General features: G+C 40.4%; 4 protein-coding genes across 12 annotated transcripts; 2 read left to right on the forward strand and 2 right to left on the reverse strand.

Moving 5' to 3' along the window:
- Positions 1 to 13,916: 13,916 nt before the first annotated feature.
- Positions 13,917 to 32,627, reverse strand: NSUN3 (NOP2/Sun RNA methyltransferase 3). Of its 2 annotated transcripts, none has more exons than XM_071573098.1 (6): positions 32,535 to 32,627; positions 31,182 to 31,291; positions 29,569 to 29,912; positions 26,731 to 26,885; positions 26,088 to 26,209; positions 13,917 to 15,614 (listed from the first exon to the last, which is right to left on the reverse strand). In XM_071573098.1, the coding sequence occupies exons 1-6, from the start codon at positions 32,598 to 32,600 to the stop codon at positions 15,353 to 15,355; spliced, it is 1,059 nt and encodes a 352-aa protein (XP_071429199.1). In that variant the 5' UTR covers positions 32,601 to 32,627; the 3' UTR covers positions 13,917 to 15,352. The 2 variants fall into 2 exon arrangements, with proteins under 2 accessions (XP_071429199.1, XP_071429190.1); XM_071573089.1 differs by lacking the exons at positions 29,569 to 29,912; positions 32,535 to 32,627 and adding exons at positions 31,835 to 32,292; positions 32,333 to 32,422.
- Positions 32,628 to 37,360: 4,733 nt separating this feature from the next.
- On the reverse strand, positions 37,361 to 83,055 carry ARL13B (ARF like GTPase 13B). 6 transcript variants are annotated; one of them, XM_071564222.1, is made up of 11 exons: positions 82,550 to 83,055; positions 76,779 to 76,937; positions 75,774 to 75,840; positions 72,736 to 72,985; positions 51,392 to 51,497; positions 48,017 to 48,219; positions 46,508 to 46,601; positions 44,978 to 45,209; positions 44,421 to 44,537; positions 43,927 to 43,995; positions 37,361 to 39,472 (listed from the first exon to the last, which is right to left on the reverse strand). In XM_071564222.1, exons 2-11 carry the CDS (start codon positions 76,851 to 76,853, stop codon positions 39,396 to 39,398), a joined length of 1,290 nt encoding a protein of 429 aa, XP_071420323.1. In that variant the 5' UTR covers positions 76,854 to 76,937; positions 82,550 to 83,055; the 3' UTR covers positions 37,361 to 39,395. The 6 variants fall into 6 exon arrangements, with proteins under 6 accessions (XP_071420323.1, XP_071420333.1, XP_071420354.1 ...); XM_071564232.1 differs by having other exon boundaries at positions 75,774 to 75,844; XM_071564262.1 differs by lacking the exon at positions 43,927 to 43,995 and adding an exon at positions 42,558 to 42,601 and having other exon boundaries at positions 39,431 to 39,472.
- Positions 54,964 to 66,127, forward strand: STX19 (syntaxin 19). Of its 3 annotated transcripts, none has more exons than XR_011699355.1 (2): positions 54,964 to 55,212; positions 62,101 to 62,252. XR_011699355.1 is itself a non-coding variant. In XM_071573111.1 (2 exons), the coding sequence occupies exon 2, from the start codon at positions 64,887 to 64,889 to the stop codon at positions 65,760 to 65,762; it is 876 nt and encodes a 291-aa protein (XP_071429212.1). In that variant the 5' UTR covers positions 54,964 to 55,212; positions 64,784 to 64,886; the 3' UTR covers positions 65,763 to 66,127. The 3 variants fall into 3 exon arrangements, 2 of the variants coding, with proteins under 2 accessions (XP_071429212.1, XP_071429220.1); XM_071573111.1 differs by lacking the exon at positions 62,101 to 62,252 and adding an exon at positions 64,784 to 66,127; XM_071573119.1 differs by lacking the exons at positions 54,964 to 55,212; positions 62,101 to 62,252 and adding exons at positions 62,906 to 63,032; positions 64,784 to 66,127.
- A 174-nt stretch (positions 83,056 to 83,229) lies between the features above and the next one.
- On the forward strand, positions 83,230 to 114,183 carry PROS1 (protein S). The gene is made up of 15 exons (XM_071564285.1): positions 83,230 to 83,613; positions 88,527 to 88,684; positions 90,914 to 90,938; positions 91,607 to 91,693; positions 92,825 to 92,947; positions 93,165 to 93,287; positions 95,358 to 95,483; positions 98,855 to 98,976; positions 101,429 to 101,547; positions 103,269 to 103,458; positions 104,609 to 104,776; positions 105,795 to 105,963; positions 107,050 to 107,198; positions 108,343 to 108,556; positions 111,347 to 114,183. The coding sequence occupies exons 1-15, from the start codon at positions 83,553 to 83,555 to the stop codon at positions 111,490 to 111,492; spliced, it is 1,980 nt and encodes a 659-aa protein (XP_071420386.1). The 5' UTR covers positions 83,230 to 83,552; the 3' UTR covers positions 111,493 to 114,183.
- The last annotated feature ends 29,996 nt before the right edge of the window (positions 114,184 to 144,179 follow it).

The raw sequence follows: 144,179 nt of genomic DNA on the forward strand, positions 1-144,179 counted from the left end.
TTTTATGGTAAACCTGAAGAGAGACATATGAAACCCACCAGATGCTACAGCAGGGGGTCAAACAGAAGGGGACAAAGCCCAACACAAACTTCTTTATTCCTATCATTAGACATTAGAATATATAAAAAAATAAATAAAATTGATGTATTCAAAATACAGTCTGCATGCAGGCTGAAAATGCAAAGACCTTGGGTGTACTCTAAAATAAATGAAAATAATTTTTCCTAAAGATAGAACAACAACAAACCAAACAAACAAGCAAAACAAGCAATGCTGAAACAAAGCACAGGACAACAAAGCCATAAAGCAAGATCAGTTATAACAACAGGAGCCTGCAATAATTGCTTAGGAGCATCCGGGAGAATCATGTCCTGACAATGAGACTGTCACAGGGATACCACCCAAAAAACTAAAGGTCAGACTTGGGCTTTACACACCAGTACAGACTGAGAGGGACAAGACAAACTGTCTTGCAGTTGATCTGCATTTACCATTGTTTAAAGGGAGGCAAAGCCCAAGCCCTGCAAAGGCAGGGATGAGAACCTGAAGCATTTCTTTTTAGGATGAAAAGAGTAGGAAAAGTGTTCAATTACAGACTAATTTTAATGAGGAAGCAGACTTAGATTTTTTTTTCACTTTCACAAAATATGAGAATGATGAGGGATGGATACTTCAGCTGATATTCAGTGAAATATTAATTTTCTGAACCCAGTTCTGAGAAGATTGTGGTAATTCTGAGCATGCCCAGCTCTGCTGGTTGGTGAAAACAAAAAGGTTGTAGAACCAAACTACTGTGTCAGTAATTGTTCATTAACAAAGCATACAGAGAGAAAGTGGGTTGAGGCTGAAAAGGAAAACCACACAAAAAAAGAAAGGTATATAAACAGCAGGAGCAGAGAATAGCTAAAGAAAATTTAAGAGGGAAACCACTGGTTGAGGTAAAAAAATCTTCCCTCATTTCAGAAACCAGGTTTCAAGAACCAGCTGGCATTTACAAATGGGAACCTTTCCAACCACAGAATTTCAAGGACAAAGTACCCCCATTATGATGCCAAAACTGTCTTTTATCATCTTAATAACATCCAACATCTTAATCCATCCAAGGTAATCGGATACGAACACACAACCTTCTATTGATCCACAAAGATAAAATTTATGTTTACTGTATACCTGCCTGACAAGAAATTTTTTTCTGACCTTTTTGTTCATGGGGAGGTACAACTGTCTCTCCCATCCAGTATTCCCTCATCCTGCAAATTCCACAGAGCCTACAGATAAATGGATTTAAGAGGCCTAAAAGAGTTGCTTCCAGCTCTCAAGCGACTACTTATAACCTCCTGCCTTCCCACTGAAAGAGTCAGGATTAAATGCAGGGTGTCAGTGATGCTAAAGAAGTTTCTCTTTACCAGGTTGGAGGTAATAAACTGCATGGAACCCTTTCAAACCGATCTGTCAGAGTGCAATAGGCACAGGTTTTATTCCCCCCCATCAAGTCAGCACTTGCTGTACTTACAGCCATATGTCTTATGTTCCTTGCAGAAGCAATTTCCCCATTCTACCTTTGAAAATAGTGCAGAGAGCTCCTGTCAGAGAGAAAGCAGATGGTTTTTGGCTTAATTCTCTGACAAAAGGAGAACCTTTAAAATGATGCTGCACAAGAACCCTGTAGGATATTTGTTTATAAGCACTTTCCTAACTAGCACTGCTCACTATTTGAAGAAAAGAGCATTTGTGGACTGTTCTCACCTCTCAAGGACAGGGCATGTGCTGCAGGCAGGATTCTTCTTGTTCCTGTTTCATTATTTCTGCAGACACAGGACAGAGCATTGAAGAGCAAACTTTGAAGCATCCTAAATAAAGTTAAGCCAGCAATGACAAAAAAATTCATTAACATACAAGTTTTTTCATTCACCACTTTGCAAAACAGCAAAGACTTTTTGTTCTGATGGAAGGAATGACAGTCATGGGGTAGCAAAGGGAAAGGAAAGGCTTTTCTTTTCAAAAGTGCCAAACCCTCACATTTACACATCAAAGTCGATGCCTAAAGTCAGGGTAGTTTCTTCCTCGATTGAGCCATTTCTGGGTCACACATTATGTGTTTGATTTTCTGAAAGGCAAAGCACAGATGTTTAATCATAGGTGTATATGAAGCATATACATATGTATGTAAAAAAATTAAGAGCTTCAGCTCAGATGGAAACCCCACCTCAAGCTGTGTCCTGTGTATCTGCTGCAACTCATTCAAAATAGTTAATGATACAGAATAACTAATTATAAAGATTTGTGAAATAAGCTTCTGTAATTTGTATTCCAAATTCCTGTATTAAAGGGTGATTCCTTCAGTGATGGACTGTGGTACCATTTAGAATATTTTATTTACATGTTCATGGGTTTTAAAAGCTCACACATCTTTTGTTGCACATACAGGATCGCTTTCATTGTCTTTTGACTTCTGGGCTCCAATTTACAAGATTTTCTGACAAAGTGTTTTAGTAATAAAACCTTATCCCAGTTTAGCAAATGGATTATCCATTCTCACACCTGAGTACAACAGGCTGAGATCAAAAATACCTAAAGCCCGTAAGAAATTATTCCTCAGAGCTAATTATGCCCTTTCCCAATTTGCTTTTTCATGGTTATTTCAGCATGAAAATGACATGAAACCAGACCCTGTGTGGGGAATAGCTGTGCAGATCCATGTTCTCTATTTTTCATGCCATGGACTCTACACTAGATATCTGTGTTCATAACCTTTTATGGAGAGTTTGCCAAATTCAAGCCTTAAAACAAAGTCATAGCTATTCCAAGTGATCATCCAGGATATCATTTTCCATAGTTCTTGTCCCAAAATGCATCCCAGGAGACCTCTGCCTTCTCCCTCCCATCAGGGTGGATCAGGAACTGTTGGTTCACTTGGATGCAGAATTAGTGAGAAGGGTGAGCTGGATATTAATGATCACACAGCATTAAATATCTTCCAAAATCCGTTACTAAACACATCAAATTTAGTATTTTTTTTCACAGACAGACAGACTGTTCTGAGTTGGGAGGGACCCACAAGGATCATCGAGTCCAACTCTTCAGTCAATGGCCCACACAGGGGATTGAACCCATGACCTTGGCATTATTACAACCAAGTTTTTTAACCAACTGAGCTCATCTCAGGGTCATTTCTAGTGTTATTTTCAGTATCAACACATTCATTAGGAGCACACTTAATAAACCAACAGACTCAGGTGGATCAGGCAAGTTGGCAGCCCCAGAAAAAGGATGGGATTCTTGCTTGAAATGCTCTCTGAAGGGACTGTATAATTAAACATGTTCCAATTTAACACTTACTCTTTGGGTTTTCTAAAGGTTGCTCTCCTAAAAAAACAACCAACTAAAAAAAAAAAAGGAAAACCAAACCAAACCAAACCAAACAAATCACCAAAAAATCAACATCTAAAGAAGTAAAACAGCCTCACAGATTCTGTGTTTATGCCAGTGACCAAACAGGTCACCTGTTCTTTATTGATAAATGCCTAAGTTTTCAAGAGCAGGGAAAATAAGGTGCAAAATTGAAGTGTACTTATCACACTGCTATTAAACTTTAATCTGTTACCGATGCAAAATCAATTGTTCAAATCTTTAGGAAGAGGGTGGGGAGGGAAAAGAGATTAATTCTTTCAATGTCCTTACTTAAAAGGCTTCCCTATATTTAAAGAACAATCATTTAGCTAATTACTTTCATCACCTTGAACTTGAAGGGTCAGAGATCCCCAGAAATGGAATTTGTAGTAAAATAAGTGCTTGAAAACATGATCTTTGAAGATCTGAAAATCCACCAAGAAGCAAATATTCAAGGGGGTTTATTTTTAGAAACATGTAAGAAGGATTAACTCGTTCTGCTCTTAAAAGGACAAGGGGATTTAATCACTTTGATTTAATATTCGAAACCCATTTCATATATTCAGAATTTGATATCCTGAAAAATTAATAAATAATAAAAATAACAGCACCACCTTTGAAAGGCAAGAGATCACCAGTTAAAGTGATGGTTGTCAAGGTATGAAAAATTGCCTTGTCTGACTGAAATCTGATTCAAGTGGCCTGGACAGCAGGATTTGAAATGCTGCATTAACTAAAGATTTTTTTTTCCATGCAATGGGATTGTTTGGGGGGCAGATTCAAGCCAAAAAACAAAAAGTACAGCACAGCTCCCCTAGTCCCACATCAACACAAATGTGTTGAGTGTTTCACTATGTTTATATTTCACAACACTTTCATAATAAGTATTATTATGTTTTGATGCACAGCTGTGGATCAGAACCCAGGAATGGCAGAAACACAAGAGGAGGAAAACAAGGTGGTTGTTGCCTCAAAACCCCCTCTGGGCAGTAAATGGTTTTGACCTCCAAACCTTCTTCCTTGTATGAAAAACATGGAATTTTCCTAGGTGTGACTCTCCCCTCCCCTGCTTGGCTTCCTCACCTGCTCAGCCCCTTTGCTGGAAAATTCTTGGATGAAGAAAAATAAAACTATAATAATATATTCTGCACAGCAATCTGCTGTAAAAATAATAAAAAACCCCAACAAACAAAACAAGTGGATTTCTGGTATTAAAGAGTGAATGCCCTATTAATAATTATTATTTTCTTATTCATGTCCAGGATGCACAACACTATGACTACTTTAGTGACCAGAAGTCAAAAATATGATCAGATAGAAAAGAGGCTACAGAAAATTCAGAACCAATAGTGATTGTGCATTAAAATGAAGACTCTTACACTTTAAACATCAAGTTAGAAATAAATCCAGTTCACCCATCTCAGCCTGGTCAAAAGAAACACCAACAATGAGCAGCATCTCTGACCCTCTAAACCTTTCAGATTTTTTCTCATTAGTGCCATTTTGTACCAATTAATATATTTTTATTATCTGAAAGGCAGGTCTACTATAATTAGAGGATAAAAATAAGGCTGAGTAAAAATAATATAGGATAAAAATAATACTGAGTAAAAATAATACACCACCAAAATTAACACATACACTGAATATTCATCTATGAGTGTAAATAGCAATTCAAGCACTGCTTGTATTACATCAGCCTTGTCAGTACTGTAGAAGATTCTGTACTTCTTTATGGAAGGTTTTGTGCAGCATAAAAAAGGAGTAATTGAGACAATAAAATGCCATAGAAATGTCGTGGATTTATACTGAAATTATTATGAAAATCTGTGCAATTTGCCAGATAAAATCTTTTTTTAAAATGGAGTAAAAGTATCCTATGGAAATTAATGTCATATATAAAATTTTTATTGAACACTCCAGCACAGTCCAATTGAAGACTGGAGTTTTTTTCATTAATAAGAATCCTCCAGATGACTCACCTGAAGTTGTCCTGGACTCTACTCATGCCAAATGCAATACTTTATATTTTTTTAACTTATCCATTGAACATATATATTATAATGTTATGATATATATGTACTAAATAATCTATATATTCCTAGTGCCACATTTTGGTCTGTTTTACAACACTGTGTCCATCTGCAAACAATTTTACACCATGGGAAGCCAAGACATTACTTACAGTAGCTGAAAGAGTATTGAAGAGTCATAAATTTTGGCTGATTCAAAGCATGCAAAAAAAAAAGAAGGTTCCAGGAGGTAACAGAGATGAACATGATCATCAGTGGTAGAGAAACAGCAACACTAAAAAACTGAATTTTATCAGAAGCAATGAATCAAAACCTTCAAAAGAGCAATGAAAAAAAAATTACTGGAATACAATACCAGAAGTTAAACAAGGTAATTTATAGGAGAATATTTGTAGCATATTTCCAACCTGCTGCAGTAGGGAAGTTCATGAATAATATTAGGGGCATTTATGTGATCCACTTTCTTCCTGTACAGTGTTTGTCTAATGTAATGAGATCTGGATGGGCTGAATATAATACAGATTTCAGAGTGTTATACTGGAGAGTGATCATGCATGTTGGAAGGGGAGGGAAAGGCAAATGAGCATTTTTAATGCATATAATCCCATGTGTTAATATTGACACTCAGCTGCACTGAATTAACAATGCTCACAAATTAACAGCTGTACAAGTCCCGTGGATTACACTTGCATCTTCTATATAAATATTATTTTTTTATATTTGTTTCCATTCTGGCCAAGGCCATGACATTCTAATTTCAGTTGAAATATTCAAATCCTATCCTGTGAGGCAGATGATGTGGGACCAACAGAAGGTGGATTTGCTTTATTCTCTGAAACTGAAGATTACTTTTGTATCACTACATTTTAATACAGCCTTAAATATATATATCAATATACACCTCCCTCTCTCTCTCTCTAAATATTTATATATATAATAAATATATATATTCAACTTATTACCATTCTAGACACTAAAAGTTGAGTAATTCTTATTTACAGCTCCAGAAATTCAAATAAGACCACACAAAAAACTTTCCCTTCTGTTTTCCAGCACTGCCTAAAGTATGTACAGTAGTTTTCACCAAGCAGACACTCTGTAAGTCTGCTCTACTCTGAGAAAAAAACCAGAAATATTAGGTGGGACAGGGTAAGTTAGAGGGAACATATCAACAATGGCCAAGACAGCTCTTCTATGTAGAGGTTGCAATAGCTCAGATCAGAAATAAATTAACCCAATGAAATGATGCCTAACTTCACTTTTACTCCAATTTCAAATAAAACAACCACTTACTTTTCCCTCTTTTCCCATCCTCCTGCAAATTTACAAGCCTGGCATCCCTTATAGACTCTGCATTTTAGTTCGGTGTGTTCAGACCTTATGGAAGAGAAAAATCAGTTCTTCAACTGAATAATATTCAGATGGTATAGAACAGAAAAACACTCCTACCTGAAGCCTCTGAGAGACAAACCAACTGATTGTGAGAGCAGAAGTTCTAAGAATTTGTCAGATATTCCAACCAAACTTCACCTTTGCTTTTCCCAAACAAGTCTGCCCAATGTTTTGTTTAAAGCCCCTGTGGCAGATCAAATGCACTCCCCTATTCTGCTGCAGCAACAGCAGCTGGGCACCCAAAGCACACCTGAAGAGCTGTCTCAGAGAACTAAGTGAAACTTTGTCCATTTGGAGCTCTAAGCTAACATTTTCAAAGTGCTGAAATGATTTTGAAACCCTAAATCTCCAAGGAAGAGAACAGGACTTTGACACACAGGTCACTGTTAACCTTGTATTTCAGACAGACTAAAAGTATCATGTAAAGAGTGAAGGAGAGTTCCCATTTTCCTTTTAATATCAGATTCAACAGAGGATGTGCTTTCTTGGGAAGCTTTTTATATTCTCCTTGTTTTATAGACTGTTTCAGCAACAGCAATTTTCCCATCTTCTTTTCTTTAACAGAAAGAAAAAGGAAAGAGAAGACATTTCAGAAATCTTATGATTTTTATGATACTTCTCCCCAGCAGAGGTTTGGGTTTTTTTCTTTCCAAATGTACAACTTACACATGGAAAAAAAATCAATAATCCAACAGGTTCAATAAAACAGTCAAAACAAAGCACACCCCAATGCATTTAATAAGGTCCACTTGCTCATCTCTGAGTCTGTGAATCTACTCACACTCTAGAAAATGGTAATCATCTTTCAGGTAGAGGGGTCTAAACCAAAAGGCTCTGTGCTTGTAGTTCAAAGCTTTCTGTAAAAAAAGAACCAAAACAAAACAGAAAAAAACCCAAACAAAACAAAACACCAAAACAAACAGTTTGAACCATTTTTCCCACAAACAGATATTTAGTTCTGGTGTTAACTGAGCCTCTATAGCCCAATCTAGTCCAAACTTGAATCCCTGTAAACACTTCAGGGGAAGATGTGGCTCCATCCCACAGGGTTGGCTCTTCCCTAGAGTTTTCCAAGAAACTGTCCAATGCATGAGTTTAAAACAAATGGTTGGAAATTGGTCACCAGAAATGATAATTCTGTCTGTTCTGGGTCACAGTTTATTACAACCCCATTCCCAGCAACATCCTGTGAAAACAAGCTCCAAGAACTTGGAGTTTTCCAGGTTTTAATGACAAAGAATGTGCTGCTTGCAGAATAGGAGAAGCTCCACGGCTACAAATTAATGCAAATCAGACCACAGAAAGGACAAACCCAGCAGGTCAGAGCTCTGTTTTGTTCCCAAGACTCTTTTTTTTCCAAGTTTTTTTCTCACTTATAAATAACTGACAAATTGGTGTTCCAGTTATTACTATAATTATCCCAATTTTCTTTTTAATAGCTCTTCCAGATAGTTGTTGCACTCTACAGTACTTTGGTTCCAGCATGGGAAATCTGGGGCTCAAAATCCATCTAATGCACATTTTTTCTATTTACCAGTATGTGCAATACTCATTCCAATCATTCCTGTGTACTTTGCTAACAATGGCACTTAAATCTGGTGTAAAGTCTCATCATTTATTCTCTTAAATAAAAATGTAAGAGAGAGAGGCTTTTGTCAGAAGGCCACACATTTATGTTCTGGTTTGGGTTGGCTTTTTTTGTCTAAGAAAGAACAATTTATACCATTTTTGTTTAACAACTTTGACATATTTTATTCCTTGGCATCTCTGAGTTCACAGTATATTTCCAGCTGGTACTGTGACATCTGCTGGAGAGGGCAGAAATAATTTGCAGGCTCCTGACAGCTTCTTTGGGTTGCAAGACCCTGTCATTTGAGAAAAAAATTTGTGGTAAAAAGCTTTCTTCATCCCCACCCTCTGTTATTAAACTATTGTACATTCTCAGCAAAAATAGTGTGAAAAAATAGCATCATGGCTTAGAAAATAAATCCCCAGGTTAGTTGGCTTCTGGAAATTGTTGGAGTCTGTCAGACCTTTCCAAAGGTCTGAACTGCACCAGGGGGGACTCACTTTGGACATCAGGGGGAATTCCTTCACTCAGAGGGTTGTCAAGCATTGGAACAGAATTCCCAGGGAAGTGGAGGAATCACCATCCCTGGAAATGTTCAGTAAGTGACTGGACATGGCACTTCATGCTGTGGTTTATTTGACATGATGGTGTTCAGTCAAAGGTTGGACTCAAAGATCTTGGAGGTCTTTTCCAATGTTAATGACTCCATGGAAGTAAAAAAGTGCTACAGGGCCAGGCTGGCTTTTGTTGCTCTGAGATCTGGGTGGCTCACATGTATACATGAATTTATCCTCACATCATTTCTATGAGTAAAACACCTAATTATCAGAAGACAGATGAAAAAAAAATAAGTCCTGGAGACTTTGAGGTCAAAACAGCAAATATGCTTCAGCAAGTCTTAACTCTGTTTCCAGGTAGTTAATAGGAATTTTTGATTTTTGATAGTTAGGTCTATACAAAGTGCTTTTAAAAATCACATCAGAAGCAAATTACCTAAAGGAAATTAAAAAAACCCAAACAAACAATTCGCAAACAAACCAGGAACTGAACTCTGAGCTTCTGGCTGGTGCTGCAGCCACACCACCATCCTCTCCACAAAGCCAAAAGGGGTTTAGAGGTGCTTTACAATGAGTGGTGCCAAGGTGCACAGCTCAGCTCTTGAGACACAGCTCTACACAAAACTCTTTGCAGCACTGGAATTCAAGGTCTGCATTTTCTCTCTTGAGAACCACTTTGGAATACAAACCCCAGCCTGAGAGTTCAAGTCAATTTGGTATCTAAAATGTAAAAAAACCAAAAACAAAACCCAAACCAAAACCAAATCACAAGAGTTCCAAATCCCTCCTACTTCCATGTTTAAAAAAACCACAAACCAACCTCTGAAAATACCATGATGGTGAAAACCACAAGCAGATAATTTACATGGGTCTTAGAGAAATGCTGTTTTCCAACAGTAAGGGACTGGATACAAGTGGGGACTGCTTGTACACTCAGATGATGGTAATGTCCTTCAGAAATCCTGTTCAGTTCCTGTGTCACCCCCACACAGCACAGCTACTTGAATTAACACATTCCTGGATGCTCTTCAAGGTCACAGCACCAACTGGAGGCACCTGGACTTCAACAAGCTGGATACATTCCCATGTACATCCACTTAAGGAAAGAGTTCCTAAGTCTTTGCATAATCCAATTCCAGGAGCTGTCACGGCTGCAAGCACCAAGTGAAGAGTGTGTTGCTCAGTGATCCATCACCTGCAGTGCTGTCTCTACCAGTACAAAACTCACAACTAGATCCTAAGAGATTTAGTCTCTACCAGTACATAACTCCCAACTAGATCTTAACAGTTCTAAGTTAAACTGCAAACTTCAAGTCCTCTGCAAACTCTGGTCCTGCCTTAAGCTGGGAATGTCACTGCTCTCCAGCACACATTGTTGTGAAGCAAAGAAACTCCTGCCAAGCAATTCCATTTCCAGTGTGCACATGTTGGATGCTGCCATGAATCCAGAGCTTTCAATGCATCACCAGCAAAGCTTAAAACTACTAAAATATGCCTCATACACTGCATATTTTCTTTAAATACAGTCAAGGATGATGGGTTCTGGAGGGAACAAACACCTTACCTCTGTTTGAAACATTTCCCTATTAAAACATTAGACAAAACACCCATCCAATTAATTTTATTTTTAGCTTGTTTGCACCTTGCTAATTGAGTCACTGTCCAAACAGATGCTTTACCAAAGGGCCCTTTCTCAGCCTCTGGTGCTGCAGACTGCTGTGGAATGTGCTAACCACTGATCCATACTGCCTTCAATTTTCTTTGATGCTGCCTATTTTTCAAATGCTGCAGGATAATGTTAACCTTGCAAGTGTAACATCTATTTCTAACAGAGTTCCCTCCTGCACTTTATTCGGGCGAGGTGTTCAAAGGCAGCGTTTTACACACGGAGACCTTCTCTGTGCACGCTGTGCCTAAAATGAATTTAGACAACAGGGAGATAAATAAATGCCAGCCCTTAAATCATGTTTGGAAGACAGCTCACGTTTTCCCATCAGCTGAGAGCACAGCCAGGCTGGTGACTCAGCCACTTTATAAAACACCCTCAATGAGGGGCACGTTGTACAGGACAAATAGTGTGTGCAGCAAATATACATTGTATATCTCCAAAATGGGCCATATCCCACTGCCATTAAACTGGATGGGAGCTGTGCCATTCCCCTCAATGGCATCAGGAGCAGTATATAAAGATGGATTGGCTCTGAGTGTGCACACTGGCGCTTTATGGGCGTGACAATATAAAAGCCCTGTGTGAAGTAATGAAATGACTTATAACAGTGCTGGGCATGTCAATTTTCCTTCTTCTACCTTCACTTGCTGTATAAGGAACATTAAACATTTCCCTGGTTAGCCATAGAATCATAAAAATTACAGATAAAAAAGTGCTATTAAGTCTACTTCCTGCCAACACAAAATTATTCCTCCTTGTACCTTTTCTAATCCTCTCTGCAGTCTAGTTTTACACCACTCAAATGTTCTGGCATCTTCTCCTGCCTGTAGGGAATTATTCCATCAGCTACTTAATCATACAGTCAGACAAGATGGATTTTCCTAGAAAGTAAATCAAAAAAGCAAAATACCCTATTAAAACAAATATATCATTCTTATAACCAGTCTCCTTTATTAGGGTAGGATTGTTAAGAAGGATGTTAAAGGGGGAAAAAATGCATCTAAAATATCTGCTACATTTTGAGGCACCTTCAAATGAAGGAACTACAAGAACATCTATTAGCATTGTCAGGAGCAAGGTCAGGCCAAATGCTTTTGAACATTAAAGATGAAAGCCACACACCAGGAGAGCATCATTTTGGAAGGAACAAGGTAAGAATGTCACTAACCAGCTGAAGCTTCACTCAAATTTGGATTGCTGTGTTTCTGTCTTTAACAAAAGACTCAGTTCTGCAGCTACTTTTACAGCACTGCTTACTACAGAATTATCATCTCTGGTTTTAGGGTGGCACATCCATCTCCTTTTCCTCTGAGACCACGAAGGGTCACATCACCACGACACAACAGTGCCCATGGCACTGCCATGTCCAAGGGGCCCTCCCAAAGTGAAACAACGAGCACTTACATGAACACCCACCATAAACAGCTGCTGGGAGCAGAAACGCTTTAGTGACACACAAAGACTGACATAAAACCCAGGTTTATGTTCCATCTCTTCCTCTCGAGGGTAGTTGTGACATTTTGATCCAGGCTTTTTATTTTGGTACCACACAAAACGTTTCTTTAAATGGAGCCATGGAGGCTGCATGATGCTTTTCCCTGTTGAAAACTATGTATAACTCCCAAGAAAATAAAACCTTCCAAGGCCATTAGACATTGACCTTAAGTCTTAAGAGGCAGGGGGGAAGATCAGCCAATGAAAACATTCTCTGCCAAATGTTTCATGATTGCTGTGATCTAACTCATAAAAGCCTGTCTTCAGTCAGAAATCATGTGGTGGGGATACATCTAAAAGCTGACTGGTGCCTGTGTGTGCCCTGTGCCCTCTGATCCAAGTGTGACAAACTGAGAAGTTTCACTTTTACCTGGAAGTTCAGACACTACCAACAAGTGCTGTTCAAGTTTCCCCTGGAACCAAGAGTCTCAGTTGGTTAAAACTTGGCTGTAATAATGCCAAGGTCATGGGTTCAATTCCCTCTGTGGGCCATTGACTTGAGTTGGACTCGATGATCCTTGTGGGTCCCTTCCAACTCAGAACAGTCTGGGATTCTGTGATTCTATAATATTGCATGAAGTTGCATCAGATTTGCAGCAAACCATATTCTACTACAGAACAGACTGTTTAAGTCAGGGCAGATTCTCAAAATTTCCTCCCACCCAATCATTTTTTCTGATGGGAACACTGTACTGGTACAGCCATTCATTTTACAAGAAAAAGGTAGACATATTTTATTTAAATGCTTGTAGCCAACTTAAAGACCTTGCAAATTTAAAGCAATCCCACTGCAGTTTTCATAACTGCTGTCCTCAATTTTCCTTCTAAGGTAACCAAATGAACTAAGGAGATCCTCCCAACCCAGAGAACTCTCCTCTCTCCACTCAAGGAATTTTCCTGAACAGAGTGCAGCACTGCTGCTCTTCCACACTAAAAGCCAGACAGCCTCCTCTCCAATATTTCACGTTTTTCATCCACTGCTGTAGTCTTGATCATTTTACCCCTCTTTCACTGTGCTTCACCTTCTCTTTGCACATTTCACTAAGGAAGCCAAGAGTTCCTTAGTCCCCCAGTCAACTGTATCAGTCCACAGATACTATATAATCTCTTTTTCCACTCTGTTCCACAGTGGAGAATGCTTTTGACAAGCCATAATTGAACTGTGTCAGATGTTACTGAATAAGGGATAAAATTTTGCCAATACTGAGCTTGCCTTTATACAAGACCTTTCATTTCTTGTTGTGCCAACCCCCCAAAACTCACAGGGAAGTGACTTTTTGTGTGTTTGAAGAGAGAATGGCAGAAAAGCACAAGAGTTGTTGAACTCCAGATTTGTCTGTTGCCTCTGAAGTTCTGGCACTGGTGTGTGCTCTGCAGAAGGCAGTGGGCAGGAGCACCAACACTCTTTGTTACCTTCATTACAGATCATGAAGACAAGGCTGGTGAAGGGACTGGAGCACAGATGCTGTGGGGAGAGGCTGAGGGAGCTGGGGGTGTTTAGCCTGGAGAAGAGAAGGCTCAGAGGTGACCTCAGCACTGTCTGGAACTGCCTGAAGGGAAGTTCTGGCCAGGTGGGGGTTGGTCTCTTCTCCCAGGCACTCAGCAATAGGACAAGGGGGCACGATGGGCTCAAGCTCTGCCAGGGGAAATTGAAGTTGGAATCAGAAGGCAATTCTTTGCAGAGAGAGTGCTCAGGCATTGGAATGGGCTGCCCAGAGAGGGGGTGGATTCCCCATCCCTGGAGGTTTTTAAACTGAGCTTGGCCGTGGCACTGAGTGCCATGATCTGATAAAGGGTCTGGAGTTGGACCAAGGGTTGGACTTGATGATCTCAGAGGTCTTTTCCAACCCAATCCATTCTGATTTCTCTGGGGACTCCACAATCCAACAAAAATGGTCATTTTCTTTTACTTCACCTGCAGGCACCTGCCTTTTCCCTGGGGCTGCAATTTCCTCTAAGACAGAGACTTGTTTACTACCCCTCTTTCCATCAGCATTGCCGAGGAAAGAGGAGGAAGGACATAGTAAGGAATTCAATTACAATTCCCTGGCAAAAAAAGATGTAATAATTACACCATAACATGACCCACTCACAGGCAGGACTCAAGCCCTGCTGGATGAGAAGTTTTCACACCCAAGCCAGAGATAATACCCAGGAAAACAGTTTGCATGTTCATACTCATGGACATGTGCACATCTGTCTGTATATTTATGGAAATAAAATATAAACATCACCAGAACGTGTTCTCTTACACCCCACAGACACAACATCAGGAATTCATGTAACATTTCCTAGCTGGGTGGATAAACCCCTTCTCCGGATTGCCTGCTTTGCTCTTCAGCACTGTAATTATGTAAAAATACCTCTCTGAATGCTGTGCTGGTACTGTGATTATTAATCATTCTGCTTCTGTTTCAGATGTGTGCTCTGGAGACTACCAGACATGCTGCATTATGTCATGAACTGAGTACCAAAGCCAAGCACATCCAAATCTCCGGATTTTTAAGGACATTTTAATGTAATTCAGTCTTTCAATTTCTACTTTTGCAGGCTCAAAAATGTAAAAATATATAGAAAAAATTAAAAGCTGGTGTGTCGATATAGCTGCTGACCTTTGCAACTATGAACAAAATACAGCTTTTAAACAGCAAAACTTTGCAAATATGAAACCTGTTTTGCCAGTGCTTGGGACAGTCAGCATTTAAGATGAGAGGCTCTACATATAAATCAGTTCTTACAGAAAGACACAGATTTCTAGATGTGTTTAGAGAGAATGAAGGATTTCCGTGGCTTCAGACCATTGAAACCACTTATTTTAAAACCAGCCAACCAACCAACCAACCAATGAATAAATAAATAAATGAATGAATAAATAAATGAATAAATAAATGAATAAATGAATGAATAAATAAATAAAACAAACAAACAAAAACAAAAAACCAGTGCAAAATTCCACCCCAATTCTAGAATACAAATCCCTATAAAAGCACCACCTTGAAAATAATACAAAGCTCCACTGACTTCATAAGGAGTTCACAGAGGCCCCTAAGTCCATCTTAGAGACACATTCAGTATTTTAAGCCAAAATAAGTTAAATATCTGATTTAATTTTTATTAGACAGCAGCTGATATGAAACTGCAACACTCTAAATTAATTCAGTTGCCTTGGCCATATCCATATACACATATTGTACCCTAAATCAATATTAATTTATCATCTATACCTTACAAAAACCCACCAGGAGGACTAGATTTTCTTCAATTTAGCCACATACATTGGACCCCACGCTCTCCCTCTCTCTGGAAGGACCAGCAGTTCGTGTTGGTGCAAACCACCAAGAAAAGTGAACTCCTGGGAAACAGCTTTGGCCATTGCACTGATATCCACAGGAACAACGTTGCTGCAGGAGCCCAGGATGAGGTTTATCACATCACTGTTTTCTGCCTTTGAGAGGGTGCAGGTAGAATAGACCAAGGATCCACCAGGACGAAGGGCTTTAATTGCAGACCTGCAAACCACAAAAAAAAAAAGGAAAAAAGGGAAAAAAATCAGCATAAAAGTGACATCCTGCTGTGGAAGAATTTGTAAAGATTTATAAATCTAGAGCATAAATAACTATGACAAAAATAACGTTATGAAAATGTCTTAACTGTATATAATTGACAGTTCAGGTAACTACCTGCAACACAATTTTGTTTTCTTATTTATTATTGTATTCTCAGTTAACTGAAGGCATTTTTTACACAACAGTGACAAGTGTAAAGCAGCATCCATTCAGAGCTGCAGAATGTACACCAAACATTCCCATGCTGTGAAAATGCTGCAGCTGTGCACACAAAATGGGCTACCCCACACCAGAAGTGCCAGCCAGACACCCGCATGCACAAGTATCAGAATGTACAGTTGCACTAATAGGCTTGACTAATTACTGGGCTGTAATTTGAGAAACGTTTCTGTGCATTCTGCAACTTATTTAGCAGGTAAGAGGACCTGGGGGTTTTACTGAGCCACTGCTTCTCACCCTGACTTCCTAAGGATCATACATTGTTTATGGGGGTGTTTAGCCTGGAGAAGAGGAGGCTCAGAGGTGACCTCAGCACTGTCTAGAACTCCCTGAAGGGAAGTTCTGGCCAGGTGGGGGTTGGTCTCTTCTCCCAGGCACTCAGCAATAGGACAAGGGGGCACGATGGGCTCAAGCTCTGCCAGGGCAAATTGAAGTTGGAGAGCAGAAAAAATTTCTTTGCAGAGAGAGTGCTCAGGCATTGGAATGGGCTGCCCAGAGAGGGGGTGGATTCTCCATCCCTGGAGGTTTTTCAACTGAGCTTGGCCGTGGCACTGAGTGCCATGATCTGGTAAAGGGACTGGAGTTGGACCAAGGGTTGGACTTGATGATCTCGGAGGTCTTTTCCAACCCAGTCCATTCTATGATTCTATGTGCCCTTCACATATTAACCTGTTGACAAATTTTGACTAAACAAATTTTGACTAAACAAAGGTAAAATAGTGGCTTAAAGCCTCAAAGCTTCATAACTGGTGGATGGAGGGAACAGAGGTTGTTACTTTACCACTGAAACTGAATTTAAACAATCTGCTTAGTTCCTATTAAAGCAGATCTGCAAAGTCCTTATTCATATACATAAAATATAACCTATGAGAGTATTGAAATGAGATACACAAGTCACATGAAGAAAGTAAGAAGAAAATCCAAAATCTTGCACCACAGAAGAGCATTCTACAAAGCTGATACCACCACACTGCTAAAAGGTGAAGCTATTAAATCCCATTGTTATATACTTTGGAGCCTTGAAGGACATATGGCTCAAAGACTGAATTCCAAGCTAGTATTCAAGCAGATACTGCTGGACTAAAGCAAAAACCACATTAAAATGAATAAGCACAGATTTGTAGATATTGCTGACAATTTTGTGTTTACACAAACCCCACCAAAAAAAAAAAAGAATAAAAAGTCAAAAAAACTCCAACCAGCTGAGGTGAGCAGCCTCCAAGTGCAGAAAGGCTCATTCCAAGCCCACATAAACAAACCCAATGCCACTGAAACAGCATTTCCATCAGGGACAAGCTGGGAACTTCCTAAGGGGGATTTCTGAACAAAAACAGTTGAGAAATGAATGAAGAAAATACAAGAGGGAAAAGATAAGCCCTTTTAACACAACTGGGATTTTTCAGGGAAAGAATCAATAAAGAAAAGCTTCATCACAAGCAAGATCAAAGACTATCGGAGATCAAAGCTACTATGAAAGTGTTGTCCAAAATGGGATGGGAACACCAGGACAAATGACTTTCACACAGGTGGAGACTCCCATGTGTTTCAGCAAAATCTGCTTCCCTTGGCAGTACACATATTGATTTCTTTTATGAGCCTTGGTTATGTTAATCAGCAAGCCAAGGGTGTATTTTACTCAAGTCTATGCCTTTCCAATTTCAGTTGGGGTAAAAGAACAGAGCTCCATGGAAAATAAGTGTTTAATGCCTCTGCTGTACCAGTAAAAAAGATGGAGAGTGAGCAGATGGTTGGCACATTGAGCCTGAGTGAGTGAGCTGCTCAAGTTCAGCCTGTTCGAGGCAAAAACCAGATTCCAGTGCACTTAGGTAGTCCAAATATTTTCCATTTAACTGGGCCTAGCGGGCTCATTCCAGGATGCTTTGAAAATGAGTTAAACCTATCACAAAACTGCAGGCTCATCTCACACCTCTGAACAGCTTTTGGAAGCCTGCAAAAATGTTTGGGGAGTGTTTCTGTCATGGGTTGGTGTGGCACATTTACACTGCCACCTTGGCACAGCAGAAGAGAGCAGGTGTGATCCTCAGGGCCATCCTGGGACATATAAAAGCATTTTCCCCCCCAATGGAACAGATCTTTCTTTCATAGTAGAACTTAAAGAGAACAGGATGCTCATACAGTTGTTCTGATCTCCAGATTATTATCAGAACCCACTTACATGGCTCATTTTTGACAGAATTTCCCCCTCCAGCTGCACCTTTTCCCTGTATGCAGGAATGCCAAGCCATGGCTAGAAAATGTTTGGACATGACAACTGAGGTGTATTTTTAGCACACCTGATAATTTTACTCACAAAGCAGATAATGGCAACTGCTTTCCTGCCTATAAGGGTAGTACATAATGAGAAAATATTTTACCATGTCAAAGATACATTAAAAAAAAAAGTAGCTGTAGCTACAGGTTACAGGGTTAAAAGCCTGGGCTCTTTGTAAGTGTTTTTTTTCTTGCCATACAGAAAGTAACAGCCACTCCAGACAACATTTTCAAAGGCATCAGGTTCCTCCAGCAGAGGAAAGAGCAGCACAGAGCCGTGAATGAAAGTTGAAACTCTCACATCACAACCCACCTGAGCCTCCTCAGCACATGAATCTTCCCTGGCCCACGACCCAAAAGGTCAGGCTGCTCACTGCAGGTACCTTTATTTTGACCCTAAATCCTGAATTAAAGTACCTTCCCTCTGCAAGGTTAATCAGTGTCTCTCTCCATCTTTCAGGTGCAGCAACAGTCCTTTGGAACTTCTAAAAAAATGGCTTCAAATCTAGAATGATTAAAAAAGATGCAAAAAACCCTGAAGTATTATTTTTCAGCCTCTTCTTATTATAATACTTTTCCTAAAAATAAAACACATTGCTTAAATGTTGTTAATCTGCAGTTATTTTTCTTTTAGTGGTACAGATGACATTCAGTTTAAATATAGATCTAGTTATACTTATATATATTAAGTATTCATTAGTTATACTTAATGTCATAATTTTATTTCAGGTACATATATTTACTGTAATGAATTTTACGAATTTACAGGCAATAATAGTGCAAGGTTTCAACCTTCACATGGAGAAAAAAAGAACACACATTAAAAGCACTGGGAACTTTTTCTGGAGCCTCATGAGTTGCTCACCTTTCCCTACAACCGTTTTTCCTTTAATCAGCTCTTTTCTGAGGTGCTGAAAACAACTTCGGTACATAGCAGAGGTTTCCCAAGAATAAAAGGCCAAACAAATAAACAAATAAACCCCCCAAAGCATCAGCAATACTTGTATTTTTACAGGGTGTGTCTACTTGTGGCATATACTGTACTCTGGAGGTCAGAGGCACAAAAGATACATTAATTTATCCTAACCCCCTGTATTACAGGAGAAAAGGATATGAATTTTAAACAAACATATTATTTAAAGCTTTTTGTTTTAGTTTATTTCTAAGGATTTACTAAATTAGGGAAAACAGAGCAGTATTATTGTTTAATATCTCAGGGGAAAAAAAGACCATGCTGGAGCCACATGACAATCCTAAACTCCAAAAACACACTTACAAGCCACCAAAATGTAGCTAGCCAGAACCTAAAAAGAGGATTTTTCCCACTTACAGAAAATTAGACATTTTTTTCATTCTAAAGGTCTTGGTGTCTCAAATATCCTTTTAAAAATGGGCAGAAAAAATATATATTTCATACTGTAGGTGGCACCTGCATGTCCAGCCTCCTCCTGTGCTTGGGTTTATGCTGAATGCCATTGGAAGGGTCTGTATTAATTATGTTAATCCCTCGACCATTTTCAATATGAAAGCAAAAAGATTACATATTTTAGGGCAATTTTAAAACAATACAACACTTCAACAGTGCCATCTTTTGGCAACTGAGATGCATTTCTGCTCAATATGCAAGTTAATGTCTCATCAGAATAAAAAATGCCAACCCTTTTGGGAGCTGTTTGAGAGCCAATGCATCTCAAGGACACACTCCTGTGTCTTTATATCTTCAAAACAAGTGAAAATGATACAGAAATCCCTCCTGTGTCAAAATAGTAATTTTTTAAAATGTTTTGTGGTGGGCAGTGAAAGAGGTGAGTGGAGACAGAGACACAAGTGCTCTCTCCACACCCTGAGCATGGACTTGCTCTGCTCCCCTCTGAGCTTTGCTACTGTGGAGAGATTTGCAGTTCAGAAAAATGTAGTGGGTACAGGACAATCATGAAAGTGAACTGCCTTTCCTCCTGAATTCAATTAAACCCTAAACCAAACAACTCAAACCCACAAATGTGGCCCACTGTGACAAACCTGCCATAGAATCACTGAATCGATTGGGTTGGAAAAGACCTCAGACATCATCAAGTCCAACCCTTGGTCCAACTCCAGTCCCTTTACCAGATCATGGCACTCAGTGCCACGGCCAAGCTCAGCTGAAAAACCTCCAGGGATGGGGAATCCACCCCCTCTCTGGGCAGCCCATTCCAATGCCTGAGCACTCTCTCTGCAAAGTTTTTTCTGCTCTCCAACTTCAATTTCCCCTGGCAGAGCTTGAGCCCATCGTGCCCCCTTGTCCTATTGCTGAGTGCCTGGGAGAAGAGACCAACCCCCACCTGGCCAGAACTTCCCTTCAGGCAGTTCCAGACAGTGCTGAGGTCACCTCTGAGCCTCCTCTTCTCCAGGCTAAACACCCCCAGCTCCCTCAGCCTCTCCCCACAGCACTTGTGCTCCAGTCCCTTCTCCAGCCTCGTTGCTCTTCTCTGGCCCTGCTCCAGCCCCTCAATCTCTTTCCTAAACTGGGGGGCCCAGAACTGAACACCACACTCAAGGTGTGGCCTCACCAATGCCATTTTAGTCATCCCAGAACGTTATACACTCTCAGAGGTCCAACCCTCTTCCCAAATTACACTAAATATTTACATAAAAACATATATAACCCAAGCAGAACCTTCTCTGCTACAGAAGAGAGAATGAAAGACTTTTGAAGCCCACTCCAGGCCCTGTCACACAACTTTAGGGTTAGAGGTTTTCCTTCCAGCCTCTGAAACACACATAGAAATGATTGAAGGTGGAATTAAAGCCGAATTTGCGTCTACATTTAAATATGTGACCCCCCAAAAGAACTGCTGGGTAGATTATCTATTTATTCACACAGTTATTTATACATTCATTTAACTTTGTTTTGCAACATTTGATAACCAACTTGATCCATAAGTTACTCTCAGGATGTTGCCAAAGGCTTAAGGAACCTTAAAATTAGAAACCATTTCGTTTAATATCTGTGATGGGAGACAACATGAAGCCACAACCATGGCCAGAGCACTCACTCTTGGTGAAGAAATTCAAACTCACTTCTGTGAAGAAATTCGAACCTCCAACAACACAACCAGAACTGTTTTGGGAAGTGTCACAGCACAAACCTGCCCCATTCAAGCACACAAATTCAGATCAAACCCCCAAATCTCCTTGTCCAGTTGTCAGTCTGTTTTTACCACAGAATGAACGCAGTTGGCACAGCAAGATATCCTGGACATGCCCAGTCTGGAAAAAACTATTCAGCTTTTCTAAGAGAGAAAGTGGTTAAAGAATTCTATCATCCACACAACCCACAGAAGATCTGTTGATCCAACAGATGGAATTCTAAAAAATTCCCAGTGGAGCTGAGGGACTAGATGGTTTTGCACAATAAGAGGGTTAACTGGGCAGCTACAGAGGAGCAAAGGGGGAAAATTCCAGGGAAAGAGCTGAAGAAGAGTGTGGTGAAGAAATTCTTGGCATAATTTACTCCATAAGGCAGAAATGGTGCAGTGATACTGTGTGATAAATATATGATGGTGTATTTATGAACAGTTTTTGCCTTCACTCTACAAAAACATCCCCCCCATCAACTAAGGACACACAATTCCTGTCCTAGATACATGTGGAAAACTCTGCATTTCAGTGAAAACAGAGAGATGGCACTGAGTGTGGGAAGAGGAATATTAGGATTTTTCCAGTAAGTATTTATTACACTATGTGAAAAAGACTCTTTCTCCACAGATAAATCTCTGACTGTACATATTCTACGAAACCACATCACAGAAACTATTTTGGTGAAACACAGAACACAAATAGAACAAGCCTTAAGTTACAAGCTGCTGGTATGTGAACATCAGTGATGTGGGTTCATAGACACACCCCTAAAATTTCGGCCATTATGCCATTAGAAACTTTAATTCCTGCCTGAAAACATTGGGAAATTTGCTTTTGGGAACCACGGTATTTTGTGCTAGCATTTAGCATCAGGAAATGAATATTCCTTCCTGACTGTGCAATTTGTTTTCTGCATGAACACTCCAAATAACAACAAGATTTGCAGTTCTGGGGTTTTAGCACTCAGCAGGGATGCTTTGGTTTGGTACTAACAATCATTACAATCTGAGTTTCCTTCAAATCAGTGGTGCCCTTGTTGCTTATAAAATCAGCTGGTCAGCATTTCTGGCACTTATTTACATTTCAGATTTTATACAGACTGGAGCAGGAAGATTCTTGCATCCAATTCAACACTTTTTCCACATCTTCCTTCTCTGAAGGATCTGTGCACTTAATTAAGAACAGGGTATTTCAAACCCTGCTTTTCCTCCCTTCACTTTCTCTGATGTCCCCAGTTTGCCACCACAAGATCCAGAAAAAAACAGATTACAAGTGAAGCATTTCTTGAATTCAGAAGAAGGGAGTCTCAAATTTTAGGCTGAGAGTTGCTTAATAGAAATAAAAATAGAACTCCATTTTGATTTAATGCTTTTAATCTGCAATTTAACACTACTGCTAAACTGAAATAATGCTTCCTTATACTTCAAATCACACAATATTTCACAGAATGGCCAGGGTTGGAAGGGATATTAAAGATGTCATTAAAGAAACACCTGGAAGCACAAAGCACCAGGTAACCTGAATGGAAAAAACAGACACAGCCTGGATTAATCCAAGCTCAGCCCTCCCAAACATTACTGGAATTATCTGAGATGGGATTCAAACTCATTTTGTTAATTTATAATTATGTATCCCAGCCATAAAACAGAAGCCGATATAGGGTAGAATTTCACAATTGTAGTTTTGCTATACTTTTAATGTTCTTGTCATATTTAGCCCTTCTTTTTTTTTTTTTTTTCAATTTTCTAAGGCCAATTTCATTGTAATGAATATGATGATTTGAGGTCAAGATGGTTGGAACAGACAATGGAATCCTTCATCCTGTGGGATCTGAGACATCTTTAGGGTTGGGAATTCATTCCAAAAGAACGGTAACAACACAGTGGACAACTCTACATCAAATATTTTATCCAATAACCCTCAAAATATCCAACTCTTGAAATTAACCATTTATTTCATATGCTCCAAAATATTTTAAAAGACAAAAAAAAAAATCCAGGACACACAGCAATAGGTTGGTCAATTTACAGAACTACTCAGACCCATGTTGAGCAAAAAGAGGGAAATTACCATCCTTTTACTACAATTTACATATCAAAAGTATTTTGTCCTTAGGAATCTAATTCTTATTACTGTTGCTGGAGTAAAATGTATTTTCTACAGAAAGCTTTCCCTTGATTTAGGAATAATTCAATTAAATCTGATTTGGGCTGACAGGAATATATCTAAAAAAAAATAACAACAAACAAGGTTCCTGCTGTCATGAGTTCTCCAGGATTACAATCTGGAATGATTTATGCAAATCCCCCAAATTTCTCTGCATGATAAATGCTTTCTTTTGGTACAGGTTCCCAAATTGGATTTCAAATGTCAGATATTGAAAAGGGAAACCAGAAACAGGTCAGTGCTTTAAATGTGATTGATTTCTTCAAGGGAAATGGGTGACATGATGCATTACTGCAATAAGATACTCATATTTCTGTTATAAATCACAGGCTTTTTTCAACTGCAAGTCATGCAAAGCTTTCCTGAACTGCTGCAATGGGAACTTCCCATAAAAACTTTCTTCTTTTTTTCTGTAATATGTTATTTTTCTCCTCAATTTGCTTTGACAGATGGACTTCAGCCATGGCTGTTACTTTGCAAATAACATTCAAGTTTAGAAGGTTCTATTGAGAACGGATTTTTTTTTCCCAATGGGAAAAATTCTGGAGTTCTAAATGTTCCCCAAATGCCAACCTATGGCTGGTACCATTAAAATGTGTAATAAAGGACAGCCTTGACTTCAATTATTGGCTGGATGTGTTAAAAATAAACAAACAATCCTCTCTCCCCCCACACACACCTCACATTGTTTTAATTTTTGACCTCACTGCTGATCTCACCCCTCCCACATTTCCATACTCACATAACCCACAAGGACTTGTTAGCCCAAAAAAGCAGCTTCTTCACATCATTTGCACAGTGAATCTTGGTTTTGTTTATTAAACAATGAAAAATCTTCCCCCCACCATGTAATTTTTCTTTCATATCTTATATATTTATATTTTATATATTTGCATTTTATATCTATACTATATATATTTATATTTATATTTTATAGATATATTTTTATATTTATGTTTTATAATTTTTATATTTGTATTTTATATATTTATATTTACAGTTTATATTTGTAGTTTATGTTTTATATAGTTTATATTTTATATTTAGATTTATTTATATCTTACATTTTAATATTTAAATTTTATATTTTTATATTTATATTTACATTCTATATTTGTGGTATATATTTTTATATAGTTTATATTTTATATTTATATTTTATATTTATATTTATAGTTTATATATTTATATTTACATTTTATATTTATAGTTTATATTTATATTTTATATATTTATATTTACAATTTGCATTTATAGTTTATATTTTTATATTTATGGTTTATACTTTATATTTATATTCTATATATTTATATTTTTATATTTATAGTTTATACGTTTTATATTCATAGTTTATAGTTTATATTTTTATACTTATATTATATACTTCATATTTATATTTTAAATCTTTCATATTTTATATTTTTATATGCATATTTTATATATTCGTATTTTAAATTTTTATATCTCTATTTTATATTTTTATATTTCTATTTTTATATATTTATATTTTATCTTTTTATACATATATCTTATATTTTTATAATTATAGTTTATATTTCTATACTTATATTTTAAATTTTTATATTTTATATTTTTATATCTGTATTTTATATTTTTATATGCATATTTTATATCTATATATGTATAGTTTATATATTTATATTTACATTTTATATTTATAGTTTATATTTATATTTTATACATTTATATTTACATTTTGCATTTATAGTTTATATTTTTATATTTATGGTTTATCTTTTATATTTATATTTTATATATTTATATTTTTATATTTATAGTTTATATTTTTATATTCATAGTTTATAGTTTATATTTTTATACTTATATTCTATACTTCATATTTATATTTTAAATTTTTCATATTTTATATTTTTATATGCATATTTTATATATTCATATTTTAAATTTTTATATCTCTATTTTATATTTTTATATTTCTATTTTTATATATTTATATTTTATCTTTTTATACATATATCTTATATTTTTATAATTATAGTTTATATTTCTATACTTATATTTTAAATTTTTATATTTTATATTTTTATATCTGTATTTTATATTTTTATATGCATATTTTATATCTATATATGTATAGTTTATATATTTATATTTACATTTTATATTTATAGTTTATATTTATATTTTATACATTTATATTTACATTTTGCATTTATAGTTTATATTTTTATATTTATGGTTTATCTTTTATATTTATATTTTATATATTTATATTTTTATATTTATAGTTTATATTTTTATATTCATAGTTTATAGTTTATATTTTTATACTTATATTCTATACTTCATATTTATATTTTAAATTTTTCATATTTTATATTTTTATATGCATATTTTATATATTCATATTTTAAATTTTTATATCTCTATTTTATATTTTTATATTTCTATTTTTATATATTTATATTTTATCTTTTTATACATATATCTTATATTTTTATAATTATAGTTTATATTTCTATACTTATATTTTAAATTTTTATATTTTTATATGTACATTTTTTATATTTATATTTTAATTTTTCTATTTCTATTGTAGAATTTACATTTCATTCCTTACAAAAAGCTGCTTTAACAGCTTTCCTTGGCCCTTCTCACCTCAGGAGCTGGAACTGTAGCCATGATAACTCCTTCCTTCTCATCAGCCTCAGTGTAGCTTGATGGGTATCAGAAGAAAACAACCAACTTCTGTCATTTGAGCAAGGAGCATCAACCAGCACCTAAACAATGAATAAAAGCAAATAAAACTCACTTTCTGTGCCAAAAATCTATCCAACTTACTTCTGCAAATACTTACAAACACCCTTTTTATTTCCATTTTCCAAGGTGAAATGATCCAATTATTATTTGGAGATGTTATTAATTGAGTTCTCAGGGGGGGAGATGAGAAATTAGTGCTCCAAAAGGAAGCTCTAAGTGGCTCTCACTTGTTCCCCTCCTCTTTCTAATTACACATCAGCAAATAATACAAAGTCTGCAGAATTCACTGCCAAGAGTGAAAGGAAAACATCACCTGACCCAGGAATAAATGCACAACAGGCTTCAGAAATGTTTCCTCAGGCTCTACAAATCCTGTACATGACTCTGTTCCCCTTGATAGGTCAGGTATTTTTGTGGGGACCAAGGGGAAAAAAAAGAAAATATAAAGAGAGCAACATAGGAAGAAAAAGAATGATAATAATAATAATACTAATAATAATAATACTAATAATAATAATAATAATAATAATAATAATGTTACCTTGTCATATAATTCAGGCTTAAGATCTCCAATCTCTCTACCGTCCAGTTTAGAGACCATTATCAAGTTAAGCAAAGGTTCTGGGATGAAGGATTCCATTGTCTGTTCCAACCATCTTGACCTCAAACCATCATATTCATTACAGTGAAATTGGCCTTAGAAAATTAAAAATAAAAAAAAAAAGAGAAATAAACACCCGAAGATGTCTTTATATTTTTTCTTGTTTTGTTTAAAAAAAAAAGAGTTAGGTTGATTTCAGAAGTTCCCCTGCTGTTGTGACTAGCATAGAGCTAACACCTTCTGTGCCTGTTACTGCACTTTTTAGAATGTTACTAATTTTTATAACTCTAAGTGAATTTCAACATTTTTCTGCAGAGCAAGCCACAAATATTTCCTGATGATACTCCTGTAGCAACACATTTCACAGTGAAACAACCACCACTGAGTGCCTTTCTGGGCTCTTGAGCCACTGTCTAAATGAAGTCTACACTCCTCATTATTTAATTTCCTTTAAAATTAATAAAGCATCAATTTTGTGTATCCTAAACCAAGCAGTTCAAACCTTGATTTATTTGAAAATTAAATTAGAAGTGTTTTAACAGCAGCCTTTTAAAAGGTTACACTTACTTTTAGCAATGTAGCCAGAGTAGTTACCCCTTTTAAAAGAAAGTCATTTGTACCCAGAACAGAAACACAGAATGATATTTTTCCTTTTATTCCTGATTTCTAATTGTATAAAACTGCTGGTTTCGTGTCTCCCCAAGTTTGCCATACACAATCCAATCCATCTTAGCATTCACTGAGTTATATTAAGAATTAAATTCCTTCTATCTTAACATTTTCACCAACAATTTGGTCTCTTCAGAAGCAGCCAGTGGATAAAGATGGGTTGGGGTTTTCTTTTTTAAACCTTTTGAAAGGACAATTCCTCATTGTAACCTTTCTCCCTCTGCCTGCATCTTGCCCATTTAATTTGCTATGCTCTGGTTTACACCAGTACCCTTAAATTTACTTACAATATTTGCACAGCACTGGCCAAAGAGATAGCAGAGGAAAATTAAAAAAGAACTTTATTCTAAGATTGCAGATTATTTACATCCCTCTGGCAACAAATCTATGTGACTTTAAGTAACTTCTGGAGAAGTAATAAGGGAACAAGTGGAGAAAAAACAGAGCTTTTTGCCTATTTAATAACTACTGCATTTTTCATTCTCTTTTAGGTAAACTGACTTCATAAAAATCTTACTAGAGTGGAACTACTTGGAATACAAATAGAATCCCAGACTATTCTGAGTTGGAAGGGACCCACAATGATCATCAAGTTAAACTCTTAAGTCAATGGCCCACACAGGGGATTGAACCCATGACCTTGGCATTATTACAGCCAAGTTTTAATCAACTGAGCTCATCTCTTTGGGGTTTTTTGCCTTTAACATGAATCACGTTGTGGTAGTTTTGGCTTTAGGCCTCAGCCAGGCTTCAATTCCGCAGGCCCAAAGGATGTGACAGAGATCAGAAGGGACAAACATAACCTGTTTTAAGCAACCAGAGATATTTCATATCATCTGACATCAAGTGTCAAGAAGTATAAAAAGAGAGGGAGGAGGAGCTTCTGTCTCTTTTGGTCTTTGCCTCAGCCCCAGAGGCCGCCCTGCCCTGCCCTGCCCTGCCCTGCCGAGATCAGGCCTTGCCCCATCCCCGCTCTGTTATCCAGGGAGGGAACATTTGCTTGTTCATTTTCTCCTCTCTTGCTGAAGAGTTTTGTCTGGAAGAGTTTTTGGGAGGTTTCGTGGGGTTTGGGTGGTTGCAATCTCTATTATTGGGTTGGGTGACTCCATAGCTATTTGCTGTTAGTTTGGTTTTTTTCCTCACATTTGTATATCTATGTATTATATCATATTCTGTTTATAATTGTCTATCTTTTGTATAAGAAGCTGCTACTTCAGGTTTTGGGGTTTGGGCACAGAGTGGCTGGAGAGCAGCCAGGCAGAAAGGGACCTGGGGGGACTGAGGGACAGGAAGCTCAACAGGAGCCAACAGTGTGCCCAGGTGGCCAAGAAGGCCAAGGGGATCCTGGCCTGGATCCAAACTAGCGTGGCCAGCAGGCCCAGGGCAGTGACCCTTCCCCTGGACTCTGCCTTGGGGAGGCCACACCTTGAGTGTTGTGTTCAGTTCTGGGACCCTCAGTTGAGGAAAGAGATTGAGGGGCTGGAGCGGGGCCAGAGAAGAGCAACGAGGCTGGAGAAGGGACTGGAGCACAAGTGCTGTGGGGAGAGGCTGAGGGAGCTGGGGGTGTTTAGCCTGGAGAAGAGGAGGCTCAGAGGTGACCTCAGCACTGTCTGGAACTGCCTGAAGGGAAGTTCTGGCCAGGTGGGGGTTGGTCTCTTCTCCCAGACACTCAGCAATAGGACAAGGGGGCACGATGGGCTCAAGCTCTGCCAGGGGAAATTGAAGTTGGAGATGAGAAAAAACTTCTTTGCAGAGAGAGTGCTGAGGCATTGGAATGGGCTGTCCATAGAGGGGGTGGATTCCCCATCCCTGGAGGTTTTTCAGCTGAGCTTGGCCGTGGCACTGAGTGCCATGATCTGGTAAAGGGACTGGAGTTGGACCAAGGGTTGGACTTGATGATCTTGGAGGTCTTTTCCAACCCAATCCATTCTACGATTCTCTTGCGGGTTTTGGTTTTTTTCCTTTCTCTTCTTTTCCCTTGGCTGGGAGGTGCATTCTCTCTCTCTGTGTTCGACAGTCGGCATTTTGCCAGCTCAGTCTCACATAGATGGCCAGAAAACAGGCCCAGCTGGGATGGCAGTGCCAGGGAACAGCCCCTTGGTACCTCACCTGGGCAGGCACACTGCAGGATGGCCACTGCTTTGCCTCCTGGGGCAGCACAGAGATCCAGGACAGCTTCCCCATCTCCCACTTCCAAGGCCAGCACTGGCAGCAGCGATGCTGCATTCAGCAGGTAATAGTCCTTGAGCCTGCCAGCCTGGTGCTTCTGGGCAGGGAATCTGCCAGGGCTTCTCCTCAGGTAGCACTTCAGACCTGCTGGAAGGTAGGGCAGAGCCCCTGGGAAGGCAGGGTGATAGCCTTGCTCACTCAGGCTCCTCTCCAGGTCAGGGCTCTGGCTGAACCTGTTCAGCAGCAGGGCATGCTGCCAGCACAGCGGGGATGTCAGCACATCTCTTGGGGGGGAAAAGTTATTTATTAACTTGACATATAACAGACTATTCTGAGTTGGAAGGGACCCACAAGGATAATCAAGTCCAGCTCTTAATCAATGGCCCACTCAGGGGATTGAACCCATGACCACCTTGGCATTATTACAACCAAGTTTTAACCAATTGAGCTCATCTCAGGGTTTACTCTAAAATGAGATTTCCAAGGAAGACACTACTTCCAGTCTCACCACTGGACAATTCTTGTGTAATCAGAAATTTTAAAGTGAGCTTGGCCGTGGCACTGAGTGCCATGATCTGGTAAAGGGACTGGAGTTGGACCAAGGGTTGGACTTGATGATCTCGGAGGTCTTTTCCAACCCAATCCATTCTATGATTCTATGATTCCAACTATAAAGCACTTCCCCAGATATTAGAGGATTCCCAGGGAATTGTGACACCCAGGGACAAAGAACAACTGTGATATTAGTTGCAAATATCACAGCAAAAAGAATCACATCAGCTTTGCAATGGCCATTCCAGCCAACAGCATAAAATGCAGTTTTTTCAGGTGTTCTCTTCTACACTTTATGGTCTGCAAACACTGGGGCAAAAAAACTGAAAACAACAGATATTTCTTGAAGACAACCAGAAAGAAGTGCTTATGTGGTAGAGACATGCTTGTTTGTACTTCAGTTCACTTTTTTAGGCCTTTTTTACATCTATTTGCCCCCTTTTCCATTTGAATTTCTCTCAGTAATCAGTCACTTAGTCTCAAAAAATATTCCTTAGGAGGATCTACTAAACCAGAAAAAGCATTGATCCAAACTAAGAGTTTTTAAGTTGATTCAATTAAACTAATGCTATATATCTTATGCTTTTTTATATATATTAAAATAAAACCAACACTGGAGACATTTATTTTAAAGCACTTTTTAATTCAAAGGGGCTAAACCGAAGAGGGAAAATGATTTCTAAGGTTCTGATCATGCTTTTTCATTTCATGTGGCACTGACTATGAGAACACTTCAGCTCAAATTAACTGCTTTTCTACAATTTTCTGTGGATTTGTAGAAAAACTAAGTGGGGAACTTCTCCAGAATGGCTCTTTCCTGGCTCTCCATTGAGCAACAATGACCACTAAAAGGAAGGGAAGGTGTTTTCTCTCAACACCAGCCAGTTCTTTGGTGGCTGTGTGATCAAAACCCAAATTAAGTGACAGCCTTCATCACATGTGCCATTAATAACAATTCCTGACCTCTCCCCTCCCTTCCCCACCTCCCCAAACCAACAAACCTGACACTGCTCCATGCACTGCCCAGTTCTGCCGTGTACTGCTTCTCAAAGTGATCCAGAACAACTCCACAGATCTGCTTTTGAAGTCTCCCTTTGGTTTTATTTTCCAGCTTTGGGGAAAGAAAGAAAAAAAAAAAAGAAGAGCGGTGAAAACAAACAAATTAAACCCTCCCTGGTTCTGATTAGAATTAATTAAAAACAAACAAACAAACAAACAACAAAAACCCACACCATTTGATCACCTTAAGTCAGCTTGGTAAGGATGCTCAAATGTAAAGATCACATCAGACCAAGGAGTAACAGGAATTTCAGTGAACAAGATAAACCAGAGCACATCCTTCTCCCCTCCCTGTGAACAGATCTTTCAAAGCCTCTGGATTATATCCCTCCATATCCCCTGTGCTGATAATCCAGAGCTTCCTGGGACTCTGATGTACCAGCAGCAAAATAAGCAAGGCATGATGATGATGATGATGTGCTGTGATCACCCCTGCCAAAGTGTATCCCTATGATTAACCAAAATAATTAATTTGAATCGTGGTAGGAGACAACTGGATTGAAGCAGCAAAGCGTTGCAAAGCTATTCCAGGAGTAACCAGAACTTTTTGGGATTTAACCTACGAAAATTCAGTATTTAAGGAGTTGGGGAAGACCTTTCGCTTTCTACGCAAACTTGCGCTGTTCTTAAGGAAACCCCCAAAGGTAAACAGCCAAATATCGCTGGATTTCCCTGCCCAAGGGCATGCAGCAGCCTCCTGCGGTGCCCTCGGAACACGAGTCGGGAGGGGAATCCCAAGGAATTGCCGGTGCGCTCGGAACAAGTGTCAGGAGAATCCCAAGGAAGTGCCGGTGCCCTGGGAACACGTGTCGGAAGGAGAATCCCAAGGAATTGCCGGTGCGCTCGGAACACGTGTCGGAAGGAGAATCCCAAGGAATTGCCGGTGCGCTCGGAACACGAGTCGGGAGGGGAATCCCAAGGAATCGCCGGTGCGCTCGGAACACGTGTCGGAAGGAGAATCCCAAGGAACTCCCTCCCGGTGCCTCCCGCTCCATCGGGCACCGAGCCCATCCCGCGGGGTAGTGCCCGCCAGCAGGGCTCGGCACCGGCAGCCTTCCTTTGGCATCGGCAGCTTTCCTTTGGCACCGGCAGCTTTCCTTTGGCACAAGGCAAAGGAAATGCCCGAGCCAGGAGCGAGTAGGGACCGCCAGTGGCGCTGCCGCCGGGACGCGCAGGAAGGGGCCGAGCGCCGCTCCCGCCGCGCTTCCGCCGGCACAGCCCCGGCTCTCCCAGGTCACCCTGCCCTCTCCCGGCCCTCCCGGGTTATTCCTCCCCTGTCCCGGGTCACCCCTCACCTGCCCCGGGGGCCGCCCTGCCGCGGCCGCAGCGCGGAGGGGCAGGAGCGGCGCCCGCAGCCGCATCGTCCCCCGGCGGGGCCGCCGCGCCCTCCCGCGGCACAGCCGGGAACTGCAGGGGCGGGACCGGGGCTGCGATCGGGTGGGAAGGGACCGTAAATAAAGAGCATCCAGGACCGGCCCACCTCCCACTGCACGAGGATGCTCAAGGTCCCATCGAGCCTGGCCTTGAACAGCGACAGGGCCGGGGCATCCACAGCCGCCCTGGGCAACCTGTGCCACTGCCCGCCACCCGCTCAGCAAGGAACGTCTTCCTAATGTTTAGCCTAAAATTCCCCTTTAATTTGTGCACATTACTCCTTTTCCTATCACTATAGTTTCTAACTTCTGTGTTTGTTGGGGGTTTGTTTTTTTTTTTTGTTTTTGTTTTTTTTTTTTTTGTTTTGGTTTTGTTTTGTTTTGTTTTGTTTTTTGGTTTGGGTTTTTCTGGGTTTTTTTGGTTTGTGTTTTTTGGTTTTGTGAGGGTTTTGTGGTTTTGGGTTTTTTTCGTGATGGTGGGTTTGGATTTGGGGTTTGTTGTTTTTTTTTCTCTTCGTTTTGGGTTTTATTTAGTTTTGGCCTCTGTGGTTTTCATGTTTTTACTGTACTTCCCACCGTGACTCCTCTGCTCTCCAGGAGATAAACCAGAATTAGGCAGCCACTGGACTCTCACTTATTCAACTTATAAAACTGATCCTCCTCTCAGCGTCTGCCTCCCAGAAGTTGCTGTCATCCATTCCATTCCATCCCATTCCATCCCCATCCCCATCCCTGGCTTCTGCCAGTGCCTTGGCACCAGACCTGGTTTCCTGGCTGGCCCAGGTTTTGCAAATACTCTTCAGCAACTTCCTCCGAACCACACCAGAGATCAGCTCCAGCTTAACCCGCTGCCACTTTCATGGAAAACTGATAGAGACTTGAGAGCTGCTCAGCATCTTACACACATTTTCAGATAAGCCATTCTCTGGAAGCAGGAACCAGAACCACTGCCCCCCTCTTCAGCTGGCACTGGTTCAGCAGCACTGCCCTCTGAGGTTGCCAACATGCTTGGACCATGTCTGTCTGATCCCATCACGTGAACAGAATCACAGAGACTTCAAACTCCTCCTGCAAGGACGGGCATCTTCCTCTCTTGGCTAAGAGGAGACTCAGAGGTGACCTCAGCACTGTCTGGAACTCCCTGAAGGGAAGTTCTGACCAGGTGGGGTTGGTCTCTTCTCCCAGGCACTCAGCAATAGGACAAGGGGGCACGAAGGGCTCAAGCTCTGCCAGGGGAAATTGAAGTTGGAGAGCAGAAGGCAATTCTTTGCAGAGAGAGTGCTCAGGCATTGGAATGGGCTGCCCAGAGAGGGGGTGGATTCCCCATCCCTGGAGGTTTTTCAACTGAGCTTGGCCGTGGCACTGAGTGCCATGATCTGGTAAAGGGTCTGGAGTTGGACCAAGGGTTGGACTTGGTGATCTCGATGGTCTTTTCCAACCCAATCCATTCTATGATTCTGTGATCTCTGGCCTGGCAAAACGAGGTCAGCACAGACTTTCCCTCTCTCCACAGCTTGTTTGTCCATCAGCATTTGCCCACTCCTGCACTGTAGTTTTAATTAAATCTTCCCCACCCAACTTCTGCAGGCTGGTCTGGCCTCTGAGGTCCAGACTGCAAAGGGGTGCAAAGGTAAAGGCAGGAGTGATATCCTAAAGATAAATATTTGAGTTTCAGGCACCAGCCAATGAAGGCTAAGAACATTTCTGCTAACCTCATGCAGATTACCAGCACACTTGAAAGCTTATTTAAAATGTTTTAATCAGCATTGTGACAAAGGGCCTGCAGGAAAAATAGGTACCACCTACATGTCAAATGTGAAAGGAAACCTCTAAGGCTTTTTGATAAATGAATTGTACCAAGAGATACAGAAAAAAACTGGTATAGTAAGTACAGTTCTCAGTGGTTTTAAGTGCCCCTCCTGGTGGCCCAGTCATAAAAAAAAGACATACAATAACTGAATTCTACTGTACCAATAAAAAAAATTATGCTGAGTCCCCTTCCCCTAAAATCAAGGGCTATATGTGGCAGATGGTGCCACCAGAGTTGCTGCTGTGTCTGAAAAAAAGAAAGCAAGATTTGATGGCAGCAGAAGCAAAGAAAGAACTTCTGTTAAACACTTCATGGCAACCCCAACCACCACAGACAACCTGCAACAGCAAAAACACTGCTGGAACTTGTATCTCTGTACTGACAACACAGACTGACTGGGCAGACTGACTTCAGCATGTTTTGAAGGGCAGGTTACTACTCCTAATAAAAACCAACCCAAACCTGCCATTTCTGTCACCTGAGCAACTATTCTTGCCATGGCAAGCGTGTCCAGGTGTCCTGTGAAACCACAAACCACAAGCTGTATCTTGTTTCTGAAAAATCCACTGGATCTCTACAACTCCACTATAACTCAGTCCACAATTCTCTTTAGGTAACACACTTGCTTTAAAAATAAATGACCTTATTTCACACTTGTATTTCCTGAGCATGTCAGGAAAGCAAAGGAAAAGGACACAGTGTATTTGCACTGTTGTGTCCTCATACTTTCAGAGGGTGGAGGATGGTTGAAATTACTTCAAATTAGCAAGTTAAAATTAGCAAGTTAATATTCAGATATAACACCAGTAGCACATCATCATCCTCCAAAAAGACAGGCCATCAGAGCAAGGCTAAGTAAGAAAATACACTCTATGTGAACAGTAGAGGGAGAAAACAGAAAAAAGCTCCAACCAATTAAGAGCCTTCTGTCCTAAAATAAACCTGTCTCAAATTACACTTAGTTTTATAACATATATAACAGAAAAAAATACTGCTTGAATCTTACTCAAAGGAAAAAAAAGCCTATGCTGCTTACTTTGTTACTGTCCATCAATCTTCCGTAATGTGACATCCTTAGATCCAAAAATAACCATTTTCAGGAGATATACTGGTTTCTACTGGAGGAAAAAAATTGTCATGGGACCAGTCCTAGCAATCTTATTTCAGAAGCCATCTAAAATAGCAACACTGAGAAATCCATTTTTAAGTGACAGGTGGGCCTCCAGAGGATAAAACAATTCCTGTTCTTGGAGATTCAAGCAAAATAAAATCACCATAGCCTTTATAAAGCTCATCCAGAAGCCACATATCTTTGAACAGTACAATTATAGTTATTATTTTGCATTTAAAACCTTTAAATCCATGAGTAAGGTCCCTTTGTGGATTCCAGGTTTTATTTAACCAAAAGGGAAGACAACTAGAACAGCTTATTTTGAAGCACTGATTCTCTTTCACATCAACTCAGCTCATGAAAATTACCATTACTTATCTTAGAAGATACATCTAAATTACCTTCAAAATATTGTGTCTAAAATGTATTTAAAATGTTGCACAGATAATACAAAATGATCTGCTTAGAGAGGGCATTTCTGTGTTCTTCCCACTCCTTTATTTATGTACAAATACTCTCAGCTGAAGGCACTGATACATAGAATCACAGAATGGATTGGGTTGGAAAAGACCTCCAAGATCATCAAGTCCAACCCTTGGTCCAACTCCAGTCCCTTTACCAGATCATGGCACTCAGTGCCACGGCCAAGCTCACTTGAAAAACCTCCAGGGATGGGGAATCCACCCCCTCTCTGGGCAGCCCATTCCAATGCCTGAGCACTCTCTCTGCAAAGAAGTTTTTTCTGCTCTCCAACTTCAATTTCCCCTGGCAGAGCTTGAGCCCATCGTGCCCCCTTGTCCTATTGCTGAGTGCCTGGGAGAAGAGACCAACCCCCACCTGGCCAGAACTTCCCTTCAGGTAGTTCTAGACAGTGATGAGGTCACCTCTGAGCCTCCTCTTCTCCAGGCTGAACACCCCCAGCTCCCTCAGCCTCTCCCCACAGCACTTGTGCTCCAGTCCCTTCTCCAGCCTCGTTGCTCTTCTCTGGCCCCGCTCCAGCCCCTCAATCTCTTGCCTCAACTGAGGGGCCCAGAACTGAACACAACACTCAAGGTGTGGCCTCCCCAAGGCAGAGTCCAGGGGAAGGGTCACTGCCCTGGGCCTGCTGGCCACGCTAGTTTGGATCCAGGCCAGGATCCCCTTGGCCTTCTTGGCCACCTGGGCACACTGTTGGCTCCTGTTGAGCTTCCTGTCCCTCAGTCCCCCCAGGTCCCTTTCTGCCTGGCTGCTCTCCAGCCACTCTGTGCCCAGCCTGGAGCGCTGCAGGGGTTGGGGTGGCCAAAGGGCAGGACCTGCACTTGGCCTTGTTGAACTTCATCCCATTGGAATCAGCCCATCCCTCCAGTCCATCCAGATCCCGCTGCAGAGCCCTCCTGCCTTCCAGCAGCTCGACACTCCCTCCCAACTTGGTGTCATCAGCAAATTTGCTGATGATGGGTTCAAACCCCTCATCTAAATCATCAATAAAGATGTTAAACAGGACATTTCAAAAGTAATATTATAGAAAACAAAAAGCATCAAAATCTGACAAAATCTTCTAATTGTGCAGTAATTACCTCTCAATTCACAGCTGTGCAACTTACTACCTCTCAGATATTAAGTGCACTATCAAAGCACTTTATCTGTACACATACATAACTCAGTGACAATCTATCAATATATTCTGAATTTAACCACATTTCTGTCAGAAAAATATGTAAAAACTCTGTCTATAAAGGTCTCTACTTTGTATATTTTAGCAATGAGAGACTTGCAGCCCTTAAATATTTATGACTACACTTGCTTCCAAAAAACTGTAAATTTATGATAATACAGGAAACATGTGGATGCTGTGCATGAGTTTTATTCTATACAGAAATGTCATCTTGAGCAAATAAAAAGACATGGTAGTATAAATTACTGAAAAAACCCCACCATAGTAAATTACAGAGCATATTAATAGACAAAATTGTATAAAACATTTTTTAGTCACATATTGGTGAAATTTATTTTAAAAGTAAAATCAAAAACGATACAAGTGTCCACACTCACAACAGACAGAACACACAGTTCATGGGAAAGTATCAACAGCTGACATTTTAGTCTCTCAAATTTTGCTACCACAGCTCATTTAGCTTTATTTTTAGTAAAGAATTTGGTTTTGGTAAGGGGTAAAATAAAAGGGTAACACACTACTAGGAAGGGAAGCTGTAAAAAAAAAAAAGTCTGCAAAAGTTAAGTCAAAACTTTAAGTGGTAAAACAGGTAAAAAGTTTTTAAGATTGGAATTGCACACACAAACCTTTATGCAACCTCCTCTCCAATGAATATTGTGTTTGTTTGAAGTGGAAATGACCAAATTCTGAGAATAATCAAATCATGTTACACTGTTAGAGCACACCAAAAATATTTTTATTGTTTCACCCTCTCACTAAAATAGCAAATTTGGGTTATACCTCTCCACCCATTCCAAACTTATCTTAAGGTGAATTCCACCCTCTTGCAACATATTCTGTAAAAATCTTAATAATTTCTTCTTGATTAATGTAGTAAATGTCTAATTGTGCAACTCATTGCAGTGAGGGGTACATGGCAAATATTTCCAATATCACAGTGCTGAACATACACATTGCATTGTTTTAACATGTACTGAAGTAATTTGGTATTACCATGTTATTGAAGACTGACAGTGTAATATAAAATAATCAATAATCAAATACTGCTTAAAAAAACCCCTTTTGAATGGGGGTTTCATCCTTACTGTAACTAAATGGCTTTACAATAAACAAAATAAACCAAGGGTTGTCTCCAATGTAAGAGAAAAATCATTTAAGTAGGAATGTATCAAATTGAAGCCCTTGTTGTTTATCACTTGTATATAATTTTTAATGTAAATAAACACACTACATGGAAGTATTGTATAAACCCTTAAAAACCTGTGTTTTTCTTTTGTTTTCAAGATGGTATTTTAGTATTATCAAGATTGAAACCTGTTAGAGCTGATCTGTATATTTGTTATTCAGTTTTCAATCAAAAATTCATGACTCAATTAGTGCAAAATTTCCACCATGTGCTATTTTCTTGTATGTTGTAGTAGTCAATACAATATTCAACTCCATTTTTTCTTTTTTACAGAATTTATTACCTATGTCAAACTCAGTTAACAAAACAAAGAAAAAAACAGATAGGAAAACTTTCAGACAGTTTAAATAACAATATTTTGTATAAAATGCATTTAATTTTAAACTTTCTATCTTACCCTCTGCTTCAGATTGCCAGAAATATGAAACCTGCAGCTGGTAATTAATCCCTCATAAAAGATATTCTGCCATAAGAGTCAAACACACCATCAGCTTTCCAATGGTTCCCAGGTATCACTTCATTGCTAGTAGGTACACATGTCCACTCAAACTCTCAAATCTTTTTAAAAAAGGTAAAAAAATATAGTCAATATTTATTTTGCCTTTCTATAGTCCCCCTATCATACAGGAATCTTACAAAATAATTTATCAGCTGAAAAAATACCAACGTCTGCACAGCACCTGGAGGAAGGTCTCGATGGGAAGGTACAATCATCTTGAAGGTGTTTTTCTTCAGGTTTACAGCTCTGTATTTTCACAAGCAAGCCAAATAAATATTAGTACCATGTTCATATGAACATCCATGGACACACAGACCTTTCTTGACCTCATTCCAAACCCTGAAGAAGAGCTGGTGATGGGAAGTAACAAAGTCTGATCAACTACGAACTCCGTATTTAAGTGTCACCAAGTTATTCTGCAACATGCTCATGAAGTGGCATTTAAAAAATTTTCCTTCAAGGGTAAAAAAAAAAGATGTTTCTGATGGAATTTTTTTCATTTTCAATTCTGTTTGTGATGCAGTTAAGCAATGACATCGTGGGTGTCACTGTTGGGTCTTTGGCGCAGAGTCAGAGGGGGCAGAGGCTTCCCATAGAAATCTGTGTAACAAATGCCAAAATAAAACACATCAATCTGTATCTACCACCTTCCTAATTAAAGGATTTTTACATATGGTACATTCTTGCTTGCTAATCAAAGCTATGCAGTCTACAAGTTAAGAGCTAATTCCTACAAGCAGCTTTCAAACCCACAGCTAATTAATGTCTTGAGGATATTGGCCAAAAGAGGATTTAATTACATTTTGTTACACATGCATCAACATTGGCAAGATCAAGCCCAAAGGTGATCTGTAAACATTTCTAAAAATAGGGACTGAGAAATCCAAAGTGTGCAGGTAACAACTGAAAAAAGGAAATATCAACATTTGAACATTTTGTAGTCAAGTCTTCATTGTAATAGAGTTTTAGGTCTTCATTGTAAGAGAGTTTTAGGTCTTCATTGTAAGAGAGTTTTAAGTGACTGTAACACTATGAAGCGTCCAGAATTTTGGGACCATTTATGCATGGCATTTATCTTGCTTCCTAAAAGAACTATATTAAGAATTAGGAAATAAAACTGCAACATTGCCTTTTGCCAGTAAAGGAATTCAAAGCAGTTAAATTGTTCAAGACTAAGTAAATACATCACAAGAGAATAACAAGTACTCTTAAACATTTGTAATTGATATGAGAGAGAAAAAAAGCCATGCAGATGGTACATGCAAAGCATTTCACAAGCAAAATAACATGAAAGATGGTAAGAGGGAACAGGTAGAAATCAAGAAAAAAAATAAAAGCAGCTTTTTGAAGCATTCAAATCTCAGTTTTGTTTATTCAGACCACCTCTCCCCCAGCAAAGCCTTGATGGCCTGCCAACAAAAAATTCAGCTTTAATAAATGCTAATTAATTTCCCAAGAAGAATATTTCCCTCTTGTTCTACATATGCAATAACTTCTGTTAAAACTGCATTCCTGAGCTAAAATTAACCAAAGGGATTAATTACCCTCCTCTAAGAATACGTGTACATGTCTGTAGGATCAAGGTTTTAGTTATCTCTACATTTAATCAGCAAAAAGTAACACTTTTATATTATCATAATAAGTCTTTTGATTTTAATAGCACTAATTCTGTATTACAGCAGCAAGCAAACTGCAACAAATGATTATGAGGTAAGTGAAAATCAGTCCAAAAGATGGTTTTGTTAATCACTTTCTTGAGGTCTGGCAGACAATTTTAGATAATTTTACCTCCTGTAATAGAAGAGGTTTATCATTCTTGCAAATGTATCCTCCTCTGACAATAAACAGACACTCATTACCCAGTGTTGTGCCAGAATTATTAGCATGACTGGAAAAATTGCAGTGTTTAGTGAAAATTAGTGTCTAATTAAAGATTTATATAATTGACTCTATTGCCTGTTAACTCTGCCTCAACACCCAGTTAACATTCTCATCTAAGAATGACACAAAAGTGATTCAATATATGCACTAAATAGCCTGCCCATCAGCACTTTAACTGTTCAGTTTGCATAATTAAGACAGAGCTATGTGTCTGAGAAAGCCCAGCATTAAAAATCAGACCTTTGGAGGTTGTTTCAGCTTCATACTATCCTAATTTTATGCAAGATCTACTCCCTATCTGACACTTCCAACAAAAAAAAAATTTAAGACCAAAGGAATTCCTACTATCCTTACCGGAAAATATCTGTACTGGAAGGCCTGGGAACACTGAGAAATGGCTGTTCCAATCTAGCAGAAATCAATACTACCAAAGTCTTACTTGTTTTGAAACTTAAGGGCTGACTTACATTAATTAAAAACTCTTGGACACAGACTTTGAGGATACTCCTGAAAAGAACCTCTATACAAACCCAGGGTTCCTCAAACTTTAAAAAAACAGACTGTGAAGTCCTTTTACTTTCATTTGTCTCATGTACAAAGAATTTTCAGCCACCTGGGCAGTAAGTTTGTCCCAGCAAATTGTTGAACAGAATGTAGAATTGCTAGAGAAAACTGAACTTTAGAGAACCAAAAAAACTCAGAGAAAGTAAAGCCTTGCAAAAGTCACAGCCAAAGGTCATTAAAAAAAAATACTTTAAGTTTTCACTGCAAATTGTGCCTTCAAGCTGTTTAGATAAATTAATCACAAAATCAAAAAGGAAACCATGTCTTTTTATTTCACAAAGGTTGAATGTCTGAAAAACTTTTAAACCCAACCTTAGTGTTGGGGTTTTTTGCCTCCAGCTTTCCCCAGAATTCACTCTGAGTTATTTCTTTGCTAAAGGGACAGCCAAAAAGAAGCTGATTTTCAGAAAGATGTAATTCAGGGAATATTAAAAAAAAAAAGAATCACAAGTAGGCTCCACTGGTCTTTGGAAACTCATAGGAGTTTTTCTATCAGGAGCAGGTTCTCAGTCTGCAAAATATGTAGAAACTCACTGAAAAACACTGTTATGTGACAGAAAATGGGCAAGGACAGATGGCAAGTTAAACCAGTGCAAGATGGACTTGGCAATGCTGGGTTAACAGTTGAACTCAATGATCTTAAGGGGTCCTTTCCAACCTAAATGATTCTATGGATTTTAAATGGCCAGAGTGAAAAAAAACCAACCTAATATCTGGTTTAACTAAAATAAGTAATTGATGCTCTTTGATATCAAGGCCTAACTAAAGGTTTGACAAGGCTGGACTGTGCATTTGAAGAGTTGGTTTTCTTCATTTATAAATAGTGCTTTCTTAATAAATGTTTTCTTGCTTTCTTAGGATTTTCTGGTTTGTGTGATACATCAAAGTCTCAAAATTCCTGAAAAAAAAATCTCAGCAAAGAGTAGGCAATGTCTTGAATTCAGCTGCAAAGTTCTGAGCTCTTCAAGTTAGTTTTGGTCTCAGTGGTGACACCGCTGGTCAGGAGATCTCACCAACGTATTTTCCACTCTTGGCTTCCAAAATAATTACTGTATCTATTTTACAAATGGGCTACATTAACACAGATCCCAGGTTATTACCTTACATACATCCCTGTGAGTAGGGAACCTTGCTTAAAGCAGGTTTTTTTCCTCTTTGTCCCACCCATCCTCTTGCTACAAAATGCAACACCTCCCTCAGGCACAGCCAAAAATGAAGTTCCATCTCTTCTCCTCCCTACCTCTTCCTCTGGCTTTTCTTTGGTGCCGCCTTCTCTCTACACGCCTTCAAAAACAAGAGCAAGATGGGTTTATGATTAAGATCATAAATTACACTTTTTGCACATGAATCTCATTCCTGTGAGAAACAAGTATTGTGGGTTTAGAAATCTTATTTTTTTAGGCAGCTTTTGATTCTTTGGCAGGAAAGCTCCATATTCTGCTGTTTCAGAACTCAAGTCAGGGTAACTACAGCCACACAGAGCTCCTTTCTCCATAAACTCCTCAATTAATGTCCTCTTTATTCAACGCGTCTAAGTGTTCTCATTGCTTTAGTTGGGTCATTCTCTCCCTGCTTTAGTTGGGTCATTCTCTCCCTGCTTTAGTTGGGTCCTTCTCTCCCTGCTTTAGTTGGGTCATTCTCCTCCTGCTTTAGTTGGGTCATTCTCTCCCTGCTTTAGTTGGGTCATTCTCTCCCTGCTTTAGTTGGGTCATTCTCTCCCTGCTTTAGTTTGGTCATTCTCCTCCTGCTTTAGTTTGGTCATTCTCTCCCTGCTTTAGTTGGGTCATTCTCTCCCTGCTTTAGTTGGGTCATTCTCTCCCTGCTTTAGTTGGGTCATTCTCTCCCTGCTGTAGTTGGGTCATTCTCTCCCTGCTTTAGTTGGGTCATTCTCTCCCTGCTTTAGTTGGGTCATTCTCTCCCTGCTTTAGTTGGGTCATTCTCCTCTCATGTCACTCCAGATGACTCCATATTCACCTGGCTCATGAAAATATGAAAAATAAAAATGGAAGAAAACCCAAGAAATCACCATCTAAAACTCAGGAAAAAAAGCAGGATGGGCATAAGAAAAACAATCCTCCATGATCTTACAAAAATAGATAACAAATTATTGAAGGAAGAGATCAAGAATCTGCCTATCACAGCTTGATATTTCCAGTTATTAAACTTATTTCTGCTATCAGTTAATGAACTTGCAGGGACAATAGCTCTTTAGGTAAAGAGCAGATCCCAGACTTTATCACTTACACTTCTCCTTCCAGAATAATAACTTAATTTTTATTTGGACTCAAAGTAACTGGTCCTGCTACTCTTTGCAATATGGCATTTATAATATTTAGGTGAATGCTGCTGTGCAAATAACTTCACACCATTAATAGCTCCTGGTGCTTTTTAAAGGAATCTAAGATAACTATTACTTTTCCATAAAAAAAAAGACTTGAAAAATCAAAAAGATGCTTTCTACTAAGAAAAAAGGTTAGCTTTTGGTCAATGAAAATTGAAATTAAGAAATTTAAAAAGAAAAAAAAAGATGAAGAATGAAGTGAATGTAGAAGTGAATGAACAATGGAGAATGCTTTTGAAAAGTACAAAACCCGAAATATTTTCATTACCAGCATGATGTGTTTCACCAAGAGGCTGAAGTTTTCCAAGTCTATTAAGGTTGGGAGTTCCCCAGCCAACTAAAGGGAAACAAAGACTGTCAGACCATGCCAGGACTGCTCTTGGTTCTGCTGAACTGCACAGAACCCAGCTCAGTTTGGGGGAAATAAAAGCACTGAGAAATACCCAAGGTATGTCATATAGTGCATGCAAGGTGGATAAAGATGAAACACCTTTAAAAGGAGCTGATTTACCCTTATAAATACTGATCATTTTAACTGCATTGTCAATTTTCTGACTCAGTTTTTGGGAATGTCTCCCCCCATGGAAAAGGCCAAATCAATGCTGCTGGAAGTTCATATAATGAAGGGGGAAACTGCAACAAAGATTTTCTATAGAGGAGGGTTTAGTAGCATTTCTCTGTATGAAGACCATTCAGTTCTCAAAGTGAATATTTTAACAACCACAAACTGAGACATCAATCACTGTTTGTTACTCCACTTACCTGGTGGAAGTGCTGCTGGTGGTGTTGGATTTTTGGGAAGAGACTCCTCTGTATTAACAGGTTCTACTCTGTGGCCCCTTTTTAATTTTGGTTTTTTATGTTTTTTCTTACTGTTATCTATACCAACAGAAATGAAACATTACATATCATACAGTTACATTCAGAGAATATCTTAAATCATCTTCTGTTACAACTATTGGGGAGATACATCAGCGTTTTCAGTCCAAATTTATAAAGAGAATTAGTGGACATGGAAAAGTAATGCAGCATTTTGCTATAGAAAATAAATTGCAAGCATAAAATATATGCAAACTCTGTTTCCAGAAAGAATTCAACTTAGTCCTGATGGAAAGTGGACTGAATATTTGATTTTGACCAAAACCAAACCTGATTTCACACCAACATGCAATTTTTTTTGAAGCGGATTTTCCAAGACAACCACCAAATTTTTTGTGTTTTCAATGCAATAAATTGATGCATATCATGAAAAATAATATGGAAGGAAGCACAATGTGAAAACCCATGTGGAAAGCCCCACTGGAAGGCAGCAGTTTTACCTGACTCAAGGCATTCTGAGGCTGGCTGCTCACTCTCCTCTTCATGCTGCAAGAGCTGGGTGGTTGCAGAATTGCACATTTCCAACCTGCTGTCACTTGTGGTTTGGCTGCTGCTACTTGAGAAGTGCTGAGCATCCACCTGGTCCTGCTCTGAGTGTGATTTCAAGGCAATTGTTGCCTTTTCAGACTCCAACTTCTGCCGCTTCTTTTCCTTTTCTATTTGTTTTTCATTCTAATAAAAAATGTCAAAAAAATGTAATGACTTCTAATGCTGTAAACTGAGTAATAAGACAGGAAGGTTATTAAAATACGAGAATATTTTTCTGTCCCATGTGTAGCATAGAATTTATTTTCAAATAGGTGAGGAAATTAAATTTCCAATATCCTGTTCAGAGGGAGGGAGAGGGAATTAACAGCAAAAGAAATGATCTTTAGTGTAACAGATGAGCTCAGTTGGTTAAAACTTTGTTGTAACAATGCCAAGGTCATGGTTCAATCCCCTGTGTGGGCCATTGACTTAAGAGTTGGACTTGATGACCCTTGGGGGTCCCTTCCAACTCAGAACAGTCTGGGATTCTGACATTGCCTGTTTTCTTGCTTAATTTTAATCATATTAAAAAAAAACTTAGCGATATAAACATCATCAACAGCACTGAGGTTAGAAAATTTTTCATTTCTTCCTCTTCAATTACCTTTTTTGTCAATGTATTAATTAAAACAAAATACCCATGCACAGCACTTAAGTATCCTGCAAATGCTGCCACAATTTGGACAAATACCTCTTGTGTCACAGACTCAGTCACAGACTTTTTCACAAGTTCTGTATCACCATCTCTGCAGTATTCACAGCTCTACTCTTGTCTTCCCCCTTTCTATGTTATTTTTAAGTATATTATGGTGCATGTGGCTGACTTTACATGCTATGTGGCTATGGGAGCCTTTGTCCTGGAGAAAAGCAAATGTTTAAATTACTTACTGGAAAAGTTTACGTGTTTCTTTAGATTATGTTATCTCCAGTCAACTGAATAAAAAAATACAGTGAAATAAATAAGAGCTACCTGAACTCAGAAAAATGGGTTAAGGAAACTTAAATATATGAATGTGATTTTCGTATTTCAAAACTAAGCAAACTTGTCAAGGGTGTCAGATTTCAACTGGAAACAGGTTATGCTCAGAAATTTAAGCAGCTGAAGAATTGGGCAGATTTTATAACTAAGACACTTAAAAAGAAATTAATAGATCCTGAATATTTTCCCCTTCTGAATCCCCACCAGTTTAATTAGGAAATGTGTTCAGTCATGTGTTTACATTTATTTCATTGTACCTACAATACTTTCATCCCCAGATCACTAATAGGAGTTTTCCTACCATGAAAACATGGATTCAATGCACACAAAACAAGACTGCCAAGATTAAAAGAAAAAATTAAAAACTGCTGACTTAGAACAATTGTTTTAAATGACCCATTAACTCTCAGACATTTGTTAGTGGTAAGTCTAAAGTGATCCAGATTTCCACACACTTTCATACCTCAGAGATTACAGCAGATATAGGCTGGAAGGGGTTGTGAGACTTCCCAGGCTCAGGCTCCTCCTCATCAGGTGCAGCTCCTTCTTCTTTTTCCCTTTGGCATAGTTGAGTTCATGGTGTGGTTGTTTCAGTGGTTTTGGCATTTGTGGGGTTTGGGTGGGGTTTTTTCAGGAGAGGGGAAGGGAAGGAGGGAGAATAAACAAAGAATTCTGAAGAAGCCAAGCCATACATTTTAGATAATAGAGAAAAGCTATTAGTTCATCCAACTCATACTACAATTTGTGCCAGCATGGACTTTGAAAAGTCCCCTTCCAACTGAAACTACTCCATAGAATCATGGAATCGATTGGGTTGGAAAAGACCTCCGAGATCATCAAGTCCAACCCTGGTCCAACTCCAGTCCCTTTACCAGATCATGGCACTCAGTGCCACGGCCAAGCTCAGTTGAAAAACCTCCAGGGATGGGGAATCCACCCACTCTCTGGGCAGCCCATTCCAATGCCTGAGCACTCTCTCTGCAAAGAATTTTTTCCTGCTCTCCAACCTAAATTTCCCCTGGCAGAGCTTGAGCCCGTGCCCCCTTGTCCTATTGCTGAGTGCTCACACCTCTCAGCATGGCAGAAACCCAACACAATCCACATGGACAGGAGGTTTTGCCTATGCAGAGAATTCTGCCAGACTAACAGTGTTTGGTTTTATAAATTTGTGATATATGTATGAAGGCCCTGTCAAGTTTGAAATGTGCTTCAATATTTTACTTGCTGAAGGAAACTAAAATAGCAAGATTATAAGCCAAGACATTTCACAGTTCCCTTTCACAGTAACTGAGACTCACAAATCTCTGCTTTAATAAGGCAGACTAGAGGACAGGGGTGCTCAGCAAAGATTTTAAGAACATCCCAGTAAAATGATTCACATCAGTCTTTAACAGGACCCACAGAAAGCTGCTGATGACCAGAAAGGGCAGTAATTTGGAAGGACCTTTGAAGGGAGGTAATAAATCAGTTGTGCTGCTTCCCTTCACTGCATCAGCTTTAGTTTCTTCATGCCTCACCTGCTGATACCCTGAAGTTTAATAGTGTTGAATGAAGTTTCACATCCAGTCTTTGATAGTCAGATAAGGGTTACAGAGTCTACCTTAAGTTAACAAAAGTTTATTTTACAACACATTTGAAGGCAACTTAAGATTAAATGACAGGATTTATTTTTTAGGTTAGTCTTCTGTGAAATTTTATTAGTAAGGCCAAATTTATTCCACAGCCACCTTGCAATTCTCATTCACAGCCAATTTCCAGCATGGAACAAATGAAAAAAAAGGGATGAACAAGACCAAAACTTGTAGGTCTTAGAGAAAAGCTTTGGCATTCAGGTCTGTATTTTTAATATGGAGACTCTTGGCTTGTAAACTTTAAAGCCTTGAGAGCTTGGTTGCTGTAAGAGCAAGACCTACACAGAGGAATGATCAAGAAAAAAGGAAGGGGAGGAAAGCAGAAACTCCAGAGCAAATACCTTTCCTCTCGTATCCTCCTGACTCGCTCAGCTCGTTCCAGTCTCTTCTGTTCCTCATAAGCCTTTTGCTCTGTGGTGTCCCTTTGGATTCGCTCATTTAAGGCATCAAAATCTTTTGCTATGATATGGAGAAGCCAAAACAGCCCCTTTTTGATTGATTTATCAATTTTTTTCCCATAGCCCATGATAGCTGAGCAAGGTTCCTGTAAAGATAAAGTGAAGGAAAAACATTTGCAGTTCAAATCATATTCCTTGACTGAAAACAGAAATTACTTAAATAATTCCTGTTGACTGCAAAGCTTGCAAAACACTGAGAAGTATGGGAAATAAATCTGCATTTAGGTGTTGCATAAATTTAGAAATATTTCCAAACCTTTTTTGCCAAAATAAAAATCACATTAGTTCTACCAAATTCCATTATTTCCAGTTTCATTTAAAAAAAAGACTGGAACACTGCACAGAAAAACATGTGCATGTCTATACCTGCCTATATATATATTTACCTGTTACAAATACACACAGGTTTAACATATACACCTGTTTTATGTGTGTATTTACACACCTGTTTCTGAACACATCCATATAGAAATATATTTTACCAACCCAAAATATGTATGGTCTGGTTTGCTGCTGTTTTATAAATAGTCCATGTTGTATTTATCCAGTAAAATGGAAAAAATGAGATGCAGGAGATTCAGCTTTGCTTCAGTTCATGAAAGAAAAGCACGACTTGTTCATCAGCAGCTTGGGGATAAATAAAATCTACTGCGGAATTGTCAGAAAAGCCATCAAAGAAATTCAGTTTTCTACATCAAAACAGGTGTCACATCTCAACTGGAATAGAACTTTTTGTCTTTATATTCTCATCAGCAAGTGAGGGAAACATGATCAAGGCAAATCTGTTGGAAGAGCAAAACCCATTGAGAAAATAGTTTGAAATACTTCATTTAGCTTGGATGCAATAATTCCAGGAAATGGATTGACTGGAAAGAAATCAAGAGGAGACAGTGAATAAAAGCAGAGAAAGCTGGAAAACACATCTGGGTAAGAAAACATTGAAGGAACAAGAGTTGTTCTGAGATGAAAAAGCCTTCAAAAACACAAGGTGCAACTGAAAATATGAAAAGAATAATTTACTCTTCATATTCCACATCAGGAGGACAATTATAATGGGCTTTAACTGGGACATAAGACACAGGGCCTGACTCAGGCTTAGAACATGGAAAGGACCAGATGACCTCTCAGGATCTCTTCAGAACTGCTTTCCAGAATTCTTTGGAGTTTTGGGGTCTTTTAAAACATTCTGTAACAATCAAATGGACCCAGCTATGACATGTAGAGATTTCACACCAATTGCATTCAGGATTTGTGTTCATGAATGAAGATTAAAGAAGACTAATTCTCCAATGCCAACACCTGAAAAATCCTCAGTGCTGCCTGTTCATCTGACAAGCATTGAAATGGCACCATAGTCATATATGGTGTGTACTATTCACAACAGAAATAATTCTGATCTGTTCTGTTTCCCCAGAGAGCCAAACCCATGTTGCAGTTTAATACATTCCTACTTTGTCTAAATTAAGATTTAAATGTGAGTGCTGTTCATTATGGAATACCATAATACTCTCTAACAGAACCCAGTCAGGAAGAGGTAGCAAAAATACCCTTTTTTTTCAAGAAAACTAAGATAAAACAACAGTCAGAACCAGAACAATTTTCTTCTCAGTTTGCAGCAAGATTATGGCTGCTTTCATTCAGTAAGAGAGAAAATTAGAAATACAGAATATACAGACATATTAAAAAAGAAAAAGAAGAACTGTGTGAGAATGAGACAAATTAACCCTTCTATTGCTTTAATATTTCAGGGGAAAATTTAAATTAAGAAGAATAATCAGAATCAACAAAAAGCTTTTTGGTTCTCGTCTAATTTTATTTAAATCTTGTGTCACAAGGCCCCTGCTCAAATTCACCACATGAGTCATCATATGGAAGTAATTTGAGATTGTGTTGACCTTCAATGAGCTTAATAAAGAATTGCCCATTTCAGAATGAAATAGTCTCAGCTGCTTTCAGCTAAAATGAGCCTTAGAGTATGTGATCCAGTTTCTTTCTTGATTACACCCAAGATTCAAATGGAGAACAAGGGCAGCATTTAACTGGAATGTGTCATAAACTAAGTAATTCCAAAGTATTGGGAAAACACACTCCTATCTGTCAGGTCTTTTGTACTGATAGCATTTTTCAAGGGAATAATTTTGTCACAGAAGTTCCTTGGAAAAACAAGGTGCCAATTTTGATTTTTAGGATTGCTACATGTGCCTAGTGCAAAGTGCACTGACTGAAGAAAAGCACTCCAAGAGTCATGACATAAAGAACACACCCTGCTATAACTCAGCCTTCTAGAGAAAATAACAGCAATATCTGTTATTCTCTGAATTTTGTAAATCTCCCCAAGGAATTAAAAGCATTTTTAAATTCTAAACCCCAAATACCAGCTGAAAAGGTTTTGTAGAACTGCTTTCTTATTTTGGTTAATAAGAGCATAACTCTCAATATCTTTTAAAATGTTTCTTATTGCAATCAGAGGAATTCTAAATAAAAGCAAATCCCACAAATAGTTAACTAAGAAACTGGTAGATTAAAGCAAAAGCTTAAAGAAAACTTCAGGGACTACTAACTTAGCCAGTATTTCAGATAATTTTTCCAGTAGTTATTAGTTTTCATAAAGATTTCTCGTTATGGCTCTCAACCCACTCCCCATCTCAATGATTTATTGTTGGGTTTGGTTGTTGTTTTTTTTTTTAAACATTCTTGCTGTGAATGCTACATCTTAAATGCAGTTATTTTGGGACAAATTACTAACTATCAACTAGCTCTAGTAGTGCTCTTTCATGACTACTGTGCTGGAAAACAGATGTCCCAGGAATTAGATTAAGTTCTTACTCTTTATCAGATGTTGACTCAGGCTAAATGATGATTTTAGCCATGAAAAGAACCAAGACAAATATCACATCTGGGCAGTGATCCCTCCTGAGTGTCAACATAGGCAAATTCCTTTTCTGTTTCTGTTTAGAAAGCTGGAATACTAAACTTGCTGTTCAATTATACAAGTTTTAAACCACATCAGTAACTTAATTTTCTTACATGGTTTCAGAACAGAGCAGAACTACATTTTGAGGCTCCCCATTGTAAACGTTTCTTCCACAGAGGTAAAAGCAGAACATCAAGGTGAACTTGCAGAGCAGACACAGGTACTGCATCTTTGCTGGGATTGCAGGGGTTTAGTTTCAGTTTTACACCCTGTGGCACAATCCCCTCCTTTGCTGGAAGCTTTACATGTATGTTAGAAAATGAAACGTGTTAAAATATACCTACAATTTGACAGAGACACTTGTGCTCATTGACAAGCCTTTCCAGAGACAAGGACTCGATGACATCTGCTTCTGACAGAGCTCCTTCTCTGTCCTGCTTGTTTGCCAGCCTAGAGAAAAGAGGAAAACAAACACTTAGCACCCTGACACAAGAGAGATTCTCACATCTCCAGGAGTAGGAACAAAGGGAAGAGTGAGAAAGGAAAGAAAAAATGCCTTGTTTCAGCTTTAATTTATTATTTTTCTACTTAATAAAATATCTACTTAGTCCATTCAGCATTTTCATGAGATATTAAAATGAAATAATCACTGAGGTACTTTGTAATCACTTAATTATTTATAGCGAAATCAGTTATATCTAAAAGCAAGAAGATGGATGGAAAAGAACATCCTGTTTTACATCTGAAGTTACACAGCACAATCTCTTGGAGTCACTGGATGAAAGCTCAGAACTTGGTAACTTCCCAAACCATAATCATGATCATCTCAGGTCTGCCCTACTACCAAGTATTCTCCCTAACGCCAAAAAACTTACTATGTCATGTCCTGAACTTTCTCTTCCCAAGTAAAACCAAGCTCAGAGGGAGGAACGTGGAGGAATGGCTCTAAAACCATACTTTATTAAATAGCAGGAAGCAAAAAACCCCACATAGCTCACAAAACAAGGTTCTGTAAGATGAATCAGAATCATAGAATAGATTGGGTTGGAAAAGACCTCCGAGATCATCAAGTCCAACCCTTGGTCCAACTCCAGTCCCTTTACCAGATCATGGCACTCAGTGCCACGGCCAAGCTCACTTGAAAAACCTCCAGGGATGGGAAATCCACCCCCTCTCTGGGCAGCCCATTCCAATGCCTGAGCACTCTGTCTGCAAAGAAGTTTTTTTCTGATCTCCAACTTCAATTTCCCCTGGCAGAGCTTGAGCCCATCGTGCCCCCTTGTCCTATTGCTGAGTGCCTGGGAGAAGAGACCAACCCCCACCTGGCCAGAACTTCCCTTCAGGGAGTTCCAGACAGTGCTGAGGTCACCTCTGAGCCTCCTCTTCTTCAGGCTAAACACCCCCAGCTCCCTCAGCCTCTCCCCACAGGACTTAGGAAGTGCCATCATTGTCATATTTCTTAGATATATGGTGGCCAAGAGGACTCCAGAAGACAGACATTCATTTGGGAGTGTGAAAACACAACACAATCTTATTTTGCACTTTCTACAACAGCAATAATCCAAACTAAGTGCAAAAGCTGCAAGGACTATTGCATGGCATTAGGGACTTGGAAAATTGCACTTGCTTCTCTCTCATAAAGGAAATCCATGAAAATATCATTGTTCTGAAATTTAGCAACATTTTAATTACGTGAGAATTCTGATTTAACTTTCTTGATAAGAAGACAAATATTTGACTTCCATGAACTCAATGGCAGGTTTTGGGACCAGTTACCACAGCCTTCCTTCTGGAATCTCAAGTCATCATCATTAACTCAAACAGTTTTTAGGGATCATTAGGCCAAAGCTTGTACTCTGGATTTACCATAATCCTTGCTGGGAAGGGACAATGGTAACAATTCACTCCACAGTTGGCAGAACTTGTTGGCCCTTCAGTTTGAACTAAGACCTTATTCTTCCCCATTTTCCAGAACTGCAGTATGAGAGCTTCAATTCTTAATTATTTTACTCCCTAGAGAGTTCTTAGCTTAGGGACATTAGAAAAACATTAGAAAAAAAGCTGTAGTGCATCTACAGCTCAGAAAAACATTCCTTGCCACCATTACCATCATGATTCATTATCTAATCTTTCATCTTTCTTTTCCACAAGTTTGTTTATAAAGGACATCACAGAAAAGCAGCTTCTCAAATGTCCAGTCTCTCTCAACCTTCATCATTCTTAACTATTTATGGTCCAAGTGGTTCACTTATTTATCATCATCCTGGGGATACCATCCCTACACCCTCCTGATAATCAGAACTTCACTGACTTGCCTGCAGAGCTAAGAAGAACATAAAACCCTTCTCTGTGCCCCTCCTTTGATACCCTGTTCCCACTTCTCAAAGAGAGGACTTCTACAACACTTGGTATGAGTGCCATGATCTGGTAAAGGGACTGGAGTTGGACTTGATGATCTCGGAGGTCTTTTCCAACCCAATCCATCCTATGATTCCCTGCAGAGATTCCCTGTGAATACAGACACAGAATCCATGACATTTTCAATATGATTAAGACACTCTGGCACTGTTTATTCTCACCAACCAGCTGGAACAAGTGTCCTCTCATTATTTAGCTATGAAACAGGTTAACTAGGGAAAAATTGAACTGAAATTCAAGAAAGCTAAGGAAAGTAATTAAAAGATTGGAAACAATTATCTCCATTTCCCCCCTCCCCTTATCTTTGTTACAGTCTGAAAATCCTTCAGTCTCACAAAGCCTTCCTCAGCAATGCTGTCAATTCATCTAGATCTGATTGAAGTAAATATTTCTGACCAGTGTTTGCTGCCACAGCTTATTTCTGTCTCACCTGAAGAGTAAATAACTCTGCACTGTGTTATTGGCCTGCACACTCCACAAAGCACAGCTGAAGCAGAATGCAATGCTGGGGAGCTGCATAGCTCAGTGTCAGTGTGACAATAACATCCCACAGCTTCCAGGAGTTGCTGATTTTTACCCTCTAACACCTTGAAAGGCGTCATATTTGTCTTTCTGGTCAATTGGTTTCCATCTTCTCTGCAGCAATAGTGGCTGCACTCAAAAATCATGGCTAAAGTGTTATGTGTGGAAAAGCAGCACATCCAAAAGAGCTGCCTCCACCTAATGCTCCCCTGGGAGTGCAGTGGGTCACAGAACCCCAGACTATTCTGAGTTGGAAGGGACCCACAAGGATCATCGAGTTCAACTCTTCAGTCAATGGCCCACAGAGGGGATTGAACCCATGACCTTGGCATTATTACAGCCAAGTTTTAACCAACTGAGCTGATCTCAGGGTCTGCTCAGGTCATACATTACTGCACACTTCAGACTCATAAATGGAGTTAAAATACTTTTAAGATACTGCAGCAAAAGGCTTTTTGCCCCTTTATCCACTATTAGATCCATCTCCCCTGGCTTACTTTTCCCTTCAGGTTTTGGTGCAGGAGAAAGCAAGCCCTGCACTTCCACTTGTGCTTCAGAGGTGGGCACTGCTCCAGGCACTCAGCAATAGGACAAGGGGGCACGATGGGCTCAAGCTCTGCCAGGGCATATTGAAGTTGGAGAGCAGAAAACAATTCTTTGCAGAGAGAGTGCTCAGGCATTGGAATGGGCTGCCCAGAGAGGGGGTGGATTCCCCATCCCTGGAGGTTTTTCAACTGAGCTTGGCCGTGGCACTGAGTGCCATGATCTGGTAAAGGGACTGGAGTTGGACCAAGGGTTGGACTTGATGATCTCGGAGGTCTTTTCCAACCCAATCCCTTCTATGATTCCACTTCCAGCTGCCAGACCTGTATCCAGGGAGCTGCTCCAAGGCCCTGCCTGCTGCTGGGCAGTCCCAACACTGATCCACCCCCAGCAAGGCTGGCTCTCAAACAGGCAGAACCAGATTCCCCAAGTAGAAAGTAATCAATTTGCCTGCCTACTGCAGCTGCAGAAGTCAAGCTTCTCCCTCTCACTCCTGAGGATGAACACTTGAACAACTATATAGGAATTAGAAGCAATGAAGAAAATACTTAACAGGATGTCACTCAAGCCACATTACTGTGGGAAACATTCAGAAAAATGTTTCTCAGATTATACTGAAGTTTAACCTCAGGAGTTCCTCTGTAAGGGATAATACAGGAAACCACCAGCACGGGATTCAGAGGTAAATAATTTTCTCTCCCTTAATATTTATAAAGTTGCAAATATCTGAAAAAGGCTGTGCAGTGGGGTTTAGAATGGAAATGTGCTTAAGTGTCAAGACATACAAATAATGTATGTGTACCTAGCAGAGAATTAGGTTTTCTGGGGGTGATTATACTCTCAGAGCTCTGCTGCTCATGCACGGGAACAGCAGGTTGTGAGGCAAGTTTTATGCATAAAAATACCTTCCTTAGGGAATTCATCAGAGTTATCTTAAGGGATAGACCTTGATTTTAATTTTCCAAGTCAGTTAAACTTCATATATAGCAATTTTTCATGTTTAAAAACCTGGAGCAGGGATATATCACAACATACTTGAAAGCACAGGAGAGTCTGCTGGTTTATCATGTTAAGTTTGCTGAGTAAGAAGCTTTCAGATATAAAGCCATGCTTGGCTTGCTTTCAATTTCACAAAGTATATTTGGAATTGTCTCAGTGTACCAAACTTACCTCATGTAGGAAATAAAGACAAAGTAGGCACCTACTGCTTTGACATCAAGGAGGATTTTTCTAAGCAGCTAAGAGAGCTTTTGAACTTTAAGAGTGACTGGAAACAATGTGGAAAGGGAGTGTATGTGTGCATTGGCACAAGGGACATCCACAGCTCAGGGACAGTATTTCTCTCAGACAGAAGACATGCCAGAGAAAAACAAAATCTGAATGCAAACTATGTAAGTTCCTTGAACTGGTCATAAAAAATAAATTACTGAGCAAAGAGGAAAAACAAACAAACCCCAAAACAAACCCAAAACCAAACAAAAACAAAAAAACAACCAAACAAAAAAAAAAACAACCAAGAAACAAATCAGTATTAAAGTTCACAATACCAAAGATCTGGTGAAAAAATCCATTATGAAATGGACACAGTTTTACCTGAGCTTTCATCAGAAGTGCAAGAATCCTCACAGAAAGGGTTTTTGTGGCAAGAGGGTATTTTGTCTGAGGGGATATGTTTGTTTTCTTGTTTTGCAGACTTGGAGTGTCTTTTTAAATACTCTTCCAACTCATCAAGTTCTCTCCACTTTGTGGGATTCTCATACAGTATCACTGAACAGTAAATACTGTAGTGGGAACACCCTTGGGGAGGGGAAATCTGTAAAAATGCCTCAGATGTGCTGCTTTGGGGTTAAGTTTCATCAGAATCTGTGATCACAAACCTAAAATTCTAGGTCAGATCTCCATGGTGGCCACCAAAATGAAAAGCAAAGCATCCCTAAAGTCAAAATATCACAGTATCAGAACTATCCACATGATTAAAAGCAATTTTAGGACAATGCATCTTTATGAGAATGATTTATCTAAGATCATTAGTCTTTAAGGCTACTTCAAGCTGCTGCAGCTTTGAGGGACAGAGTTACAATTCCTGGGGAAACAAAGACAGAACCTTTGAATTTAACAGCAGTCTACACACAGCAAAGAACAATGCCCTATTCTTCACTCCACAGTCAATCTTCTATTTAAAAAATGCTGTTCTACCTTTTCTCCCTTCAGAAATTTTATCTCTCATCTATTAATTTTTTCTTGGGCAATCCTGTGGACAGCAACCAGAAGGATGTTTTATCCTAGAGAAGGGAGGCCTCAGCAGACACAGCATGAAAACTTGTGTTAGTCTTTATGCTTTGCTTGTGTTAACATCCATGAAAGCCAAACTCCTGATCCACAAACATGCACAAAGATGTCAGTTTGCCACATTGTTTGGCTTGCTCTTTCTTCTTCACTTACTGGCAGTTCATGAGCCTTTTGAGGAAGTCACAGAAGACAAAATTCTTTATATTTTTAGCAAGTAAACAGAGAGGAGAACAGGGCAAAAGTTTCAGGGCCATGGAGACCATGAGGCTCCCTTGAGATTAAATTCTGAGCCTGCTCTTCCAGCAGAGTTTTTGCAGATGGCCTTCCAAATAAAGAGTGTTAACAGACCAAAAACCAAGTTGTCTGTAGCAGTCCAAGCCCCTGCCCCTTCTGGATTGCTGACAACAAGCCATCAGTAACTCTTTACTGATTGGCAGGTGGCTCTTTCTCAAATAAACAGCCTTACCTCATTTCTCTTTTTTCATGCCTTCGATTCCTATGCAAAGCAATCCTTTGAATATTAGGGTAAGCCATAATGAAGAAATGGTGAATAAAGTGGTATAAAATTACCTGCAATTAAGAGTTTGCTTTGATGCAGTTGCAGGAGCTATAGGAGACATTTCTCTGTTTCCACCTTTCCCAGACAGCTCCTCCAGGTCACATTTAAATAAGAGAACACTTAAAAGTAAGATGCTACACTCATCCTATTCATAGTATCTCCAGGCAACTTCATTCTTGTATTACCTTTTGAAGTGGTCACAAAGATGTCAACAATTGTAATTAGATTCATTTTATAAAGTGGCCTCATTATTCCCATAGGTCTGAACTACATTCCTATTTACTGGAGACATTTCTGAACACAGAAAGTCAGTTAAATCACACCTTTTGGTCAAATAAACTGCATCCAAAGATAAGTCTGGCCTTACATAAAGCACATTATTTTCAGCTTCCACATGTGTAATTACAAAAAAAAGACAATAAATGATGTTGCCATGTATTTTTGGACAAGATTAAAAAAAATTGTAAACATTTTCTTATACTCTATTTCCTCTTGTAATATCAATACCCAGGCAAACAAAGTACAGTCAAATTGCCTTTTTTTTTTTTTAAAAAAACCCTGCCTGGAAATCCTTACGTTTCTTACAGGTGAGTTCCAAGGCTGTGATTCACAGCTCTGTGGTCTGACAGATATGAAACGGGAATGGAAAGTAGGTGGGATGTTGTACAGGAAAAACTTTGAGTCTGCAATTCTACTGTCAGCAGAATAAAAATCTCAAACCAGTTGGAGCAATACAAAGCTGTTAACTAGGAATTCAAATGATATATCCTATTAAAGAATTTCACCTGCCCTCTACCCTGTTGCAGCCCTTTCTCTTGCCCCTGTTTCATTTTCAAATACTGCTTTAAATTCTATCCATATTTGGACCTTAATTATGTGATCTTTTGGCAGAGGAGATGATGATTTTTTTTCTGGATTGCTGTGACCTATAAGTGGCCATCACATCTGCACCAGCTAATTAAGTGAAGGTGCTGATTTCTAGTCTTATTCTTGATGGAAATACACAAATAAAACCAGATATCTACAATTTATCTGTAATTAAGATTATATAATAAATATATACTATCTTGACGGACTTGATGATGATCTCGGAGGTGCTTTCCAATCCAATCAATTCTGTGATAAAACATATATTTAGATATAAGGTATATAATTATAAATTATAATAATGAATTTATAATACATTTATTTCTCTCTGTTGCTCATTTCTGAGGACTCAAAGAGCATTACTGACAGTAAATCTCATTAAACAGGTGAAAAGGTCACCATCAAAACATGAAGTAAGTTCTTCAGTTTTGCTTTTAATCAGAGGATACTCCATTCTCTCACCCTTTACAGAAAAGAAACTGATTTGCAAAGTGAGAAATCATCTTCCCTCACCCAGAGCACCAGCAGGGAACACGAGAACTGCTGCCTCCAGACGTGCAAATGGCAGCAGATGCTTCTCCTCAAGTTCTCCCCATCTGCAGCCACACAATCATAAAGGGTCTCAAAACTCCAACAATCTCAGTGTTGCCACTGATTCACTGCATCTTTGCACCAAATACTTCATACCCTACCAAAAAATCCCTCCATTTTTTAATTGGGACACAAGAGAAGTATGAAGAGTTGTAGAGATTTTGAAGGTATAGAAGGTTGTCATTACAGGTGATTCACCAACTGCTGTTTTCTTCCCACCCCACTAAGATTTATACCTTGTATTATTCCCTTCTCTCTGAGGATTCTTTCCCATTCCATGAAGCTCCACACAACCTACACAAGGCAGCTCCATCTCCTACAACATGAGTGTGTTACACATTTATGGCCAAAGGCCCAAGAATATCTGAATTATTTTAAGTAACTAAGGTCTGTTTCCCCCCTTGCAGAACTTACTCCATGATTTGGTGGCACTTGCCAGCAACTTTGGACTAATTTTTACACACTTTATCAACTCCTTGAATACTCAAGCCTGCATTATTATTATATTATTTATTACTTATATATTTTTTATATTATTTATATTGGTTTTTACCCAATACCAACATTTTTCCAGCTCTCATGATGCATTTCACACTAATTAGAGAATTCCCAAGCTACCTTGCTTCAAATGTAGCATTTCTGTGCTCCTGCACACCGGGAAGCCTTAGGGCAGTTTTTAATACAGGTAAATGGTGACTAGACAAGGTTGAACTGTTTTAAACTGAAAGAAAGGAGATTTAGATCACATGTTAGGACTAAATTCTCTGTTGTGAGGATGGTGAAGCTCCAGAACAGGCTGCCTAGAGAGAGTTGTAGATGCCCCATCCCTGCAAGTGTTCAAGGTTACTTCCCAAAGATAAAGGCTGACAAATACAAATTATATTTGCATTTTTGTATTTTTCAATATTCAGAATGAGGCACTTAAATCCCCTCTGCTGAAAATGTTACTGATTTTGCACCATCACCTCACTTATGGCATATTTTTACGCCGGGCAAGGTCTCTGCCTTTGGTGCTTTCTTCTTGAACCGCTCCCGCTCTTCCCACAAACAGAACTTGAACTTCCAACTATTTTTAAGTATGTTTTTCTAAGGACTTATCTTAAACCAGAGATGCTTTAAGAGGATATTTTCATCCAACCACCTTGAGTCTGGTAATACTTTGTAAACAAACATGCTTAAGCCAAGGATTTAAGTTAAAGGAAACTTTTTAAACAAAGGAGAAAATAGATATAACTTGTAGCAAGATATCCTTAAAGTAGGATATTACTTCAGATATATTGTTGAATAACAGGACAAGACTCCAAACCCCATCAAAGTGCCTCCATTTCTTGTGAGAATATATGAAAAAAAACAGCCTTTGGAGCAAACTAAATTTCAACTCCAGACACTTGTTTTCCCCAAAGACTCCTCAAAGTATTTTAAACTATATGCACTTAAATGGTATCTGTGTCTAATATTTTTGCTGCTAACTTAAGACATTTAATCAGTATCAGCTTCCAGACCAGAATATGACTCCAAACACCATTCATAGCCATTGTGCTCAAAGATTACATGGGTTTGTTTTACCACCATATAACTACAATGAAACTTCACTGCAGCTTGGCAATGAATAAAGAAAAATGTTAAGATTACATGTAATCTGAAATTCCTCTGGGACATGCTGCCTGAAAATATCCTGTACCCAGTGCCCTTAATTGACTCATAACGATGGGACAGGAAAATAAACCAATCCTTTTGTATCAAACATCAAATATAAGCAGAGCCTTTTGTGTCAAGCATTTTAATAAAGGTACCAAATAACCAAGGAATAGTGGACAAAATGATTAAATTAAAAGAAACAGGAGATATTGGTAAATTGGGGGGTGGTGAAGAACTTGCAAAAATCCAGCAAAACCAAAAATTAAGCCATTATATCTAATTACAACAGTAAAGAGAGTTCCACATGAGCAGCTTAACTTCCTCACATATCCAATTATATCTTTTAACTTAAGGCAGCCCAAATCTCATTTCTGGACGTAGGTTCCCTTTTTATTTATAAATGTGACAGGTGGAAGAATATTCTGTGTGGAAGCTTTGCAATTAAGCAAATGGACCTTTCAACTTGACTTTTTTTTTCTCTTAAAAAATAGAAGATAATACAAAAATTTTCATTTCCATCAAATTCATTGTATTTGAATTTAGGACATACTTTATCATCAGATAATAATGGTGGTGCAGCTCTCAGGGTCTATTATTCCCCCAGTCAGTGTGCTGAGGTAACTGTCTTTATAAAGACTTTCCCACCAGGCCCAGCCTCTGATTCAACTCCAAACATGAGGTTTCCTCATCAGCAGCAGTTCAGATAAAAGATGACACAAGTGGCACTTATGACTGAGGACTGGCCAGAAACGTGGGCAAACCTCACCAATGCTCTTCAGATTTCTAAGTCTAAGAACATTTAGAGCCACTTCTAAATATAGCCAATAATTTAAAGATATATTTAACAAGCAAATGCTTCAACAAGCAAATACTTTTCCATTTACTGATTTACTTTGGCTTTACTGCAGTTGGTCTCTTGGCTGTTTTAACCCAAATTTTCCAGCCTCTGATGAACAGAAAGTCTGATGAGGATGTGCTACTTTATCACTGCAGAAGTATAATCTTTTTAAATCTTGGGGGTTTTTTTGTTTTGTTTTCCTTTAGTTTTGGTTGGGTTTTTTTGTTTGGTATTTTGTTTGTTTGTTTTTGGTTTTTTTTAATATAGGGACACATTAAGTCATTGGATTGCTTTCAGTCCACATATTCTGTTTACTTTAGTCTAAAAGAATAGGGACATTCTGCCTTTATTGACAAAAACTTCAAGAAAATGGATCTTTCATCTCGATCAAAAGAACAGCCTGACGTGCCCCTATCCATAGACACAAACACACAGGACAAAACCAAGGACTCTGTGTATGAACAAAGCTGGTTGTGGAACACTCAAGAAGCCAAGCAAACAATTTCCAAGGTTATCTCTGTCATGAAGACATCCTTATTTATTTGAAACCAGCATGTGTTTCAGTTGCCAGTATAATCAACCACATTTATTGGCAGGTTTTGAAGGCAAACTTGACAGAATATGAGATATGAAACTAAAGTTCAATTGCCTGCATTCCATTCTTTTGTGAGACCAATGTTTAAACAAAATATTAAGTATTTTCTGTTTACTTTTTTGCAAGTTTGATATTTGAGGATTTATATTTAGAGATTTGCAATTCTGTCCTTTCCTTCCCCCCATGCCCCCAGTGATTTGAAGACCAATGCACCTCAACATTGAAAAGCAGATGTCAACGGTTAATGGAAACACAAACTGCAGATAAAGCCCAGTATGTGTTGCAGTGTTTAACTCTCAAATCACAGATGTGAAAAACAGGTAGTTGCCATTTTGAGACACTGTATTTTGGTCTGAAGGAATAACTGGATGACTGTGGGTTTGGTTTAGAGCTTTTCAGCAATTACCTGCCTTTTCTCATCACTGTCATCACTGTCTGGAACTGCCTGAAGGGAAGTTCTGGCCAGGTGGGGGTTGGTCTCTTCTCCCAGGCACTCAGCAATAGGACAAGGGGGCACGATGGGCTCAAGCTCTGCCAGGGGAAATTGAAGTTGGAGAGCAGAAAAAAATTCATTCCAGAGAGAGTGCTCAGGCATTGGAATGGGCTGCCCAGAGAGGGGGTGGATTCCCCATCCCTGGAGGTTTTTCAACTGAGCTTGGCCGTGGCCCTGAGTGCCATGATCTGGTAAAGGGACTGGAGTCGGACCAAGGGTTGGACTTGATGATCTCAGAGGTCTTTTTCAACCCAATCACTTTTATGATTCTATTCTATGATTCTATTCTATGATTCTTAGATACAAGAAAGTCTTGCCACTTCACACCACAAACATTAATGTGCCCTTAGAACATGCCTTTAATCACTGGTTTGCCAAGCCATGCTAAACTACCATGGGTCAACAGATGTGTTGGGCTCCAGTGAAACATTTTCAGGTCACTTCTCTGCAGCCTCCTTGGCACTCCTGATTCCTTTCACAGGGCCCAGACTGAGCTCTCCCTGCAGCAGCCTCAGTGGTGCCAGGCAGCTCTGAAACATTCCTAAGGAATGTTATCTTGAAGGAATTGCCTGCCTTGTGCTGTGGGGAGATACACACAAGGGTCACCAATGAAGAGGCTTTACTGTAATGAAGTGAGTACGTGTTGCATTTTCCCCACCCCAAAATAACACTCTCCAATAAGTACCTTGCAAGGTTTTCTGACCACAAGCACATTGATGTAACTTCTCATGACTGTCAGGACTTTTGGATTCTCTTGAATCAACAAACACTAAATTCAAACACAGAGATTAAGGAAAAAAAAAAGCAGCAAGGGAAATCCACACGGGTAGAATATCAACATTCTGTCCCATGATTGACCTCTGAAGCATTTCAAGCTTTGTTTTTCAGCACATTCAAGTCTGTGAAGATGTGCTCACACTGTTCAACTCCATGACTTATATTATGCAATAATGTACTCAGGGACTTTAAATACACACAGGGAGCAGAGATACCACAGCAGTATCATTTAAAATACAACAAAATACTGACAGGTTACTGGATTGATCCTTTGTAGTTATCACAAATCAGTCCTTTTGGATACTATAAAGAAATACATTTGCTTAATAAAAAAAAAATAAATCTTTAGAATCAGTTTAAGAAGAATTGCGCTTGTAAGTCATTCCAAAGACTGCACTGAAACCTCAAAAAAAAAAGCCAAAAGATACTGTGCTGTTTAACTGCTTGAGCAGCCCTTTGGAAGACACATATTTGATTTAACCAGAAGCCCCCAAGTAAAAAATCCCATAAATTTCTAGTCCTGAACATTTTACTTCTTACTGAAATTTTCCATTCTTGATCACAGTCCAAGGAAATAATTCATGTAGAGTTTGAGAAAAATACTTTCTTCCCTAGAATTAGAAATAGTTGAACTTAGACATTTTCTACAACATGCACAATGGAAACTTTCCCTTAATTATATTTTCAGTAAAGCTTACACAGCAGTCAGAGAATAAAAACACTTTCTAGTACATAAGAAACAGTATTGAATTGTATCCCACTATGGTGCACAACACACATTGGCATTAATTTTATGAAGACTGGACTTACAATGTAAGAATAGAAGACAGTAATTCAAAAAAAGGCTTAGAAAATCTTCATGCTGCAACATTAGTGATATGGATTCACCTCCACAAAAACTCAAACATAAAAAGTAATTTGTTTTCAAGCTAAATTATTAGTTTTTAAATTGTGAGAGTTCTGTTGTTCTGTTTTGTTGTAGAGTTAACTGCTGTTTACAGCTCCCCACACAAGGAATATGGAGAAAGGTTTTACAGTGGTGCTAAATTGACAGCCTAAAGTAGCTCGTTCATGCCAGGACTCTGATTGTTAGACAGTCTGCCCCATAACCTCAAAAACTGAAGTTTCTGTTTCCTTCAGAGAATCAAAAAATGGAACAGTAGATTCTCTTCTATTTCCAAAAAGATTTAAAGGTTGATTGATTTTCATCAGATAAAGTATTATGATAAAATAAGAACCTGAATTGCTCCTCTCTTCCCAAAATAAAAAGTCCTCTCCACACATCATGTTCTTCACTGGTCTAAGTCCTGCACTCCACCCACAGAAATGGGCTTGGGGTACAAATCCCTGTATGTGGGAAAAAAAACCATAGGGAAGAAGATGAGGAGAGCCTGTTAACCATCCCCATCTGAGGATGGTTATGATAAAAGTCCTCAGGAGCCTGGAATAAATGAGGGAGTGCACTGACACCACCCATCTCACACATTTGTTCAGAACACCCCCCACTTCCAATCCAGTGCTACTTTTACTTTTGTGCTCTGATCTCCAAAGCTGCTTTTCATGTACACACACAACTGCTAACATTGTTGTTATATTTTAATTACAGTGAAACAAAACAAACAAACAAATGAGGTACTGGAGTTAACTTCCTGTGCTGCAAGAAGGGGAAAAAAAAACAGCCCAGGAAAAACTCCCTGAACACAAAAGCCATGAGAGACCGACTGCAAGAGTTTAAATTGAGGGCTAAGGAGCTACAGGCAGCTGGAGAAAACAACAGTGCAACTGTACAGGAAGAGGAGCAGGAGTTTGAACAGCAGGCCATTATTTATGAAAAAGAACCCATAACTGAAAGGCACTTGCACGAAATCCAGAAGCTTCAGAATGAAATCAATAATCTGGTGGAAGAAGTTAATAAATTCAGCCAACAACAAAAAAGCCTTGTGTCTTCAATGAGGAGATTCAGTGTTCTTAAAAAGGAATCCAACGTAGCGAGAGAAATCAAACTTCAAGCAGAGCACATCAGGAAATGTTTGGATGAACTGTCAAAAACGGTGAAAAAAGCTGAAAATGAGCATGGGCCCTCAGGAGCCACAGTGAGAATTCTGGCTGCCCAGCACGCCTTCCTGTCCCACCGGTACCTGCACGCCATGCTCTCCTACAACGAGGCCATCACTGCCAAGCAGGAGAAGTGCAGGAGGTTCATCGTCCGCCAGCTCGAAGTAGCTGGAAAAGAGGTCTCTGAGGAAGAAGTCAATGACATGCTCCAACAAGGGAAATGGGAGATTTTCAATGAGAATCTCCTCACTGAAGTCAAAATCACCAAAGCTCAGCTTTCTGAGATCGAACAGAGACACAAGGAACTCGTCAGTTTGGAGAACCAGATCAAAGACATTAAAGAACTTTTTATCCAGATCTCGGTGCTGGTGGAGGAGCAAGGGGAGATGATCAACAACATCGAAATCAGTATGAACAACACTCAAGAATACACTCAAGTATCTAAGGAAAAATTCGGGCTTGCAGTCAGGTATCGCAGGAGAAACCCTTGCAGAGCAATTTGCTGCTGGTGCTGTCCATGCTGCCAGTGACAGAGGGAAGGAACTGCTGGGAACGTCAATGGTTCCTACACAGCAAACCCATCTTGGAGATCAGCCTCAGGATCCCTCCTTGGCTTCATTTTAATTCCCATCTTCCCTTCAACAGAGCTCTCAGGAAAAACTGGGTCTGTTTTTAGAAGAATGTGAAGAATTTTATGGTTCTCACAGAAACACCTGAACTGGGGGGAAGGATCAAAGCACAGAAGTGCCACTTTTTCCTTCTGACTCAAACTAAAACAATGTGGCAACAAACTACCTGTGCTGTTGGGAAGCACTGAAAACATTGTTAATCTCAAAGAGAGAATTCATACTAATGGCTTGGTTACTTTTCACAAAATAATAATTGGTATTTTTAATTGCCTTGTGGTTTTTTTAGCACTTGTATTTACTTTATTCTAATTCTAAGGGGGTTTTTTTCTCCTAGAAATCTGGAATTCTACAAAACCAAACTACACAGAAAGCAGACAGCATTAGGAACAACCCAGAATGTGATGCCTAAACCAAACTATGAAGTCAGAAGACATTTACCTGGAGTGTTTCAAAACTACCTCTATAGGAAAAGGTTTTTACTTACCCACTTAGCAGCTTGCTGAGAAGCAAAGCATTAAGAAACTGACACAGAGATATTCACAATATTCAACTACAGCCCAGTTATTCAATTATTGCCTTGTAGGCAGACTCCTCCAAGGTAAGGATGGTGGAATATGATATTTTATCACACATTGATGAGGCATTTCCTTATTGCTGCCTGTCCTATCTAAATACACAGACACATCTGCAGTCTCACTTTTGCCAGCACAAAAATTAAAGAAATATTATAATAGAACAATAGAACTCCATCTTTATTAAAAAAAAATCTAGAACCAGAGAATTATTTAGTTTAGGTTGGAAGAAACTTTGGGGGGGACCTCCAGACCAAGAATTATTTAGTTTAGGTTGGAAGGAACTTCTGGGGGACCTCCAGACCAAGAATTATTTAGTTTAGGTTGGAAGGAACTTCTGGGGGACCTCCAGACCAAGAATTATTTAGTTTAGGTTGGAAGGGAATTCTGGGGGACCTCCAGACTGTACTCTTGCTCCAATTTTTGCTCAAATCAAGACAGTTTCCTGGTTGCAACTCTGGTCCACCACTTCTCATCCTACCACACATCCCTGAGAAGAGCCTTGTTCTATTATTTTCCCACTTTATTACTTAGGCAGCAAGATTTCTCCCTTAGTTTCTTCACTTCTACCCTGTACCCAACTCCTTTTGGAACTGAATGAGAAATAGCTTTCTAAAGCAATTTAACAGAAAAAAATGCAGCTGAGTCAAAAAAGTTATTTCCAAAAAGGAATTAAAAAAAAAGCCACACTAAAACCAAGCACCAAATCAGAAATGTATTTCTGACCTGCTTTGTGCTGTGCAAAGTCAGAATCAATACCACTGTGTATGATACAGTACAAAAGTCTACACAAAAGTGACCAATTCAAGTAGTTCTCAGGGGTATATTTGGTTAGAAACAGGCAAAAAAGAGACACAAAACACACTGGAGAAGAACTGGGAAGTGAGAAACCAGAGGGACTTGTGGAAAGATTTTTCTTAACATGAGGTGCTGATAATTGAAAATAAATAGTATTAACTAAGACTTACATTGAAATCATGAGAATCTGATATTGATCATTCAAAATTTTTAACAGCAGAAGTTCTGCAGTAACCATGAAACTTTCCAGTGCTTTTGTTAGTGACATAATTATACAGAAGAGCAAACAAATTAAAGCAGAGCTCTGAGTGTTCTACTAAAAAACATGAAATATTAATAGCTGTAATCCCTTAGCACCAAAATAACAGGTAGAAAGTAGTTTTCTACTTAAAAAAAAGTACCTGGCCACAATTTCTCTAGAATAAAAATATCAGCCATAGCACACGGACTTGAATTTTCTCTTCCATGTGTTCCATGTCAACATAAAAATCCCAAACAACCAAAACAAAAACCCCAATAAACACACACAGCTAACTCCTAAAAAAAGAACAAGAAAATAGTATTTGTCTAAATACTATGAAGTCTGTATATTCCTTTCTGACAAAACACAGGACAAAAAGAAAAATTGTAAGTGAAGAAAATTGAAACTTGAATACCTATGTAAGTCTTGAGGATGCTGAAAGGAGAATTTCCCCATGAATTTAAGAACTGTATGGACTCATTTCCACAACTCTAGGACCCCCTAAATAACAGACTGAATGATTCCTGAAGCACTTGAGTGTTGAACGTGGCCTAGATGAGCACAGCAAACACAAATTAGGTGACAGCACTGAACAGTAAGAAAAATGACTAATAAAAAGTTTAACATCTTCAGGGTATTGGTACTAAGAGTCAGTAACAGCCAATACCATCAGCACTTTAGGAAAAGTGCCTGAAAATGATACTGTGATACCTCCATGGGCAGTGATAGATAACAAGATGCCACAGAACCAGTCAAATTTGAAGCAAATATCACACTGAACATCCTGTTTCTTATATTCCCATATTTCTGTAAGATTATTACAGTTTCATGCCCACATTGCACAGTTCAGCCAATTCCCTCCTGGGGGTGTTGGGCCTCTGCTTCTCCCTGGATTAGACTCACTATCCATCCTCTGCTTTATCAGGGAGGAACAGCACCAAAATTGTGTTGCCCTTCACTTTTCTTCTGTCAAGTGTGTCTTCTTACCCCTAGAAAAAAGCAGAGTTGCCACAAGCACAGGATACTCAGGGATTAAAGCATAATGGAGTTAATTGGGATGGGAAAAGACAAGACAGCAAAAGGAAGGGTGGGCCAGTGACTCCAACTCTACTCTGCAATGAAGATTCTCTCTCAAACTCTTTGGTAATGGATCCTGTTCCTCATTGTGAAATCAGACCCATCTACCCATGGCAGCTCACAGTGGGACTTTACTCACAGGATAAAGCTGATTATGGACAGGAAGACACCTAAAAAAGGGTGCAGGTAAACTGGCATCAATTCCCAGTGCTTTTCAGAAAGGACTGTTGCTTGTTTTGGCAGACGTAAAACAAAATAGGAAAATTATTCTGTGGAAATATGCTACTACTCAAAGAAATAATAGAAACAGAGTATTTACTGGGGAAAGCTAGCATTTAAAAAAACACAGGTTTCTAACTCTACAAAAAAAAAGTTACTTTTTCCACCATAAGACACTCCCCTATGTGGGCCATTGACTTAAGACCTGGACTCGATGATCCTTGTGGGTCCGTTCCAAATCAGAACAGTCTGTGAATCTCACATTTTTCAAGGGCCTCTTCTACAGAAAAGATTTTGAAGTGTTTGTTGTGGATATCACTTTCCACATCCTTCATGAAAGAACTGAGGGCCCCATTTTCACACCTCCCTATACATTATGACATTTTACTGTACATGTCACAGTCCTAACTGGACAACAAATCCAAAGTTATTCTCCCACTTCTCCTCCCTGCCTTATTCCACACACACAATAACTCAGTTACTCAGCTGGGTGACAAATTATAACTACACTGTCTTTGGGGAGAGTTCAGAGAGAAAGTGCTGCCCCAGGACAGAGGGGTGGACATGAATCCAGGCATAGTTTGGGGCACAGAGTTTTTGGAGATTCCCTTCTGGAGAGGACTGGTCACATCCACACTAGACTTGACCCCAGTGTCTTGAGGGCTGCATGTGACAAACTATGTAATTCCTGTGCTGTTCAAAATGAAAAAAAAATGTTTAATTGGTCTACTTTCATTAGAACTGTGTGTCAAAAGACTCCCAAGCTTTTCCTGGTGACCATTAAGTGTATTGCTGTTCAAGTATGTTTAGGGGTTTTGGAGTATTTTTGTTGTTGTTTTTTTTTTAAAAAAAACTCCAACTCCACATCACCAAATAAGAAAATCTCAAACCAGAATCTACAGAGCACTGAATGAATATATAGAGCAAGGGAAAAACAGCAAACAGCTGGAGAGTGCTTTTATTTAATTGTTACTATCAGAGATGTTTTAACTCTAATGAACCAGATCCCTTAGTTATAGATAAAACTATCTTTTTCTCAGTTTTCTAAATGAGGTTATGTTATTCTCTTTTTTAAACTTCTGAAGATAAAAAAGGAAGTATCTTGAACTTCATGATTCATAAAAAAGGAACTCCATGATTCAGCATGTATTTCACCTGTAACATCCCACCAAAATCTGCTTACCTAAGTAGAAAAAGGCTTTTCCCCCCACTCTATTTTTAAACCACTTTTGAAAGGACACTTGTCTCCTCCAAAAATGGTACCACTGACCTTTTCTAAATTCATATGAGTAGAAGACAAAGACCAAAACTAGTTTTAATTAATTCCCTTCACCTCAAGGGCAACAGACAGGCAAGTGCCCCACTTGTGGCACCAGAAAGGAAATGCTGAAAGATGAAAAGGAAGGAGAAAGAAGGCAGGAGTTCAGCAACCAGTGAGAGAGGTCAGAGCATGTCAGAAAAGGTGAGTATATCAGAGAATGTGTTCATTCAGTAGTACAGAGTTATTGGGGTCACACTTTGTCGGGGTAATGTAGAACAGCTTTGTGGTGGTCAGAGGAGGCAGAGACAGCTCAGGCTGCAGTGGGATCAGAAGGCTCACCCAAGACAAAGGACTTGATTTCCAGTAACAGCTTCACTTTTACCTACTCCTGTATCCAACCTGCCAGCACACTGTTGGTCACTGGTTCACCTCACATAGATGGAGAGATCCTACTGGGTACAAGGCATCCACATTCTACAGGTGGCTCTCTGGTCCTTAAGCATGCACTCACCAGTCACCTCAGACCTTAGGAGAGCACACACACTGTCAACCCCACACAGAGTCATACAAATTGTTTCCTTTTGGAATCACGACTGAAGAACAAATTTTCTAAAAGCATTCAACAGCAGATCTCTTCTTAAGCCAAATCCTCATGTTCTTAACACCAGGAACAACTAAAATAGGAGGAAAATTCTACATATTCATTTGCCTCACAGGGAATGCTATTTCTGTTTGAAGTTTATTTGCTGAGCTAGTCCATGGTACAAAGGAAAATGTGGAACAAACTCTGACAGATCAGAATTCTTGTCCAGATGCAAATTCCTGCCCCATTTCCATTGTCACCACTTCAGTACAACTCCTTTCCAAGTTTTATCTACTAAAAAGGAAAATATTACAGAGCACAGACAAAAATATGGTATTGATAATCTGATAACTGGAACATTTCTCCACAAATAACATGAATTTGTCTCACGAGCAAGGGTTTATTTCAAAAGTTACCAAAGATTTTTTTAATCTATCCAACTTGGCAACATTAGTTTTGTCCAGCGAGATGAAAGCTCATCAATGCAAAAGAAAAAGGTGATTCTGTCCTTTTGAGGTACACACACAAATGAAAAGAAAAAAACAAAAAAAGGTTCAGGTTCTATTATTTAGGCTCTAATATTATGATGATAATTGGTAGTTAATAAGTTCTTTGTATGTAAGCCTACAGAAAACATAGTGGAGAGATCTGTGACTTACAGACAGCAGAGAATAAACAAATTATACCAGTTTTTCTGCTTCTACTTTTATATTCCAAGTACTGAAGGAAAGCAGTGGCAAAGCAGTGGCCCAGACCAGAGACACTCACGTGGAGCGTGGAAATCACAGAGGAGTCTCTCTCCTCTGGCATGAAATTACAACAGCAGTCTAGGAAAGGTGATTCTATGAAAAACAGATTGTGCTCTCTACTGAAAGAGCATGGGAGAAGAGGGAATTACTTCAAGCAACTGAAACTTTCCTAGATTTAATACTCAGAAGTTCCTTTCTCGTTTTCAGTGAATTCTGGCCTTCAGACACACATAGAGACTAAAATGCACTAATAAAAAAACTTAGCAAGACATTAGTGAAGTTGTTGCTATGTGGACACCAAGTATCTCATTATTAAAAAAGAAACAAATCAAATCAAGTAACCAAACAACAAAAAAAACCCCAACAGAAAACCACAAACAAAATCTGGACATCCTTAAAAGAAGGAAATACTGAAAAAGGCCAAATTTCAGCACAAATTCGGAAATCTGCCATTTCTTTTATCCTGCTTTTGATGCAGTTTCATTTTTTTAGTTTTAAGGACTTCAGGGAAAAAAGTTCATGCCACAGAACAGAATTAATAAATAATTAATTAATGCATTATGGAGGTCTTATGTCCACCAGGCATGAAGATATTGTGCTTATAAACCATTTTAAACTTTGAGAGGTTTGGGGTTTTTTCTACTTCAAAGGGGTATTTGTTATCACAGGCCTTTGGTGTGGCTGAATTTACTAAGACATGTTATTCCCAATACTTTACAAAATCTATCAAGCAGAGGAAAAGCACTACTAAAATTCACTATTAAATTATAAACTATAACTATTAAACTATAAAACACTATTAAACTTTCTTTAATGAGGTTTTGTTGATCATGTGTCAGCAGCACCACCATGTGTTAAGTGAACAAGACATTTATTGCTGAGACACTACTAGTACTGCTGAATATAATCAACTATTTACAATTTAGGTAATTGATGTAAGCCTAAATAGTAACAATATTTTTACATCCTGTTGTCATGCCAAAGTTGTAAAGTCTGTCATTTCAAGTAATTTTAAAGCATTAAAAAAATCCCACCTCATTATATTTCCACAGCTAATGAAAGAGAAGACAAATAAATATCCCTGAGAAGGATTAAAGAAGTTCTAAAGTCAGATGTAGTGAATGCATTCAGTCTATCACCAGATACTACAGAGGGAAAAGGAAGGGAAAGAAAAGGCTTTGTTCACTACCATGAGATGAGATTAGCAAAAATAAATACTTCATAAATACCATAAAATTAATTGTAATATTGCTCAGTGATAAAGTTACAGCAGTATCAGGGTACTTTATGTTCATACTAAACATAAATGGTTCTTAGAAGGTGGAGATTTCCCACATTTCAGATCATTAGGAGAACATTTATTACACTACTTACACTAACACGGGTTTTCCTGAGATCTTAGGGCTGTTCAACACTTCTATCATGGCTTGCTTTGTTTCTTCCATTCTTGCAACATCACTGGAATCCACGACAAATATCACACCGTAGGACTCAGCGTAGTAATTCCTCCAGATATTCCGAATTCGTTTCCCACCTCCCAAATCAAAGATGGTGACTTCAAAGCGCCCCTGTTTGAGATCTATTTTGGAAAACCCCACTGTGGGAGCCACATCTTCAGGAGACTCTGTCAGAGTTTAGAGAAGAAACCTTTCAGTTTAAAGAGGAATTTATATTGAGCAGCAAAATTCATGTTTTGAGAACGTGGAGTGAAACTTCCTTCTTAAATGGCACCACATTGCAAACCATTTTTTTCCCCTTTTTTTAAAGATTTTTCCTCTCCTCAGGTAACTTTAACACTAGAATTTCAACAGTTACTTTACATTAATTTAGATAGGAGCACTGGAGCAGGGGGATACAGGGAGTCTGGAAAAAAGAAAGGAGCCAAAAATGCAGTTTTTAATATTTAACATTACAATTACATTGCAGTGGGGTTCAGGGCACTGCCACTTTCTCTTTCCTCCCCTCCCCACCAGTGCTCCCATCTGAACAGTTACACAGCATTTGTATAAACACAAGTTTGAGAAGGAAAACAAGCAAAACAGTTAATGCATCATGACCTGGGAAACCTTGTGCTCTGCCAAATTTATTCTTAGTCCTTCATGGTTGCCAAAACAACTTCAAAAGGTCAAACCAACCAAGGCCTGAGATGAAGTGACTAAAACCATGTTCTGAGATGCAAAGTACTTCACTCTATTCAAGAACAGGTTTCAGCCTTTGTTTATTTTTATTTTCTGTTTTACCATATGCTATAACTACTGTAGCTTTATATCTAAAGCTCTTGCTCACTGTCTGCCTTTCCTGAGGGCAAAGATTTACTTTGCCTCATCCCACTCAGCTGTCTCTGCAGGGGTGAGTTAATTGGATATCTGCAACTGTTTTATGCAGCTTGGAAAGCAAAAAGAAGGAGAAAGATGTAAAATTCAGTTTGTTGAGAATGAAAAAAATGCAGCCATAGCCAAGAGCACTGAGGTCTGAAGAGCTCAATCCCCATCAACCTTCTGCTGCCCTTAACACAGCTGAGATTCAGAACAGACCCCTTGGCCAGAACAGGGTGAGCAAGAGAAGGGTCCTGGACCCCATTTGTGAAAAATTACAGCTCTGAAACTCAGCAGATTTTATTCTGAAGAATTTTTTGCACTGTGAGCCGTAAGTGTTTGCTCTTACAAGAGCCAACAATGTGAACGTGAGGGTTTGTTAAAGGTGAAGGTTGTTGGTGTTGAAGGTGAGGGGACGTTACTGAAACATCTGGTCCTTCTGAGCAGGGAGGTCCCTGATAACAAACAGCCCTCAATGTCAGAACAGGAGGTGCCACAGAAGCTGCAGATCCATCCTGGCCAATGCTGAATTAGCCAGAGTGCAACAAACTGAGACTTGACAGCTGGGCTTTAGCAAAAAACAAAAACAGCTGAGTTTCCTCTGGCTGATGCACAGCCAAAGATATTGGTCTGATCCATTCTGAGGTCTAACTGAAGGTTCTCCTCTCTGCAAGCCCTGCTAAGGAAAAAAAAATAACTTCTTTCTAAGGTGACTATTTAAGCCCAGGGAAACAGGCACAGAAATCAGAACTATATTTTCCTTGAGTTTCCCTTCAGAAATATCCATCTTTATTTCATTTTTATCCCAGAAAAACAGGACTTCTAGCAATAACTGTCATATTTAGCTAATAAAGATATAAAAGTTGAAATAGAATGGAAGGCTAAATAACTAAAGACTCATGTAAAGGCTAAATAACTAAAGACTTATGCAAAGACTAAATAACTAAAGACTCATGAAAAGGCTAAATAACTAAAGACTCATGTAAGGACTAAATAACTAAAGACTCATGTAAGGACTAAACAACTAAAGACTCATGTAAGGACTAAACAACTAAAGACTCATGTAAGGACTAAACAACTAAAGACTCATGTAAGGACTAAACAACTAAAGACTCATGTAAGGACTAAACAACTAAAGACTCATGTTTTCAGGGCAAGTATTCAGGAATATGAGAGAATATTTTTCTTATTCCTGCTTTCTTACATAACACAACACAAGTAAACAGCAAGTTGAGGTGGAGTCTCCAAGGCTGCCAAAACACCACAAGTACAGTCTTGTTATTGCACAAGATGAAAGTTATTTACAAAGTGTGTGTGTGAAGAAATCCCACAGAGAAATTTTGTTTTCCTAAGCACAAGTTTTATCTCAAATTATATCCTGCTTGTAATGTGTCATTGGATGGTCTCTTCCTGATAATTTTCTAGGCACTGACTCCAGTGCTTTTCTGATGATAAATAATGATAAAAAATAAGTGTATTACCAGAACCATCCTTAATGTTATTATACACACATATGGAATTTGCTTCTTTAGAACCTTTTAATCATTGTTACACTTAAAGCACTGCTTTTAAGATGAAGTTTACTGATGTATGCACATTATTGGGTGGTCATCTGAAAGCAACTTCAGCACACACACAAAAGGAAAAAAAGAAAAGAATGAAATCCATTGATTTCTCTAATGTACACCAAGATCTGAAACACAGCATTAACCAGAATATTTTGTATCATAGCATTAATTCAAATTATTAAATAGAATTTGGTACACAGCCTTCAGAGTTTTTGTGTTACACTTATTTTCATTTAAATCAACTGATGGACACCAACAGCTTGCTTGTAGTTAGAATGTTCCTTCAGCATTTTATTGAAGTACTGAAGACCCACTCCAGTCAAAAAACACCCTCCTTGCTCATGAAATTTAAATAAGAATCCAGACCAAATTTTGTTGCAATTTAGCACTTGGCACAGTCAACAATATAGAGGTCAACTCAAAGGACATCAAAGCACTCTGAACATTTGGTCTTTTTGGACTTTTCATCATTGAAAATTAGGAATGATACTCTCTTGGTGCTCCATTTAGATAATAAATTAATTCTTACCTCCTTGAATTCCTCGGACTGTAGCAGTTTTACCAGCATTATCAAGACCCACCATTATTAGTGTCACCTTCCTCCATAAGGATTAAAAAAAAAAAGAGATTTAAAATCTTATTTTTTTAGCTCTAGCTAGACATAATTTATTTTATTATATTTCTTAATACATGCATGGAAAATCTACCACCAAGCAGCAGAAATAAGAGGTACCAAAATATCAAGGAGCAGGCATTGTTACAACTGTGTATCTGGTGTTCAATATGTCAAACCATCTGATTAGGCAGAACAGCAGAACAAGGTATGAAATGACAAGTCTAATATTGTAGTTTAAGTTTCACATGAGACAATGATTTTCCTTTCAACTTGTATTGCCTGCTGAAATTTAATTTCACGCTACTGTAAATTTTAGTTGGCGTGATCAGGGTCCTTTAATGATTCCTGTAATTTCATTTCCATTTCCCTGTATTTTTACCATCTCTCTGACTCAAAGTTGTGCCCACATTAGAAATTTATTTCTGTCTCCATCAGCACACCTGAACAAAACCTGTGCAGACAACACCAGATGCTGTAAATATGTGGCAATGGTACTTTTCATGCCTTTTTTTTAAAGTAGGAACAATCCAGACTGCAAATGTGCAAATTAGTGGTATGTACAACTCAATAGCAAACTGCTCTAAAGGTTGGTATGTTTACCAGGATAGGATTTGAAACAAAGAAATAGGAAAAGCACAGCTATATGTGTATCTCAGTTCTTCTTCCTATTCACAAAGACTCAGAGCAGTCAAAGGAATTTGTTCCATTTATGCCCCTTTAAGTAAACAAAACGTAGCCAAATTGGAAATTATTAACATTTCATTTTGTATTAATTCTTCCTTGAATAAAAAAAAAAGATTTTTGTAACTGAATTAAAAAACAAGATGTAATGTTATATATAGCAAATGAAGTAAAATACAGGTAAAATACAGTTTGGGAAAATCAGCAGAGAAAGGTAAAACACTTTTCCATATTTACCTGACAGGTTCCCGCCACCTTTTTAACCAGTTGCAGCAATTGGCCATTAGACTGAACATCCCTCTTCACTGCCATCCAGAGACACGAGAGCCAGAGAAACAAAGTGCACAGGCCAGAACTACCCAACAAGTCCAGCAGAGAGATGGCAGAGGCCCAGACCTTGTTAAAAAAAAAAAGGAAAAAAAAAGTTAGCCCCTGTGTATAACCAAGACATGACATTTCCCTCTGTGTGTTCATGTTCAGTCAGCCCCGCGGCAGTCTCATTATTCCTTTCGCTTTTCCACCTTCTCACCCTACACCAGCCCCCACTGGACATACAGAATCGTAGAATGCTAGAATGGATTTTGTTGGAAAAGACCTCCAAGATCATCAAGTCCAACCCTTGGTCCAACTCCAGGCCCTTTACCAGATCATGGCACTCAGTGCCATGGCCAAGCTCAGTTGAAAAACCTCCAGGTATGGGGAATCCACCCCCTCTCTGGGCAGCCCATTCCAATGCCTGAGCACTCTCTCTGCAAAGAATTGCCTTCTGATCTCCAACTTCAATTTCCCCTGGCAGAGCTTGAGCCCATCGTGCCTCCTTGTCCTATTGCTGAGTGCCTGGGAGAAGAGACCAACCCCCACCTGGCCAGAACTTCCCTTCAGGTAGTTCCAGACAGTGCTGAGGTCACCTCTGAGCCTCCTCTTCTCCAGGCTAAACACCCCCAGCTCCCTCAGCCTCTGGGCAGCAACAACAGAGTTCTCATATAAAATAATAATGCAAGGCAACTGCACACAAGGAAACCTGCACGTTAGAGGAACAAGACAAAGCTACAAAATTCCAGTGCTTGTCTTGCTAACACATCCCATAGTTCTGCTGAGGGATGGAAAGTGAGGACCAATTTCAAGCATGAGTAAAACTTATAAGAGCATAACAGGATAAGACATTGAAAGCAAACAAAGAATATCCCCACCTGCTAAGTATATTCATTTAACTGTCAATTCCTTTTACACAAAAATGATCCCACAACAAGGAAACTGGGCTCTCTACCGAGTCCTTTGAGGAGTCAGCAACTGTATCTAGTAATTGTCACTAAATTAAATAGAAGCATCAAGTACTTCCATCATTTCACAATGTCACTTTGTAAGAAGGAGAAAGAAACTGAGAACATTCCTGTTTTTGATGTTGCTATGTGAAACACACAATGGAGAATAACTGTGTGGTAATGTGCTTATCTGCCAGGGGAAATTGAAGTTGGAGAGCAGAAGGCAATTCTTTGCAGAGAGAGTGCTCAGGCATTGGAATGGGCTGCCCAGAGAGGGGGTGGATTCCCCATCCCTGGAGGTTTTGAAACTGAGATTGGCCATGGCACTGAGTGCCATGATCTGGTAAAGGGACTGGAGTTGGACCAACAGTTGGGCTTGATGATTTCGGAGGTCTTTTCCACCCAATCCATTCTGTGATTCTCTGATTGTATTGTATGGTCAGACTTCACGAACGAAGCTTTGGGAAGGGCTCTCCCCATGTGCCCTTCCAGCCTGCGCAGTGGATTGTTCAGGTGAGGCACAGCATGTGCAGAACTGGCCCCACCGTTTAAGTCCTGAGGTTCATCTGTCACGGCCGAGCGACTTGGACAGTGACAGTGAAGTCCTTGGGACTGTCACAGCCTCCGGTACTGACCGGGGCTGACCCTGCTCAGCATCCAAGATCTGATGGGATGGGATGGCAGGGAGGGACTGAACTGCCAGGGGATGGTCCCACTGAGACTCGAACTCAGGACCTTGGGATTCAGCGTCCAGAGTGCTCTCCTTTACACCATGGGATGAGCCTTGTGACAAAGCAAGCGAGGGTGGCCATGACTCAACCCAGCTGTGGATGTGCCACTTGCCCAGTGCCCAGCTCTAGACAGGGAGCACAAGGAGTCAGCTGTTCCTATCCTGGCAATGGGGATAGTGGGGACTATGGAACAGGGGAATAACCACAGAATATGCCAAGTTGGAAGGGACCCACAAGGACCATCAAGGCCACCTCCATGCACATGTCATGGGACAGGGAATGGTGGTTATTGATGCTCCAGTCTCTCCTCCAGTTATTTTCACAACCCTTGCAGAAAGAATGTGCACTGTCACCTCAGCTCATCTGAGCTGGGATCATCTCAGCTCCCCTTTTGATCTGCAGCTGAAGCTGAAACAACAGCTGGATTCACATCAGGGCAGCTGGGACGCAGACAAACCCTCCCTGTGCCTCCATGACAAGATGAACTGAGAGTTGTGACACTCTGAATGACCTCAGTAAATCTCCCAATTTGTAACTCAGCATCCCTCTCATATTTTAAATAACAACTAACCTCAAACAAAGACAATCTGAAATGTTACAGAAAATGGAATAATTAAAGATTATAACAACTTTCCAAATCTGTCATCTTTCCAATCTAGATCAACAAAAGTGGAAAAAAATTAAATTGAGGAAGTATCCCTAATAAGCCTATGCTGTTCCTGATTAACTGTGATTGTTTAGATAATTAATACAGGTAGGAACTGAGAACTCCTGATTCTATGAAGCTGCTGTACTCAAGGATGTTTTGTGTGGATTTGCTGTCATTCAACATCAGAAATAGGTCAGATTTCTTTCAAAGCAGAGACAAATACTCTTTAAATATTTATAGTCTACTGTACCAGAGAACCCGAGACCAGATTCTCCACAGGAGAGCTGAGTATGAACAGCAAAGAAGTTCCTCAAAAGGAGAGCAAAATGATTACAACTATTACAAGTAGCAAAATCAAGCTCTGAAGAATACAAAAAAAGAAAAAAAAAGAAACAATGCAGTGGGGTATGGTGCCTCAACCCACAAGCAAGTGCCAACAAAGCTAACTTTGAGAACCATGCTCCACAAATTCTCAGCTAATTCTACTGCAAAGCAAAATGTAACAGCTCGAGGAACAAAGTGTGCCATTGTTGCTTTGCCAGATTACAAAAATGTGACATTTTCAGTGCCCGAGCATCCCCCAAGGAACAGTTCTCATCCTACATTGTGCAGACTCTCTGGCTTTAAAAACCATCACAAAATTGCTCTCTAGCACACACGTGGCCCAGAGCACGCCAATGAGATGAAGAAAACTGGTTAAATTGTGATGAGCAGAGCAATGTTGTTTAAATAGGAGACTTTAAAGGGGAGTGGGCAGAAGGTGATAAGACAAAAATTTACACAAATATGCCACTATAAAATAGCGTGGCCCAGGGGAGTGACCCTTCCCCTGGACTCTGCCTTGGGGAGGCCACACCTTGAGTGTTGTGTTCAGTTCTGGGCCCCTCAGTTCAGGAAAGAGCTTGAGGGGCTGGAGCGGGGCCAGAGAAGAGCAACAAGGCTGGAGAAGGGACTGGAGCACAAGTGCTGTGGGGAGAGGCTGAGGGAGCTGGGGGTGTTTAGCCTGGAGAAGAGGAGGCTCAGAGGTGACCTCAGCACTGTCTGGAACTGCCTGAAGGGAAGTTCTGGCCAGGTGGGGGTTGGTCTCTTCTCCCAGGCACTCAGCAATAGGACAAGGGGGCACGATGGGCTCAAGCTCTGCCAGGGGAAATTGAAGTTGGAGAGCAGAAGGCAATTCTTTGCAGAGAGAGTGCTCAGGCATTGGAATGGGCTGCCCAGAGAGGGGGTGGATTCCCCATCCCTGGAGGTTTTTCAGCTGAGCTTGGCCGTGGCACTGAGTGCCATGATCTGGTAAAGGGCCTGGAGTTGGACCAAGGGTTGGACTTGATCATCTCGGAGGGCTTTTCCAACCCAATCCATTCCGTGATTTCAAAATGACACAAAACTAAAATTCTGTGTAAAAGTCCAGATGAGATCAGACTGCAAACTCTCCAAGGCAGGGACTTGCTGTGCCTGGTCAGCAGTCACTGTGGGAAATAGTAAATATTTGCAATTAATTTACTAACAGACATAATTTTCTGACACATCTGTGATGAAGCAAAGGCATAAAACACCATAGGGAGGATCCTGTGTCTTTAAAAGCATCACAGTTTTTGGTTGCACCTCGTGCAGGTGTTAAATACACTGCAATTCTGGCAGAGTGGGTGGGATTCACAGGGGTTTTTTTGAATATGCTTCCCCTTCACCGCTCAATCACTTTGCTGTTCAAACTATAGCACAACAATAAAATAATTAAAATTCAAACAGGTCAGACAAGGGACATTTCAGTAGGAAGTCAAACTCTGTTAGGAGAGTCAGGTTTGAATAATTAATTACATTTCAAAGAATGTGGAAGCCTGATATGACTGAGAGGCATTCTCTACTATAAAATCTACTGAAGGAATAATGTAAACTTTTAAAATAAAATCTGTTAAATGCGCTTGTTTTGTACTTAGATATGGAAGTAGATAAACATATTCATCAGATGACTTTGGATGCTGGACTTACTTTGGAACACATAAGGGCTGCTAATTAGCTCTTGATCTTAATCTGGAGTGTGAGGAGTTCACGCACTTCTCTGTCATGTTTTTCTTTATATCACACTTTTCCTGGGATCTTTGACATTCCCAGTCCTTGGCATTGTTGGTGACCTGCTCCATATTTGGTGTACTGGCTTAACTGGGCAGTGTTTCTGAGCTGGTGGGATGTTGGGTTTGTTTGATGTCAACAAGCATAACTGATGGATGTGGCATCTGGAACAGGTTTGGAATGTTGTGTGCCTCACACATTTCAGGGATCAAGTCTCACCAAGCTTGTGTAACATAATGTGATTTGCCTCCCTACTATAATTTTTCAGCAGTTTTACATGTCATAGAAACATAAAATCAATTAGGTTGGAAAAGACCTCTGAGATCATCAAGTCCAACTCCAGTCCCTTTACCAGATCATGGCACTCAGTGCCACGGCCAAGCTCAGCTGAAAAACCTCCAGGGATGGGGAATCCACCCCCTCTCTGGGCAGCCCATTCCAATGCCTGAGCACTCTCTCTGCAAAGAATTGCCTTCTGCTCTCCAACTTCAATTTCCCCTGGCAGAGCTTGAGCCCATCGTGCCCCCTTGTCCTAATGATGGTTTTAAGCTGTTCATTAGGAAACCTCAATTAGGAAGGTCTTAGAAGAAGGAAAATTGCAGAAACATTCCCTAGTAAGACGTGTATTTATCAGGTTAAGGTGATGATGTGATACCATTTTAGAAAACCGAAAACCTTTTCCTTTTAACGGCCTAAAATTCTGGCAGATCAAAAACACATCACAGACAGAAGGGTGACATCCCTGAGAACTCTTCCAAGTTATTTCTCACACTAAACTTACTTTGCAAACTGCCTTTTCCGAGCATTTTAAGAACCACTTTAGAATCAGAGCCCCTCAACCCTCCCGAGAACTGGGGCGTCCTGAAAGCCTCGAAACACACAAAGATTTGCGAGAAACACCTTTAGGACGGCCAAGAAACACACAAATATTCGTGGAAAATACCTTAAAGGACCGTCACGAAGAACACAAATATTTATGAAAAATACCTTTAGGACCGCCGAGAAACACACAAGTATTTGAGAGAAACACCTTTAGCACCAGCAGCAAGTCGGGAAAGAAAATCCACCACGAAACCGCCGCACTTTCCAGCTGCATTCCCAACCCTTCCAAAACAGGGAGCCACTCTAAAATCCAGACATCACCTAGGCACATTCCTTGGGCTCGTCTCTTTACCAGAGAACTTTAGTTTGGTTTATTTGTTTTACAACCTCAAACGAGGGGCGAACACCCTCCCTCGCCCAAGGCCGCCGAACCCCGGTGCCCTCTCCTTTCCCCCTTTACCCCTGCCCGGCGCTCACCGGTGGCCGTGGCGGATCCCGGTGTTATCCCGGCAGGTCCCGGCGTTATCCCGGCGGGACTGCGAGCGGAGGAGCCAGCAGGGCCCAGCGTTATTCCCCTCGGGACAGGCAAGTCCCGGCGTTATTCCCTCCAGGGCCGGCAGGTCCCGGCGTTATCCCGGCGGGGGCTGCAAGCGGAGGAGCCAGCGGGGCCCGGGGTTATCACGGCAGGTCCCGACGTGATCCCGGCGGGACTGTGAACGGAGGAGCGGCAGGGCCCGGAGTTATCCCCTCCAGGACCGACAGGACCCGGCGTTACCCCGGCAGGGCCCGGCGTTCTCCCGGCCGGGGCTGCAAGAGGAAGAGGCAGCGGGGCCCGGCGTTACCCCCGGCGTTATCCCGGCCGGGATTCCGAGTGGAGAAGCGGCAGGGCCCGGCGTTATTCCCCCGGGGCTGGCGCTGTCCCGGCAAGGCCCGGCGTTCTCCCGGCCGGTCCCCGCTGCGGGTGCGGCGCGCCGGGCCGGTCGCCCCGGATACGGCGGGACGGTGGCTGCGCGGGGACACGCTTTACGAATGGGCGGGCGGAGCGGCGCGCGCGGCGCGCCTCAGCCAATAGGAGCGGGCGGCTCTGCCTGATCAGCCAATCAGCTGCGAGGAGCCGCCCCCCAGGCCCCTCACGCGCTGCCCGCGACCCCTGAGAAAGTAAACACGGGGCGCGACCCTACAATAACAACAACAATAATAACAATAGTAATAACAATAATAGCAACGCGCCGCGGCCCGCACCGCTCCCATTCATCCATCCCTCTATCCATCCCGGGACGATGCCCGGCACCCCCGCGGCGCTGCCACCGCCGCCCCGCTGTTGACGCTCCCGGAGGGCACCAGCGCTGCCCCGGCCGCGGCCCGGCCTTCCCTTCCCCGCCCCGCCGGCCCTCCCTGCCTTCCCTCCCTCCATCCCTCCCTCCCTCCGCCTCCGGAGCCTCGGCCGGCCCCCTGAGCAGTCCCGGCTCCCCCGGCAGCGATGGGGCCGCGGTGGGTGCCGCTGCTGGCCGTGGCCATCGCCCTGGCGGAGGCGGCGACCTGTGAGTGCGGGGGACGAGCGGGGACGGTCCCGGGGGGTCGGGGGGTTCCTGGGGCTTTGGGCTGTGAGCCAGGAGGGGTTTGTTTGTGGTCGCCCTGGGGAAGGTGTCCCCTCGCAGGATTCCCTTCCAGGCACGGCCCTGGGGACATCCCGGGCTCCAGGAGGGCGCGGGCACTTATTTAGGGAGGTCCCACCTCTCAGCCTGGGTAAGAGCTGCTTGCTCTCGTGGTATGGATTTTAAAATAATAGATAAAATCGAGTCTTATGTCTTCGAGACTGAAGTCTTTGAGCTTAGTGGTAAAAGAAGGGAATGTACCTGGAACAAGCAGAACTGCGGGATTTCCACTCAAAGTGAGCCTGTTCTGACCCCTTTTACTAATGATTAAACAGGCAGAGGAGAAACCGAATGTTTACCATTCAGGCTTTCTGTTTGAGTGCTGCTCTTTCTGACTTGTGAAGTATCAAAAGATGAAAGTTCATTTTATAACTTTTTCTTTTAATCACGTCCTAAAAATGAAGCTCCTGATGAATGTTTAGCAATAGTCTCTTCTGCTGCTTCCATCACGTTTTTGGTTCTGTGTCTTCTCCACTGCACGGTTTGTCACATTCTCTTTCCTCAGTAATGAGGAATTAGAAACTGCTCATGCAGAATTTCTGTGCTCCATACGGTCCAGTTTCCTATCCCTGTCTCTGAGCAACGCCAGGGATTTCTGGAATGACAGGGAGGCAGGAGGAGTAAACAGCTTAATGATGCAGTGGATACCGTTCAATAAGCGTAAAGTTGCCTCTCTGCTGGTCTTTCTGCAGTTGTGTTTGGTCAAACAGCCAGCGTTTGAAAGTAAACACTCGTTTTGGGGGGGATATGGTGAAAGAACAGATGAATATTAGTGGGTGACTCTATTTTGTTGGTTGCATAAAGCTTATGTCGCTGATGAGCATTTGGGAGACTGGAGTCACTGGAATTACAAAATAACAGCATCACATGTGCTTTTTATTCAGTTTATGTGGTCTCTCTGTTTCTGGGAGACAGCAGTTCTAGGCTAAAACTGCTTTCCACGACTGGGCTATTAAGGAAGCAGCTCTAAGTTGTCTTTCAGTGCCCACTTAATTCAAGTTTATGGTACAACAAACCAGCTGTAAGAAACCACTAAATCTCATCCTCTCCCACAATTTGTGTTTCTTTTTTAGTAGCATTCCTTCTAAACTGATGCTTGGTAAGTCATCACAACTTATCTCTACAACACTGTTGAAATTTTAAGGCTGTTGAACTGCATAAAACTTCAATGATAACCAAGTGAAACACACCGAGTGCATTAAGAGTTAATTGTTGGTTTGGCTGGGTCAGAAGTGGGCTGGAGTTTCCTGTAATCAAACTGGCAGCAGCAGCAGCAGTCAGGATTTTTTCTTTTTTTTTTAATAAAGGTCATATCATAATCTTTGTAATTAAAACACAGATGAATACACTACTAATTCTTTGCATGGGAGTTGAAATATTTGCACTAAAGCCCATGGAATTTGCTTTGAGTTATATGTTTTATTTAAACTCAGAAGTTGTAGGAAGTCAACTTAGGAGAGGGATAAACAGCTGTGATATAGGGGAAAGACCTGTTTCCATTACCCCACTAAATATTGAAGACCTGAGGTAGAAAGTGTTGTATCTGTTTGCGTGCACTTGAAATTTTCTTGTGTTCTATTTACTGCAAAACTATGTGAAGATCAGAATGATGGAGCTAAAGGTCAAAACAAGATGGTTTAAAGTCAGCTGTGAATTAGGCCTCATCTGCACCACAGAGCCTCTGCCCCAAAGCTATGCCAGCATGTTTGTGTTGGTAGAAATCTCCAGTGTCAATAAAACCAGCAGGTGTGAGACACGATTTTTCTGTTCTTGCTGTCTCTGCTTTTGCCTCAGAACAGATGGTCTTTCTGCATCCTTCTTATTAGTCTGCTTTTCTGTAATGTCAAAGCATTTACTCAAAGGGATTAAAACGACTCTGCTAGCAACAGTTGATGGTAAATAAGTTATCAAAGTGTTCTCCTGGATATGCTTACCAGTGCAGTTAGGGTTCAGGAAAGGCGTCACGAGGTCCTGTCTGTCCTTGTCCTTTTTGCCAGTCTCCCAGCAGACAGTGTGTTTGTTACTGGTGGGTTGAGGGAAAAGGTGTAGGAGATGCAGAGCTGCAGTTTCCAATTTGTTGCTCCTCCCATCTGCTCTACCAAGAACGTGTAACAACCAGAAAATCTGAATCGAGCTCTTGAAATACATTGTCAACAGCCCTTCTTCAGACATAATTCTGGGTGTACCTTAAGGACTGTGAGAGTGGAAGACAGTAGGAGAGGAAAGCAGGCTGGAATCATTTCTTTTCTGCCAAAGGTTTGGGGAAGGGGAGGCAGAAACTCAGATGAGACTGTTCTTTCTCTGAGCACTTTCCTTGAGGGATCAGCCTCAACCTTGCTGAGGTCTTTCTGTGCTCTAGTAAGAGCACCACGTGGATTAGCATGTCTGTAAGGGAAAATGAATCATCAAAGAGCAGACTGCTGCTGGCTGAGACACTCATCAATCAGTAGGGAAGGACACAAGCTCAGGCCTCCTGCTTGCCTTTCTAAGCAACTTGCTGGCTGCTCCTTGAGATAAAGGTGTGCTTCAAAACTTTGCAGGTGTGCTGTGGAACATCCCCCTTCTGCTCAGGAAATCAGAGAATCATGGAATGGACTGGGTTGGAAAAGACCTGCGAGATCATCAAGTCCAACCCTTGGTCCAACTCCAGTCCCTTTACCAGATCATGGCACTCAGTGCCACGGCCAAGCTCAGCTGAAAAACCTCCAGGGATGGGGAATCCACCCCCTCTCTGGGCAGCCCATTCCAATGCCTGAGCACTCTCTCTGCAAACAATTTTTTCTGCTCTCCAACTTCAATTTCCCCTGGCAGAGCTTGAGCCCATCGTGCCCCCTTGTCCTATTGCTGAGCGCCTGGGAGAAGAGACCAACCCCCACCTGGCCAGAACTTCCCTTCCCTTCTATTGCCTCACCAGAAAGATTAGTTTTACCAGAATGAAAGCAACTAGATCAGTTTGGAGTTACAAGCTCATCCCACATCAGATACATCTGGGATGCTGTAAAAGAAAGGTTTCTTTAGGTCGTATCCAGTGTTGCAGCACTTCAAAGAGCTTCAGTTGTGTTCCCTGGAACTCACTGGAGACCTCTAAGTAATGTGTTTAGGATGGGATCTTGGCCTGGATCACAAATAGCGTGGCCAGCAGGCCCAGGGCAGTGACCCTTCCCCTGGACTCTGCCTTGGGGAGGCCACACCTTGAGTGTTGTGTTCAGTTCTGGGCCCCTCAGTTCAGGAAAGAGCTTGAGGGGCTGGAGCGGGGCCAGAGAAGAGCAACGAGGCTGGAGAAGGGACTGGAGCACAAGTGCTGTGGGGAGAGGCTGAGGGAGCTGGGGGTGTTTAGCCTGGAGAAGAGGAGGCTCAGAGGTGACCTCAGCACTGTCTAGAACTCCCTGAAGGGAAATTCTGGCCAGGTGGGGGTTGGTCTCTTCTCCCAGGCACTCAGCAATAGGACAAGGGGGCACGATGGGCTCAAGCTCTGCCAGGGGAAATTGAAGTTGGAGAGCAGAAGGCAATTCTTTGCAGAGAGAGTGCTCAGGCACTAGAATGGGCTGCCCAGAGAGGGGGTGGATTCCCCATCCCTGGAGGTTTTTCAACTGAGCTTGGTCATGGCACTGAGTGCCATGATCTGGTAAAGGGACTGGAGTTGGACCAAGGGTTGGACTTGATGATCTCGCAGGTCTTTTCCAACCCAATCCCTTCTATGATTCTGGCCCTTGGCTGCCTGTGTGTCTCACAAAGGTGCTCTGGGTTTGAGGCATTATGTGCTCATGAGGAGACTGATTTAACTGTGTCTGCTTGAATTGCCTTCCCTTTAGCCCTGTGATGAATTTGTGTGTACACCAGATCTGATCTGCACTGCGGGTGCCCTGACCCTCCCACCGCTGTGCTGCTCTGAAAGGTTAAGTTGTGCAAAGGTTGATGAAAGAAGGGCAGGTGTAGGAGTGTGGTGCTCTCTAGTTAACATACGTCATCCCTCTCAGCTGGACCTTTTCCAATTATGCTCATCCATTTTTATCACACATTATATCCAAAATATTAAGCAAGGTAGTGTAATTTAATTGCTGTTCCTGTAGTGTTGTGTGCTCTACAAAGAACACTGAACCAAGCAGATATCTCTCATTTTTAGTATCATTTCTCAACTAATTTATTTGTTCACCATTTTTGTAAAAGTCAATAAAATGACAATACCAAGATAGGTGAAAATTAAGTAACAGCACATAACATGATGGATCTGAAATTTAAAACTTAGTTTTATCTTGGTAAATTATGAATGTACTCATAGGTTGTCTGATACATCTCACTTTTTGATTTGTTCTGAAAAATAAAATTACGTTTAGTTTAATTACATCTTACAGGTAGCCTGATTTTATAAGACATATTTTTGGTTTCCCATGAGTTACAATGCACCAGAATATTTACTCCTAGATCACTGAAACAGGGAATATAAAAGGCTTTGCAGCTTTTTTCCACTTGTTGGTCACACATCTCATTTTGTAATACTCTCAAAAAGAAAATTTTCCTGAATATGAGAGTTAAATTATGCTTCAGGCATAGCATTGCAAAACTTTTTTTGGTGACTCAGGATTTTTTTTTTGTGGTCAGAAACAGCTACCCCAGATAGGGAAAACAGACTCCTAAGATTTATTGCCCACAGTTTTCAAAACAATAGCAAACATCAGCTCCTCACTAAGCATTAAATTCAGAGTTTTGTGTTAGGTTCTCATATTTGTTCAGTGTTTACAACGTTTTTCAGCTGTTTAAAAATAGATAAATAATAACAGAGCTCCTTTGTTTCTCCCAAGTTTTATCCCAACAATATGCCTCTCAGTTCCTGCTGAGGAAACGTCGAGCCAATTCTTTCATGGAAGAGAGTAAGAAAGGAAATCTAGAAAGAGAATGCATTGAAGAATTGTGCAATAAGGAGGAAGCCAGGGAAGTCTTTGAGAATAATCCTGAAACTGTAAGTATTTTACGAATATCTCTGAGGTAGGTAGTGGTTCCTTGCAGAGGTGTCTTGGTTCAGCCCGGCTTCCTTGCTAAGCTTGAACTGCTTTTTTCTTTCTCTTCTTTACACTCTTTCTAGCAAAGGGAAAAAAAGAAACTGAGAACTTAAAAGAACCTGAATCAAATTAGAATATACATATATTTTTGAACATTTACAACTACATATGCAATTTGTACACACTATTGGGGGGGCCCCCAGGGGAAGAAGGGAAGAGGGAATGGGAAGGAAGAATAAGGAGGGACAAAACAAAACCAAAACAAATACAGTTAAAAACTCTACAGAAAGAAAGGAAACTGGCAAAAATACAGTTTCACCAACAACTTGAAAGAGAAAAGACCAGTTCCACTTTCTCTCCCTTCTTCATGGCTCTGAACAAGGGACCGATGTCCGAGTTCCTTCTGCTCCCCAAGCCTCGCTGGAAGAAATAAAAAAAATAACTTCCTATCTCTCTTTTAGTCTGATCTCTCTTGTTAGTGCAAAACACGTGTGGAATACATATGTAAATGCCCATTTTCCTACTTACAACTGGTTACTAAAAAAGCCTGGATTAAACCCATCACAAGAGGGAAAACTGGAAGTACATTGAATTCACATTTCAAAGCTAAGAGAACCCTCTACCATGCAGACCAAGAACTGGTTTGCAATTCTTTTGTATATGGAACCTGAGCAATTAATAATGAAGACTCTGCAAGCAAAATGAATAATTGAGTAGATATTATTTTCAGTTTCAGTTTGGGTCACCAGTCTTAGACCACAGTTGTCTAAGAATGTAACATTGTAAAACTTTCACAAACTTTTCCATCACTCGCATATTTCCAAATTATTCTACTAAACAAATATGTTATATAAAATTATTCCTTCTACACCTCATGGTTGAAAATAGACATCAATGTAAAGTTTCTAAACACATGACTGACCTCTGGATTTGGATCCCTGCTTTTTTAATCTTCAGTTTTGGACTAGCTATGAAAATACCAACAGTTTTTTGTGCTGCTTTACTTGTGTGTCTTAAATGATTTTATACTTAAGATTCAGCCATTTTTAGGGATTCTATTGTAATATCACAGTTCTTATTTTCCTCCAGCAGAACTGTAGTACTGACAGGTTCCTGTCCAACTTTAGAAATGTTTCTTACAATCTTCAAGTTAAAAGAATTTTTAAATATAGTGAAACTAATAAAAATACAGTTCATAAATTATCTATACAGATTTTAAAAGGGCAGCTTATATTGCAGCACATCAAACTTGAGGCTGCAATTAAACTGCAAAATACCCAATATTTAAAACAAAACACTCCATTGACAAACGCTTTCATATCTAAATCTCCTTATGTCCTTTACATTCCAGAATATTCTGTACTCAAAACAAGAACAATGCCCTCCCACAGAGATCTCGGGGTACTGTCTGTGCCTCTGCTGGAGAAGTTTTTCCATATGGGGAAACTCTGCTGGCATCACTTAAATTGTACACAGAGGACACCTGGCAGTGCAGGACTTTTGATGAAAGGATTAGATATTACTGCAAGATTTTTTTCAAAGTGGAGAGGACTCTGTTCCTCAGTTTATTCCCACTGCACATTGTTTAGTAATAGGTATATTTTATTTACCATTTTACTACAAAAAGTTTATTTTATTTTGCTAACAACATTGGTTCCATGTTCTGCTTTTGATAACATTGCATGTATTTGGCTGTACTGATATTTAGATAGTAATTAATGATCAATTGCTTTTAATAATTTTTGCTTTAGTAACACTCTTTTCATTTGGTTTGGAATGAAGTTCCTATGAGAAATGAATGTATTCCAGGGAGGGTTTGTTTATTTTAGATCAAAAAAGGAAAATGAAGGATGCTGCTCGGCATCCAATAATAGCACCAGACAAGATCCTCCCATTTAAAGACATTTTTCAAAGTAATTTTGACACCCAATTCATTTTTATTGCCTTCACTTTGCAAGTATCCAATTCAGTGCAATATCTTTATGTCTCCATGGAGTTGTGTGTATTAAATAATCTACTGGTTTAGCCTAAACAACAGTGATATAGAAAATTTATATTCTGTAAATCACAGCAACTTTTTTCTTCTTTCATAGTTCTAATACCAATATATTTTGGAACTTACTCTGTGATATATTTGGCTCTAATTTTATCTACCTGAAATATTTTTCTTTTTTTTTTTTTTTCTGCAGGAGTATTTTTATCCCAAATACTTAGGTAAGTACAAAAACCCGTAAACAACTCTAGTATGCAGTTCAGTGCTCCTCTCATTTGGGTAATATTAGTTTAGTTATTCTGCCCAGAGCCCTTGAATGATTTCCAAGCTGATCATAGTGCAGTCTCCTGAGTGCTGAGTGCTCAGATCCCTGATGCACTGAGTGGGTTGGTCTGTGATCAGCTGTCCTTAACCTGCCCAGACAAGGTTTTTAATTCAAGCTGTGGGAACAGGCTCTTTGAAGATGAACAAGATGAGCTCAGCACTGTCTAGAACTGCCTGAAGGGAAGTTCTGGCCAGGTGAGGGTTGGTCTCTTCTCCCAGACACTCAGCAATAGGACAAGGGGGCACGATGGGCTCAAGCTCTGCCAGGGGAAATTGAAGTTGGAGAGCAGAAAGAAATTCTTTCCAGAGGGAGTGCTCAGGCATTGGAATGGGCTGCCCAGAGAGGGGGTGGATTCCCCATCCCTGGAGGTTTTTCAACTGAGCTTGGCTGTGGCACTGAGTGCCATGATCTGGTAAAGGGACTGGAGTTGGACCAAGGGTTGGACTTGATGATCTTGGAGGTCTTTTCTAATCCATTCTATGATTCTATGATTTTAAGCTGTTGTGATTTCAGTCTCAGTGAGTGCTCTGATCACGAGCAGACTTGTGTGGGTTTGCATTTCAGGCTGCCTGGCCTCCCATCGAGCCGGGGTGTTCAGGGTTGCTGCAGTTACTCCTGATTCTCCAGCTGACCTGAGGGCTTGTGTCAAGGGTAAGTGCTGCTCCTGGATACTTTCCCTAAGGCACTCACATCTGAAAACACACACCTAGAAAGCTATGACAGGAAAAAAGACACAAATAACCATTTAACTCAGGCAAGCTCAATAATCTCGAAAGGAGATTGAAAGAAATACGAGATGAGACAGCATTTTCAGAGAAAGAAATTTAAGTGACTGGTTTAAACTTTGTTACAGAACATAGAGCATCCATATTAGAGGTGCTCTACACAGTTTTGGAATTTTACTGTCCTCTGGAATTTTGGCTTTACTTGCAGCAGTGTTTAATCAGAAGTAAATCTGACAAATACACTGAAAACTATACTAAATTGTCAAATATACTAAAACACATTTTGTTAAGGTTTCTTAGTCACAGAAGTTCTAATCTTACAGTTCTGCAGTTCTTTGCTTCTTTTGAGTGAAGTAAGAAATGATTAAGAAACACACTGAGGCCTTATATACAGAATTGCAGCAAGTTTTTGGTCTTCAGGAACATATTTGCTATTCCTTCTACTTTTTTGAATCTGAACAGCGCTGAATCCTTCCTACTTTTCATTCTGCTGTCTGGTTTTGTCATTGAAGTTAATGTTGGTGACATTATTGAGCACTGATGTGTCCAGCCCACCCTTGACCTGCACAGTCAAGGCAATCTGAGGTGCCAGTTTCTCTGTAAACATGACCCTCCTTGGACAGAGAAACTCATCTCTCTAATCTTGAAGTCTTGGTGTTCTTGGAACTTTCATCCTTCTAGTGAAATTTGGGGCAATATGATGGGGCAAAGCACTGTTCTTTAAGAAGTGAAATACATTCTTAAAATGTAATGAATACAGTATCAAGTCTGCATTTGGTCACATCCTGCAGGGATTAGCAAAGTTCAGCAAGTAATTTGTTGTTGTTTTGTAGTTGTTTTTTGTCTGACAAAGGTAGTGGTGGCTTAGTATGTTCTCAGTCACTTGTAAATTCTTGCTGACAGAATTAGTAGCAAGATGTTTGTGGAGGTCTTTGGTGTTCTGCATGAAGCCCTTTTCTATTCATAACAGGTACCTGTAGGAAGAGAAGAAGGACTAAACTTCTTGAGCAAAAATAACCTGAAATAACAACTACTTTCAATGTTTTCCATCCCACAGAGATTTCCAACCAGTGCAGCCCTCTGCCTTGCCACAAAGATGGATACAAGGATTGCATAGATGGAAAAGGCAAATACACGTGTGTCTGTAAACCGGGATGGAGAGGAGAGAACTGTGAAGAAGGTACAGCCTTTGAACTCATGTGATGTGCCATGATCTGGTAAAGGGACTGGAGCTGGACCAAGGGTTGGACTCGATGATCTCAGAGGTCTTTTCCAACCCAATTGATTCTATGATTCTATGGTAGCTCTCAGGAGCACAATTACAGCTATTGAGCAGTATCACAGCTGATCAGTGAGTGCCCCCATCAGCAGAGCTTTTGATTTGGTTTTCCTTTCAGATATAAATGAGTGTGAAGACTTCAATGGGGGTTGTAGCCAACGCTGTTCCAATCTGCCCGGGAGCTACCGCTGTTTGTGTGAGGATGGATTCTTCATGCACTCCAACAAGCGGGACTGTGGAGGTACAGAGGGGGACTTGAGCACATCACAGCACACTGCCTGGTCACTATGGGCAGGAAAGTTTTTAGTGCCATAGTTCCATAAATGCTCCAGGTCCACAGGAGGATTGTATTGCCTCTGAAAAATGCAGCCCTGCTTTACCTTGGCTGCTCATTCCACCTGCAGCCTCACAGCACAAGCATTTGTGACAACCCACAAATATGTCAGCAATAGGACAAGGGGGCATGGGCTCAAGCTCTGCCAGGGGAAATTCAAGCTGGAGAGCAGAAAAAAATTGTTTGCAGAGAGAGTGCTCAGGCATTGGAATGGGCTGCCCAGAGAGGGGGTGGATTCCCCATCCCTGGAGGTTTTTCAGCTGAGCTTGGCCGTGGCACTGAGTGCCATGATCTGGTAAAGGGACTGGAGTTGGACCAAGGGTTGGACTTGATGATCTCACAGGTCTTTTCCAACCCAATCAATTCTATGATACTGTGAACCCAATAGTGAACCAGATCAGAGAGACAAAAAAAGGAAAGAAAGAGGAAAAAGGCTATAGATGAGATTCTTCTTCATTCTAGAGCTCCATGGAGCATGTTTTTCTCCTCACATACTAAAACAATCTGAAGTGGTGTGACCAGCTAATATTGTTACCATGGAAATCCTGTCTGGTAAACAGGTTTAGGCTAAATCACTCCTAATTAATGATACTGCTCTTGTGGGAGTTTGAAGTTCATTGGAGAAGAAGCTATTAATGAAACTAAATATTCTCTTAATGGAGAGAAAGATTTGTCTTTTACTCACCCAGCATATTTTTTTCTGTGCATGCTTGTTTCTGTTATTATTAGCCATGACCTATGTGCTTCATTCTGTTCCAGATAAAGACTCTGTATTGACATAATTAGCAATTCTTACTGCATAGTTGGAAAAAAAATTACAACTTAATTCAATTTTAATGTCATATTTTATTGCCAAACTGTGACAACAGTTTTGGATAATGTCAGATAATTTAACAAACTAAACTTGATGGCCATCTTTCACTGTCACTTTCATTAGTTTATATATTTTTGGGAATTAATAACTTTCAAAGAAATGCCACAGCAACAGAAGAATGTGGTTTTGTCAAAAAGAGCAAGCAGGTAAGTTTGTTAGAATCTCTATGATTCTTGCAAAGATACTGGGAAATTTGGTTAAAAAATAATCAAAGATAAAAATGGACTAATATATCTTAGTACCTCAGGCACTAATTCAGTCATTTGATGAACTGGATTTAAGTATTTCATTACATCTAACTAAAAAATGATACAATTAGGAATTTGGAATGCACGCAGTAAGTGTAGAAAAGTAGTCCAAATTCAGGGCAGCTTTGACTTACAAGGTTCCAGGAGTCCTGGAAAGCCAGTGGGAGACTCTGTTCCTGTGCAGCACCATTTCCACTACTACAAAACCACAGGGAAAACTGGAATGATCCCTGCACATACAAGTGGGGATGAAGTACTACCAGGGATCTGATATTCTTCTGTCTAAAAGACATTTAATAAGATTGATGCTCTAAGCTGAATCCAGTTGTCACATCTGCATGGTGAAAATGACATTGAAAAATTGGATACAACACAGAAGAAACACTGAAATGGTTTGAGGGATAGGGAGACAGTGAGGGACTTGAACACCTGTCAGCAGAGCCAATTAAAACACAATTGTGACATGATTTGATTGTAGCATGCAAGGATCTCTGACAGGATTCTCTCTTGTCTTTCTGTATGTCTTTTTCTAAGATAGGATTTTGTTTTGCAGTCTGGTTTAGTTTATAGGAAGTCTGCAGAATCTCTCCCTGCCTTCCTGGACGTGCATCCCTTTTCCTGTTACCCACAGAACACATAAAAGAATGAGAAAGATAAGCAGGCAGAGAATTTTTTTTCACTGAAGGCATGCAGAGGTGTTTTTTTTTCTCTGGAAATCTTTATGGCTATAACTGTAGTCTGCTATAAAGCATGGTAGAACTAGCAGGAAAGTTTGCACAGTTCAGGATGGGGTTAGGAAAAAAAATGGCATGCAAGAGAGTGACTTGTTTTTTAATGACTTGTTTGTGTTCCTAGATATAAATGAATGTGTGCTGCATCCAAACATCTGTGGGACAGCCACCTGTAAAAACACCCAGGGGAAATATGAATGTGAATGTCCAGAAGGCTACACATATAATTCAACTTCCAAGAACTGTGAAGGTAAGTCTGCTCCCAACTCCTCCCTTTTCTCTTTCCTCTTCTCCCACCTTCTCCTTTCTTTTTTAATGCACTGCTCTACCAAACTCCAGAATCTCATCTAGTGGTGCATTTCTTCATCTTCATACTGTTTATTAGATTATGGCTCAATTTTTCATTCTTTCAGAGGTGCAGTCAGGCTGTACTGCAGGCAGTGTATACAGTTGCAATGCCTGACTCCCTGACATGGGAGGGTTTGTCCTGCTGCATTCTCAGTCCATGGGAGCTCTCTCTCCTTTCCCACTTCAGAGAGGACTTTGAGCCCAAGCTCTCAAACTGCCTAACTTGCTTCTTTCAGATAGCTTGGACCAATGTGTTGAGGATCTGAACATTACCAGAGCATTTTGTGCTTTGTTTTCAGTCATCATTGCAGTTACAAGGATGGGATATTTGATGTCAGTGTGATACATATCCCTAACTCAAGACAAGCTGTAGTAAAAGCAATTAAAAATACTTATTTGGCAAGTTTGGAAGATTTATAAAGGGATAATCACCAGGACTGCAAACTGTGCTTAATCAAGTTGTCTCAATAACCTAAAAAAACTTGTTTTAACAATCTGTTTAGGTGCTTATTTAGTCCTCATGGCCAGGAGCTCAGTCTCTGTCCTTGGTATGTCCTTAGATCTGAGGTACTGGAGAGACCATTTCACTGGGGTCTCTGAATTCCATTTAACATAATCTTCATCTAATTCTTCTTAGGAGCATCTCATTATGTTGGAAAATACCAGTGTGAGAGTGAGTTGATCTCCATTCTAGGCTGGAAGTGACAGCATGGCAGTTCTCTAAAAGATCTTTTTATAAACACCTCACATGTAAAAGAAAACTATTCTTAAATACCCAGAAGAGGAGCTATGAAAAAGGAGCTGCACCAAAAGAATCTTTCCTGAACTGCAAATCTGTAATTAAAAATTTCTGTAACAATTATAGCAAAGTTGGAAAGTATTGACAACTAGCAGTAAAGTAGCAAGAAGCCATTCACACATAGCCCATAATAAAATAACCTTACAAGTGTTGAAAGTATTTGCATAATTATCTTAGAATGTATTTTATTTCTCTCTACTTACTAAATTTTCTGTTTAGTACACATCAGAAATTAAATTTCAGTTGTAGAACAGACATGATGTTTTACAATGAAGAGGATTTTCTACATTTCCAGTTTAAGAAAAGTGTATCAGTGACTGGTTTTTATTTTAAATGCTGCCTGTATGTTCCTGCTCAAAAGGACACAAAAGCAGCTTTTTATTGGCCATGACTCTTTTGCTCCATGGCTTTTCATGCAGGTTTCTGTGTGGTATTAATCACATACTGAGTTATCAGCTCTTTGCCCAGTTACCATGGGAGTGAAATTCTACTGACAATTTTATGTTCCTGTGTGCACCAAAGTGAGAAAACCTCACAATAATTAATCTAATTCTTGCTCCTCCTAGGATTTCTTCAGATAAATTTAACTTGATGCAACCCATATAAGTATTGCTTTTCTGGTGGAACATTTCAGGAGGTTGGAAGATGAGGATGTTAAAACAGGGAAAGTCTCATCTCCTAGGAGGAGATTATGCTGCTAAGCTTTTAGACCTTCTTGTAACCACATTAAATGAGTCACCAAATCCTGTCTAAGGACAGGATTGTTCAGACTGACAGAAACACAGCCTTGCAGAAATGCTAAATGGCAGGAGCTTTTCATTGTCAGGTTGCATGTAGGTGGCCAAATTTAATTATGCTTATTAGAAAAATTGAATTTCCATACATTTATGCAGAGCTATCTCTGTGATGACAGATTCTATTAGACTGGAACAGAAAAGGGTTTGTTTTCTTTTTCCTCACCCATTCCTAGGAGAAGGTTGCTACAGTTCTTCATCCCTGCTGGAGATGGGAGGCACTAGGAGTGGAAGATTTGTGCAATCCTGTCTTTGTTTTATAGTAGCCATACAATTTTAGACACAGAATTTGATTATCTACTTCTCACCACTTCTGCCAGTTCAAACACCTTGCCAAAAAAAAATAGGTAGTGGAAATGAGTATGTAGATTTATTGTGTTAGAAGGTCTCTCTTGCAATCAGTATGAAGGAGACAAACCAAGTTGAACCCACACCTTAAAGGATCAAGGTTTTCTCTTTCCAAATTAATTATCTAATGCGCATAAAACTGTCTCCACACATCCATGCCTCACCATATTCCCTCTCTCTTCCTCCAAGCAACATAAAAAAGAGTTTTTTCATCTTTAAAAAAATCCCAGCATAGTATAAAACAGATTTAAATGCATGCACTGGTACAAAATTGTTTATTTCCACTGGAAGGGCCATTTGTTTGCAAACGAGTGTTGCAGTTTCTTTACTCTGAGGCCCCAAATCACCCTCATTAGAGTCTCTTGTCAAGGAGAGATTTTGTTTGTTTCTACAATAGAACTGTAAAAATTACATTGTTTTTTTACACAGCCTTTCATTTTTAAATTTTTTATTGTCTACAACCTACTTAATAGAAAATGAAGTTTCTTTAGTTGATATAACTTATTTGCAGCTCAAATCAGACTTTTGGTCTCCACAAGTAGATGCTGTCTGAAGATTAGCCATTTATGAGATGACTGTATTTTATTTTAAAAGGTATTTTGCTCTGAAATTGTTTTGGTTTTATATTAGAATCATAGAATGGATTGGGTTGGAAAAGACCTCTGAGATCATCAAGTCCAACCCTTGGTCCAACTCCAGTCCCTTTACCAGATCATGGCACTCAGTGCCACGGCCAAGCTCAGGTTAAAAACCTCCAGGGATGGGGAATCCACCCCCTCTCTGGGCAGCCCATTCCAATGCCTGAGCACTCTCGCTGCAAAGAATTTTCTTCTGCTCTCCAACTTCAATTTCCCCTGGCAGAGCTTGAGCCCATCGTGCCCCCTTGTCCTATTGCTGAGTGCCTGGGATTAATATTAATAAAGCAGGTCCTTTCTTCACATACTTGCCATATATACTCTTAATAATCTAAGCCCTCATGATGTCTTAGAGGGAAAGGAGGAGATCTGACCCAGAATGGCATTTCTGCCATTTGTGATAGTAATTTTTGAGGTCTCTTCACTAATTCAACCCCCTTACAGCTCACCTTCTTAGTGCCTCACACATCAGACCAGCTCTCACACCAGGTCTCTATCAGATTGCTGAGTCTTACACACCCAGCAGGTAATTCTGGATTCTAAATTTTACATAGGAGACATCCATTAGCATTGCTTTAGCCACCTTTTGGATTCCTGTTATTCCAGGGAACCTGTCTTGTCCATTATGCCATTTGTTTGTGTTAGATATCAGACTGTGCCATGAATAAATCTTTCTGTGTGCCTCCATTTCTCCTAGATATCGATGAATGTGCTGAAAATGTTTGTGCTCAGCTCTGTGTAAACTCCCCTGGAAGTTACAGCTGCTATTGTGATGGCAAGAAGGGGTTCAAGCTCTCTAAGGACATGAAGAATTGTGAGGTAAAAGAGTGCCATGTAAAATTCCATGTGGGAAATCACAAAGTTGGGTGTTTCTGGATGACAGGATAAGTTAGATTAAGGCAAGAACAGGCTAAAAATTGCTGAGAAAGTGCCAGAGATTCTGATCTCTGGTTTGGCTCACAAAGCAGGCCTGGTAGGGATTTGGATGCCATTCAGTTCATGAATGCTCATTTACAGGAGTCCTGTCAAAAGAAACTTGTCTTAGCCAGTCATCTTTACTCCCTGCTGCTTCCAAAATAAGCCCCAGCTTTCTCCTATCAAACAAATAATTTCTGTTCAGCCTACTCAGAGACAGAATGTTCCATTTGTCCATATGTTCCCAAGTTTTCCTTAGACTGCACAGAAGTTTTCATTGACTATTTCAGATTACTCTGTTCGAATTGAAAAGAACCCACACTGGATTGTTTTCCTCAGTTCTCATCTGCCATAGCTAAAGAAAAAGCACTTAGTAATACTTGCCAATTGAAGAACATCTTGCAACCAAAATTGGCTGGTTTTGCTCAGTTTGAAAATTTACACTTCTCAGTAGCAGAAACTTTGAAACTCCAGAGGATCAGAATTCAAGGATTCAAGTCCAAGGATTATGTTGTAAGTGGTTCTCTGTATCCTTTGAAAGGTGCAGGCAGGCTGAGACTTGTTCTGTGAAGTGAGCTCAGAGAACTGCCAACAAAAAAACCACCTCTAACAGTCTAAAAAAACTTGGCTTAAACTTAAGGAACAAGAGCTGACAAGTTCTGGCATCTGTGTATCAGATCTTGTTTGTACTTCCTGAAGTTTAGTATCTGAACAACACTTGGCAGGAATTACATTTCATTGTGCTCATCCTTGAAATAGTAACATGTAATGGGGCTAGGAGATGCTCTTATTTTCAATACTGTTGTTCAAACATTATTAATTCTCTATCTGGAAGTTTCTTTCTTGGATTTTAATGGGAAAAAAAGTTTATTCAGCTGAAAAATCTATGCAGTCTAAAGACTGGTGATACCAGCAGGCTTAAAAGGAAGTAGCCATAAAATTCAAGACGAGTATCTACATTTAAGGAAGTGCTGCTTTAGGAATACAGAATTCAGAGTTTGTGAACTGCACTGGTAACTTTTGCTGAATTACAGCATGTTTTCAGAACAGAAAAGTTCCTCACACCTGTTTTTGGTAACTTTGTCCTGCAGTTCTGTACTGCCATTGTGCAGAGGGCAGTCACAGGATGCTTTGAGGGATAACATGGGATCCAAGTGACTTTTGGACTCCTGCAATGAGCCTGTTTTAGACTCCTCAATGAGACAGGTGCTTAAACCCCTTTGTGGAACAGTCTTCCCACCTCTCTCCACAGGCAGAGCCCAGATTCCTGAACCTAAAGGAATCAGGGTTTTACTTTTAAAATGAAACTGTAGATATTAATTAAGCATAACATCACAGCTTCAGAAGGAAAGTCAACAATGCCTTAGAATGGATACCTGACATTTCTTTACTGAAGGTTTTGCTGCTTTAAACTTGCACCACACAAAACAGACATTATTCCTGAATAGAAACACCTTTGTTTAAAACATCAAGGGGATGATTACCTAAAAGAATAAGCAGTTTCCCCCCTGCCATTGCAACTGCAGTTGGCTGACTGTGATTACTCACACAGAGCATTAGGATTAATCCCAGTTTGACATCCTGTTGTAGTTGCAACAAATGCTTAGAACTTCTTTTACACTTTTCCTGAGAATGTGGTCTTAAAAATTTCATATCCCCACTAACAATTCTCAGAAATATTAATTCAGTGCTGTTCCAGCAGGAATTGTTGTGTGGCTTTTGTCAACATTCCTTTCCAGAGCTCAAAGAGGACAAGTCATTCAAGGAACAGCCAGGTGGAAACATTTTCTTTCGAACTGTTACTTAATCCTCTTGTAAATTGCTACTTTTTATGCCAGGTAAATGATTCTGGTAGCACTAGAGGTCATTCAGATATGAGTATCTGTACATCAAAATTGATAAAGAAAATAAAAGGTGATTTTATTCTCATTTTTTTAATGCAATTTTCTCCAGACACAGCTCTGACCAATTCCCTTCTAACACCTGGTCAGGTTTAGATTCTACAGAACTTTAATAATGGATCAGTATGTGGGTGTCAGACATCCCTGGTACAAGGAAAGCACCTGATGGAAGACTGAAGTTCTGAAGTCAAATATTAAATATTTAAATGGTAGCTTTGATCCACTAGAACTGTATTTTGACCTGAATTATCCACCAACAATTTAAATAATGGACATTTCAAGTAAAAGCAAACCCACACCACTTCATTTGCACATAGGTATTCAAGGTTTTAAAAACCCCCAAACCCCAGAGGTGAGCCATTAAAATAAAAAAGGACAGGCTAGCAGCCAACAGCAGGAGTTGCTTCATAATCTATCACAATGCATTAACAGTTCTTTTTCTCTACCATTTTCAGTCTATTACTGACTGTATCCCACTGAACCTTGAAAAGAATTATGAGCTGCTTTACCTGGCAGAGCAATTTATAGGAATTCCCGTCCTCTACTTAAAGTTTAAATTGCCAAATGTCACAAGGTAAGCATTCACTATGATAAAAGTATGCATTGAAATTATGGACATTTGTGTCCATCAGTTTTCTGAGGGTTTAGAAAGAGTGCATTGCATGCATAAATTATATCACCACCTCCCCTGTGACTGAGATACCTTTATGTGAAGAGTGAATAAACTCAGCTTCTTACATATGTCTATGAATAAATAACAGAATTGAAGTCTTCCAGCTCTTACAGTCCTGGTTACCAGTGCAGGGAGAGGGGAATGAGCTGGGAGAAAGAGCTCAAAGAGATCCAGAACTGAATGATCAAAAAAGGAAGAGGATTGAGGGCAGTAAGTTTGACAGACAGTGGGTCTTGTTGCTTTTTGAAGAGAGCAAAAAGATTGTGGCTTTCTCACGACAGAAGGTCACTCTGGAGGAAAGAGCAGGGGCTGGGGAAGGTGGGAGGCAGTGATACAGATACAGGAAGGCATTCAAAATTATCAATATAATATTCATAGCTTATAGGAAAATAATTACTGTACAGCTTCCAGTTATGTGTGGGAACGTCTTCAGCCTGGATGTTGCTGCTCCTTCACATCTGCCCTGGGTGGAATCTGATTTTGTTTCTCAGCAGTACATGCACAGCTTGTCACAGCCCCTCCCTGTGTGTTCCAAGGACACCAGTGGAGCACAGCACCTTGTCTAGAGACTTCCTTTACAGCTGTCAGAGCAATTGTTAGTGCTAGTGACCCCTTTATTACTCCTGGGCTTCTTTACTGCAGCAGCTGAAATTGCAGCGTTCCCTGACTCACTGACAGAACAATTTGAAGGTAACAGCAGCAACAGCTGTTGAGCTGGTGATCCCCAGAGCCTCAGAACCTTACAGAAGGACATAAATACTAAGAACTTTTTCCTCTGCCGCTGTTCTGAGTTGGCCAGGCATTACTGCTGTCCTGGAAGACCTTTCTGAGATGACAAATGTTTCAAGGTGTCTTAATAGTCCCTGTGTAAATACAGGATGGTTTTAGGTGAGGGACAGCCCCACCTGGCGGACAAGGAGCAGCACTGCGAGGGAAAGCCACCCGAGTTAATACAGCTGCCTCCAGCAAATCCGAACTTCCACTTGCTTTGTTTTCTCCTTTCATCCTTAATCTGTTTTATCCAGTCCCAAAGCTGTAGGAGAGACAGTTTTTTACTATACTCCTACTCTTCTCTTCCACCGTACAGGTTCTATAATGTAAACCCTAATTTTGCTACATGCACACATTCTCAGCCAAGATCCAGACAAAAAAACCCTCAAATTAAAGAATGGCATATAAAAAAGGCAGCATAACCAAAGCAAATTGCTCATTTAAGATTGTTAAAATACAGCAGTTGGCAACCCGGTTGTACTGAAGAACATCATAGCTCATATTTTGTCTGCATCACATCCCTACAAAATGCAATAGGAACATTACATCTGTCTTATTAAAGTGGGATATCCTTCATATGTAAAGCTCTTGGTGGATTTGGGAACTCAGCCAAAGTTCTTTCAGATGCCAGCTCAGGGTGGTTAATCTGGAAACTCTTGACTGGATTCAGGTAAACAAGGCTTACATTAGTCTCCATTTTTGCATACTCATTGCATGCAAATCTCACAACTAGACATACTAAAAAGTTAACATCTCTGAACTATTTTTAACCCTGGCAACGAGTTATGGTAAGGCTATACAGTATTTCATGTTTCCTGTCTTGTTATTAAGATTCCTTCTTCACAACCCAGATTCACAGCGGAGTTTGATTTCCGGACATACGATGCAGAGGGAGTTGTCCTCTATGCAGAGTCCTCTGACACCTCAGCATGGATCTTGCTTGCTCTTCGTGATGGAAAGATTGAGATTCAGTTCAAGAATGAATTTGGAACAAAAGTCACCAGTGGAGGCAAAGCCATTAATGATGGACTGTGGCACATAGTAAGCTGGGTTTTCTTCTCCCTTTTCCTTCCTTGAACCCACTGTGGAGACATTCTGTATTTATGAGTAAAGTAAGGAGAAACTAAGCTACCATTAAAAGGCTAAAAATGGTGCATTCAGAGACTAGATTTAAAAATCAACCAAGACATGCACAGGAATTAATTATATCAGGAAATTGTGTTGCCTGTTTACTATCAAGGAGAGACAATTACCACTAGCTGTCAACATAGCAATTATTTTTTTAAACATGAAGTGGCAGACTATCAAAATGTGTGATTGCCTGTTCAAGTGCATAGTTGTTACATGCATCATGTATAGAGCAGGTGTGACATTTACTAGACCAAAATACCCTCTTGTTCTTCAAGTCTTCCTACCTGAGATGAAAGGCCTTAGAATCATAGAATGGATTGGGTTGGAAAAGACCTCCAAGATCATCAAGTCCAACCCTTGGTCCAACTCCAGTCCCTTTACCAGATCATGGCACTCAGTGCCACGGCCAAGCTCAGCTGAAAAACCTCCAGGGATGGGGAATCCACCCCCTCTCTGGGCAGCCCATTCCAATGCCTGAGCACTCTCTCTGCAAAGAAGTTTTTTCTGCCTTGCTTACTAACATCATCTATATAGCATAGCAAATTATTAGCTGTATTTATTATCAGCTAGATTTTGTTTGTTTTTAAGGAGAGGGAAGCACACAAGAGAAAACAGAATTTTCTGCAACTCAGTTTCAGTTCAGTACAACATTTTTAGGATTAAAAAAATAAAACTAATAATAGTGGAAACAGGCATTGAAACTATTTTGTTTGTATCCTGTCTGACAGTCCTCTGTAGCAGGGTGCAGTGACATGGAAAACTGTATGCCAAGTGTGGATTGGATGTAGAGCAATTGTAAAAATCAACTTCTTGCAAACTCTAGGTCATCAGCTGAGTGGGGTTTTCCAGGGGTAGGATGGGAATGGTACATCCTCCTGTTAATGTCCATGGACAGTTCAAGTTTAAATATGGTGTAAATATTGACTGCACTGAGACTATTTTACAAGGTAGATATTTAAAGAAACATCAGTAATGTTTCATACAGGCACATGTCATTAGTATTTAACATATTCTAGATTTTTGTGTGTGTACATCTGTAATTATTTGTATTTTATTCCAGATATCAGTGGAAGAACTGGAACACAGTATCAGTGTAAAAATAGCTAAAGAAGCTGTGATGAGTATTAACAGCCCAGGGACCCTTTTTAAACAGTCCCAGGGTTTCTTGGAGACCAAGGTGTACATTGCAGGGTTACCTCGCAAAGTGGGCAACACTCTTGTCAAACAGGTGATTAAAATAATAAGGTTAATGTTGATTGGTACTGTTCTGTTTGTTCAATTTTGTATTGTTTGCTTAAGAGTCACAGAGGAAGCAAGTTTGGCATAGAACCCATTTAGAAAAAGAAAATCTGGTTATTAAACCACTGTTTCGAAACTAAAAGCTTTTTGTTCTGTCTTCAGTAAAGTTTCATTTGTAAAAAGACAGAATTTTTAGTCTGATCTTTCAGGATTCTGTAAACTCTTTCCTAACATAGCTTGAGGATTCCCTAAATCGCCACCACTTCTGCTGAGAGTGCGTTTCAGAGTGATTCATGGTTATGGTTTTTGGAGGGCTCTGAATAGGTGCAGAATTCACTGTGCAGGCAGCACCAGGAGCTTTCATTTTCACTGGGTTTTAGAACAGCCCAGGCTAGACAAGCCTGTGATTCTTTCAGCTTTCCAACCTCAACAGCTCATGCTGGGGATGGGTACAGTCAAATGCAACTGCTTTGCAGTCCAGGAGCCCTCAGACTACTTGGCAGTCTGAACAGAGTGGCAAAAGGTAATTGTACTCCTTTGTTTTTCCCTGTAAATAACTAAAAAAATCCATTTTTGCTAAAAGTGAAGCAGAAAGAAGAAATACTAAAACAATACAATAACATCCCCTTATCCAATTCCAGAAATTCTTTGTACTTTGGTATAAGGAAAAGATGAAACTTTGAACAAGGAACATTGTCTTTCAGCTACACAAAAGCTTCTGTCCTTTGGTTTAGGCCACAACATGAGCTTTAAAAGTCGAAGCAATCTATTTTTGTACAGATCACTGGCATCAAAGAGGGAAAGGGTAAATCAGAAATACCTGTGGAAGGCTGAGATATTAAATGCAGGCCATTTGTTTTCTCCCAGCATCAATGCTATAGCCTGTAGCATTGATAAGAATATTACTAGCTACACAAAAATAAGCTGATATGTGAAATAATGTGTTATTATTAACATTTTTAAAGCAACTTTGAACACAGGCACCTAATGCTGTAATTCCTCTCCAGATTAACCCTCGGCTAGATGGTTGTATTCGTGCCTGGAACCTGATGAACCAGGGACATTCAGGTGTAAAAGAGGTTATTCAGGAAAAACAAAGCAAACACTGTTTAGTATCAGTGGGAAGAGGTTCCTTCTACCCTGGCACTGGAATGGCAGCATTTCAGATAGATTATAGTAAGTACTTTTCTATCCTGGGTTTTTCTACTGGATTGGTAACGGAACTGATGAATTGTAAAAGAAAAAAAATTAAAAAAGACACACAAACTAATCTATACACCACTGCCTCCAGCAGTGATTCCCTTAACTTCTGTTAGAAATTTCCTTGAATGAGGATTCTGATCCCAGCAGTGCCACTCTTGAACAGCACATTCACTTTCCAAAGGTCTAATTTCATCCTCTCTTCATCAGTGGGGAAAACAAAAGGTTGGGGATGTAGGGAAGGATCACTGACAGATTTGTATGTGCAATTCTATTTCTCAACAAACATCCTGCCTAGAGGTTGTAGGTGCATCTCTTGCTGCTTCCTGAACCCAGTACTTTCCTGCTTGCCCTGCTAACTTAACTTCAGAATCTGCAATCCAGAATCTCCATGTGCACACCATGAGCCCAAATCTCTTGAGCATTGTCCCAAATCCTGTTGTCATTGCACTCTTCTCCATCCCAAATGCTGTGCTGCTCTTCAGCCCCATTTTCATCCCAGAACGTGCTGTTCTTTCACAGGCCTTTTCTTTAAATTCATTTTCATACCATAACTTGCTGTTCTTTCACAGGCCTTTTCTTTAAATTCCCTAGCACACTTCAAAGATTTCTCCAGCTTTTTGTATTCTGTGCTTCCAACCAGTTCCCTATGCCACTCAAGTTTGTAAATGTAAAAGGGTATGAGAAGTGCCAATCTTCTACTCAGTGGCAGCAATTTATGGATAAATTATATTTTTGATTTAATTTTGAACTCACCTCTAAAGAATGTGGCACCAGTTCCATGGTAGAATAGAGAACATAGCAAAAAGAAATTAAAAATCCCATAAGTACAGAAGATGGGGGAAGATCAGGATTAAAAGTTAGGGAGGTTAGGATTTTTTTGCTCGAATTTCTTTAGACTTACAGTTCTTCCTATAAATTCCAAAGCTGACTGTTTTTTTTCCTGGAGATTAATAGTAATTTTTCCACAGCAGGGAGGAGATTAAGTACTAATTTTTAACACCACTTTAATTCTTCATCAGCAGATGGATTTACTAATTACAATTATTCTCTTTAAAACAGATAATCCTGACAGTGCTGAAGATTGGCTGATCAATGTGACTCTGAGTGTTCGGCCATCCGCAGACACTGGGGTTCTGTTTGCCTTGGTTTCTAATGAAACAGTCCCTCTTGCATTGTCCATAGTGGACTCTAACTCCTCTGACTCACAGGTGATCTTGCAATTATCACAGCAGCTCACTGCATACAACTCACACCTCTTGGGTTTCTCTCACTTAACTTACTACCCCATTGGTGGAAAAAATCAAACTGCAAGAGCCACTCACAAGTTCTTGCAGTGGAGTGGACTTAACATTTTGAAAAGCACCTGCATCGTATAGTGATGTGCAGAAAATGTATTTCTGCCAGAAAATGTATTTCTATTCATAGAATCATAGAATGGATTGGGTTGAAAAAGACCTCTGAGATCATCAAGTCCAACCCTTGGTCCAACTCCAGTCCCTTTACCAGATCATGGCACTCAGTGCCACGGCCAAGCTCAGTTGAAAAACCTCCAGGGATGGGGAATCCACCACCACCCTGGGCAGGCCATTCCAATGCCTGAGCACTCTCTCTGCAAAGAATTTCTTCCTGATATCCAACCCAAACCTCCCCTGGCAGAGCTTAAGCTGCGTCCTCTTGTCCTACTGTTGGTTGCCTGGGAGAAGAGAACAATTCATGACTGATTAATATATTAATATATTTCTATTAATGAAAATAAAATTCTAATAATTATGTCAGATACCTTACATTATGTCAGATCCATCACATCATTAATCTTTCCTCCTTTAACCTTTCCTTCCAAATGCACAAAGCAGAAAGGGGAGTATGACAGCAGCAGAATGATGGTGGTGCAGTAATGGCATCATTTTAGTTTAAATTCATATTTTGTTGTCCTTGAGTTTCCATTGGCATCTACTTACAATAGCCATCCCAGGCTAGAGCATGATTATGTTCCATGGCTAAATCCATGCTATTGCCTGGAATAAGAAGAACCTGTAGTGACCATTTTGTTACCTTTATAACTGTAGTAACTTTATAATTGCTTCTGCCTGTAAGTGAAACAGGATTTCACCTCAGAACCGCAGCCACAGATGGTTTACAGTGAACATTGTCACAAATTTAGAAATGGCATTCATCCCCAAAACTGATGCTTATACATCAATCTGGTAACTTTTCCAACTGAGGGTACCAGTTTTTTATAGGTGGGTCTACCATTTCCTATTTCCTCAAACCTAAAGTGCACCAGAATGAAGTGCAGTTGTGTGTTAAAGTTTGCTGTGACATCTTTTGTGATCTACCCTTTTTTCCACCTAGAAAATCACTGTGACCATTGGAAGCACCACAGTTGCACATCTGGAATCAAAGAAGTTGTGTACCCCCAGAAAAGTGCAGGTTGGACTTGTAGTAACCAAACAGGACCTTGAGCTGTCCGTGGATTCACACACAGACAGAAGGAATCCAGAGCTCCTGTCAGTCCTGAATCAAGCTATGATGGCAAATGTTGTCACCTACTTGGGTGGCCTGCCAGGTGAGTCTGTTTGTTTTCATTAATTTATTTGTACAAGCCTGTTTATATTGAGCCTTACCCAAACTAGGAAGAACCTACAATTGTTAAAAAAAAAGAACAGGGTGTGTTTTTTCTCCCCTAAAGTGCTGCTTCTTTCACCCAGCTGCTTTTCAACAGTAGCACTATTTGGCCTGTTAAGACATGGATCTCTCTCTAGATGTTTGAATTTGGAAAAATGTCTTGGTTTTGCACCTGGGGAGAAGTGGGCATTGCATATTTCTGACATGCCACCAGCTGGCACAATTTAGGAACTGCATCAAGCAGGTAGGAAAACAATTTGTAAGTAATTTAATTGGCAGGAGCACAGAGAAGTCAGGAATATGGTTTCAACAATTAAACTCTGGCAATAGATAACTGGAAATCTTCGTGAGACCAGGATTGAAAGAGCAAATACTTTGTTTAAAGCAAGCTGCAAGTGTAGTCCTAGTCTTAACACACATACAAGGGTTATTTGGTACAGGACTTGTATACATGCTTATCTATAAAGTAGTTTGACTCCAGGGTGAATCAATGAGAAAAACAGCATTGCCCCAGGTCAGGAATTTTCAAAGTCTAAGACACTCAAACTTGAAAATTGCTAGAGGAAAGATGCCATGGTTACAAGCTATTACTGTTAAAGCTTTTCTGTATCCTCTATTATTGTATGGAGAATGAGTCACAATTCCTAAGAAAATTCCAAGAGTTTGACCAACATGTCTGGAATTAACATCCATTTTACATGTAGGCTGGAGTGTTACAGCACTGCCCCAGATTCACACCATCTTTATTTTCAGTATATTTCTTCTGCAGAAGACAAGGATGTGCAGGAGTAAAAAGAGGGGAGGACATTATCCATTAGACCTTTCTTCCAAGGTAGCATATGTAGAGGAAGGTGGAATTACAGTCCCACCCTCCAGACTTGCCTGTCAGAATAGAAGGAATGTGTTTCAGGGCAGCACTGCAGGTCCCACAGCCTGTCTGAAGGGCTGCTTGCCCCACAGTTCAGGCCCATGTGTTGGAATTTACTTGTTCTCCACTGGTAATCAAGAGTGGAACAAGATTCAGGCACCGGTTTCTCCCTGAATTTGGGGTTTGAGTGGATCTGTAATATCTGGGAAACCAGATAACCAGGTGAGTTCCATTTAAATTGAATGTGTAGAACACAAGAATGCACTCATGATGCAGTACTGTCACATACCACAGCAGGCAAGGGAGTGCTTTTATAATTCCTGCCTGCTCTTAAAGGAGAGATGAAGTCTAGTAGAGGTGAGTCAGCAGGTAATTTCTTCAACTTTTTCATTTTTGTGATATTTGTGTGATTCTTTCAGGTACATTTTAGTCACAGAGCATTTGGCATCTTAAGAGTTAAGATCTTTGCTTTGGTCAGGCATTCCAAATAGATAAGAAGTATTAGTTACTTACTACTGCTTAAAAGTACTTGTGATCAGTTTTAAAATGTATCTGCCACAAAACAAACAAACAAAACCCAACCCTCTGGATGCATAAACAGTTTCTACTTAAAGGTCTCAAGAAACCAACAAAGCCCCCCATGTCATCTGAAGGATGCTCTTCCACCAAAGGGAGAAAGAGTAGTATAGAAAAAGAGAAAGAGTAATATATTAAAACTAGTTCAGGTCTCTGTACAGCCATGTATTCACTGTAGTTCACCTCTGAGAAGCCTCTGGGATTACTGAGCAATATAAAAAAAAATAGGTAGGGATCCCCACACTGAGCTACAGTGCACAGAACTGTGTGGTTAAAGGCACTTAACAAAAGTGTGCATTTCATGAAGAGCATAAGTCCCTCTTTTTGACACACCTTTCTTCAAACAGTGTTGGCAGTATGTATCTGTTAATTAGTTCAACAGAACCAGTGCAGGCTAAATGAGGCTTGCACGGTTCTGTGTCAGCAGTGGTGTAAAAAAACCAGAAGGGAACAGTTCTACAGGACTGTTTGTTCATTACTTCAGTTTACAGCACAATAAACTCACAAGGAAGAAACATTTCTTGTTCCTAAGATTCAAGTCTATCTCTAAGGAAGAATAGGGTGATTAACATCTGGAAAAAATAAATGATGCTTTTGAGATGAGCTCCTGGTCCTCCTCACTCTAATTGCTGAAGGTGCTTTGATCACCTTACGTTTTCCTTGTAAGAATCCAGTTGTATCCTCAGACCTCAGAGTAATTCCTGCTTGATTTTGTGCTTCACACACTGGGATCTTACCCATGATCTGATGTTGCCGTGAGCCAAACAACAGAGTAGCAGACAGAGTGAGCCTTTCACAGAGAGTTTGCAGTAAGGAAGCACTAAAGTCTCTGAAGTTCCCAGGGGGCCCCTGTGTGAGAACTTGCAGATTGGAATCTAGAGTAGCTTTCTGGCACAAGCAAGACAGTTCTTTCTGTGACCTCCAAGCCCATAAACATCTGCTTGTGCATCAGGACAAGAACAGCAGACTCCAGGAAACAAACTATTGGTTCACTGTTGTTAAAACAGGAAGAACTACTGTGAAAAGTATTCCTGTGGTTCAGTTTCTGGATGGGAACAGGCTTCTAACGGATATTTCAGGTTTTACTGACCTCTCTCAGCTTTGCTGACTTTATCTTTATCTTAAAGAAAAGGGGAAAGAACTAAAGTGTTTCCTGACAGATTGTTCTTTTGTCCCATGACTAAATAATGGATGAAGAGTGGAGTATTCCCCATGTTTTTATTCCTCTGAAGAATACACATGAATTTGCATGCCTTGGCCTAATCAACTGAATGTGCTTTTGTGCAGATGTTCCTCTGGGGGCTACACCAGTGACTGCTTTTTATAATGGCTGCATGGAGGTGAAGGTCAACCACAGGCAGCTGGATCTGGATGAAGCCATTGCTAAACACAACGACATCAGATCCCACTCGTGCCCACTGATTATGCCCTAACCCATTCAGATCTTAACTGAACTTTTTCAGATGTAATTTGTGTAATTAGTCTCATGCCATAATGAAGCCTGCATTATTTGATGCAAGTTGTGCCAGGGAAATAATCAGCGTGGTTTTCCTCCTTTTTTATAGGATGGAGGAAAAAAAATCCCTTCTCTGTTCAGCTGTAAAGAGACAATCAAAACTCTGTAAAATGTTCTTTTATTCATGGCACTGGGAAATCTTAGAGCTGGATTTATCTTCCATGTTCATACTATATCCTTGGCATATTTAGCTTAGGAATTTCTGTTTAGAAACAATTTTACTTCTCATTTTTCATATATCAGCACAAGGTTATAAGTTGAAAATTATTTCAATGCATTAGAATCTGAACAAAACCAGTCTTAAACTTTTCCAAGCATAACATGCAAAGAAAGATCTCTACAGGTTTTGTGATATGAGCTTTTGGTAAAGGAAAAGAATATCCTGGAATCCGTAGCCCAAGCTCTCTGTGAATGTTTACAAGTCGTATCTATATTGGTAAAGCCACTTCAAAATGAAAATGTTGCTTTAAGTATCTCATTTTTTAAAATAGCTTTTGTTATACTGCACCAGCTTTAATTCTCCTTTCTTTAGGATCCAGCTTTAGAGTTTTAAGAGAGTTCTGGATCAGGTTAGGTAATTTACTTTTAAAGTGGGTTAAAATACATCCAGACAATTTTGGAAAACAGAGGAAGTGGCTTAAAGGAAGGAGCTCTGGTCTTCATCACGGGACATCAAACTGAAATTTGCCAAGGAAAACTGAGAAATTGTGGCAAATATTTCTTCTATTCAGGGCAGATGTAGCACTCCTCAACATAAGCACAGTCTGATGGTCCATCTTCTGTGGGGGTGACAGTGTGTGTGTGTGGGGATCTCTTAAGGTCTGAGGTGACTGATGAGTTCATCCTTAAGGACCAGAGAGCCACATGTAGAATGTGGATGCCTTGTAGCCAGTAGAATCTTTCCATATATGTGAGGTGAACCAGTGACCAACAGTGTGCTGGCAGGTTGGATACAGGAGTAGGTAAAAGTGAAGCTGTTACTGGAAATCAAGTCCTTTGTCTTGGGTGAGCCTTCTGATCCCACTGCAGCCTGAGCTGTCTCTGCCTCCTCTGCCCGCCGCAAAGCTGATCTACATTACCCCAATAAAGGGTGACCCCGATGATCATCCTCCCTTTATTCAGGTCACCCTTGCATTCCCAGAGCTCCAGGAAAGATTTATTTGGGAGCTGTGTTTCTAACATCCCTAAAAGCCCAAGTTTTCCTGGTAGCATCAGGATGCAAAGCCATATTCTGCTCAGACAATTTAATAAACCAGCAGATAATTAGGAAAGTATTGCTTCCCTCAGGTGTGCCGGCTTCAAGCACTTCTAATACTATTTTAACATCCTCTGAGTGTTCTTTCCACTCCCAACCTCATTTTCACACAACCAGAAGCCTCCCTGTGCAGCTCACCTAGTGGTTTTGTTAACCCCAAAGCAAATAAATAGCAGGAGAATTGCTGTAAGCTATGGACGTTTATTCTCATCCATCAACCACAGAGACATTTATCTGCCAGGATTCTTGACCTGAGGTTTGCTTGCTTCACTTGGGACATTGAAGTGGAAATATATGTACAGAAGGATGGATTGTGACAATATTCATTTTGAGGATTGTCTTTCTCCAGGGATATTCTGAGTGACATTAGTGAGGTTTCTTGCACTGCTGAATGGTAACGTTAACACATCAATATTGCACAGTCTGAGCCCAGCTTTCAATATTATTGCTCTGGCTGAAGTTACTGGTAACTTGACCCTGAGATCAGCTCAGTTGGTTAAAACTTGGTTGTAATAATGCCAAGGTCATGGGTTCAATCCCCTGTGTGGGCCGTTGGCTTAAGAGTTGGACTCGATGATCCTTGGGGGTCCCTTCCAACTCAGAACAGTCTGGGATTCTGATTCTGTGATTCCCTTCCTGCTTTTGACATTGTAGGACAGGGTTTGCTCCATGTTTCACACCAACCTCTGAATCTGCCCAGCACTGGTTCACGTGGAGCTGCTTATCATCAAGGAACTAATTACCAGTGAACTATTAGTTGACTTTTCTAGGATGGCATGTAAACCAGGCTTTGATTTCTCCTGGCTCCATGGAGGGGAGAACAGGAAACACCCTTCCCTGCTCTCCCACCACACACACACACACTCTTCATGTGGGCCTAAGCTGAAGAAGAACTTGAGTGAAGTGAGCAGGTTTTGCCTGCAAGACAGACCTGAATTGGGACTTCTGACATCAAATGTGGTCACTTCATTTATGGTATCTCAGCTACACCCATTAATTCTCGGGTCAGGCTCTGCCTTCTACAACAAACACAGGAAGTGTGAGATGAGGAACACAAAGAAAAAGGTGTCAGCAATGTTCTAAATGCTTATGCTGACCTGTGGGAACAGAAGAAGTTTGGGGTTTTTTGCTGTTGTTTTTTTGGTTTGTTTTTATTTTAGATTATGTTTGTTTAAATGTAAAAAATTGTATAGAAATTAAAGGAAAAAAACCACTTTCTCACACAGACAATTTTTCATGGAATAATATCTTAGGGTTTTGTAGTTATAATGAAACCTCTGCACTTTTTTTTAATGTAAAAGTGCCTCCCTATTGTAAGAATTAAATAAAGCAGCATTTGCAAGTTTCTTTTCATTTTAAGTTGTATTTGCATATCTTTGTTCCTTTTTGCTGTGCAGGACTTGCTCTAGTGGTCAAATGGCTTACTCAGGAGATTGTGATCGTCTTCAGCATCAAAAGAATTGTCTCAAATTAATATGCTATCCAAATAGGCATCCCTACTCTCTGGATAAATTTATAACCTTATTAATTGTTTGATATTGCCTGAGGAAATTAAGCTTTGCTCGAAAGTACATGTGGAATAAAAGACCAGGGAAAGTTACCAATTCCTGTATTTTCTCCTTCATCAGGGGCATTTCTCTGTATTTTTAGGTATAATCATTTCAGTGAGGGCCATTCGGTGTTTATACTGAACAGCTGGACCTGCTCTGTGTTTTCCAGCTCCTGTGTTACACATCAGTATATCCCCATTTCCTTGAAAAAGAAATCTAGGCCTGAAATTGGGTCTCAATTTTCTTACAGCAGCTTCCTGCTCTTACCATGCCTAAGTTTCATTTCCATGCTTTAGTTTAGTTTAGTTTACAGGCATTGAGTGCCAACACCTTTGCTGTTGATGCTCAGGATTATCTCAGGAGCTGTTTCCTTCAAAGAAAGGGAAGCCAAACTCATTCTCCCCCTGCTCGTCACTGACTGGGGCACTGATGTTGGTTCTTCATATTAATCATATGTACACTATTAATATTTTATTGCCTCAGCAACCTTCATATATCAAAATAACTCCCCTAACTTGGGGGCAATTTCATGCCAAAAGTAACAGTTATGTACAAAAAAAACTAGATACAAGGAAAGCCATAACAGATAATACCCAAGGGGAAAGTAAGGCATCACTTTGTGATTAAAAAGAACCCAGTTACTGAGATGCTGGTTTTGTCCCACCTTCTTTTCCTGACTAAGTGCTGCATCAGCAGTTCAGAGCCAAGTGACCTTCCTTCCTGTCCTTTTAGATTATTACCCAATATGTTGGTGCAGAAGTGCCAACAAGACAGAAATACTGTTGTGCTACAGTTGGAGATAAAGAGCAGCATCTACAAAAAATTCTCTCCAGACTATGAAATGTTCACAATAGCAGGGCTTATCCTTCATGTTCATGGAAAAAAAAACCAAAACACTTTCCAGCCCAAAATAGCTGTACCTTCATTGTTAGACTGGGCATATCCTTTTGCTCTAGGGATAACTATATTTCAATGAGAATATGTGAAAAAGCAGCTCAATCATAAGCTGGTTCCAGGTAAGGGAGCACTTGAATCAATTGAGTGGGTGCAAATTCATGTAGCTTTATATAATACAAGATTTAGCTATGTGGCTTTAAAAAAACCCAACGAAAACCAAGCCCCCTTGAGGTTTTTGGGTTTGTTTTTTTGTTTGGGGTTTTTTGCTTGTTTTTTTTATTTTTTTTAAGGAATTTGTAGCATATCAGCAAATTAGGAACACAGATAAAAACCAAGCAAGAAGACCTGAGATTAACTCAGTTGTTTAAAACTTGGTGCTAATAATGCCAAGATCATGGGTTTAGGACCACTCACTCAGGAGTTGGACTCGATGATCCTTGTGGGTCCCTTCCAACTCAGAATATTCTGTGAGAAACTGGTATCACACAGCTTAGGTTTGTTGAGGCAGAGATTTCCCCCTGCCACATCATTCAGTTTGGAAAATGATACAAGAAGACATAAAGCACAAGACAGGCACTGTGCCCACCACCTGATCCCTTAGTAGGGAAAGTCAGGGGCAGAAATACTTTAAAAAGTCCTCCTGGCATAAATTAATAAAAGCATCCCATGCAGCTGTCTACACCAGATTTTCAAAGTAGCATGTATTTATTTATATTTTTTTTCTCCCCTTTGTTTCTGCCTCTTGAGTTTGGAAGCACCAAAAAGTCAGAAACCCAATCCACTTTGGTGTACTTGTTTTCCATCCAGGCTCTAGGTGAGCACTCTGGGGAGGGACATGCACAGGGAACAACATTAACTTGAAACAACATCCCCCCAAAAAACCAGCAGACACACAGAGTAAAAAAAAAAAAAGATAAGCCAGCTTGATCCAATGGATATTTTCCCCTCCCTTCCTCTCTCTTCCACTCCACTCCCCTTCAAGCACATCAAGATCTCTTCCAAAATTAAAACCCAAAAGCCACAGCTCAATTTTTATCCTCATTTGGCACATTTACATCAAGCCACTTGTCAAGAGTTTGCTCAAAAGTCGGGGCTGTGTCATGTCCCATCCCACATGTGTTTGAACAGGCACATTTACACGTCAACTGGAGCTCAGACAAGGACTTCAGGTTGCCCCAACCATCTGTCATGAGCAGAGTAACCAAAGACAGCACAAGTACAAGTCTCTGGTTTGTGATACCAAACCTGCTATATAGATCCAACCTGGTGCTCATCTTTCCTCATAAACAAAACGAGACCTTGAAACTTCTGAGAGCCTTGTTTTAGTTTTGCAAGCAGTTCCAAAGCACTGGGGTTTTTCCTTATAATTCTCATTAAGAAGCTGTTTCTCATCCCACAGTTAAGGGGTAAATAAAGCCCAACACAACACACTGCTCCACAGTTAGAAAAAGCTTTTCTAGAAATGGAGACAGAATCATTCTTGCAATGTTTCTAGAACTTATTAATGGTTTAGAAAAAAAAATTAAAGTTAAGGACTTAATTAGTAAGACATAAAAAGACTACTGTTAGCCATATGCTGAGTTACATGGGAATTGTTGCAAGTTTTGAGCAGTATGTAGAAAAAAATAAAAATGGCTTTGCTTAAAACATACCCCAAGAAAAAGAAGTTTGTGCATAAACTAAACATCACTCAGCCATATCTTACCTTTCCAGGAATGGCTTTTCCCTTTTTCAGGTTCTGGTATGATTCCCATCAAACAGAACTTAGTTCATTAAAGAAACAAAACAAACCAAACAAACAAAAAAACCCAAACCAGACAAACACCCCAACAAAGCTGTCCTTAAAACAAGCCTTACTCTTTTTTTCTAACCTGTCACAGGGGGCTTGATCATTGCCACCAGCTGGTCACAGTCTCCTGCTAACAGCCCATTGCAGAGCAATCTCCTCTTTTCCATTTGGGTGGAAAACAGCCTTTGACTTAAAGGGTTTCTCCTGGAACAGAAGGTCATGGAGATTGAACAAACCTGTTTGCCTATTCCATTGTGATTCCCAACTTTATCCTACCATCCTGGGCAATAGAGGCTTTCAGCAAAGCTGCGCAGATTCTGCAGTTCTGGACATACTCTCACCATCTTCCTGAGGTTTCATAAGTAGCTCATTGGCAGCTTCACAAGCCTTTATTCTGCATGTGCCGTTTCCCCCAGATATGAACCAAGATGACATCAGGATCTGCCCCAAACTGTCCTTCCATCCTCTGGGCTGGGCCAAAACCCCCAGTCCTTGGGGTTCTCCACCGTGTTCAGGGAAGGAAATGAGTCTGGGTCAGTCAGGAGAGGGCCTGGTGTCCTGTGTGTCCACAAGAGGAGGCTCCTCTTGCAGACACTGAGCCTGTCAAAGACAGATAAACAGCATTTCCAGCATGCTCCATATTAAAACCCAGACTGTCTCCTTAAAAACATAACCTGTGAGAACAACCATTTCACACAAGATGAGCACAGTTACTGACAGACATTTTAAAGCAAGAGGAGCCTTGCATTATGATTTTCTGGACTTTATTTATACAGGGAAGACTTTAAACACATAGCCTGACAAGAATTTGGAAATACAGGCTGATTTTTTTCAAACAAGTGGACAGAATGCTGTAAAATAATGGCTGTGGGAGCTGCCAGTGCAGCAGCTTCCCCTGCAGTGGAATAGGCCATGCTGGGTTCTTCCAGGCTCAGGCACCATCTGCACTACAGAGCCCACTTCTGATATTTAGAATCATAGAATCAGTTGGGTTGGAAAAGACCTCCAAGATCATCAAGTCCAACCCCACTTTGATTACCAGATCATGGCACTCAGTGCTACGTCCAGTCTTACCTTAAAAACCTCCAGGGTCGGAGAATCCACCCCCTCTCTGGGCAGGCCATTCCAATGCCTGAGCACTCTCTCTGCAAAGAACTTGTTCCTGATATCCAACCTAGACTTCCCCTGGCAGAGCTTGAGCCCCTGCCCCCTTGTCCTATTGCTGAGTGCCTGGGAGAAGAGAGCAACCTCCACCTGGCCAGAACTTCCCTTCAGGCAGTTCCAGACACTGCTGAGGTCACCTCTGAGCCTCCTCTTCTCCAGGCTAAACACCCCCAGCTCCCTCAGCCTCTCCCCACAGCACTTGTGCTCCAGTCCCTTCTCCAGCCTCGTTGCTCTTCTCTGGCCCTGCTCCAGCCCCTCAATCTCTTTCCTGAACTGAGTGGCCCAGAACTGAACACAACACTCAAGGTGTGGCCTCCCCAAGGCAGAGTCCAGGGGAAGGGTCACTGCCCTGGGCCTGCTGGCCACGCTAGTTTGGATCCAGGCCAGGATCCCCTTGGCCTTCTTGGCCACCTGGGCACACTGTTGGCTCCTGTTGAGCTCCCTGTCCCTCAGTCCCCCCAGGTCCCTTTCTGCCTGGCTGCTCTCCAGCCACTCTGTGCCCAGCCTGGAGCGCTGCAGGGGGTTGGGATGGCCAAAGGGCAGGACCTGCACTTGGCCTTGTTGAACTTCATCCCACTGGAATCAGCCCATCTCTCCAGTCTCTCCAGATCCCTCTGCAGACCCCTCCTTCCTTCCAGTAGGTCGACTCCCTCCCAGCTTGGTGCCATTGATGGATCTGTGGCTTCATGGATACCAGGATCTGCTTTCAAGTTCACTGTTACTGCTTTTGAAACTCCTCTTTCTTGGCAGAGGAGTGAAGCCCTTGCTTCAGAAAACACACATCTCATCTTGACTCTTCTAACATTCCACAGCCCTGGCAAAAGAGCCCCCAGTGTCAACACTGACATTGGACAGATTGTGCACAGCTCTGCAGGGGAGAAGTGTTTTCCTGCTGCTGCCCCTCTGGAACTTGCTCTTTATGTACTGTTGGTTTAAGTGCTGGTCTTCAACAAACACATGGAGAAAGTCAGGGCTTGGATCCATTACTGGAAACAATCCGTAGGTGGTTAGCTGGTCATGTAAATTGTATTGCTGCTACACTTATTAAATGTCTAATTATCTACCCTGGAATATCAGCATTAGATGTGCCCTCTGCTTCTCCTACCTGCTGAGGACAGAGGAAGAGAGTTAAACACAATAGTCTGATCCTTCCAGGAAACACACATCTGGAGTCAATGGTCTTGCAGAGATGCTGACCAGCTGTTTGTTTATTATTTCTCTGAAAATCTTTGTTTGTTTCCAATAAAACACTTTCTGTCACAGTTTCACTGTGTTTCCCTGAGACCGGGGCTCTGTTTTTCATTTGTATTCTGTTTCCCAGCCAAACATTGCATTACAACCAGAGAAATCTTGCAAGAATGCAGAAACGTATTGGGGTGGAAAATAAACATTCTAGGGATATTGCAAGTGTTTCCAAAACAAGCAGTGCACCCTCAGCAGGGTCAGAATCAGAGTTCATCTGGAAAGGAACACAAACACACGATGTTTGAGACAGCACAAATAAGAAAGCTCAGACAAAGCCCTCTGACTTGTGGGGCAGGGCAGCTCCTGCTCACGTGACAAAAGGTGGTGGCCCCACATTAAGATGCATCTGCCACGTGGCACTTTTGTTTGCCAACACCAGCAACAGCAAAGAGCCCACTCAGCCCTGCTGCCTTTGCCTCTTTGGTCGAATATATGTAATTAAGATAGCAAAGCCAACGAAAAAAGGGATGTTTCTCACATGGCTGACTACTGATGTGCTGTCAGGGGAGTGTATATTTGTAGAGAATCACCTATTTTAGGGACAAAACATTTCACCCCCCACCAAAGAATTTCTGTGTTAGGTGAAAAAAATCCTTTCTTGTCAAACTGCATTATTTTGGATGATCTGCTGCCAGTTTCTCACTCAATACTCTGATGTAATGTGATACACCAGATCTTGTTATGTTGGTGTCAGCTGTTAAGCCCAACACAGTTACCTGGGAACACACAAACCAGGCTGATATAAAATATTTGCTCCTAAATTTATCAACGCAGCAACATCAACTTGAAATGTGGTGGTCTGTCCACGTGCTTGCCAGTGAGGAGTTGCATTTTTTTTGCTTGGGGCTCAGCTATCCATCTATTTGCTGTTCCATAAATCAGGTTTCCAGGACTAAGTTTCCTTTCTAAAGGCTAGTCAAGAACTGGTTGTATAGAAAATACATCTGCATTGCATTGCTACCTATAGAAAACCTCTCTGATTTTTCTCCGAAAGGTTGGGTTGGGTTTGGTTGCTTTGGTTTTTGTTTGTTTGTTTGGTGGGGGGTGTTTTGTTTGTTGTTTTTTTTTCTATGTGTGTGTGTAGCAGGGGATGTTGGGGTTTTTGGAGGGTTTAGTTTTCTTTCTTCTTTTTCTTGTTTTTTTTTTTTTGTTGTTGTTGGCTGGTTTTTGGTTTTCATTTTTTGTTGTTGTGGTGGGTTTTTATTTTTGGAGGGTGGTTTTGGGTTGGTTTTTTTTTGTTTGTTTGGTTGGGTTTTTTTGTTTTTTCCCAAATGAAACACGAAAATGTGAAGGAATTACAGAGAAGTGGAAATTTTGTGCCATGGGATGATCCTGGCAGGTGCTGAGCCGGGCACTGGGATTCCTTGGCAGACAGTGCAAGAATACCCAGGGAGCCCAGCTGGGATGGTTCAGGGGCACCCACCTGGCTGTGGAGCTCGGAGGCAGCAGCATCACAATAAACCAGACATTTATAATCATCCCATTAAACCACAAACCATCATTCCCCTTTCTCAACCTGGGCATCCCATCAGCTCCAGCTCCAGGAGGGAAGCGCCGCCAACAGAGGGCACAGCTTCGGAATCATGGGTGGGGATCTGGACAAACCCACACCCAGCACCTCTCAGCGGCTGGTTACGCGTTCCACAGGTGTTTATATCCTCTCTTCCCGTGGCTCGGGAATACCGAGGGACCCGGGATGCTCCCCGGGGTGAGCCCTGCGATGCTCCCTGCGATGCTCCCGCGGGGCGGTGCTGGGATAGGCCACGAGGTGGCGCTGCGGCACCGGGAGAGCCGCGACTGCTCCTCTTCCTCATCCTCATCCTCATCCTCATCCTCATCCTCGTCCTCGTCCTCGTCCTTCCTTTCTTCCTTCTTTTTTCCTTCCTTCCTTCCTTCCTTCCTTCCTTCCTTCCTTCCTTCCTTCCTTCCTTCCTTCCTTCCTTCCTTCCTTCCTTCCTTCCTTCCTTCCTTCCTTCCTTCCTTCCTTCCTTCCTTCCTTCCTTCCTTCCTTCCTTCCTTCCTTCCTTCCTTCCTTCCTTCCTTCCTTCCTTCCTTCCTTCCTTCCTTCCTTCCTTCCTTCCTTCCTTCCTTCCTTCCTTCCTTCCTTCCTTCCTTCCTTCCTTCCTTCCTTCCTTCCTTCCTTCTCTTTCTCTCTTCCTTCTCTTTCTCTCTTCCTTTCTCTCTTTTTAATTTATAGTCAAAGGGAGTTTCTCCCCACCATAGTAAAAGACATTTAGTTCAGATGAACATCTGAAAATGCATTTGAAAATGTCATGGAGTAACTGCAGCACATCTGAAGTGCTCTGTGTGAAACCTCCTCCCTTCCACCGGTAGCACTGTCTGTGAATTAAGAGGAATTAAGATGGTTCTGTCCCAGTTTTAACAACTACATCATTTTTAACTATGTAACTTTTATAAAACTGGGGAAAAACCCCACACTATAAATTGCAAACAAAGATGAAAGCAAAGAATTCATTAGTGAAGATAGTTACCATCTTCATAAGTGAACAAGAAATATTTGAATATCCTAGGCAGAAACTACTTCCTGTTCTTTTTTAGCTAACCCAAATTTTTCACAAATAAAATATCAGAAATATACTTTAATGGCAATCTCAGATAAGTGGGGGATCCTTTCCAGTTATATTTTTAAGTGTCTCTAAATGGCCTGGGGATTCCTGAAGGTTTTTCAGGTATTCTGCCAATGCCACAACACTCAAACTAAGGTTTTGTATCTGACATTAAAGAGGACCAAAAATAATAGCTCAAGGTATTTCAAAGGCAACAACCAGCTGGAATTGGTCACCTACTGCTCCTGTCTCCATACACTGTTCAGGGCAAAAGCAAACACAAAATCCCAAACAAATAAACAAAAACCTGAGGTATGTTAAGGGATCAGAAGTCAGTGTTTAGGATTCTGTTATGTCCAGCTGGATTCCCCTTCACTATTTTTGGTAAAGGTCATTTATATGTCCAGATATGTTTGTCAAGGCTTTCTAGCATGGAAAAACTAACCTGAAGCTGAAAAGTAAAATTAACCCCAAACTCGAAGTAGCAAGTGCACATATTATCATCATCAACAACATCATTGTATTCAAAATGGACTGGGATGAAATGAGAACATCTGCTTTGTATCCACAGGCACTTTGCATCTGCACACGGAATGTCCCAGGCCTGTCCCACCCAGGCAGGAAGGATTTTATCCCATACAGTAGGGGGAGCTTTGGCTGTGCTGTTACTGAGCACAGCCCGACCAACAGGCTCACCTGCTCACGATGTTTAGGTGTGCTCTGTTTATCCCACTGACTACAAAAACAGGAGGGCAAACAAGGCCAGACAAAGTCATTTGAGAAGAGCAAGGAGGCTGGAGAAGGGACTGGAGCACAAGTGCTGTGGGGAGAGGCTGAGGGAGCTGGGGGTGTTTAGCCTGGAGAAGAGGAGGCTCAGAGGTGACCTCAGCACTGTCTGGAACTGCCTGAAGGGAAGTTCTGGCCAGGTGGGGGTTGGTCTCTTCTCCCAGGCACTCAGCAATAGGACAAGGGGGCACGATGGGCTCAAGCTCTGCCAGGGGAAACTGAAGTTGGAGAGCAGAAAAAACTTCTTTGCAGAGAGAGTGCTCAGGCATTGGAATGGGCTGCCCAGAGAGGGGGTGGATTCCCCATCCCTGGAGGTTTTTAAACGCAGATTGGCCGTGGCACTGAGTGCCATGATCTGGTAAAGGGACTGGAGTTGGACCAAGGGCTGGACTTGATGATCTCAGAGGTCTTTTCCAACCCAATCAATTCTATGATTCTATGATTTCTGTGCAGAAACTTCTCAGGAGGAAGAGGATGGGCAAAATGGATTGTTAATTCCCAAATGTACTTCAGTCACTCATGCAGGTGGCAGGGTTTGTACCAAGGAAAGGGAGTGCTGAAGAAAGGAGATGAAGTGCAGAGCTCTGGGTTTTTACTTTGCTTCCCACAGCTCCAAAGGGACCAGGGGAAAGGGGATATGAACTGGCTGTACTGGTGATCAGGCAGGGACCAGCTGGCCCTTGGATGTCTTAACGAAAAATATCCCTTAATGCTTATTTTCCCCCTGAGTGCTGGGGACAGGGAACAGAGCTGAGGCCAGTCTTTCAAATCAACCATGATAATACTTCATGGAAGTGGGAACACCAACATTTCTCCCAGAAGCACCAAATGACTCACAGTCCCTGTTCAGTTTTTAGGTAGTTTTGCTTCTTCCTCTCCCCTCCAGAAGTGAATGAATCTGAGCTGGACTGAAGGACCTGGTAAGACTTCAACTAGGACACAAGGCAGTCTCCTGTCAAAAGCCAAGCAAAGATAAAAAAAACACAATAATACCTTTCAACTGAACTTGCAACAACTATTCATGCAAAAGAACCGAGGCTGGAAATATGATTTGTTTTGCTCTGCAATAAATACAGGCTTGGGTTGGTTTTTCGTTGTTGTTTTGACTATAATAAAGAAATGTTATTCCAGTTTGGAAATATGGAAGTCATACATATGTCTGGAGTCTCCTGATTGTCCTGAAACCTTTTTGCAAAGCAGCCTCAACCATAAAATATCATAAATCTTTAAAACAAGGCTGAGTGCGGTGGTAAGAAGCAAGAAGAGCTGACTGTTCTTTGAGTTTTGTTAGAGCTTTGACAAGTTGCACAGGTACAACACGGCCCTTGTCCCTGTTGTGTTGATTTATTCTCACCCACTTTGCTCTCAAGGCCTTTTAGCATCAGCAGTTCCTCAGAACAGTCCCCCAGAATTGATTCCAACAGGAACATCCATCCCCTTTAATGAGCGTTCACCAGTGTGATTCTCTCAAGCTTTTCTGCTATGGGCTTGTCCTTCTGTAATGGTATTTCTACATTTCAATAATATATTGTCCCCATCAACTTCCTGGCAAACCTCCTGCTTTTGATGCATCTGAAAAAAAAAGCTTTATTGTTAGATTTTGAACCCTTGCTCCTCAGAATCCTTCTTGGCCAGCTTCATTATGGCTCCACATTTAGCTTGCCAGAAGGTTTATTATCTTTTTTTGCAATATTCATTTGGACTCTACTTATTGAAGGATGTCCTTTATTCTTCTAATAACCTCCTGAGTTTCCTTTCAGCCAGACTGGCTTCTCTTCTTGTCCCCAGTTATCTTGGACTTCAGGAGGGTTGGACTAAACTCCAAACACTCTCTCTGAAAAGATAAATATCCAACTTCTTGAAAGATGCCAACATTTTTTTTTTTATTAAATTTGAAACTGTGCCCACCCTGGAGCAAAAAACTAAGGTTCAAAGTAACTTCCTCCCTCTTAGATCCCCCATAAACTCACCACCATTTCCCAGGCTGAAAACAGAAGCACCTGAAAAGCTGATGGAGAGTATTTTTCCTGTGGGGAACCTCAGCAAGACATAGGAATGAGATGAAGTTCTTCAATATGCAGGCCTGAAAAGGTTTAACCAGATCTTATAAAGTGATGCAAGTTTAGAGAATCCAACATGAGCAGTGCTTGAGAAAAAATACTGGGATGTTGATAACGCCAGAAGGAAAGTGGTCCAGGATTTGGGCAGAGTAGGAAGAGAGTGGCATTAAATTAACATTCAATGAACATTTCTCTGAAAATTCCATTGAAGAAAAGGAAGTTGAAAACAGTAAGAAAGGTCACATGAAGGCCAGAGAGAACAAAGACAGAGGGAGCACCAGGTATCAAAAAGAGCAATAGATCCTGAAGAAAAAAAATTTGAAAAGCAGCAGAAATTTCAAAGGCAATTAGATTGATTTAAATGCTTCAGAACACGGACTTTGCTCAGACAATGCATTAAGTGGGGAAACACTGGCAAACATGGTTTGTGTCCCTGCACCACACAAAGCCACAAAGCACTCCCTAATTAAAATAAATAAATCAAACCTCAGATTGCTGTGCACATTCTGGTCTTGCTACCTGTGTAACTTGATTTTTAAAGATTTTTGATGTCTTCTAGTGATGAGTTCATAGAGAATAAAGTATCAGTGGGTTTTTAAAAAAAGCTTTTTAAGTTCCCATTCTTTTCAAGCAGCTTCAACATGGACATTCTTCCTGTGATTAGTTTTGCACATGAGTTAAAGGTATAATTCCATAATGAACTCATCAGCTTATGGGAGCTTCCGTATCCATCATTTATGTGATCCATTTGTTGCTGAAAAGGCAGAGATGCACACACATTATTGCAAAGCATCACTGACAACCTCCAAGCATTAGATGGTAGTAGTTATTTTGGTTTTCTTAAAATTTTATGCTTTATTTTTCCTCCACAAAGTCAAGCTTTAATTAAGATTGTAGTTAATTGAGGCATCACAGGCTGTGTGTGGGTCACATTCAGTTTGGAAGTTCCTACGTGTCTGTATTCCAGATTATTGCAGCACAACCACCCTCAGAAGGTAAAATTTTGGAATCAGAGATTATCATGTGGAATATCTGACCCCTTTTTATCACACCCAAAGGATGGAAAAAAAGTATTTCTGGCCAAGTCCAATCTTTGTCTGCTGACCCACTGAATTCACCCTGCAAATCCAGCTGAAGGTCGGGCTTGATGGGCAATCACAGCTTTAACAACCTCAGTCCAACTTCAATCTGAATTTTTTTTCAATTCAACATTTGTACTGGATAAAGTGTAGTTAATTAACTGATTTAAGCAGAAAATATTGATGTTGAAAGCAAATAGGAGTAGTTTTATCATTAATTGTTTTCCCTGACTGTGAATACTTAAGTTTTACTACTCAGAGGAAAGCTGTGATTTTACTATTATTATTTTAATAGAGAATACAACAACATTTCCTCTTTTTGAGCAGAACCAATTGTGTTGCAGAGACATCTGTTTAACACTGTCAAAGCTCTGGCTTCTCAGCAGGTGCAAAATTACCAATAATTCACATACCTGCAAATTCCAGTCTCCTTTTTTATACAAAAGCAAACTGGCCTGTGATGCAGAAGGGAAATGCAGACAAAAGGCAAGAGGTTTCCCACCAAGCACCTGGGTAGAGTTCAGCAGATAACCTGAAGAAATCCCTTTTGCAGAAGCACAATTATTATCAAAACACAGTAAAACACACACCTGCCACATCACCCTCGAGGCTGTTAAATAGTCTTGGAAATGTTCTGCTTAATAGCTTAGCACTGGAATTCAAGTAGGTGGCATCTCTCTTTATTTAATGCAAAAATTCTGGTTTGGCTTTGATTTCCTGGCTTTGAGGTGGGAAAGCAAAAGTTCCTTAAGCCAAAAAAAAAAAAAAGCAGACTATGCTAAGACTGTTTTCTGTGTGCCCTGACCCAAAGCATGAAGACTCTGCCACTCAATTACTATGAGGACTTAAAAACCTTTAGAATGGTTGGGGCACAACAAAATAAGCCCTTTTTATAACTTAGTTTGAAAGTTAACAGCACTTTCCATTCTACGTGGGAAAAACAAAAAGGAGACACTCCTGAAAAAAAAAAAAGTTCATACACATGAGTAGCTGCTCAAAAAACAACAAAAAAAAAAAAGTGAGGTTTTTTCTCCTTTAATGAATTATGTGGAAACATATGACCCTATTTCCATGTAGTATTTTAATAATCCCATCCTTTTTCACCAGCAGCCTAGGAATAGTCAGAAGTATTTCCTAAAATATTTCTCATCCTGGCCTTGTTTTTTTTCCAAAAGAAATTGAAAAGAAAATGCAGAAAAAAGTCATAATTCTTGCTCTACATTCCCATTTTCTAACTCTGTTGTTGTAGAATTACGTAATCCTAAAAACATTCAATAATCACCAGAAATCCTGGGTGGCAACTGCCATTTTTTACAGCTCTAAATAATTCTCCTTAAGGACTTTAAAAAGGCCCAGGGAGTGGAACCCACCACTGCTTTATCTGTCATGGTTTTCCCTCCTTAGGTTGACACAGGATAAAGGATGGGAGAAATTGTATTGTCCTGACATCATAAGAAGATGACTCAGTACAAAGTTAATCAGAAAAAAAATTATTTTCATTCCTTTCTCAGACTTGTAATTAGAAATCCATGACTGGAGGGTCACAAGAACTGAGGGTTGATGCCCCAAGATGGATACTTGTTGTACCTCTATTATTCCAATTAAACATATAAATAAATCATGACTGTTGGTATAACATCCACCAGGAGCTGCAAATATTTAGGATCTGGAATTATTCCTACAGAAGTCAAGTCTTACTGATAATTCTAATGAATGTTGTACAATGTTCTGAGACAGGGAAATAAAAAGGTGGGGTTTTTTTCCTGTGACTACCTGAGGTCTATTCTGACCTCCACTAAAATGTTGAGGGATTTTTTTCCCCCAAGCATTTAACAGGAACAAATATTTATGTAGGTGTTACACAATTGTGCTGTGGGGAAATGTTGAATTACAAAATCAGCTTAATTCCTGACAAATTGTAATTACTGCCCAGGAGAGTGAGCAGCAAGAAACTGTTTCCTCTCAGTTGTGGGAACCAGGAGTGTGCTGTGCACCTGATCAGCAAAAGAGAAATAAATCCCTCAAATAAAAAAAAATAAATAAATTCCCACAACCAGAGGACTTGCAGATTCACACCAATATGTTTGGGATTTTAGAGTTCTGTGCAGATGTCAAATAGGGGACTGGGATAAGAGAAAGCAGTGCCTGGTAATTGTGGTTACATGAGCTGACAGAAAGGAAATTTGAGATTAGAAGCTCTGCCCCAAATCCAGAGGCCACAAGAAGTCTCTTCTAACTCAGAATAGTCTGTGAAATATCTGTGAAATATCTCCTGTTTAACAGAAATAATCCCTTTTACTTCCACAATGTGGCTCCAGATACACAAAACATGCAAAGGGCAGATCTGGCCCTTTCACATCCTCCTGTTTGCTCAGTTTCAAAGACATGACACCATCACCTCAAAACATTAAAGAAAACCCAACTATATGTCAAGTCACGACATTTCTGAGACGTTGAAAAGTAGACTTAAAAATAATAAATGCTTAACTCCTTTAATTTGCTCACCCTCATTCAAAAGACCCTCTTGTTGAGCTACAGAAAAGTCTCCTTTGAGTTTTAAACTCAAAGTTAAGTTAAATCCTTTCTCAGCTTCAGATTCTGTCAATGGTTTCAATTTAAGGAATTATAAAGCTGTGATCGATCCACTTTGTCCCACAGGTTTTATTGATGGCAAATCAGGTGTGTTTATATAAAATGAATCATTTATTATGCTACCTGAAATGACTAAAGATCTTAATCAGAATTATTTCTACACAGAATTAAAAAACCAAACTACTAGTATAGCATAACAAAGAATATTGTAGTGCATTATATCAAAGAAATTCTATTAAAGTAACTATATCAAAACTACCAAAAAGAAACAACCACCTACAGATGACAGACACATGTGAGGTGTAAGGCTGAAGATCAACAAAATGTGCATAATTCTTTCTGTTTCTTCACAAAAATGGAGCATCTTTAAGCTTAGTCCTCAGAGATGGCCTCAATTATTATTTTTATTGTTCATATTTTTTATTCTGAAGCATTTCAGACAATCAAAGTCTGGACACACAGTTAAACAAAAATAAGTTCCTCAGCTCCTCCTTCCTGAGGTACCTTTTCCTTTCAAAATTAGACTTTTTTCTTCTCCAGTCACTGAGAAGTGGCCCAAGAACACCAAAGACAACAGGAATTTCAAACTCTGGCCTTGATAATAAGTATTCAAACACCTTTCCCATGCAATGAGGCATTTTTATCACCAATAATTATACAAGAAATAGAGGTCACAAAGAGAAATTTTACAGAGCTTAAAGAGGCAGAATTCAGGATGTGTTTGAGGTTAGAAAATTAGATTTTACCTTAGCACCAGAAGCAGATAAATGAAAGGTATTTATACTGTGGATCATTGTCTTGAAAGATTAACTGGCTTTTTTTCTCCCCCCTTAAGTTGCTTTTTTGAAATATTTGACTATTAAAGAGGAAAAGTTTTAGGTCTGAGGTGCTATTAACAGAACTCTGAGATAAATGAAGAGAAATATCACATTGAATTAGTCCCCTAAACTATCATGTAGCCATTCATTTATGATTTCAGGTGGGGAACAACAAAAATCATGTATTTTGGCAAACTTCCCCTCATTTTTCCCATCTACCAGATCAGGAAAATCCAACCCAGAGAAAGCCAGAAATTTTGGTCACTGATGCAGAAATCAAAGTTCTCTTCCCCAGAAGTGCTTCAGTGTATTCTGAGCAGCAGCTCTCACAGCCCCCATGGAAGATGCTGCTTTTCTCAGTGGGCTTATTGCAGGAGTAGCACCAGAAGGGCTGGAACACACCCATGGAAACCACTCTGGTTTCCTGCAGGGCCCTCTGTGCTCAGAAAATCCATCCAGCCTGAGGTCTCAGTGTGAGCTTTCCACCCAGCAGCCTTCCTCCCTGCAGGGCACCTTCATCCTCCTCATCAGGAGCAAGCACTGATTGTACCCAGGCACAAGTGTTGAGTGGGAGGAGGAAGGCAAGCAAAGCTTTCTTGAGCCTTTGCCCCATGGCTTGAATTTCTGTAGAGAATCACAGAATCATAGAATGGATTGGGTTGGAAAAGACCTCTGAGATCATCAAGTCCAACCCTTGGTCCAACTCCAGTCCCTTTACCAGATCATGGCACTCAGTGCCACGGCCAAGCTCAGCTGAAAACCTCCAGGGATGGGGAATCCACCCCCTCTCTGGGCAGCCCATTCCAATGCCTGAGCACTCTCTCTGCAAAGAATTGCCTTCTGCTCTCCAACTTCAATTTCCCCTGGCAGAGCTTGAGCCCATCGTGCCCCCTTGTCCTATTGCTGAGTGCCTGGGAGAAGAGACCAAGCCCCAGAAGAGACCACTGCCCATCCAAGGGAACTTCAAATATTTGGCAATGTGATTATTCTGCTCTGGCAGTGCTGAACAAGCAAGTACAACCTGGTGCATTAGTTTTCTTTACCCACTTTTGATTCAGTTGAGAATTTCAAAAGGACTGAGCAACTCAGGGAAAAACATTTGAAACCGTCAGAGGGATGTGCTCCAAAATCATGGAGCACATCAAATGTCATGCTCAGGAATCAGAAGAGGCCAAATCCTGTGCAAACTCTGTTCACAAGTGAAGCTCATTTGGATTTGATAGTGATACACTGATTTTTAGCAGCTGTCAGACTGTCCATAAAGGTTTTAAAATACACTGCAATGCAACAGGATGAAAGTCACAATATATTCTTATAGAGATGCAGAAAGTGTAATTTCATGCTCAGTCTTTAAGCTTGGATTCCTTTAGAAATGGATGTGAGTTCATTTCCTGGCTGTGCTGTAATGACCTCTGTGATTATAAGGCACAGAGAACCCTATAAATGTGAAATAATAAACTTTCCATACCTACACAATACAGGGGCTGAGTGTTCCTGTTGGAACTCCAAGCTCTGATGGTGCAAGTTAAAGCAGAGGGTGAGTTAATTCATTCAAGGGCTGCTACTGCATAAATAACACATAAAAACTGCAAATGGTACTTCACAAAACACATGCATTGAGTTAAACAATGTGGGCTCTCCCCAAAGGTGAGGAACTGCCCCCTTGTAAGAAGCCTGTAGTTCTGATTAATCATTTGTAACCTGATCAAATGGGAGAAAGCAAACTGCCTGGTGCTAATGGCTGTTTTCTCATTCTTAACAGCTGACCCAACAATTGGGCACCCTTCTGGGATGAGGAACAAATTACAATTCCTCAACTGACTTGGAGGCATTTAGAGACTGAAACAGGCTGCATATGGGGATGGAGCTAAAAGTAGGTTAAACAGTAAGCAATTGGCTGCCTATAAACCAGGAATGAGTCTGTTTTGATGATCAGACTGTAATTTCAGCAGGTTTCACAAACATAATGGGCACTGAAATGTGAGCAAAGTGTAACTTTTCTGATGGGTGAACACCTTCCCCTTCCCATTCCCTTTCCCCTTCCCCTTCCCCTTCCCCTTCCCCTTCCCCTTCCCCTTTCCCTTTCCCTTTCCCTTTCCCTTCCCCTTCCCCTTCCCCTTTCCCTTCCCTCTGAGAACCAGGAGGAAGGCTCAGTGTAGACACTCTCTGAAGTTTTTTCAGAAATACCAAAGAAAGATCTGCATTAACATTTGAGTGTCCCATTGGGAAATGAAAGGCATCACCAGTAGGATCAGCAGATCAGACTTTCTGTGTGATATCCTGCTTTAAATCAGTTCAACATAAAAAGATGATGAGCACCAAAAAGGTGTTGTCTTCTAGCTACAATTTTTTTTCTTCTTAAATTGAAACCAAAGCTTGTATTTCACGTTTGTTTGACAAGATTTGAGCTTCCTTAGTATTATGGTGTGCTAAATACTTACATCTCTACCTGAATTCAAAGAGCCAAATTTTTACTGATGTTTGAATAAAGATTAGAGGTAACAGAGAGGTTCAAGAAATACCAACTGACAGGAGCATTAATCTGGGGGAGGCAAGATTAAAAAAAAATTAAAAAACACTTCTGATTAATCTTAGAGCTTCTGTCCCAAACTATTTTAATTGGAGACATTTTATGGTTCAACTCCCTTGCACTCCTTGATTTGAAGGCCAGTGGCAGAGGCCTGGGCTACACCTTGATTAGTAACACACAGTCTGATCAAACCCACGGGGTTACACAAGGTCAGTGTTAAAGGAAGTGAAATGAAAAGAGATTATAGCCATGGCTATTTTAACCACTAACCACAACATCAGGCTAACTGGAACAATGGTTTTGGAAGGATTGATTAATTTTCTTTTTCTTTCTTTTAAAAAACTTTTTATTCTCTGGACCTTCTCTTAATTTTCCTTCAATTCAGATAATTTTAGTTTCAAAGTGTCTGTGGGGAAATGGTAGACAGAGGCACAAGAGAAGTTCTGTGGGGCCTGTTGGATCACTGTAAATTGTGACAGATCCCTCCATCATTTCTGCCAGCACTTTATACATGAAATAGATCATCAAATTGTGCATATTTCTTTCCTACTATGCACACACAGAGGAAAAATGTCCTTTTTGCAAAGATGGAATCTGGGATACAAAGGGAAATAACTTTTAAGAGATGCAACTTCCACCTCTGCTTTTTTTTTAGCCTTTCAAAAATTTCATTTTGAAATTCAAAAATTTCAAAAATTTCAAAAATTTCATTTCAAAATTTTATTTCTAGATTTCTCACTGTTCCTACTCCATTACACAGACATGCACATCCAAGCCACTAATTAAAGTTGTTTATATTTATATTGTCCTTGTGAGTCTGGGCTCACAGAGACCATGGCATTTCATACATGAATTTATAGAATTTTACTATATTTGAATAGAATTTAGCTATAAAGGCCTGCAGTTATTAAAGCACTCCCACCTTCAGTGGAAAAAAGGCCAGCTAAGAGACTGTCAAATAACACAGGATGAAATATTTTCTCTTTTTAACCAACCTACAGAGTCCCATGAATGTGATGTAATTCTCTGCTCAATTCCACAGAGAAGATATCATTTTTTTATTCAAGTCCCTCCTGTGTTTGCATGTAGGTTTCCTTTCCCAGACTGTTCAGCATAGCCAAAATACTCATTTTCTCCATGCAAACTAAATGGTGTAGCTCTTTTCCTCCTAAGTCATGTGATGTCTGTCACCACAAAAACATCCCACGTGCAGCTGAATCTCTTTGGGAGCTTTGCACATGGTTTCTAGATGGAGGCAAATATCACTGCAACAGAGAGCACTATTTAACCAATAAATTGTCACATAATGATTAATTTCTCTTTTATTTCCAGCAGGAAAATCTGTGGCATAGACCCCCATGTGGTAAAATAATAGGCTGCAAGATTAGCCACCGCCACCATCTGTCCCTGATTTCACTCTCTTTTCCAAGGGCCAATTGCAATTTCAAAATATTTCATTGAATGAGTCTATTTTCTTTCAAGTTATTACTTAGATGACTCCAGTAATTCTGTATAAATGAGGCCTGAAAAAAGAAATGCTGAGAGCAGTTAAGGCATGTAATACATTTGTATAATGGAAAAGAGAGAGCTGTGAGAGGGGATTCTCAGGGCTGGTGTCTCCCAGACAGTTTTTCCAGGAGTGTAACTCCATTCCCTGCTTTGGAGTCAATCCAGAGAGTCATGATGCTGCTGCAAGAGGAAAAATGAGGTTTTCACAGCCCCATTTCTTACAAAAGTCACCTACTGTGTCAAACAGATGAGTGATGGATTCTTTTACTGTGCCTATTACATGCTGGGTTTGTTAGATGGGTGTTTATGTCTATAGAGTTGGACTTACTATGGCCAGAATATGGGGATGGAAAAGGGAGAGGGGAAGGAGGAAGGATAAGGAAAAGCAGCACAGGAATGTAAAAGGGAAAGAGGAAGGAAGAAGGATAAGGAAAAGCAGCACAGGAATGTGAGAGGGGAAGGAAGAAGGATAAGGAAAAGCAGCACAGGAATGTGAGAGGGGAAGGAGGAAGGATAAGGAAAAGCAGCACAGGAATGTGAGAGGGGAAGGAGGAAGGATAAGGAAAAGCAGCATAGGAATGTAAAAGGGAAAGGGGAAGGAGGAAGGATAAGGAAAAGCAGCACAGGAATGTAAAAGGGAGAGGGGAAGGAGGAAGGACAAGGAAAGGCAGCACAGGAATGTAAAAGGGAGAGGGGGAGGAGGAAGGATAGCAAGCAAACACACATGTTCAGCCTGTGGTAAATTCTACAGAAAGCAGAGAGAACCCCTACTACCACTCTCTCTTTTTTGTTTCTTTTAGCTATGGGAGATGCTACAAAGGTACAAGCATCTCTGCATTTTACCAGCAGAAACATTGGAGGTACTGCAGCTGTTTCAGAACCAGAAGCAGAAACAAAAGGCATTTCTTATAGTAGCCATATTTATGTTCCTATTTGAGCAGGAAAAGAACTCCCACCTTTGTGTCTTTGGACAAAGTTGTGTTTAGTGGTGCCCTCTTCCTTCACCGTTTCTGTGTGGGATCCTCCTCAAGGCTGCAAGGTTTTCCTTGTTTAAACTTTGAAACTGGATGTACAGCATGGCATCAATGAAGAGTGACATTTTTCTGTGATATGTGTAAAATGTTAACTTCTTTAGCAATGAAGTGAAATTTCACTATCAAATTTTTAGTTTTGAGTCAGCAATTGCTTTCTTTATTACAGGCTATCATTAAAAACACTTATACTACAGGATCTGTCTGTGTTAATTCTCTTCTTATTATACAATAGAAAAATACTTTACTTGCTATTTATGCTCCATTCCACCAGCTGAATGAATGCTCTGCAAGTTGATTCAAATCCACTTTCTCTGAGCCACTGAGGTGTGGGCACAACTACAAAATCCCACTCCTGTCCTTAGCCTGACCTTGGGTTCCACTGCACCACGTCCTCTCAGCTGTGCTTTCCCAGCCAGACTTTGGGAACCCAGCACTGACTTCCCTGCTTGCAGAGTGCCTGGCAGACCATCAGGAAGCAAGAACCAAAAACCCTGAATCATAGAATAATAGAATCATAGAATCAATTGGGTTGGAAAAGACCTCCGAGATCATCAAGTCCAACCCTTGGTCCAACTCCAGTCCCTTTACCAGATCATGGCACTCAGGGCCACGGCCAAGCTCAGCTGAAAAACCTCCAGGGATGGGGAATCCACCCCCTCTCTGGGCAGCCCATTCCAATGCCTGAGCACTCTCTCTGCAAAGAAGTTTTTTCTCATCTCCAACCTCAATTTCCCCTGGCAGAGCTTGAGCCCATCGTGCCCCCTTGTCCTATTGCTGAGTGCCTGGGAGAAGAGACCAACCCCCACCTGGCCAGAACTTCCCTTCAGGCAGTTCCAGACAGTGCTGAGGTCACCTCTGAGCCTCCTCTTCTCCAGGCTGAACACCCCCAGCTCCCTCAGCCTCTCCCCACAGCACTTGTGCTCCAGTCCCTTCTCCAGCCTCGTTGCTCTTCTCTGGCCCTGCTCCAGCCCCTCAATCTCTTTCCTGAACTGAGGGGCCCAGAACTGAACACAACACTCAAGGTGTGGCCTCCCCAAGGCAGAGTCCAGGGGAAGGGTCACTGCCCTGGGCCTGCTGGCTACGCTAGTTTGGATCCAGGCCAGGATCCCCTTGGTCTTCTTGGCCACCTGGGCACACTGGTGGCTCCTGTTGAGGTTCCTGTCCCTCAGTCCCCCCAGGTCCCTCTGCCTGGCTGCTCTCCAGCCACTCTGTGCCCAGCCTGGAGCGCTGCAGGGGCTTGGTGTGGACAAAGGGCAGGACCTGCACTTGGCCTTGTTGAACTTCATCCCATTGGAACCAGCCCATCTCTCAAGTCTATCCAGATCCCTCCCTGAAGAGGCACCCCATGCCACATGGAGTGAGCTTTGTTTTCTGGATCCATCCCTCCGATTGTTCTCTGCAGGACACCAGGCCAGGCTCTGGGTGGAAAGTCCAGCAGAGCTTTGCTGTGCATGACAGAGCTGCCCCAACACTGAGCTGCTCATGTTTATGTGCAGGAACAGCCTGAATGTCACTCTGATGTCTGGCTCAGCATTCAGAAGACCATAACTGTTTGACATAGCCCATGTATTTGTTATTTTAGGGGTCTGTTTGGGAGGACATGGCAAAGGTTTAGGAGTCAATGATCTCCATCGGCTCTACAAACAAGGCAAGACTGCTGGGCTTTGTTTTCCTTTGGGAACTTTCCAAGCATCAGGACTTTGTGAGTTACCCCCATAGGCAATGCAGTGTCTGTTTCAAGTTAATGTGCTTTGTTTCTCAGGCCACAAATAAAATCAGAACAAAGTAAAAGTTCAGATTTGTTTGAAAACAACCCAAGTTGTCTACCGTGTGAAAAGAAAGGTAAAAAGAAGGTCATGGAAGCTGGGAATAGAGAGGGCATGGGATAGGGAAAATCTATCCAGAGGAGGGAAAGTGATTTTTAATACACAGAAAAAGATTGCACTGAAGAGAGGGGGGAAAGACAACAGTTAGAAAGTCTACATGAAAATCACTTTGAAATCCTGTAGCTCTCTTTCTCCTTGTCAGGCTCTGGTCTCACTCATAAGGGACTGAAACTGCTAACTCCTGTATTCCCATTGTATCCGACACATGAAGCAGATGACATCAATAAAATCAAGATACCAGGCCAAATTCTGCCCTTGATTACAGTAATTCAAGTAATTTAAGAACCTTGTTCGATGTGACCTTTTAATTCTGTGATTCCTGAAAAAGCTGTAGAGGGGGACTTGCATTAATCAGATGGCAAACACTCATACCTTTGTTAAAACAAACTTAACCATAGAAGGATGTAGAGGGATCGTTCTTTTTGTCATAAGAGCAAAGATCTGTTTCCAAATCTGTCAACATGATGCTGTGTTAGTTGATTTCCCCCTATCTTATATCTGCTTTCATCTCACAGCTCTTTTCTCAAGGATGACACCAGAGTCAGGCTGTTGATTTGGTGCTGGAATAACCTAATTTTACAGTTCTTCACTCTTTTACAAATATTGGATGAACCTGGAGACGGTGGTCCCATATGGCAGGTGGGGATTATGTTTTTTTTTCCCTCCAAGATAAGTAGGGCACTTTTTTTGGACTGACATATTTTCTCTCCTGTGTTGGATGTGTTGCTTTGTGAAATCAGCCTCCAAAATTTCCATGGACTACCATGGAAACTGCACTGGGCCAGTAGTAGCCATAGTGATGGCAGATGGTGAGAAGCCAGGCATATGACTGAGATGGAGAATTGCTCACTGAATACTAAATTCAGATGAGTGCACTGGATCCAAAGTGATCAGAACTGAGCACAGACAGGGAATTAACCCCCACCACAAAACCGAGTTAAAAATAATGCAAATATTCTGTGAGAAATTAAAGCAAGATAAAACTGTATTCAGTGATACAACCGGTGGTGTAGTTTCACCTTATGACTCATTGGATGAGTTCATGTTTCCATGAGGACATGCAAAAAGAATAAAAAGAGCAAAAACGTCCAGGAGAGCTGATTTGACTAAGATGAATGCTGAGCAATGGAACTGGCAGGCTCAATGAACTATAAATAAGAGATGAAACCTTTGAAATCCATGTCAGCACTTCAAGGCTGACTCCAAATCACTGGTGACCCATAGCCATGGGTGAGATTTTGGTGTCCTCCATGAGCTGCTGGCTTTGTGTTCTTAATCCAATTAAGCACAATTGTTCACATCAAGCAATTAAAAACCCAAACCTGCCCTCTCAGTCAGCTGAAAGAAATCAAAAACCTAAATCTCATTTGTGATATTGAAAGTAATTGTGCCCTTGTCAAAAGCCTGACATGAACAGGGCCAAGACTTCCTACACAGCTCTAAGAGCAAACCTCAGTGCCTGAATGTTCCAAGGACAGCCAAGGAGAAATTCCATGACTGTCTTAAGTGCCACCTGGGATAAGAAAATTGATAGAATGCAAGGCAATTTTTATTGTTCCTCCCAATTGTCTGTCTATTCTTTGCACTATTTTTGTTCTTTGTTTTTTCTCTGAAAGCAACTTAGTAAACTCTCCTTGTGCAGAAAGGCAGCACCATCTAAGCAGACTTTCCTAGTAAGGGGAAAATTTGTAATGTCCAGTAATCACCTTGCCCAAGCATTTAATTTACTTTCCAAGAATTAGAGGGGGAAAAATGGTTACCTCTCAAAAGGTCTCTTGTTAGCAATTGAAAAGAGAAGCAACATTTTAGGCACTTTCAGGAAAAAGTTTTGAGGTTCTCTTTCAAGAACCAGTGTTAGGCAGGGAGAGAAGCACAGGACACTCTGCTTTTGGATGATTACAAAATTTTAGAAAAAGCCATTTCAGTAAAGCTGCAATGAGAAAGAGAAACAATGGAAGAGTTACTTGCTCTGGATGCAGACAGAGGAGCAGTCAACTTGGTGGGACAAACAACAGCCTGAAAACGTTTCTTCACTCACAAATTGAAAGCATTTCACTGTTGCTCTTAAAATTAGATGATCTTCCCAGATGAGCTCGGCACCCACTTGATTTGAATGGGTATTTTACCTCACAATCACAGACTATTCTGAGCTGGAATAAACAAGGATCATCGAGTCCAACTCTTCAGTCAATGGCCCACACAGGGGATTGAACCCATGACCTTGGCATTACTACAACCAAGTTTTAACCAGCTGAGCTCATCTCAGGCTCCCACTGGATTTATTTCCTTAAGGAGAGCCCCTGATATAATGGCAATTTTGTGCCATGCAAATCACCCTGAATCACAGGTATTTGAACTCCAGCAGCTGATATTGCATTCGTTGCTGACAAACCAGGCAAAGAGACCACACTGAGTGCAGAAATGAACTGAACTCGTGTCTCACATTGGGGTGAAGATGCAGTTTGACAAGTGCTGCTTAAGCAAACCTGAGCACATCAGATGTTTCCAAATGATTTCCTCGTTACAGACACTCAAAACATACCAGCCCACAATCTCTCATTAACACGCAGCAGAGGAAGCTTTCCCAGGCTATTATGTGTCATGTTTGGACAGTTAGAACTCACTGCTATTATTTATTCACACCACTATAAATTATTCTCCTCCAAATGAACCTGAGTCACGTAAATGCTGACTTGGAAACTACCAGAGGCCTCTCCTTTCCTGCAGGATGGATATTTCCTTTCTAATAAACTTCCTGCCTAAAAATGGAAAACCAAAGACCTGTGGAGATTAGGTGTTTAAAATCAATGCCCTGGAGGCACAGGGGAAAGCAGTTTGCTCAACATTTGCCGTGTGCCTTTTAAAGCTCTAAATTTGTGGAGGGCTGAAATTGTGCCAGCACTGCAGAACAGCACCACTGGTGCCTTTGAGGAGCTTTCATATTGTTATAAGCATCAAATTATTTTTTCACAGACTTTTTCCTTTCTCTTAAAAAAAAAAAAAAAACAAACCACGTATTTTGTCCTTCCAAACAACACCCAGGTAGGCACTCTAGACATGCAGCAGTTTTGAATAAGGAAACCAGAAGCAGATTCTGCACAGTGAAAAGGCTTTGGGGATGCAGATGCTGTTGATAGTCCCAGTGTGATGCAGCCTACCAGAATCTGTGCTGCAATACCAGTGCAGTTTCTACAAGCACCTGATGGGCAGTGATGTCTTCTGGTGGAACTTGTTAACAGGGGCTGAGTTTAGACCAGACTGAAAAGCTCCCTGAGGGTCGTTATAACCAGCCAGAATCTGGTAGTGAATTATCCTGAATTACCACTAAACTGAAGCCATTTCCCAGTGCCTCTGTGGTGGTCCATTCCCACAGACACTTCCACAAAGAGTGGATGAAAAAAGAGAGATTTCCCTGTTAAAAGTGAGGGGGAAAAACCCAAACAACCAACGACAATAAGGAAAACCAAACCAAACCACAACTCTGCTGCTTGCTGCCACATTCTGGATTAACCTGATTTTGAAAGACAGGTAGAGGATGAGCTGACAGGAGAGAAAGTGAGTTGCACTCATAGGTCTAAGGGCTCTACTTGGGCTCATCCACAGGAACAAACCAACAATGCAGTGCCCTCTGAACTCATCAACACTGTTGTAGAGCTAAAGCCAAACATTTTAGTGGATGGTCCCTAAGCACGGGCCATACTATACCCCTCACAACAGCTCTAGTGACACCCCAGTGTGTCCTGGGGACCAAGCATCTCACAGAGGGTGGTCCAACCTATAATTGAGTAGGAAATTTCAGTAGGAAGCTGAATTTCTCACTGTGTTTAGTACTCCTGTGTTGCTCAGCCTCTGATGAACACAACAGACTGTCTCAGCTCTAATGTTCTATGAGATATTTGTGCTACAACTTCTGTATCTGCCTCATGCAAACACACGGGTCAGCAGCTCTGTGTTCTGGGGCCAAGTGCCTGCTCAAATCTCTGACAGCTTTATTGTCATGCCACGGGAGAAGCACATACCTCCTTTGAAAAGAGCTTGGAAATGACTTTATCGTTATTTTTGGCATCACTGACACTTCTGTGGGATTTTCTGTCTGCAGCTCCACCAGGCACTGCTGAGAGAGAAGCAATTCTAGTGACAGGCTGTCCCTGGAGCACGCTGGAAGTGCCACGTTGTACCTCACTTGCACATATTGGAGATGTCTTCTTGTTTCATTTATCTGGTAAAATTTATCTCCCACATGCAGGAGACACACTTGTTGAAGGAAATCATTGCTGTTCCTTTGCTCACATAAACACTGCAGAAGGTACTGGCAAATCAAAGGGCTGATCTCCACTGATTGCTGCAGCCTGAAAATGTCTATGGATAATTGTTCCTCCAGAGCCTTCAAGAATGTGAGACAGGCAGCTTTGATTTCATTTTAAATATGTCTATCTTGAACTGCTTTGATAGTTTATTCAGTGCTTATACACATCTCTGTCCTTTTTGTTTTGAGCCAGGACCAAAACCAGCCAGTCATTGTCCAGGTCAGGTTAATCTGGTGCTGCTTTTGTCTTTATCTGTCATCAAAGCTTGAGCAGACAGAAGTTCCTACAGGCTCAAATCAAACAAGATCAATTTTTGCAAGCTCAGTAAGACCAAATAATGTGAACGAGCATTGAGGGAGAGATCTTTGACTGATATAAGTTGTAACCAATGGTGTACAGAAATTAGGGTGGCCCTGAGCTTTGGTGTTCTTCTGCAGGACCTTTGTTTTGAACATCTGAGGTCCGTATTTACTCATTTCCTTGCAGAGAATGTTTCCCATTTAAATAAACACCATCAGGGCTCTTTACATAGCACAGGAAGTGCAGGATTCAGATTCACTCGGGGTCTTGCTGAAATGAGTCATTTATTATTTCAATTAATTGTTCAGCTATACTTGTATGTTTGCTATCATTCTACAAGGTTTAGAATTTTTTTTTTAATTCTCAGGACATGATCTTTGCAGGAAAGGGCTGCACAACCAAGACATCTGCTAAAGAAATAATTAGTTTCACACCAGAAAAGTAAATATGCTAGCAAATGTCTTACGTGTCTGTTTATCTGTGAGAATGTCTATGGCTGAGACTTATGTGAAATAAACCAAAAGAAGACAAATGTCAACACCTGAGTTGACAAATGCAAAAATAAAGGGGTTTTTTCCTAAACTGGAAGTCCTTTTTGCCTGTAGGAGAATTGTTGCAGTTGCAGTTGTTGGAGAGGAAAGCCAGAAGCACAGAACCTGGGGAGATCTCCTGCCACACCTCAGACTTTGGCCTCCCCTCACCAGCCTGGGTGGGATGCAGCTGCCTGGATGTTTGTTTGTGCAGCTCCCAAGCTTTGCTCATCAGGCTGTGCTGCTGGAGCCAAGAGCCAAGTCCTCCCCGGTGACCCATCCCAGGGACTCCTGGAGCCTGCAGGGAGCCAGCAGAGGGAAGGCTTTTCCCCCCAGTGGGAATAACAACTGCATTTTCAGCACTTCATTAACTATTGCAGCTGCAAGAAAATCACTTGAAGCTGGGAAATGAAGAAAAAAAAAACAAAACAAAAAACCAAACACAAAAACACAACCCCCAGCTGATCCCCAAAGTGAACTAGAGGCTCTGCAAGGTGGTTTAACCAGTGGTTCTTCTCCCATCTGAACTGTGTTTGCTTACAGATCAGATCTCATCAAAGCTGCACCAAGTTGCCACATCCATCACTGAGGAGAACACAACTCTTCACACCATTTTTAACCCTCTTAACAATGGTTTTTACCCCGGTGTTTACATCTAACAGGTATCCCAGATCCAGTAAGACAGCAACTTCCCTCATCCCTCCAAGTTTCAGAATCAAATCAGTCACTGTTGACTGAGCTTCTTGAAAATTTGAATTTCAGAATGGACCACAGCCCTCTGCGCTTGATCTGTCCCACTGGCATATGGCGCATGACCAAAATCTACTCTTGATGGAGCTGTTTCCACATCTGTTTAACATCTCATCTGGTTTGAGCTTTGACCTTGGGCCATAAAATATCACTGATCACCACAGACCAAAGCAGTGTGATGGCAGAAACGTCTCTCAAAGTGTCTTTGAAGGGCAGCCCAACTTCAACCTGTGAGCATCATCCTCACATGATGCAGGAAAACAGGCCATGGCTTGGATTGTCCAGCTATTGTAGCCACAGCCCCTCCATTATTACTGTCAGTAGAATATTAATTGCAGAATATTACTAATTTTTGTGATTTCCTGGCTGCTCTGCCAGGTAAATCAGAGCTGTGAGTACCCACTAGGTTAAAAAAAGCTTAGATCAAATGATATCAATGAGTCTGGATGGTCAGAACATGGACCATAAAAAAAGCAGACACGTTTCAGGATAAGGAGACCAAGGGGTTTGCTGCAGAGCAGACAATAGGTTGATGTGCATGTAAGAAAAACGAATGTAGAGAGTACAAAGCAGTGAATTTAATTATTCAGCAAAGAACTGGAGTTTTCCTGCAGGAGTTTTGTGGGGGCTTTTTTGTGCTTTTGTTTGTTTGGTTTTTTTTTATTTTTCCTAAATAAGATCTGTTGCCTGGACAGTTCAATTTGCATTAGTAAACGAATTATGCACATTAGCTGAGAATGACACCGTGAAGTGATGCCTTGAATAGAATACAGGATGTATTGGATTAGGGAAAACTTTGACTACACAAAATCTCAGTTGTTTCTTTCGGCAGGTTTGCTGCAAAAGGGCTTTTTCCTAATCCTTCCAGCTGACACTTTCTGAGTCTGCACCCTTCAAGATGTTTTTTTATTATTATACAATAAGAATTTTAAAATCCATAAACCATGGTTGAATAGAGAACTGGGCAATTCATGGATTTTCCTGTCATTTATGATCTCACATTTTTAAATAGTTGCTAAAACATTGAGCCATGTATGGTACCAGAGCAGGAATGTGCAGAGCCAGGACCTTACATGATACCAGCAGCAGGAATGCTAAAACAAACATCAAATACATGAGGTGGTTCTCACAGGAATTTTAAGTTGCTGCTCACCCCTAAGTGGTGCAATTGTGTCATTCAGAGTTGTATCTACACACCTGGAAAATTATGGATGGATCAATGGATTTGTCTTAGAGGGAGCTGCACCACTCAGAGTCTCTACCAGGATGAAAGATGAAGATGGTGATGACAATTATGGAAATAAATAAAACCAAATTAAATATATACTTAAATTTGAAAGAGACTCAAACAGAAAGACCCTTGTTAAGTGTTCTAAGCTGTGAACTTGCCTCTTTGGTGTAAACTAAATAGATCAAAAAGTTTATACACTTTCAATCTCTCACACAATTCCCCCCTCCCCCCCCCCAAAAAAAAATCAAGGTGTATTTATCTCTACTAACATCTTTTGGATTTTAACAGTCCAGTTTTCTTCATTTGACTTCTATATTTGCTAAAAGCACCCAAGTGACAACTGCAGAAAGGCAAGTACCCTGATTGCCAAGGTGATGGACTGCACAGTCCTGGCATTGGCTGTGTCTTACACTGACACAGAAGGGAGACCTCCCGAGGGAAGAGGGTTGAACACAGTCACACCAATGCCTTATTTTGGCAGCTGAACTGCACATCATTCTCTGTGTTTTTGCAGCTGGAATAGCTAATTTGTCTCATTATCCACACCGTATAGAATCTCACAGACAATGATGCATCAGAACAATAAAAACGTGTATCAAATATTACAGTACATTTTGCCACATTTCAGACAGGCAGAAAGGGACCTGGGGGGACTGAGGGACAGGAAGCTCAACAGGAACCAACAGTGTGCCCAGGTGGCCAAGAAGGCCAATGGGATCCTGGCC

This window comes from Pithys albifrons, chromosome 1 (assembly GCF_047495875.1).
Source record: "Pithys albifrons albifrons isolate INPA30051 chromosome 1, PitAlb_v1, whole genome shotgun sequence".
In the NCBI taxonomy this organism is placed as follows: Eukaryota; Metazoa; Chordata; class Aves; order Passeriformes; family Thamnophilidae; genus Pithys; species Pithys albifrons.

Coding starts and splice junctions, on each gene's coding strand:
- NSUN3 (XM_071573089.1), bottom strand. CDS start 32,250: ATGGGCTCGGTGCCCGATGGAGCGGGAGGCACCGGGAGGGAGTTCCTT. Junction 26,886..31,181: donor AGTGCATGGAGCAGTGTCAG/GTTTGTTGGTTT, acceptor TAATTTTCTAAG/GCCAATTTCACTGTAATGAA. Junction 26,210..26,730: donor AGCCTGAATTATATGACAAG/GTAACATTATTA, acceptor TTCATTGTTTAG/GTGCTGGTTGATGCTCCTTG.
- STX19 (XM_071573111.1), top strand. CDS start 64,887: ATGAGAGACCGACTGCAAGAGTTTAAATTGAGGGCTAAGGAGCTACAG.
- ARL13B (XM_071564222.1), bottom strand. CDS start 76,853: ATGGCAGTGAAGAGGGATGTTCAGTCTAATGGCCAATTGCTGCAACTG. Junction 48,220..51,391: donor ACAAGTGTCTCTGTCAAATT/GTAGGTATATTT, acceptor TTATCTTTACAG/GAACCTTGCTCAGCTATCAT. Junction 44,538..44,977: donor CTCAGAATGCCTTGAGTCAG/GTAAAACTGCTG, acceptor CTGTTGGTATAG/ATAACAGTAAGAAAAAACAT.
- PROS1 (XM_071564285.1), top strand. CDS start 83,553: ATGGGGCCGCGGTGGGTGCCGCTGCTGGCCGTGGCCATCGCCCTGGCG. Junction 88,685..90,913: donor TTGAGAATAATCCTGAAACT/GTAAGTATTTTA, acceptor TTTTTTCTGCAG/GAGTATTTTTATCCCAAATA. Junction 107,199..108,342: donor CTAACTCCTCTGACTCACAG/GTGATCTTGCAA, acceptor TTTTCCACCTAG/AAAATCACTGTGACCATTGG.